Source organism: Oncorhynchus keta, unplaced genomic scaffold (genome assembly GCF_023373465.1).
Source record: "Oncorhynchus keta strain PuntledgeMale-10-30-2019 unplaced genomic scaffold, Oket_V2 Un_contig_269_pilon_pilon, whole genome shotgun sequence".
NCBI lineage: Eukaryota > Metazoa > Chordata > Actinopteri > Salmoniformes > Salmonidae > Oncorhynchus > Oncorhynchus keta.
In genome coordinates, this window is record NW_026285285.1 from 449,789 (window position 1) to 593,967 (window position 144,179).

The following is a 144,179-nucleotide window of genomic DNA, read 5'->3' on the forward strand; positions in this document are numbered from 1 at the left end:
AAATCCAGCCTAAAACCCCAAATATTTATTTTAAAAAAACATGTTTCCTTTATTTTATCAATGCTGAGACCAAATTTTATTTGTCACAAACACATGGTAAGCAGATGTTAATGTGAGTGTAGTGAAATGCTTGTGTTTATAGTTCTGACAATGCAGTAATAAGGTGTCTTCATTTAGACAGGGAGTCAATGCTGAGACCAAGGTGTCTTTATTTAGACAGGGAGTCAGTGCTGAGACCAAGGTGTCTTTATTTAGACAGTGCTGAGACCAAGGTGTCTTTATTTAGACAGGGAGTCAGTGCTGAGACCAAGGTGTCTTTATTTAGACAGGGAGTCAATGCTGAGACCAAGGTGTCTTTATTTAGACAGGGAGTCAGTGCTGAGACCAAGGTGTCTTTATTTAGACAGGGAGTCAGTGCTGAGACCAAGGTGTCTTTATTTAGACAGGGAGTCAGTGCTGAGACCAAGGTGTCTTTATTTAGACAGGGAGTCAGTGCTGAGACCAAGGTGTCTTTATTTAGACAGGGAGTCAGTGCTGAGACCAAGGTGTCTTTATTTAGATGGCAGCATTCGCGGGAACCACTGATTTTAACCAGGGCAAGGTGTTCCCACATGCTTCAAGAGGGCCACCATTGTTCTTGTTCCCAAGCAAGCTAACTGCGCTAAACGACTACCGCCCCGTAGCACTCACTTCCGTCATCATGAAGTGTTTTGAGAGACTAGTCAAAGACCATAGCACCTCCACCCTACCTGACACTCTAGACCCACTCCAATTTGCTTACTGCCCCAATTGGTCCACAGATGATGCAATCGCAACCACACTGCCCTAACCCATCTGGACAAGAGGAATACCTTTGTGAGAATGCTGTTCATCGACTACAGCTCAGCATTTAACACCATAGTACCCTCCAAACTCGTCATCAAGCTCGAGACCCTGGGTCTCAACTCCGCCTTGTGCAACTGGGTACTGGACTTCCTGATGGGCCGCCCCCAGGTGGTGAGGGTAGGTAACAACATCTCCACCCCGCTGATCCTCAACACAGGGGTCCCACAAGAGTGCGTTCTGAGCCCTCTCCTTTTCTCCTAGTTCACCCACGACTGCGTGGCCATGCACGCCTCCAACTCAATCATCAAGTTTGCAGACGACACTACAGTGGTAGGCTTGATTACCAACAACGACGAGACTGCCTACAGGGAGGAGGCCCTCAGAGTGTGGTGTCAGGAAAATAACCTCAGGAAAGAGGGAGCACCCCCCTATCCACATCGACGGGACAGTAGTGGAGAGGGTAGAATGTTTTAAGTTCCTCGGCGTACACATCACGGACAAACTGAATTGTTCCACCCACACAGACAGCGTGGGGAAGAAGACGCAGCAGCGCCTCTTCAACTTCAGGAGGCTGAAGAAATTCGGCTTGTCACCAAAAGCACTCAAACTTTTACAGATGCCCAATCGAGAGCATCCTGACGGACTGTATCACCGCCTGGTACTGCAACCACCCGAACCACTGCCTGTTCACCCCGCTATCATCCAGAAGGCGAAGTCAGTACAGGTGCATCAAAGCTGGTACTGAAAAACAGCTTCTATCTCAAGGCCATCAGACTGTTAAAACTTCTTGATGCACCCATCCCGTTAGCGGGATCATTTACGTCAACATCAGCTGGATTGCAGAGCGCCAACTTCAAACTAAAAATATTTAATTTTCATGAAATCACAAGTGCAATATAGCAAAACACAGCTTAGCTTGTTGTTAATCCACCTGGCGTATCAGATTTCAATAAAGCTTTTCGGCGAAAGCTATCCAAGCGTTTATGTAAGAACATCTCTCTCAGTAGTCAAAATATTACAAACAGCTAGCAGCCAAGTAGATTGGTCACGAAAGTCAGAAAAGCAACAAATTAAATCGCTTACCTTTGATGATCTTCGGATGTTTGCACTCACGAGACTCCCAGTTACACAATAAATATTAAATGTTCCTTTCGTTCCATAAAGATTATTTTTACATCCAAAATACCTCCATTTGTTTGGCGCGTTAGGCGCGAACGCTCACAAAATTTCCAAATAGTATCCGTAATCTCCACAGAAACATGTCAAACGTTTTTTATAATCAAGCCTCAGGCTGTTTTTTCAATATATCATCGATAATATACTTTAGCTTCGTCAATAGGAGAGAGAGACACAATGGCTGCTCAAAACTGTTGCACAAGCAAAATTCTGGGGACACCCAGCTATACACTGACGCGATGTGATCTTTCTCACTCATTTTTCCAAATAAAAGCCTGAAACTATGTCTAAAGACAGTTCACAACATGGGGAAGCCATAGGAAAAGGAATCTGGTTGATATCCCTTAAAATGGAGGGAAGGCATTCAATGGAACATGGAGCTTTCAAAATAGAGGCCACTTCCTGGTTGAATTTTCCTCTGGTTTTCGCCTGCAATATCAGTTCTGTTATACTCACAGACAATAGTTTGACAGTTTTGGAAACGTTGTTTGTTTTCTATTCTAATCTGACAATTATATGCATATTCTAGATTCTAGGCCTGAGAAATATGCAGTTAAATTTGGGTATGTTTTTCATCCAAAAATCAAAATACTGCCACCTACACTCAACAGGTTATTAAACAGCCACCACTAACATTGAGTGGCTGCTGCCAGAACGACAGATTTGTACCTTGTCAGCTCTAACCACTAGGCTACGCTGCCGCCCCATGATACATAGTACCGACCCCTCTCAGCTCCCAGCTGTGCCCTGGACACCGGGGCGGCAGGGTAGCCTAGTGGTTAGAGCGTTGGACTAGTAACCAGAAGGTTGCAAGTTCAAACCCCCGAGCTGACAAGGTACAAGTCTGTCGTTCTGCCCCTGAACAGGCAGTTAACCCACTGTTCCTAGGCCGTCATTGAAAATAAGAATTTGTTCTTAACTGACTTTCCGAGTTAAATAAAGGTAAAATAAAATTAAAATAAATTTGTGAATTGATCGCCCCCCATCTAGCTTCAAGAGTTTCTGTTAGGTGACCTAAACTGGGATATGCTTAACACCCCGGCAGTCCTACAATCTAAGCTAGATGCCCTCAATCTCACACAAATCATCAAGGAACCGACCAGGTCTGTAAACAAGGGCACCCTCAGACGTTATCCTGACCAACTGGCCTTCCAAATACACCTCCGCTGTCTTCAACCAGGATCTCAGCGATCACTGCCTCATTGCCTGTATCCGCTATGGAGCCGCAGTCAAACGACCACCCCTCTTCACTGTCAAACGCTCCCTAAAATACTTCTGCGAGCAGGCCTTTCTAATCGACCTGGCCCGGGTATCCTGGAAGGATATTGATCCATCAGTTGAGGATGCCTGGACATTCTTTAAAAGTAGCTTCCTCACAATCTTAGAGCAACTCCAACCTCGGAAACAGCTCCGCCACCCCCCCCCCCTCGCAGCTACTCGCCAAAGCCTCCCTAGCTTCTCCTTTACCCAAATCCAGATAGCAGATGTTCTGAAAGAGCTGCAACAAATCAGCTGGGCTTGACAATCTGGACCCTCTATTTCTGAAACTATCCGCCGCCATTGTCACAACCCCTATTACCAGCCTGTTCAACCTCTCTTTCATATCGTCTGAGATCCCCAAGGACTGGAAAGCTGCCGCGGTCATCCCCCTCTTCAAAGGGAGAGACACCCTGGACCCAAACTGTTACAGACCTATATCCATCCTACCCTGCCTAAGGTCTTCGAAAGCCAAGTCAACAAACAGGTCACTGACCATCTCGAATCCCACTGTACCTTCTCCGCTGTGCAATCTGGTTTCCGAGCCGGTCACGGGTGCACCTCAGCCACGCTCAAGGTACTAAACAATATAACCACCATCGATAAAAGAGAGTACCGTGCAGCCATCTTCATCGACCTGGCCAAGTATCACCATAACAGCAGGTAGAAGGGTTGATAAATATTATCACCATAACAACAACAGGTAGAAAGTAGAACCTGCTGGTCTGTCATAATATAATAGAGACAGTAGATCTAACTGGTCTGTCATAATATAATAGACAGTAGATCGAGCTGGTCTGTCATAATACAATAAGGACAGTAGATCTAGCTGGTCTGTCATAATATAATGAGACAGTAGATCTAGATGTTCTGTCATAATATAATAGAGACAGTCGATCTAGCTGGTCTGTCATAATATACTAGAGACAGTAGATCTAGCTGGTCTGTCATAATATAATAGAGACAGTAGATCTAGCTGGTCTGTCATAATATAATAGAGACAGTAGATCTAGCTGGTCTGTCATAATATAATAGAGACAGTAGATCTAGATGTTCTGTCATAATATAATGAGACAGTAGATCTAGATGTTCTGTCATAATATAATAGAGACAGTCGATCTAGCTGGTCTGTCATAATATAATAGAAACATACAGACAGTAGATCTAGCTGGTCTGTAATAATATAATAGAGACAGTAGATCTAGCTGATCTGTCATAATATGAGACAGTAGATCTAGCTGGTCTGTAATAATATAATAGAGACAGTAGATCTAGCTGGTCTGTCATAATATAATAGAGACAGTAGATCTAGCTGGTCTGTCATAATATAATAGAGACAGTAGATCTAGCTGGTCTGTCATAATATAATGAGACAGTAGATCTAGCTGTTCTGTCATAATATAATAGAGACAGTAGATATAGCTGGTCTGTAATAATATAATATAGACAGTAGATATAGCTGGTCTGTCATTAATATAATAGAGACAGTAGATCTAGCTGGTCTGTCATAATAATAATAGAGACAGTAGATCTAGCTGGTATGTCATATTATAGAGAGAGTAGATCTAGCTTGTCTGTCATATTATAATATAGACAGTAGATCTTGCTGGTCTGTCATAATATAAGAGACAGTAGATCTAGCTGGTCTGTCATAATATAGAGACTGTAGATCGAGCTGATTTGTCATAATATAATTGAGACAGTAGATCTAGCCGGTCTGTCATAATATAATAGAGAGAGGAAACTGGCTGGTCTGTCATAATACAATAAGGACAGTAGATCTAGCCGGTCTGTCATAATATTCTAGAGACAGTAGATCTAGCTGGTCTGTCATAATATAATAGAGACAGTAGATCTAGCCGGTCTGTCATAATATTCTAGAGAGTAGATCTAGCTGGTCTGTCATATTATAATAGAGACAGTAGATCTAGCCGGTCTGTCATAATATTCTAGAGACAGTAGATCTAGGTGGTCTGTCATAATATAATAGAGACAGTAGATCTAGGTGGTCTGTCATATTATAATAGAGACAGTAGATCTAGGTGGTCTGTCATATTATAATAGAGACAGTAGATCTAGGTGGTCTGTCATATTATAATAGAGACAGTAGATCTAGCTGGTCTGTCATATTATAATAGAGACAGTAGGTATAGCTAGACTGTCATAATATATAATAGAGACAGTAGATCTAGCTGGTCTGTCAAAATATAATAGAGACAGTAGATCTAGCTGGTCTGTCATAATATAATAGAGACAGTAGAGTTTTGCTAGTGGATTTTCTATAAGACCATTAAGGTACTGTCTTCGAGAGTGATACAAGTCGTCTCACTCAGGTTCTTATGTCACCAGGCTAACAGGTGACTCACAGGCCCGCCGGACTGGCCTAGTTATGTATCCTGCCCTTCTAGTCGGTGATTAGCCTTTGTGGTGCCGTCAGGCGTGTTTTGGGATCTTAGATAATATCAGACTTAGTAGTACCTCTGGGTTTTACTTTCGCTTTCCCCTTGTATGCTCGTATATCTAGACATGTGTGATTTAATTTAAGTTTGAGATTTTATTTGAATCTGGCACTCTGCATTATCGCAATTGGCCAGTTGAGACATTTGTGTCCCGTCCTATCCCTAAGAGGATGTATTTTAAGGAGGCATTCTGTTATATACTCTTTTCAGGAACAGGTCAGCTTTAGCTGGCTGAGTCATATTCTAACCTTGTGGCGAGCTATTTCTGTAAAGGGTCAGTTTGACTTGTTACTATGAAACATTCCTAATGACAGATGCATCCTCTATCCCCAACTCATGCATCAGTTTAACCCATTAAAATTATACTGCTAGTCTAGCTCTTTCTCATTCTGTTGATGACCCGCTCTCTCCCCCTTCTGGGGGCGGTGCCCGAATGCAAGGCATCCCCTCGGGCCAGCTATCCGGCCCCCACTCAAGAGGTGGTGATGGTGTGTGCTGATCCAGCGAAGGAGGTGTCATCAGAGCCCTTTCTGTGCTGCCGCATCAAGATCTAGCTGGTCTGTCATAATATAATAGAGACAGTAGATCTAGCTGGTCTGTCATATTATAATAGAGACAGTAGATCTAGCTGGTCTGTCATAATATAATAGAGACAGTAGATCTAGCTGGTCTGTCATATTATAATAGAGACAGTAGATCTAGCTGGTCTGTCATATTATAATAGAGACAGTAGATCTAGCTGGTCTGTCATAATATAATAGAGACAGTAGATCGAGCTGGTCTGTCATAATATAATAGAGACAGTAGATCTAGCTGGTCTGTCATATATAATAGAGACAGTAGATCTAGTTTGTGTGTTTTAACATGGAGACAGAAAAAAAGAGATGGTATGTCGTAGTATAATAATGACAGTAGTTGTAACTGGTCTGACATAATAATAGATCTAGCAGGTCTGTCATAATATAATAAAGACAGTAGATGTAACTGGTCTGTCATAATATAATAGATATAATAGAACTAGCTGGTCTGTCATAAAATAGTAGACAGTAGATCTAGCTGGTCTCATAATATAGTAGAGGTAGTCGATATAGCAGGTCTGTCATAATATAATAAAGACAGTAGATGTAACTGGTCTGTCATAATATAATAGATATAATAGAACTAGCTGGTCTGTCATAAAATAGTAGACAGTAGATCTAGCTGGTCTCATAATATAGTAGAGGTAGTCGATATAGCTGGTCTGTCATAATATAAATGAGACAGATCTTGCAGGTCTATCATAATATACTAGAGACAGTAATTCTAGCTGGTATTTTGCAATATAAATGAGACAGTAGACCTAGCTGTGCTGTCGAAATATGATAGAGACATTAGATATAGCTGGACTGTCAAAATACTTGACAAAGTAGATCTAGCTGCTCTGTCATAATATTTACATTAGATGTAGTTGGTATTTCATAATATAGTAGAGACAGTAGATCTCTCTCTTCTGTCATAATATAAATGAGACAGAATATATAGCTGGTCTGTCATAATATAATTAAGACAGTAGATCTAGCTGGTTTGTCATAATGTAATAGAGACAGTAGATGTAGCTGTTCTGTCATAATCTGACCGTGCTGCTGCTCCAGTTTCAACTGTTCTGCCTTATTATTATTCGACCATGCTGGTCATTTATGAACATTTGAACATCTTGGCCATGTTCTGTTATAATCTCCACCCGGCACAGCCAGAAGAGGACTGGCCACCCCACAGCCTGGTTCCTTTCTAGGTTTATCCTAGGTTTTGGCCTTTCTAGGGAGTTTTTCCTAGCCACCGTGCTTTTACACCTGCATTGTTTGCTGTTTGGGGTTTTAGGCTGGGTTTCTGTACAGCACTTTGAGATATCAGCTGATGTACGAAGGGCTATATAAATACATTTGATTTGATAATATAATTGAGACAGTAGAATTTGAATTATTTGTTACTTTTATTTTCTATTTTTGATTTAATACTTATTATATATTTTTTTTCTTCAATTCTGAAAGCATTGTTGGTTAAGAGCTTGTAAGTAAGCATTTCACTGTAAGGTTGTATTCGGCACATGTGACAAATACAATTTGATTTGACTTGATTTGAACCTCAGCCTCTCCAATTAATTATTTTTTAAATTGAAGCTCATTAACTGCATTTCTAAACTATTTAAAAACTCTAAAATGCAATTAGGAGAAAAGCAGAAACAAGCCAAATGTTCTCCAGCCATTATCACCTTGCTGCTCTAACTTCATTCACCTCAGTCAATAGGAGACTGAACATTCACCTCAGTCATTAAGAGACTGAACATTCACCTCAGTCAATAAGAGACTGAACATTCACCTCAGTCAATAAGAGACTGAACATTCACCTCAGTCAATAGGAGACTGAACATTCACCTCAGTCAATAGGAGACTGAACATTCACCTCAGTCAATAGGAGACTGAACATTCACCTCAGTCAATAGGAGACTGAACATTCACCTCAGTCAATAAGAGACTGAACATTCACCTCAGTCAATAGAGGACTGAACATTCACCTCAGTCAATAGGAGACTGAACATTCACCTCAGTCAATAGGAGACTGAACATTCACCTCAGTCAATAGGAGACTGAACATTCACCTCAGTCAATAGGAGACTGAACATTCACCTCAGTCAATAGAGGACTGAACATTCACCTCAGTCAATAGGGGACTGAACATTCACCTCAGTCAATAGGAGACTGAACATTCACCTCAGTCAATAGGAGACTGAACATTCACCTCAGTCAATAAGAGACTGAACATTCACCTCAGTCAATAGGAGACTGAACATTCACCTCAGTCAATAGGAGACTGAACATTCACCTCAGTCAATAAGGGACTGAACATTCACCTCAGTCAATAGAGGACTGAACATTCACCTCAGTCAATAGGGGACTGAACATTCACCTCAGTCAATAGGAGACTGAACATTCACCTCAGTCAATAGAGGACTGAACATTCACCTCAGTCAATAAGAGACTGAACATTCACCTCAGTCAATAAGAGACTGAACATTCACCTCAGTCAATAAGAGACTGAACATTCACCTCAGTCAATAGGAGACTGAACATTCACCTCAGTCAATAGGAGACTGAACATTCACCTCAGTCAATAGGAGACTGAACATTCACCTCAGTCAATAGGAGACTCAACATTCACCTCAGTCAATAGGAGACTGAACATTCACCTCAGTCAATAGGAGACTGAACATTCACCTCAGTCAATAGGAGACTGAACATATATATATTATTATTCATATCTCTCACTGGTTGTTGTGAGGCTGCCCATGCCGCCCATATCTCTCACTGGTTGTTGTGAGGCTGCCCATGCTGCCCATATCTCTCACTGGTTGTTGTGAGGCTGCCCATGCCGCCCATATCTCTCACTGGTTGTTGTGAGGCTGCCCATATCTCTCACTGGTTGTTGTGAGGCTGCCCATGCTGCCCATATCTCTCACTGGTTGTTGTGAGGCTGCCCATGCTGCCCATATCTCTCACTGGTTGTTGTGAGGCTGCCCATGCTGCCCATATCTCTCACTGGTTGTTGTGAGGCTGCCCATATCTCTCACTGGTTGTTGTGAGGCTGCCCATGCTGCCCATATCTCTCACTGGTTGTTGTGAGGCTGCCCATGCTGCCCATATCTCTCACTGGTTGTTGTGAGGCTGCCCATATCTCTCACTGGTTGTTGTGAGGCTGCCCATGCTGCCCATATCTCTCACTGGTTGTTGTGAGGCTGCCCATGCTGCCCATATCTCTCACTGGTTGTTGTGAGGCTGCCCATGCTGCCCATATCTCTCACTGGTTGTTGTGAGGCTGCCCATGCTGCCCATATCTCTCACTGGTTGTTGTGAGGCTGCCCATATCTCTCACTGGTTGTTGTGAGGCTGCCCATGCTGCCCATATCTCTCACTGGTTGTTGTGAGGCTGCCCATATCTCTCACTGGTTGTTGTGAGGCTGCCCATGCCGCCCATATCTCTCACTGGTTGTTGTGAGGCTGCCCATGCTGCCCATATCTCTCACTGGTTGTTGTGAGGCTGCCCATATCTCTCACTGGTTGTTGTGAGGCTGCCCATGCTGCCCATATCTCTCACTGGTTGTTGTGAGGCTGCCCATGCTGCCCATATCTCTCACTGGTTGTTGTGAGGCTGCCCATGCTGCCCATATCTCTCACTGGTTGTTGTGAGGCTGCCCATGCTGCCCATATCTCTCACTGGTTGTTGTGAGGCTGCCCATGCCGCCCATATCTCTCACTGGTTGTTGTGAGGCTGCCCATATCTCTCACTGGTTGTTGTGAGGCTGCCCATATCTCTCACTGGTTGTTGTGAGGCTGCCCATATCTCTCACTGGTTGTTGTGAGGCTGCCCATGCTGCCCATATCTCTCACTGGTTGTTGTGAGGCTGCCCATATCTCTCACTGGTTGTTGTGAGGCTGCCCATGCTGCCCATATCTCTCACTGGTTGTTGTGAGGCTGCCCATATCTCTCACTGGTTGTTGTGAGGCTGCCCATATCTCTCACTGGTTGTTGTGAGGCTGCCCATATCTCTCACTGGTTGTTGTGAGGCTGCCCATATCTCTCACTGGTTGTTGTGAGGCTGCCCATGCTGCCCATATCTCTCACTGGTTGTTGTGAGGCTGCCCATGCTGCCCATATCTCTCACTGGTTGTTGTGAGGCTGCCCATGCTGCCCATATCTCTCACTGGTTGTTGTGAGGCTGCCCATGCCGCCCATATCTCTCACTGGTTGTTGTGAGGCTGCCCATGCTGCCCATATCTCTCACTGGTTGTTGTGAGGCTGCCCATATCTCTCACTGGTTGTTGTGAGGCTGCCCATGCTGCCCATATCTCTCACTGGTTGTTGTGAGGCTGCCCATGCTGCCCATATCTCTCACTGGTTGTTGTGAGGCTGCCCATGCTGCCCATATCTCTCACTGGTTGTTGTGAGGCTGCCCATGCTGCCCATATCTCTCACTGGTTGTTGTGAGGCTGCCCATGCTGCCCATATCTCTCACTGGTTGTTGTGAGGCTGCCCATGCTGCCCATATCTCTCACTGGTTGTTGTGAGGCTGCCCATGCTGCCCATATCTCTCACTGGTTGTTGTGAGGCTGCCCATGCTGCCCATATCTCTCACTGGTTGTTGTGAGGCTGCCCATGCTGCCCATATCTCTCACTGGTTGTTGTGAGGCTGCCCATGCTGCCCATAACTCTCACTGGTTGTTGTGAGGCTGCCCATGCTGCCCATATCTCTCACTGGTTGCTGTGAGGCTGCCCATGCTGCCCATATCTCTCACTGGTTGTTGTTGCCCTTAATGTGCTGACTGACTGTAAGTTGCTCTGGATAAGAGCATCTACTAACTTACATTTTTTTTTTTAATGTAAATGTTTTACATGCATATCTGTTATCATATTACTGTATTGGATATATTTTAAATATTTGCACTGTTCTTTATAAAAAAAACAAGTTATTTCTTACATTTGACTGTGTAAAACCCAGCTGTACTACTTATTTCTCTTACAGTGAGGCAGATATATAGTATTTTGCAACAAAAAAAAAACATATGTGAAAATGAAACCATCAAGTGATTTTAAACAAATACATGTCTGTCGTTGAACAACCCCACGTTTAGATCGTGAAAAAACACACCAAACGCTTTCATAATTTCTTGAAACAATAAAAGCTAATTTACTAATATTTCGGAAAATGGATATAAAGCATTTTGGAATGAAACTCTTTATAAATAGCAAGTTGTCTGGCTGTAATCGTCCCTGTAATCGGCATACATTAGCATGTTCTGTATTATTCCATTCGTGTTTTTTTAGCATGTTATTGGGACAGGGGAACAGTAAAACGTCTATAGGCTACATTTAGGGAAATAAAATCGTGGAAAAAAACGAATGATTGTGTATCATTCTCTTATAGCGACTGATAATGGCGGTATTACACATTAGAGTGCCAAATAACCGCAAAAATAGCCGTTTCTAAAACCTAGTAGTAAAGATGTGTTGTGTGACGTAGACACTATATTACCCACAAAGCTTTGCAGGCGTTCAACAAATCAGCTGGTCGCAACAAGAAGTGTAGAAAATAGCGAAAATGAGTATTGTGCAGGCGCTGCATAGAATAAAAACATGCCATTTGTGGGAAATTATAACAGCTTTCTTAACAAGGGAAGACGCTTTGTACGCGGTCGCATGGATACATGTATTCATATTTTGTCCGTTTTTATAATCGGACAGATCCTGAAACACAGCCGCTGACCCAAAGCGGGTCTTTAATTCTAGGTTTACAGTCCGCTATTTTCCTTTACACGCGAAGGTTGAAATCATTGATCGGTTCATATGCCTATTCGTTTTTCATCTGATTGTATTTCGTTTTTGAATAATTGTATTAATGGTAGGCTATATTATATCTAGTGCATTATTGATACACTGCTGAATTTCTATCTTTCTCAAACTGGGCCATGTTTTATTTTAAATGAGCTTTAATCTCTGAGATGATTTGTCGTTTATTGGATGGACTCCGGTCGTAACCCAGGATGGGGACTGTTGTGCAGCAAAGCGCTGCAACTGGACTCAACAAGCTCCCGAGCAGGGTGGAGCGGGAATGGGCCAAAAGTTCATGGACCGACAAAACATGTGACGAGGTAGTAGTATCTGTTCTGCTCTAAATAGCAGTTAAGACCGGACCTACATACATCGAGCATATTACCAATGTAAAAATAAGCTTCAAATGTATTGCTCTTCTTTCCTAATTATACTTCGGCTTTTCAAACCTCTAGCGTAGTCGTTTTAGTTTTATTTTCATACATTTTGCCCTAACACAGCGTATATACACTAGTTTATGCCTAAATCCAATGTATTGAATAGCACCAGAATGACGACCCAAAAGAAGCCTTTGCATCCCCAGATGATGATCCCAAGTGTGGACAACACTCACATTCCCACCCCGTCAGCAGACAAGGTAGGTCCTCCTGTCCATAGGAAAAATATGACATTAACAATGTATATATTAAAAAGTATTTATATTGACATGATCCTGCCTGAGAGCTGGGGCCCAGAGATACTGTCTCAGAGCTGGGGCCCAGAGATACTGTCTGAGAGCTGGGGCCCAGAGATACTGTCTCAGAGCTGGGGCCCAGAGATACTGTCTGAGAGCTGGGGCCCAGAGATCCTGCCTGAGAGCTGGGGCCCAGAGATACTGTATGAGAGCTGGGGCCCAGAGATACTGTATGAGAGCTGGGGCCCAGAGATACTGTCTCAGAGCTGAGGCCCAGAGATACTGTCTCAGAGAACTGGGGCCCAGAGATACTGTCTGAGAGCTGGGGCCCAGAGATACTGTCAGAGAGCTGGGGCCCAGAGATACTGTCAGAGAGCTGGGGCCCAGAGATACTGTCTCAGAGCTGGGGCCCAGAGATACTGTCTCAGAGCTGGGGCCCAGAGATACTGTCTGAGAGCTGGGGCCCAGAGATACTGTCTGAGAGCTGGGGCCCAGAGATACTGTCTGAGAGCTGGGCCCCAGAGATACTGTCTGAGAGCTGGGGCCCAGAGATACTGTCTGAGAGCTGGGCCCCAGAGATACTGTCTGAGAGCTGGGGCCCAGAGATACTGTCTGAGAGCTGGGGCCCAGAGATACTGTCTGAGAGCTGGGGCCCAGAGATACTGTCTCAGAGCTGGGGCCCAGAGATACTGTCTCAGAGCTGGGGCCCAGAGATACTGTCTGAGAGCTGGGCCCCAGAGATACTGTCTGAGAGCTGGGGCCCAGAGATACTGTCTCAGAGCTGGGGCCCAGAGATACTGTCTCAGAGCTGGGGCCCAGAGATACTGTCTGAGAGCTGGGCCCCAGAGATACTGTCTCAGAGCTGGGGCCCAGAGATACTGTCTCAGAGCTGGGGCCCAGAGATACTGTCTGAGAGCTGGGCCCCAGAGATACTGTCAGAGAGCTGGGGCCCAGAGATACTGTCAGAGAACTGGGGCCCAGAGATACTGTCTCAGAGCTGGGGCCCAGAGATACTGTCTGAGAGCTGGGGCCCAGAGATACTGTCTGAGAGCTGGGGCCCAGAGATACTGTCTGAGAGCTGGGGCCCAGAGATACTGTCTCAGAACTGGGGCCCAGAGATACTGTCTGAGAGCTGGGGCCCAGAGATACTGTCTGAGAGCTGGGGCCCAGAGATACTGTATGAGAGCTGGGGCCCAGAGATACTGTCTGAGAGCTGGGGCCCAGAGATACTGTCTGAGAGCTGGGGCCCAGAGATACTGTCTCAGAGCTGGGGCCCAGAGATACTGTCTGAGAGCTGGGGCCCAGAGATACTGTCAGAGAACTGGGGCCCAGAGATACTGTCAGAGAACTGGGGCCCAGAGATACTGTCTCAGAGAGCTGGGGCCCAGAGATACTGTCTCAGAGCTGGGGCCCAGAGATACTGTCTGAGAGCTGGGGCCCAGAGATACTGTCTGAGAGCTGGGGCCCAGAGATACTGTCTGAGAGCTGGGGCCCAGAGATACTGTCTCAGAGCTGGGGCCCAGAGATACTGTCTGAGAGCTGGGGCCCAGAGATACTGTCAGAGAACTGGGGCCCAGAGATACTGTCTCAGAGAGATGGGGCCCAGAGATACTGTCTGAGAGCTGGGGCCCAGAGATACTGTCAGAGAGCTGGGGCCCAGAGATACTGTCTCAGAGAACTGGGGCCCAGAGATACTGTCTGAGAGCTGGGGCCCAGAGATACTGTCAGAGAGCTGGGGCCCAGAGATACTGTCTGAGAGATGGGGCCCAGAGATACTGTCTGAGAGATGGGGCCCAGAGATACTGTCTCAGAGCTGGGGCCCAGAGATACTGTCTGAGAGCTGGGGCCCAGAGATACTGTCTGAGAGCTGGGGCCCAGAGATACTGTCAGAGAACTGGGGCCCAGAGATACTGTCTCAGAGAGATGGGGCCCAGAGATACTGTCTGAGAGCTGGGGCCCAGAGATACTGTCAGAGAGCTGGGGCCCAGAGATACTGTCTCAGAGAACTGGGGCCCAGAGATACTGTCTGAGAGCTGGGGCCCAGAGATACTGTCAGAGAGCTGGGGCCCAGAGATACTGTCTGAGAGATGGGGCCCAGAGATACTGTCTGAGAGATGGGGCCCAGAGATACTGTCTGAGAGCTGGGGCCCAGAGATACTGTCAGAGAGCTGGGGCCCAGAGATACTGTCTGAGAGATGGGGCCCAGAGATACTGTCTCAGAGAGCTGGGGCCCAGAGATACTGTCTGAGAGCTGGGGCCCAGAGATACTGTCTGAGAGCTGGGGCCCAGAGATACTGTCTCAGAGCTGGGGCCCAGAGATACTGTCAGAGAGCTGGGGCCCAGAGATACTGTCAGAGAGCTGGGGCCCAGAGATACTGTCTCAGAGAACTGGGGCCCAGAGATACTGTCTCAGAGCTGGGGCCCAGAGATACTGTATGAGAGCTGAGGCCCAGAGATACTGTCTCAGAGCTGGGGCCCAGAGATACTGTAAATCCCCATTGTACAGTAGTCTAGCTATTTTTAGGCTTGAAGGGATATCAGCATGACTGTCATAAAAGCTGCAGTTTTATTCTCAAGGCCTGCGTCCAAAATGGCCCCCTGTTCCCTTTTTTAATGACCTACGTTTGACCAGAGCCCATAGGGAATAGGGTACTGACCTGGGTCTTCACTGTGTTTTTGATCTTAGAAGCAGCAAAGAAGACAGAAGCACAAACCAAACATTCCTTCAGTCAAACACAACACCAACACCTCTGAACTCCGGTGAGCTAGTTTCTCATACTACCTCATCCTGTATCACCCTGTATCATTCTATATGACCATGTCTGAGATGTTCTAACTGTGTCTGTTACTTCAGCACTCAGGGCCAGTTGGAGCCTCCTTCATTGCCCCTGTTATCAGCTTTGGATGGGAAGGAGAGGAGAGAGAGGAGCAGGAGGAGAGAGCAGCAGGAGAGGAGGGAGAGGAGAGAGCAGAGAGAGAAGGAGAGGAGGGAGGATCAGGAGAGGGAGGCTCAGAGCAGCCATCACAGGGAACAGAAGCAGACTGTCTCCAGGAGGAGTAGACAAGTTGTGTCCCTTCCTCACAACCACAGCTCCAGCCATAGCTCCCAGGTCCTGCCTGGAGGTGTACCTGTGGACCAGAGGACAGCCCAGGTGTCTGGGGGGTTGGGTTGTGTAGAGGGGGATGTAGGGGGGAAAGAGAAGGGAGAAGGGGACATATACAGTGACATAGACACAGACCTGTCTGAATCGGAGAGGCTCCCTCTCCCCTCCTCCCCATCCTCCCCCCCTAACCTCGACCTCCGTCCAGAGGTCATCTTTCCCCATGACTTCCAACCTGATCTCCCTGGACCCCGAGGCCACGCCCCTGGTCTGTTCAGCTACCCAGATTTCCTCCCTCCACCCTTCAACTCCTGGAGCCTCCGGCAGCTGGCCGTGTTTCTCCACCCAGAGGGAAGACACCCCCCCCACTCCAGACCTGCAGGCATGGCGCTGGACAGGTACTCTACTTACTTTACGAACATTACTTTTATACCGATGTGTTCTTTTATGATTTCTTACTTACTTTTATTGACATAGGGCCCGATTCAGACTTGAGATAAATTGACTTAACATGGACTTAAGTCAACATTTTTTGACTCAGGTAGCCTAGTGGTGACAGTATCCGAAAAGTTTCTAGGTTGCTAGATCGAATCCCCGAGCTGACAAGGCAGTTAATCCACTGTTCCTAGGCCGATATTGTAAATAAGAATTTGTTGTTAACTGACTTGCCTAGTTAAATAAAGGATAAAAATAAATAAGTCAACTTGTCCTAATCGGGCCCATAGTGTTCTTATCGTGCTTTTTTTGAAGACTTTCTTTATTGAATATGTATCTTTTTGAGAGGAGAGCTTGAGGGGAAGCATGTCATTGTACTGTGTACACGATGCTGGATCCTGTGCATATGACAAATACACTTTGGCTGGATTCAGGTACCTGGAGCAGCTACTGCTGTTGGAGTGGCTCCGGATCCAGACGGTTCAGGAGGAGAGTGGGAGTGTGTCCTCTGTTCCAACCAGTCGCTACTGTTCCCACCATGGTGCACCCTCCCTCCACGGGAGACTCAGCTCTCCCAAATGCATCCTCCAGTGCCAGAGAGCTTTCCCTTTTACTCTCCTCTCCTCCCTGTCTCCCTCTGTCCCGCTGTCTGGCTGCACACATTACCACGCTCGCTACCCGCCCTGTACTGTGGCCTGCCGCTCACACACCTCTCCCTGCCTCAACCCCTTCTCTGACCACCGGGTCTCTCTCCCCAAGAGGAGCTACAGTGAGAGTCGGGTCCACTCTGCTGAGAAGGTCTCTGGGCGTCAGAGTTGTGAGAGTCCTGCCGTGGGGATCGGCCACCTGAAACGGATGCAGGCTTTTGGGAACATCCGTAACCCTGTAGCCGTTAGTCCTACCAGAAGGCAGAGGTCATCGTCTGTAGTCAGGAACCCCGGTTTTGGGTCAGGGTCTGGGTCAGGGTCAGGGACTGGGTCAGGGACTGGGACTCCCAGAGGATGTAATTGTGTTGGGTCTGGATCTAGTGGTGCCCTCTATGAAGTCTCCAGTAGCGTGAGAAAGAGGAGGGGGAGAAGTGAATCTGAGCGAAGGAGAGGGACAGGGACTGGGTTTGGATCAGGGACTGGGTCTGGATCAGGGACTGGTTTTGGATCAGGGACTGGGTCTGGATCAGGGACTGGGTGTGAGGCTTGGGAAAGGGCTATGGAGAGGGCTGGTTTTGGGATCGGGTCTGGGACTGGCAGGGGACTGCACTGGACAGGGTCTGGGTCTGGGACTGGGGCTTGGGCATGGTCTGCGGCTGGAGCAAGGGCTAGTAAGAGGGCTGGGGAGAGGGTTGGGGCTGGGGAGAGGGCTGGGGAGAGGGTTGGGGCTGGGGAGAGGGTTGGGGCTGGGGAGAGGGCTGGGGAAAGGGTTGGGGCTGGGGAGAGGGCTGGGGCTGTGGAGAGGGCTGGGGAGAGGGTTGGGGCTGGGGAGAGGGTTGGGGTGAGGGCTGGGGAGAGGGTTGGGGCTGGGGAGAGGGTTGGGGTGAGGGCTGGAGAGAGCGTGAGGGCAGGGTCTAGCATCTGTAACCCTGGCCCCCTTATTCCCACCAGCAGGCCAAGGGCATCGACAGTAGTCAGGCACCCCAGACAGGCCAGGGTGAGGAAGAGAAGTGGATCTGAGAAGAGGACAGTGGTCTATGAAGGGGCTGGGTCTGAGGCTGGGATTGGGTCTGAGGCTGGGATTGGGTCTGAGGCTGGGATTGGGTCTGAGGCTGGGATTGGGTCTGAGGCTGGGATTGGGGAGATGACTGGTTCTCGTGTTACTCTCTCTGTGGACTCCAGGGTGAGGAGGAGGAGAAGTGGATCTGAGAAGAGGACAGTGTTCTGGTCTGAGGACCAGGATGTACAACCAGACTCCAGGGTGAAGTTTCCCCTCAGTACAGATCTAGAATCAGCTCCCCCAATTCTAATTTTAACTACAAGTGGCAAAAATCCAGAACTGACCCAATATCAGCATCTAGGGGCAACTTCACCTCCCTACACCGTACAACCAGACTGTGCCACTGCAATAAGTGATCACCCACTTCCACGGACCAATACCTCAACTTCAATCAGGACAATAAATGGTAAACAGGTTGAATTTAATACCAAGTAGCAACTCACACAACTCCGATGGCACCAAACATCTGTATGCAAGGCTGTGAATCTGCATTAAAATATTGTACAGACCAGATAAATCTCAATGATTATTGTTGCCTGAGTAAGATGTGATGAGTTTTGGCATGTATCTAAAGATTGTGTATCTAATGTGTGATCAATACTACAAGTTTTTAAACTTTTTTTAATGTTTTTTTTTTGTGTGTGGGTAAGTTGCCAAATGTCTTTCGTCCAGAGAGACAGTACAGGTTTATCATGTTCAGGGGCAATAAGTTGTTTTATAAAGATATAGTATATCTTTTGAATACTACATCAAGTTATGTCTGTATTTATTCTTTATTTATGTATTTATTTATTAATGTAGCTATTTACATGACCATGGGAAGTGGTTTTGGGGGGGTCGGGGTGCTGCAGGTTTTTCCCTCTCACTAGAGACTAATGGTTTGGGGGGGTCGGGGTGCTGCAGGTTTTCCCCCTCACTGGAGACTAATGGTTTGGGGGGGTCGGGGTGCTGCAGGTTTTCCCCCTCACTAGAGACTAATGGTTTGGGGGATCAGGGTGCTGCAGGTTTTCCCCCTCACTAGAGACTAATGGTTTGGGGGGGTCGGGGTGCTGCAGGTTTTCCCCCTCACTAGAGATTAATGGTTTGGGGGGATCAGGGTGCTGCAGGTTTTTCCCCCTCACTAGAGACTAATGGTTTGGGGGGTCGGGGTGCTGCAGGTTTTTCCCCCTCACTGGAGACTAATGGTTTGGGGGGGTCGGGGTGCTGCAGGTTTTTCCCCCTCACTAGAGACTAATGGTTTGGGGGGGTCGGGGTGCTGCAGGTTTTTCCCCCTCACTAGAGACTAATGGCTTGGGGGGGTCGGGGTGCTGCAGGTTTTTCCCCCTCACTAGAGATTAATGGTTTGGGGGGGTCGGGGTGCTGCAGGTTTTTCCCCCTCACTGGAGACTAATGGTTTGGGGGTCGGGGTGCTGCAGCTTTTTCCCCCTCACTAGAGAGTAATGGTTTGGGGGGGTCAGGGTGCTGCAGGTTTTCCCCCTCACTAGAGATTAATGGTTTGGGGGGTCGGGGTGCTGCAGGTTTTTCCCCCTCACTAGAGATTAATGGTTTGGGGGGGTCGGGGTGCTGCAGGTTTTCCCCCTCACTAGGATTAATGGTTTGGGGGGTCGGGGTGCTGCAGGTTTTCCCCCTCACTGGAGACTAATGGTTTGGGGGTGCTCAGCTTTTCCCCCTCACTAGAGACCATGGCTTACGTCAGAATGTAGGTTTTTCCCCCTCACTAGAGACTACATGACTTAAGTCGGGGTTTGCAGATTTTCCCCCTCACTGGAGAAATGGCATATATTATTTTATTAGAGATTAATGGTTTGGGGGTCGGGGTGCTGCAGGTTTTCCCCCTAGAGACTAATGGCTTGGGGGGCCGGGTGCTGCAGGTTTTCCCCCTCACTAGAGACTAATGGCTTGGGGGGGTCGGGTGCTGCAGGTTTTCCCCCTCACTAGAGACTAATGGCTTGGGGGGTCGGGGTGCTGCAGGTTTTCCCCTCACTAGAGACTAATGGCTTGGGGGGTCGGGGTGCTGCAGGTTTTCCCCCTAGAGACTAATGGCTTGGGGGGGTCGGGTGCTGCAGGTTTTCCCCCTAGAGACTAATGGCTTGGGGGGTCGGGGTGCTGCAGGTTTTCCCCCCTAGAGACACTGCAGACTAATGGCTTGGGGGTCGGGTGCTGCAGGTTTTCCCCCACTAGAGACTAATGGCTTGGGGGTCGGGGTGCTGGGGGTCTTGCAGGGGGGGGTGCTGCAGGTTTTCCCCCTAGAGACTAATGGCTTGGGGGGTCGGGTGCTGCAGGTTTTCCCCCTCACTGGAGACTAATGGCTTGGGGGGTCAGGGTGCTGCAGGTTTTCCCCCTCACTAGAGACTAATGGCTTGGGGGGTCAGGGTGCTGCAGGTTTTCCCCCTCACTGGAGACTAATGGCTTGGGGGTCGGGTGCTGCAGGTTTTCCCCCTCACTGGAGACTAATGGCTTGGGGGGTCGTGTGCTGCAGGTTTTCCCCCTCACTAGAGACTAATGGCTTGGGGGGTCGGGTGCTGCAGGTTTTCCCCCTAGAGACTAATGGCTTGGGGGGGTCGGGGTGCTGCAGGTTTTCCCCCTAGAGACTAATGGCTTGCTAGTACAGGACTGGTAAATGCTGTGACTGGTGACATTTTTTACTAAATGTATTTTGAGTGTTCATTTGTAACTTGAGTCTGATTTAATTATCTGTACAAAACAGTTGATCTGATAATACCTGTGGAATATAAAAATACTTGCTTGATATGTTTTCCAGTTTCTTAAAATGAAACTTCTTTCTCAATAAAAACTCAAATGGTTCATTTCATTTACAGCAGCTACTCTTCCTGGGGTTTATTATGGATCCCCATTAGTTCCTGTCAAGGCAGCAGCTACTCTTCCTGGGGTTTATTATGGATCCCCATTAGTTCCTGTCAAGGCAGCAGCTACTCTTCCTGGGGTTTATTATGGATCCCCATTAGTTCCTGTCAAGGCAGCAGCTACTCTTCCTGGGGTTTATTATGAATCCCCATTAGGTCCTGCCAAGGCAGCAGCTACTCTTCCTGGGGTTTATTATGGATCCCCATTAGTTCCTGCCAAGGCAGCAGCTACTCTTCCTGGGGTTTATTATGGATCCCCATTAGTTCCTGCCAAGGCAGCAGCTACTCTTCCTGGGGTTTATTATGGATCCCCGTTAGTTCCTGCCAAGTCTTCTGGGGTATGCATGGGTGTCCGAGCTGTGTGCAAGTGGTTTAGACAGACCGCTCGGTGCATTCAACATGTCAATACCGCTCATAAATACAAGTGGTGATGAAGTCAATCTCTCCTCCACTTTCAGCTAGGAGAGATTGACATGCATATTATTAATGTTAGCTCTCTGTGTACATTTACGGGCCAGCCGTATTCCAATTTTCCCAAGTCCTTGTTTGTGGCACCTGACCACACGACTGAACAGCAGTCCAGGTGCGACAGAACTAGGGCCTGTAGGACACTTGTATACAGAGAAACTTGCAGTAGTGAGAGCATACATATTCATACTGGTCCCCTGAATCAGACCCACAACCCTGGCATTGCAAGCACCATGCTCTACCAACTGAGCCACATCATCACAAACAGCTTGATATCACAACGCACTCATTAACTGTATTGTGGACTGTTTGTTTTGTATTTCTTCATGGTGATATAAAGTCTACAGGTACAACCCTAGATGACCAGCCTATGTACAATACTGTAATGTTAATTTACATTAAGTGGTTTGTAAGGATGGTAAATTAATACAGCACAAACAGTGGTTGTTTTCCATGTTGATGTGGCTGTTTTGTGTCTTTGCCCATAGATTCTGCAAAGACATTTTTGACCAGCGCTACGGAGGTCTGTATCAGTCTACTAATACTAGTCAAGGCCCAGCGCTACGGAGGTCTGTGTCAGTCTACTAATACTAGTCAAGGGCCAGCGCTACGGAGGTCTGTATCAGTCTGCTATTACTAGTCAAGGCCCAGCGCTACGGAGGTCTGTATCAGTCTACTAATACTAGTCAAGGCCCAGCCCTACGGAGGTCTGTATCAGTCTGCTATTACTAGTCAAGGGCCAGCGCTACGGAGGTCTGTATCAGTCTACTAATACTAGTCAAGGCCCAGCCCTACGGAGGTCTGTATCTGTCTGCTAATACTAGTCAAGGCCCAGCCCTACGGAGGTCTGTATCAGTCTACTAATACTAGTCAAGGCCCAGCGCTACGGAGGTCTGTATCAGTCTGCTATTACTAATCAAGGCCCAGCGCTACGGAGGTCTGTATCAGGGCTAATACTAGTCAAGGCCCAGTTTGCTACGGAGGTCTGTATAAGTCTAGCTAATACTAGTCAAGGCCCAGCGGGAGATAACGGAGGTCTGTATCAGTCTACAGCGCTACGGAGGTCTGTATATAAACTAGTCAAGGCCCAGCGGGGACAATACGGAAGTCTGTATCAGTTTGGTACAGCGGGGGATAATATAAATCTAGCATTTAGTTCAGTCTGCGGGGATAATATAAACTAATTCAGTTTGGCCCAGCGGGGATAATATAAATCTAGCATTTAGAGGTCTGCAGCGGGGGATAATATAAATCTAGCATTTAGTTTGGTACAGCGGGGATAATATAAATCTAGCATTTAGTTTGGTACAGCGGGGATAATATAAATCTAGCATTTAGTTTGGTACAGCGGGGATAATATAAATCTAGCATTTAGTTTGGTACAGCGGGGATAATATAAATCTAGCATTTAGTTTGGTACAGCGGGGATAATATAAATCTAGCATTTAGTTTGGTACAGCGGGGATAATATAAGTCTAGCATTTAGTTTGGTACAGCGGGGGATAATATAAGTCTAGCATTTAGTTTGGTACAGCGGGGGATAATATAAATCTAGCATTTAGTTTGGTACAGCGGGGATAATATAAATCTAGCATTTAGTTTGGTACAGCGGGGATAATATAAGTCTAGCATTTAGTTTGGTACAGCGGGGATAATATAAATCTAGCATTTAGTTTGGTACAGCGGGGGATAATATAAATCTAGCATTTAGTTTGGTACAGCAGGGGATAATATAAATCTAGCATTTAGTTTGGTACAGCGGGGATAATATAAATCTAGCATTTAGTTTGGTACAGCGGGGATAATATAAATCTAGCATTTAGTTTGGTACAGCGGGGGATAATATAAATCTAGCATTTAGTTTGGTACAGCGGGGATAATATAAATCTAGCATTTAGTTTGGTACAGCGGGGCTAATATAAGTCTAGCATTTAGTTTGGTACAGCAGGGGATGATATAAATCTAGCATTTAGTTTGGTACAGCGGGGATAATATAAATCTAGCATTTAGTTTGGTACAGCGGGGATAATATAAATCTGCATTTAGTCAAGGGGTGAATACTAGCATTTAGTTTGGTACAGGCTCTGTATAATATAAATCTAGATTTACTTTCTTTGGTACAGCAGGGGATAATATAAATCTAGCATTTAGTTTGGTACAGCGGGGACAATATAAGTCTAGCATTTAGTTTGTACCTGTACCAGTCAAGGGGTGTGAATACTTTCTGAAGGCTCTGTACCAGTCAAGGGGTGTGAATACTTTCTGAAGGCTCTGTATCAGTCAAGGGGTGTGAATACCTTCTGAAGGCTCAGTATCAGTCAAGTGGTGTGAATACTTTCTGAAGGCTCTGTACCAGTCAAGGGGTGTGAATACTTTCTGAAGGCTCTGTACCAGTCAAGGGGTGTAAATACTTTCGGAAGGCTCTGTACCAGTCAAGGGGTGTGAATACCTTCTGAAGGCTCTGTATCAGTCAAGGGGTGTGAATACCTTCTGAAGGCTCAGTACCAGTCAAGGGGTGTGAATACCTTCTGAAGGCTCTGTATCAGTCAAGGGGTGTGAATACCTTCTTAAGGCTCTGTACCAGTCAAGGGGTGTGAATACCTTCTGAAGGCTCAGTATCAGTCAAGGGGTGTGAATACTTTCTGAAGGCTCAGTATATACTGCACATACAGTGCTGACAGAAACCTGCTGGGTTTCAGACCTGACAGAAACCTGCTGGGTTTCAGACCTGACAGAACCTTCCTGGGTTTCAGACCTGACATAACTCTGCTGGGTCTAAAACCTGACAGAACCCTCCTGGGTTTCAGACTTGACAGAAACCTGCTGGGTTTCAGACCTGACAGAACCCTGCTGGGTTTTAGACCTGACAGAACCCTGCTGGGTTTTAAACCTGACAGAACCCTCACGGGTTTCAGACCTGACAGAACACTCCATTTCAAAACCCGACAGTACCCTGCTGGGTTTCAAACCTGACAAAACCCTCCTGGGTTTCAGACCTGACAGAACCCTCCTGGGTTTCAGACCTGACAGAACCCTGCTGGGTTTTAGACCTGACAGAACCCTGCTGGGTTTTAGACCTGACAGAACCCTCATGGGTTTCAGACCTGACAGAACCCTCATGGGTTTCAGAACTGACAGAACCCTACTGGGTTTCAAACTTGACAGAAACCTCCATTTCCATACCTGACAGAACCCTGCTGGGTTTCAAACCTGACAGAAATCTCCATTTCCATACCTGACAGAACCCTGCTGGGTTTCAAACCTGGCAGAACCCTGCTGGATTTCAAACCTGACAGAACCCTCCTGGGTTCCATACCTAACATAACTCTGCTGGGTTTCAAACCTGACAGAACCCTGCTGGGTTTCAAACCTGACAGAACCCTCCTGGGTTCCATACCTAACAGAACCCTGCTGGGTTTCAAACCTGACAGAACCCTCCTGGGTTTCAAACCTAACAGAACCCTACTGGGTTTCAGACCTAACAGAACCCTACTGGGTTTCAGACCTAACAGAACCCTGCTGGGTTTCAGACCTGACAGAAACCTGCTGGGTTTCAGACCTAACAGAAACCTGCTGGGTTTCAGACCTGACAGAACCCTGCTGGGTTTCAAACCTGGCAGAACCCTGCTGGGTTTCAGACCTAACAGAAACCTGCTGGGTTCCATACCTAACAGAAACCTGCTGGGTTTCAAACCTGACAGAACCCTCCTGGGTTCCATACCTAACAGAACTCTGCTGGGTTTCAAACCTGACAGAACCCTGCTGGGTTTCAAACCTGACAGAACCCTCCTGGGTTCCATACCTAACAGAACTCTGCTGGGTTTCAAACCTGACAGAACCCTGCTGGGTTTCAGACCTGACAGAACCCTGCTGGGTTTTAGACCTGACAGAAACCTCACGGGTTTCAGACCTGACAGAACCCTGCTGGGTTTTAGACCTGACAGAACCCTCAGGGGTTTCAGACCTGACAGAACACTCCATTTCAAAACCCGACAGTACCCTGCTGGGTTTCAAACCTGACAAAACCCTCCTGGGTTTCAGACCTGACAGAACCCTCCTGGGTTTCAGACCTGACAGAACCCTGCTGGGTTTTAGACCTGACAGAACCCTGCTGGGTTTTAGACCTGACAGAACCCTCATGGGTTTCAGACCTGACAGAACCCTCATGGGTTTCAGAACTGACAGAACCCTACTGGGTTTCAAACTTGACAGAAACCTCCATTTCAAAACCCGACAGTACCCTGCTGGGTTTCAAACCTGACAAAACCCTCCTGGGTTTCAGACCTGACAGAACCCTCCTGGGTTTCAGACCTGACAGAACCCTGCTGGGTTTTAGACCTGACAGAACCCTGCTGGGTTTTAGACCTGACAGAACCCTCCTGGGTTTCAGACCTGACAGAACCCTCATGGGTTTCAGAACTGACAGAACCCTCCTGGGTTTCAGACCTGACAGAACCCTGCTGGGTTTCAAACCTGACAGAACCCTGCTGGGTTTCAAACCTGACAGAACCCTGCTGGGTTTCAAACCTGACAGAACCCTCCTGGGTTCCATACCTAACAGAACCCTGCTGGGTTTCAAACCTGACAGAACCCTCCTGGGTTTCAGACCTAACAGAACCCTACTGGGTTTCAGACCTAACAGAACCCTACTGGGTTTCAGACCTAACAGAAACCTGCTGGGTTTCAGACCTAACAGAACCCTACTGGGTTTCAGACCTAACAGAACCCTGCTGGGATTCAGACCTGACAGAAACCTCCTGTTCCAGACCTGACAGAACCCTGCTGGGTTTCAGACCTAACAGAAACCTGCTGGGTTTCAGACCTAACAGAACCCTACTGGGTTTCAGACCTGACAGAACCCTGCTGGGTTTTAGACCTGACAGAACCCTGCTGGGTTTTAGACCTGACAGAACCCTCATGGGTTTCAGAACTGACAGAACCCTCATGGGTTTCAGAACTGACAGAACCCTACTGGGTTTCAAACTTGACAGAAACCTCCATTTCAAAACCCCAGTTCCAAACCTGACAAAACCCTCCAGTTCCAGACCTGACAGAACCCTCCAGTTCCAGACCTGACAGAACCCTGCTGGGTTCCAGACCTGACAGAACCCTCTGGGTTCCAGACCTGACAGAACCCTCCAGTTCCAGACCTGACAGAACCCTCCATGGGTTTCCAGAACTGACAGAACCCTCCTGGGTTTCAGACCTGACAGAACCCTGCTGGGTTCCAGACCTGACAGAACCCTGCCAGACCTGACAGAAACCTCACGGGTTTCAGACCTGACAGAACCCTGCTGGGTTTTAGACCTGACAGAACCCTCAGGGGTTTCAGACCTGACAGAACACTCCATTTCAAAAGACAGTACCCTGCTGGGTTTCAAAGCAAAACCCTCCTGGGTTTCAGACCTGACAGAACCCTCCTGGGTTTCAGACCTGACAGAACCCTGCTGGGTTTTAGACCTGACAGAACCCTGCTGGGTTTTAGACCTGACAGAACCCTCATGGGTTTCAGACCTGACAGAACCCTCATGGGTTTCAGAACTGACAGAACCCTACTGGGTTTCAAACTTGACAGAAACCTCCATTTCAAAACCCGACAGTACCCTGCTGGGTTTCAAACCTGACAAAACCCTCCTGGGTTTCAGACCTGACAGAACCCTCCTGGGTTCCATACCTAACAGAACCCTGCTGGGTTTCAAACCTGACAGAACCCTCCTGGGTTTCAGACCTAACAGAACCCTACTGGGTTTCAGACCTGACAGAACCCTCATGGGTTTCAGAACTGACAGAACCCTACTGGGTTTCAAACTTGACAGAAACCTCCATTTCAAAACCCGACAGTACCCTGCTGGGTTTCAAACCTGACAAAACCCTCCTGGGTTTCAGTGACAGAACCCTCTGGGTTTCAGACCTGACAGAACCCTGCTGGGTTTTAGACCTGACAGAACCCTGCTGGGTTTTAGACCTGACAGAACCCTCCTGGGTTTCAGACCTGACAGAACCCTCATGGGTTTCAGAACTGACAGAACCCTCCTGGGTTTCAGACCTGACAGAACCCTGCTGGGTTTCAAACCTGACAGAACCCTGCTGGGTTTCAAACCTGACAGAACCCTGCTGGGTTTCAAACCTGACAGAACCCTCCTGGGTTCCATACCTAACAGAACCCTGCTGGGTTTCAAACCTGACAGAACCCTCCTGGGTTTCAGACCTAACAGAACCCTACTGGGTTTCAGACCTAACAGAACCCTACTGGGTTTCAGACCTAACAGAAACCTGCTGGGTTTCAGACCTAACAGAACCCTACTGGGTTTCAGACCTAACAGAAACCTGCTGGGTTTCAGACCTGACAGAACCCTGCTGGGATTCAGACCTGACAGAAACCTCCTGTTCCAGACCTGACAGAACCCTGCTGGGTTTCAGACCTAACAGAAACCTGCTGGGAGAGCTGACAGAATCTCTGTTTCCCTGACAGAACCCTGCTGGGTTTTAGACCTGACAGAACCCTGCTGGGTTTAGACCTGACAGAACCCTCTGGGTTTCAGAACTGACAGAAGCTGGTTTCAGAACTGACAGAACCCTACTGGGTTTCAAACTTGACAGAAACCTCCATTTCAAAACCTGTGTACCCCTGGGTTTCAAACCTGACAAAAGCTGGTTTCTCTGACAGAACCCTCCTGGGTTTCAGACCTGACAGAACCCTGCTGGGTTTTAGACCTGACAGAACCCTCTGGGTTTTAGACCTGACAGAACCCTCCTGGGTTTCCCTGACAGAACCCTCATGGGTTTCAGAACTGACAGTCCCTCTGGGTTTCAGACCTGACAGAACCCTGCTGGGTTTCAAACCTGACAGAACCCTGCTGGGTTTCAAACCTGACAGAACCCTGCTGGGTTTCAAACCTGACAGAACCCTCCTGGGTTCCATACCTAACAGAAGCTGGGTTTCAAACCTGACAGAACCCTCCTGGGTTTCAGACCTAACAGAACCCTACTGGGTTTCAGACCTAACAGAACCCTACTGGGTTTCAGACCCTAACAGAAACCTGCTGGGTTTCAGACCTAACAGAACCCTACTGTTTCAGTAACAGAAACCTGCTGGGTTTCAGACCTGACAGAAGCTGGGATTCAGACCTGGCAGAAACCTCCTGTTCCAGACCTGACAGAACCCTGCTGGGTTTCAGACCTAACAGAAACCTGCTGGTTTTCAGACCTAACAGAACCCTGCTGGGTTTCAGACCTAACAGAACCCTACTGGGTTTCAGACCTAACAGAAACCTGCTGGGTTTCAGACCTGACAGAAACCTGCTGGGTTTCAGACCTGACAGAACCCTGCTGGGATTCAGACCTGACAGAACCCTCCAGTTCCAGACCTGACAGAACCCTCCAGTTCCAGACCTGACAGAACCCTCCAGTTCCAGACCTGACAGAGCCCTCCAGTTCCAGACCTGACAGAACCCTCCAGTTCCAGACCTGACAGAACCCTCCAGTTCCAGACCTGACAGAATCCTCCAGTTCCAGACCTGACAGAACCCTCCAGTTCCAGACCTGACAGATTCCTCCAGTTCCAGACCTGACAGAACCCTCCAGTTCCAGACCTGACAGAACCCTCCAGTTCCAGACCTGACAGAATCCTCCAGCTCCAGACTAATGTTCCAGCAGAGAAGGGTATTGTAGCTGCCTGCTGAAAGTCTCTTGAAAGATGTCCAGCTGGCGATAGAGCACCTTTGTCTCTCCTCTCTCCTCTACTGTCATTGATGCAGATTTGAATGAGAGCTGATATCTCTTTATCCCTCTGTGTAGCTGAGAGCTGATATCTCTCTCTCCCTCTGTGTTGATGAGAGCTGATATCTCTGTGTCCCTCTTTGTTGATGAGAGCTGATATCTCTGTGTCCCTCTTTGTTGCTGAGAGCTGATATCTCTGTGTCCCTCTGTGTAGCTGAGAGCTGATATTTCTGTGTCCCTGAGAGCTGATATCTCTGTGTCCCTCTGTGTAGCTGAGAGCTGATATCTCTGTGTCCCTCTGTGTTGATGAGAGCTGAAATCTCTTTGTCCCTCTGTGTTGATGAGAGCTGATATCTCTTTGTCCCTCTGTGTAGCTGAGAGCTGATATCTCTGTGTCCCTGAGAGCTGATATCTCTGTGTCCCTCTGTGTTGCTGAGAGCTGATATCTGTCTCCCTCTGTGTAGCTGAGAGCTGATATCTCTGTGTCCCTCTGTGTTGATGAGAGCTGATATCTTTGTGTCCCTCTTTGTTGATGAGAGCTGATATCTCTTTGTCCCTCTGTGTAGCTGAGAGCTGATATCTCTGTGTCCCTGAGAGCTGATATCTCTGTGTCCCTCTGTGTTGATGAGAGCTGATATCTCTCTCCCTCTGTGTAGCTGAGAGCTGATATCTCTGTGTCCCTGAGAGCTGATATCTCTGTGTCCCTCTGTGTAACTGAGAGCTGATATCTCTCTCTCCCTCTGTGTTGATGAGAGCTGATATCTCTGTGTCCCTCTTTGTTGATGAGAGCTGATATCTCTGTGTCCCTCTTTGTTGCTGAGAGCTGATATCTCCGTGTCCCTCTGTGTAGCTGAGAGCTGATATCTCTGTGTCCCTGAGAGCTGATATTTCTGTGTCCCTCTGTGTAACTGAGAGCTGATATCTCTGTGTCCCTGAGAGCTGATATCTCTGTGTCGCTGAGAGCTGATATCTCTGTGTCCCTGAGAGCTGATATCTCTGTGTCCCTCTGTGTAACTGAGAGCTGATATCTCTGTGTCCTCTGTGTAGCTGAGAGCTGATATCTCTGTGTCCCTCTGTGTAACTGAGAGCTGATATCTCTGTGTCCCTCTTTGTTGATGAGAGCTGATATCTCTGTGTCCCTCTTTGTTGATGAGAGCTGATATCTCTGTGTCCCTCTTTGTTGATGAGAGCTGATATCTCTGTGTCCCTCTTTGTTGATGAGAGCTGATATCTCTGTGTCCCTCTTTGTTGATGAGAGCTGATATCTCTGTGTCCCTCTTTGTTGCTGAGAGCTGATATCTCCGTGTCCCTCTGTGTAGCTGAGAGCTGATATCTCTGTGTCCCTGAGAGCTGATATTTCTGTGTCCCTCTGTGTAACTGAGAGCTGATATCTCTGTGTCCCTGAGAGCTGATATCTCTGTGTCGCTGAGAGCTGATATCTCTGTGTCCCTGAGAGCTGATATCTCTGTGTCCCTCTGTGTAACTGAGAGCTGATATCTCTGTGTCCCTCTGTGTAGCTGAGAGCTGATATCTCTGTGTCCCTCTGTGTAACTGAGAGCTGATATCTCTGTGTCCCTCTTTGTTGATGAGAGCTGATATCTCTGTGTCCCTCTTTGTTGATGAGAGCTGATATCTCTGTGTCCCTCTTTGTTGATGAGAGCTGATATCTCTGTGTCCCTCTTTGTTGATGAGAGCTGATATCTCTGTGTCCCTCTGTGTTGATGAGAGCTGATATCTCTGTGTCCCTCTTTGTTGATGAGAGCTGATATCTCTGTGTCCCTCTTTGTTGATGAGAGCTGATATCTCTGTGTCCCTCTGTGTAGCTGAGAGCTGATATCTCTGTCTCCCTCTGTGTTTATGAGAGCTGATATCTCTGTCTCCCTCTGTGTAGCTGAGAGCTGACATCTCTGTGTCCCTGAGAGCTGATATCTCTGTGTCCCTCTGTGTAACTGAGAGCTGATATCTCTCTCCCTCTGTGTTGATGAGAGCTGATATCTCTGTGTCCCTTTTTGTTGCTGAGAGCTGATATCTCTGTGTCCCTCTGTGCAGCTGAGAGCTGATATCTCTGTGTCCCTCTGTGTAGCTGAGAGCTGATATCTCTGTGTCCCTCGTTGTAGCTGAGAGCTGATATCTCTCTCCCTCTGTGTAGCTGAGAGCTGATATCTCTGTGTCCCTCTTTGTTGCTGAGAGCTGATATCTCTCTCCCTCTGTGTTGATGAGAGCTGATATCTTTGTGTCCCTCTGTGTTGCTGAGAGCTGATATCTCTCTCCCTCTGTGTTGATGAGAGCTGATATCTCTGTGTCCCTTTTTGTTGCTGAGAGCTGATATCTCTGTGTCCCTCTGTGCAGCTGAGAGCTGATATCTCTGTGTCCCTCTGTGTAGCTGAAAGCTGATATCTCTGTCTCCCTCTGTGTAGCTGAGAGCTGATATCTCTGTCTCCCTCTGCGTAACTGAGAGCTGATATCTCTGTGTCCCTCTGTGTAGCTGAAAGCTGATATCTCTGTCTCCCTCTGTGTAGCTGAGAGCTGATATCTCCGTGTCCCTCTGTGTAGCTGAGAGCTGATATCTCTCTCCCTCTGTGTTGATGAGAGCTGATATCTCTGTGTCCCTTTTTGTTGCTGAGAGCTGATATCTCTGTGTCCCTTTTTGTTGCTGAAAGCTGATATCTCTGTGTCCCTCTTTGTAGCGGAAAGCTGATATCTCTCCCTCTGTATAGCTGAGAGCTGATATCTCTGTCTCCCTCTGTGTAGCTGAGAGTTGATATCTCTGTCCCCCTCTGTGTAGCTGAGAGCTGATATCTCTCTCTCCCTCTGTGTAACTGAGAGCTGATATCTCTGTGTCCCTGAGAGCTGATATCTCTGTGTAGCTGAGAGCTGATATCTCTGTGTCCCTCTGTGTAGCTGAGAGCTGATATCTCTCTCTCCCTCTGTGTAACTGAGAGCTGATATCTCTGTGTCCCTGAGAGCTGATATCTCTGTGTCCCTCTGTGTAGCTGAGAGCTGATATCTCTGTCTCCGTCTGTGTAGCTGAGAGCTGATATCTCTGTGTCCCTCTGTGTAGCTGAGAGCTGATATCTCTCTCCCTCTGTGTAACTGAGAGCTGATATCTCTGTCTCCCTCTGTGTAGCTGAGAGCTGATATCTCTGTCTCCCTCTGTGTTGATGAGAGCTGATATCTCTGTGTCCCTCTGTGTAGCTGAGAGCTGATATCTCTCTCTCCCTCTGTGTAACTGAGAGCTGATATCTCTGTCTCCCTCTGTGTAGCTGAGAGCTGATATCTCTGTCTCCCTCTGTGTTGATGAGAGCTGATATCTCTGTGTCCCTCTGTGTAGCTGAGAGCTGATATCTCTGTCTCCCTCTGTGTTGCTGAGAGCTGATATCTCTGTGTCCCTGAGAGCTGATATCTCTGTCTCCCTCTGTGTAGCTGAGAGCTGATATCTCTGTCTCCCTCTGTGTTGATGAGAGCTGATATCTCTGTCTCCCTCTGTGTTGATGAGAGCTGATATCTCTGTGTCCCTCTGTGTAGCTGAGAGCTGATATCTCTGTCTCCCTCTGTGTTGCTGAGAGCTGATATCTCTGTCTCCCTCTGTGTAGCTGAGAGCTGATATCTGTCTCCCTCTGTGTTGCTGAGAGCTGATATCTCTGTGTCCCTCTGTATAGCTGAGAGCTGATATCTCTGTGTAGCTGAGAGCTGATATCTCTGTGTCCCTCTGTGTAGCTGAGAGCTGATATCTCTGTCTCCCTCTGTGTAGCTGAGAGCTGATATCTCTGTCTCCCTCTGTGTAGCTGAGAGCTGATATCTGTGTCCCTGAGAGCTGATATCTCTGTGTCGCTGAGAGCTGATATCTGTCCCCCTCAGTGTACACGCTCTTCATGTAGACCGACAGCAGTAAATGGGATATTCTTACACACACAGAACACCACCCTGCTCGACCAAAGCAAGCACTCTGTCTGTCTGTGGCAATGCCAGCTGTTATGGGTAGAGGACGGCGCCTGCAGGGAATTGCTCAATGAGCTATGGAGATGGAATCACTAAGACAGTTTAGTGAAAATACCTGTGGTTAATTTGTCTAAATCAATTCACATTTTGAAATATTAATAGTACATTTTGCACTCTAGCTGTGATTGGAATGCTGACTGTACAAACAGCAAGTTACATGTGACCAAATCTTATTTGTGTGTGTGGGACTTAGAAAACATCCGGTTATTAATACCCGACACCCGGCGTCCCATCTAGACATCTGGAAATGCAAATGCGCTACGCTAAATGCTAATAGCACTCGTTAAAACACACATGCAGGGTACTGAATTAAAGCTACACTCGTTGTGAATCCAGCCAACAAGTCAGATTTTTAAAATGCTTTTGGCGAAAGCATGAGAAGCTATTATCTGCATGCAAAACCCCAAAAGACCCGCAGGGGACGTAAACAAAATAATTAGCATAGTCGGCGCTACACAAAATGCAGAAATAAAATATAAAACATTCATTATCTTTGACCATCTTCTTTGTTGGCACTCCTAGATGTCCCATAATCACTATTGGGTCTTTTTCCGATTAAATCGGTCCATATATAGCCTAGATATCGATCTATGAAGACTGTGTGATCAAGGAAAAAAACAGCGTTTTATAACGCAACGTCATTTTTTAAAATTAAAAAAGTTGACGATAAACTTTCACAAAACACTTCTAAATACTTTTGTAATGCAACTTTAGGTATTAGTAAACGTTAATAATCGATCAAATTGATCACGAGGCGATGTATATTCTATAGCTCTACGTCTTGAAATAATGTCCGGATAAATCTCAGCCAAAATATCCGGTCGGAGACCGGAAGAAATGGGCTGTCTCTTCTTCGTTTGACCAAGAAACAAAGCCTAGGCAATTGACAAGACTGGTGACATCGTGTGGAAGCTGTAGGAATTGCAATCTCGGCTTCAGGTAATGTGGTTCCCATTCAACAATTCATTCAAGTGGCGCATTGATATATTTTCCAATTTTCAGTGATCAGATTTTCCTGCGCTTTTCGATGAAACGCACGTTCTGTTATAGTCACAGCCGTGATTTAACCAGTTTTAGAAACGTCTGAGTATTTTCTATCCACACATATTAAGCATATGCATATACTATATTCCTGGCATGAGTAGCAGGGCGCTGAAATGTTGCGCGATTTTTAACAGAATGTTCGAAAAAGTAGGGGGTAGGATCAACAGGTTAACTGCAGTGTTACGCACGCCTCTATGAAGAGGGAACGCAACACCTTGCTACAACTAAACTCTCCGTGAAGAGAAAAAGGTATGGACTGTAGATGCAAGTAAGAATGACAACAGGCAGAATGTGGTACCGTTTACAAGGACTTTATTCCATTACACGGTAATATGGGGAAAAGGGGCTGGACGGAACCAAAGCAAAGAAAGTAAATCTCAAAGCCCCCCCCTCTCCTATCTTACCTGCCTACCCACTACTTACCTAATTTAGCACCCCCTGGTGCCCTAACCAAAATACAGGGGGTGGTCCGCCCAGGTCTTACCTAGTGTGCCTAGACAGCGAATATGCTACGGGTATATGTATGCCCGCGGGCCTCTTGCCTGAGCACTCCCTAGGTGCCTTCCCCTTCCCCCCTGGGAACAAATGAAACAGAATATTAAACCATTTTCACAAACAAACTAAGAAACAAAGGACATCAAATAAGCTCTATCTGAGCAACAAACTCACAAAACATACCAACTCTCAGCAGTGACATCCCAGCAAATCTCTCTAGCAAAATCACTGCAATGACCTCCCAGCAAATCTACTTCCAGCAAAATTCTCCCTCCTGAACAGAACACTGGCTTTTATATAGCTTCTGAAGGAATGGGTAATTGGAGACAGCTGCGTCTTGACGAGGGGGCGGGGTCAGCTCTCCAATTAGCCATGGAGTCGACCAATCAGCTGCTTGAGGGATTTCAGGAAGCCATTTCCTGAAATAAACACATGCAAATACACAAACTACATCACATAAACTGGGGAACGTAACAGCAGTGACTTCAGAACTGAAGACTGTGGATGTGTCAGTACACTAATCTTGAAGGGCCAGTCATTATTTAACAGAAATAATAATATGCAACTTGATATGTAATATAATATAAATGATTCATGTAAAGCAGTCTAGAGATATATATAAGGTATATAGACTTTATTTATTTTCTATTGTATTATTGTCACGACTTCCGCCGAGGTCGGTCCCTTTCCTTGTTCGGTCGACGTCACCGGTCTTCTAGCCGTTGCCGATCCACCTTTCATTTTCCATTTGTTTTGTCTTGTTTGCCCGCACACCTGATTTGCATTCCCTCATTACTCGTCTTGCATATAACCCTCTGTTTCCCCCCATGTCTGTGTATGGAATTGTTCTGTGTAAATGTATGTGTACTCCAGGCTGGTTTGCGCCGGGTTGTAACCCGTGTGTGTTTAGGTTCCTGAGTGCCGTGTTTCGTTCGCCTCAATAAAGGGCTCCGTTTGCTCCCCATTTCTGCTCTCCTGCAGCCAGTTACACACTCCGTTACAATTATTGACTGTATGTTTTTTTTATTCCATGTGTAACTCTGTGTTGTTGTTTGTGTCGAACTGCTTTGCTTTATCTTGGCCAGGTCGCAGGGTCACGACTTCCGCCGAAGTCGGTCCCACTCCTTGTCCGGGCGGCGTTCGGCGGTCGACGTCACCGGCCTTCTAGCCATCGCCGATCCAATTTTCATTTTCTATTTGTTCTGTCTTTGTCTTACACACCTGGTTTCAATCCCCCAATTACCTGTTCATTATTTAACCCTCTGTTCCCCCATGTTTGTTTGTGAGTGATTGTTTCTATGTACGAAGGTCCGTTATTGCGGGCTCTGTTTTTGTATTGCATTTATATTATGTTGAGTAAAATATGTTTATTTACTCATATCTGCAGTCCTGCGCCTGACTCCTACACGCAGTTGTAAATGAGAACTTGGTCTCAACTTGCCTACCTGGCTAAATAAAAGTGAAATAAAAAAATCATTAAAATAAATAACACAATAAATGAATGTCTAGATTAGCTGAACGTGGTTTCAGATACAATTTTATCCAACTTTTATTTTTATAAAACACCTGAAAAACATCTGAAAAACAACATTAAACAATGTACACTATATTGATTAAACCAAATGTTTTTCTGTCACTTATATACAACATATGGCACTCCAGGTTAATTTGAGCCATAAAACAAAAGCAATAAGAAGTGTATTAATGTAAAGTTGGATCCTGTATCAGTTTCTCCTGTCAAACAGTCCAATCATCAGCTAGCAGGAGAGGCAGAGACACTGATGGAAAGAGGGTGAGTATCCTGACAGCTTGGAAACCAATATGGTCCTGTATATGACCCATGGTCCTGTATATGACCCATGGTCCTGTTTATGACCCATGGTCCTGTATATGACCCATGGTCCTGTTATATGACCCATGGTCCTGTTTATATGACCCATGGTCCTGTTTATGACCCATGGTCCTGTATGTATATGACCCATGGTCCTGTTTATGACCCATGGTCCTGTTTATGACCCATGGTCCTGTATATGACCCATGGTCCTGTTTATGACCCATGGTCCTGTATATGACCCATGGTCCTGTATATGACCCATGGTCCTGTATTTATGACCCATGGTCCTGTATATGACCCATGGTCCTGTATATGACCCATGGTCCTGTATATGACCCATGGTCCTGTATATATATGACCCATGGTCCTGTATGTATATGACCCATGGTCCTGTATATGACCCATGGTCCTGTATTATGACCCATGGTCCTGTTTATGACCCATGGTCCTGGTGACCCATGGTATATGACCCATGGTCCTGGTGACCCATGGTCCTGTATATGACCCATGATCCTGTGACCCATGGTGTATATGACCCATGGTCCTGTTTATGACCCATGGTCCTGTTTATGACCCATGGTCCTGTATGTATATATATGACCCATGGTCCTGTATATGACCCATGGTCCTGTATATGACCCATGGTCCTGTATGACCCATGGTGACCCATGGTCCTATATGACCCATGGTATATGACCCATGGTCCTGTATATGACCCATGGTCCTGTTTATGACCCATGGTCCTGTTTATGACCCATGGTCCTGTATGTATATGACCCATGGTCCTGTGACCCATGGTCCTGTTTATGACCCAAATGACCCATGGTCCTGTTTATGACCCATGGTCCTGTATATGACCCATGGTCCTGATATGACCCATGGTCATCCCATGCCCTATGACCCATGGTCCTGTTTATGACCCATGGTCCTGTATATGACCCATCTGTTTATGACATGGTCCTGTTTATGACCCATGGTCCTGTTTATGACCCATGGTCCTGTATATGACCCATGGTCCTGTATGTATATGACCCATGGTCCTGTTTATGACCCATGGTCCTGTATTTGACCCATGGTCCTGTATGTATATGACCCATGGTCCTGTATCTTTATGACCCATGGTCCTGTATGTATATGACCCATGGTCCTGTTTATGACCCATGGTCCTGTTTATGACCCATGGTCCTGTTTATGACCCGTGGTCCTGTATGTATATGACCCATGGTCCTGTTTATGACCCATGGTCCTGTATATGACCCATGGTCCTGTATATGACCCATGGTCCTGTATTTGACCCATGGTCCTGTCATGACCCATGGTCCTGTATAATGACCCATGGTCTGTATTTATGACCCATGGTCCTCTGTATATGACCCATGGTCCTGTATATGACCCATGGTCCTGTTTATGACCCATGGTCCCTGTGTGACCTGTGTAGTGACCCATGGTGTCTGTTTATATGCCCATGTGTGTGTATGTATGTGACCCATGTGTGTGTTTTAAGAAAAATACCTAGGATAGGATAAGTAATCCTTCTCACCCCCCCCTAAAAGATTTAGATGCACTATTGTAAAGTGGCTGTTCCACTGGATGTCATAAGTTGTCTATGGTGAATGCACCAATTTGTAAGGGTTCGCTCTGGATAAGAGCGTCTGCTAAATGACTTAAATGTAAATGTAATGTAAATGTCTATGTTTGTGTCAATGTGTGTGTCTATGTGTGTGTCTATGTGTATGTCTATGTGAGTGTGTGTGAGTGCTGAGTTAGGGTCTTGCTCCCCAGCCAATATCCTGCTAATCTCCATACCTTTCCCACCCCAGCCAATATCCTGTTAATCTCCATGCGTTCCCCCACGCTAGTCAGTGCCTCCTCCCCATTCCTATCCACCTCCATCCTCCCTAGGTCTGCCAGAGGGATTCACTTCCTTTAAACAAGCTCGGAAAGAGGTCAAATTCCTGTAGGTTATTCCTCTTCTCCTCCCACCCTTCCTCTTCCCCTCCTCCATTCCTCTCCTCCCTTCACCCTCCCCTCTTTTCCTCCCTCCCTCCACCCCTTCTCTCCTCCTCACCTCTTCCCCTCCTCCATTCCTCTCCTCCCTTCACCCTTCCCTTCTCTCCTCCCTCCTTCCCTCCTCTCCTGTCCTCCCTCCACCCCTTCTCTCCTCCTCCCCTCTTCCAGACTGTCTGTATTCCATGTAGAAAATCTAACTCCTGTCTAAAGCTCAATAATCAGTTTCCCTTCATCATCACTACTGCTACTGTCCTCTTGGTCCTCCAGGCTACTACTCTGCACTCCCCCAACCCTGCTCAAACAGTCTACTGTAGGGGCCCTAAACCTGCTCACACACTCTGTTGTAGGGGCCCTAAACCTGCTCACACACTGTGCTGTAGGGAAGGGGTGTGTCTGTCCTGCCCTGCTGGTATCACTAAAGACTGGGGTGCTGTGGCATACAGTGGTTTCAGGGTCATTTGAAGAGCTGGTCCATGGTGATGTCAGGGTGGTGAGGTCAGGGTCATTTGAAGAGCTGGTCCATGGTGATGTCAGGGTGGTGGGTTCAGGGTCATTTGAAGAGCTGGTCCGTGGTGGGGTCAGGGTGGTGGGTTCAGGGTCATTTGAAGAGCTGGTCCGTGGTGGGGTCAGGGTGGTGGGTTCAGGGTCATTTGAAGAGCTGGTCCGTGGTGATGTCAGGGTGGTGGGTTCAGGGTCATTTGAAGAGCTGGTCCGTGGTGGGGTCAGGGTGGTGGGTTCAGGGTCATTTGAAGAGCTGGTCCGTGGTGGGGTCAGGGTGGTGGGTTCAGGGTCATTTGAAGAGCTGGTCCGTGGTGGGGTCAGGGTGGTGGGTTCAGGGTCATTTGAAGAGCTGGTCCGTGGTGGGGTCAGGGTGGTGGGTTCAGGGTCATTTGAAGAGCTGGTCCGTGGTGGGGTCAGGGTGGTGGGTTCAGGGTCATTTGAAGAGCTGGTCCGTGGTGGGGTCAGGGTGGTGGGTTCAGGGTCATTTGAAGAGCTGGTCTGGTGGGGTCAGGGTGGTGGGTTCAGGGTCATTTCTGGTCCGTGGTGGGGTCGGGGTGGTGGGATCTGCTGGCTGAGGGGTCAGGGTGGTGGGTTCAGGGTCATTTGAGACACGCTGGTTGGTGGGGATACAGATGGTGTAAAGTTCAGGATGTCATTTGAAGAATCTGGTCCGTGGTAGGGGTCAGAAGTGGTGGGTTCAGGGTCATTTGAAGAGCTGGTCCGTGGAGGGGTCAGGTTCCAGGTGGGTTCAGGGTCATGTCTTGAATAGTTTGGAACTAATGGGGTCAGGGTGGAACAGGGACACATAGATAGTCACTAACAGACAGACAGACCTGGACACATAGATGGTTACTAACAGACAGACAGTCTTTTCTGACAGACACATAGATAGTCTGATCAGACTGACCATCAGGGACCATTGATAGTCTACTAACAGACAGACAGACCATCAGACAGACACATAGATAGTCTACTAACAGACAGACAGACCATCAGTGACACATAGATAGTCTACTAACAGACAGACAGACCATCAGACAGACACTGCTTCATCCTGCCAGACAGACAGACCATCAGACAGGTTTAGATAGTCTGTAACAGGGAGAAGGGCAGACAGACACAGGTAGTTCTAGACAGACAGACCATCAGATGTCTTGAATAGTTTAACAGACAGCAGACCATCAGACAGACACATAGATAGTCTACTAACAGACAGACAGACCATCAGACAGACACATAGACAGTCTACTAACAGACAGACAGACCATCAGACAGACACATAGATAGTCTACTAACAGACAGACAGACCATCAGACAGACACATAGATAGTCTACTAACAGACAGACAGACCATCAGACAGACACATAGATAGTCTACTAACAGACAGACAGACCATCAGACAGACACATAGATAGTCTACTAAGCCAGACTGACCCAGAGCTGTGTCCCAAATAGCAAACATTTCTCTTTATCAAAATCACGTCAAAGTTTGTTGGTCATGTACACATATTTGCAGATGTTATCGCAGGTGCAATGAAATGCTTGTGTTTCTAGCTCCAACACTGCAGGAATAATACCAAGAAAACAATACAAAACTAAAGTAACATACAGTGGGGCAAGAAAGTATTTAGTCAGCCACCAATTGTGCAAGTTCTCCCACTTAAAAAGATGAGAGGCCTGTAATTTTCATCATAGGTACACTTCAACTATGACAGACAAAATGAGAAAAAAAAATCCAGAAAATCACATTGTAGGATTTTTTATGAATTTATTTGCAAATGATGGTGGAAAATAAGTATTTGGTGAATAACAAAAGTGTCTCAATACTTTGTTATATACCCTTTGTTGGCAATGACAGAGGTCAAACGTTTTCTGTCAGTCTTCACAAGGTTTTCACACACTGTTGCTGGTATTTTGGCCCATTCCTCCATGCAGATCTCCTCTAGAGCAGTGATGTTTTGGGGCTGTTGCTGGGCAACACGGACTTTCAAATCCCTCCAAAGATTTTCTATGGGGTTGAGATCTGGAGACTGGCTAGGCCACTCCAGGACCTTGAAATGCTTCTTACGAAGCCACTCCTTCGTTGCCCGGGCGGTGTGTTTGGGATCATTGTCATGCTGAAAGACCCAGCCACGTTTCATCTTCAATGCCCTTGCTGATGGAAGGAGTTTTTCACTCAAAATCTCACGATACATGGCCCCATTCATTCTTTCCTTTGCACGGATTAGTCGTCCTGGTCCCTTTGCAGGAAAACAGCCCCAAAGCATGATGTTTCCACCCCCATGCTTCACAGTAGGTATGGTGTTCTTTGGATGCAACTCTTTGTCCTCCAAACACGACGAGTTGAGTTTTTACCAAAAAGTTATATTTTGGTTTCATCTGACCATATGACATTCTCCCAATCTTCTTCTGGATCATCCAAATGCTCTCTAGCAAACTTCAGACGAGCCTGGACATGTGCTGACTTAAGCAGGGGACACGTCTGGCACTGCAGGATTTGAGTCCCTGGCGGCGTAGTGTGTTATTGATGGTAGGCTTTGTTACTTTGGTCCCAGCTCTCTGCAGGTCATTCACTAGGTCCCCCGTGTGGTTCTGGGAGTTTTGCTCACCATTTTTGTGATCATTTTGACCCCACAGGGTGAGATCTTGCGTGGAGCCCCAGATTGAGGGAGATTATCTGTGGTTTTGTATGTCTTCCATTTCCTAACAATTGCTCCCACAGTTGATTTCTTCATACCAAGCTGCTTACCTATTGCAGATTCAGTCTTCCCAGCCTGGTGCAGGTCTACAATTTTGTTTCTGGTGTACTTTGACAGCTCTTTGGTCTTGGCCATAGTGGAGTTTGGAGTGTGACTGTTTGAGGTTGTGGACAAGTGTCTTTTATACTGATAACAAGTTCAAACAGGTGCCATTAATACAGGTAACGCGTGGAGGACAGAGGAGCCTCTTAAAGGAGAAGTTACAGGTCTGTGAGAGCCAGAAATCTTGCTTGTTTGTAGGTGACCAAATACTTATTTTTCACCATCATTTGCAAATAAATTCATTAAAAAGCCTCTCTCATCTTTTTAAGTGGGAGAACTTGCACAATTGGTGGCTGACTAAATACTTTTTTTGCCCCACTGTAATCCAAAAATAAAAATGAAGAAATATCAGAACGGGTAGAGTCGGGGGGCTGGGGTCAGTCTGTTATAACTGAGTATTTCTCCTGTCTTATCTGGTGTCCTGTGTGAATTTAAGTATGCTCTCTTTAATTCTCTCTTTCTCTCTCTCGGAGGACCTGAGCCCTAGGACCATGCCTCAGGACTACCTGGCATGATGACTCCTTGCTGTTCCCAGTCCACCTGGCCTTGCTGCTGCTCCAGTTTCAACTGTTCTGCCTGTGGCTATGGAACCCTGACCTGTTCACCAGACATTCTACCTGTCCCAGACCTGCTGTCTCTAGAGATCTTGCATCTTGTTGCACCCTCAACAACTACTGTGATTATTATTATTTGACCATGCTGAACATTCATGAACATTTGAACATCTTGGCAATGTTCTGTTATAATCTCCACCTGGCACAGCCAGAAGAGGACTGGCCACCCCTTATAGCCTGGTTCCTCTCTAGGTTTCTTCCTAGGTTCTGGCCTTTCTAGGAAGTTTTTCCGAGCCACCGTGCTTCTACACCTGCATTTCTTGCTGTTTGGGGTTTTATGCTGGGTTTCTGTAGATAGAGAAAATCATAGAATCTTTAACTCTTGACCAGCCAGGCCCCATGTTGTAATGGAACCTTTAACTCTGTGTCTGTGAGTTGGGAGAGATGTCTGTTGATAATACTGTGTGTCTATGTGGGAGGATGTTGCTTTTGTTTCTGTTATGGGATTTATTATGAATAATGTATACATTTAAAATATAGTTATAACTAACAGAATTCTACTCTGTCTTTCTAGTAGTGTTAAATAATGTTTGTTCATCATGAAGGGGTTATGTAGCATAGACCTAGGAAGAAAGGAATGTATGTGTGTGTCGAAAGAGAACGAAGAGGTTCATTAACCTATGTTTGAACCAACCTGGCTGTAACTCTGGGGAGATAAGGTAGGACAGGGAGGGACCCTCCAGAGCTCTAGTATCTGGGGAAGACTGGAACTGTCAGCTGAATGGTAATAAACTGTGGTGAGACTCATGAGAAAATCCCTATGTTGGTGTGTATGTGTGTAGGGTAAGAGAAAGTTATAAAAGGAAGGTCTTTGTATATGCACAGCAGCGCTCTCGTAAATAAACCTTACTGACTATTGTAAACTGGCCTCTGAATATTTTATTTATATAAGAACCTTACAGATTCTTAGTAACAGACAGAGTAATTTAAGTGAAGTTCAGTTTATGAACACTGAGAACAAAATTCTCATAACAATTTGGTCCTTCAGACCGGATCTCAAGACCTGTCCTTCCAAGGAACTGCTGAAAACCCTGCACGGGCAGATCCAGGATCCGTAAGACAAAGACCTGACCTCTGACTTGAGGGTCTATTTCAGGCCAGTGGTGAACTGATACACGACAGAGGTGGTGACGAGATCGAACCTACATTGTTTTTCCCAGTCTACGAGACAAGTTCGGTAATCTTTATTCACGAATTTGGGGGGAATGATTTAAGATGTCTTTGATTGGATGTTCTAAAAATGCTTAGAATTAACCATCAATAATATGTGCTTAATTATTCTGAACAGATACACTAGGTTGGTACTTTGTAGTTTAACCAAAATCGATAGGAAGGAAGGCATGTCCGAAAAGACCTGAGGTAAAGTGCACTACCACAAATAATAATAACGTAAGGAAGGGATATTAAATAGGTGTTGTTAGAAAGGATGGTCGTTTTGTACAAATAGGATAACTTATGGTTAATTGACATGTGGTAAATTAGCCATAGACCCAATTCAAAAGACATACCTAAATAAAGTCAGAAGACCTACATAGTCTATCTGTATATGAGCGATAGATATATTAAAACAGTTGAGGATATACACATGGCTTGGTGAGAAAGGAAGGTCATTCTATGCGAACAAGATAACTTAATTCAATTCTGAAATAAAAGTCCAAAAAAGAGGAGAGGGTAATATAGCAGAGTGAAGATACAAGATATTAACTTTAAGACACAACATAAATAGTTGTGTGGGTAAGACCTAATGTCCGATCGACAGTCAACTAGAAAGATTGACAGTCAACTATATAGATAAAGTTTCCAGAAAGGAGAACACACATCAAACATTATATACACAGATTATCTAACACAAACTATCTAATGTTGAGACCTAAATGTTAAATATTATACATTAGCCGATCTAACAGACCTGAAAGTAAAACTGGTTGAAGTAAAGTATAAAGTATATTAGTAGGAAGTGAGGCAAGAACTACCGGAGGCGAGCAAAAGAGGTTTGACCATTCCACGAAAAGAGACCAACACATAGTCAGGCAGAAGAGCAACTATAGTAGCTAGGTAACGGTAAACAGTACATACATAGAGCATAGAAAATCAAAATCAAATCAAATCAAATCAAATTGTATTTGTCACATACACATGGTTAGCAGATGTTAATGTGAGTGTAGCGAAATGCTTGTGCTTCTAGTTCCGACAATGCAGTAATAACCAACAAGTAATCTAACTAACAATTCCAAAACTACTACCTTATAGACACAAGTGTAAGGGGATAAAGAATATGTACATAAAGATATATGAATGAGTGATGGTACAGAGCGGCATAGGCAAGATACAGTAGATGGTATTGAGTGCAGTATATACATATGAGATGAGTATGTAAACAAAGTGGCATAGTTAAAGTGGCTAGTGATACATGTATTACATAAAGATGCAGTAGATGATATAGAGTACAGTATATACATATGAGATTAATCATGTAGGGTATGTAAACATTATATTAGGTAGCATTGTTTAAAGTGGATAGTGATATATTTTTTACATCATTTCCCATCAATTCCCATTATTAAAGTGTCTGGAGTTGAGTCAGTGTGTTGGCAGCAGCCACTCAATGTTAGTGGTGGCTGTTTAACAGTCTGATGGCCTTGAGATAGAAGCTGTTTTTCAGTCTCTCAGTCCCAGCTTTGATGCACCTGTACTGACCTCGCATTCTGGATGATAGCGGGGTGAACAGGCAGTGGCTCGGGTGGTTGTTGTCCTTGATGATCTTTATGGCCTTCCTGTGACATCGGGTGGTGTAGGTGTCCTGGAGGGCAGGTAGTTTGCCCCCGGTGATGCGTTGTACAGACCTCACTACCCTCTGGAGAGCCTTACGGTTGTGGGCGGAGCAGTTGCCGTACCAGGCGGTGATACAGCCCGACAGGATGCTCTCGATTGTGCATCTGTAGAAGTTTGTGAGTGCTTTTGGTGACAGGCCAAATTTCTTCAGCCTCCTGAGGTTGAAGAGGCGCTGCTGCGCCTTCTTCACGATGCTGTCTGTGTGGGTGGACCAATTCAGTTTGTCTGTGATGTGTACGCCGAGGAACTTAAAACTTACTATCCTCTCCACTACCGTTCCATCAATGTGGATAGGGGGGTGTTCCCTCTGCTGTTTCCTGAAGTCTACAATCATCTCCTTAGTTTTGTTGACGTTGAGTGTGAGGTTATTTTCCTGACACCACCCTCACCTCCTCCCTGTAGGCCGTCTCGTCATTGTTGGTAATCAAGCCTACCACTGTTGTGTCGTCCGCAAACTTGATGATTGAGTTGGAGGCGTGCGTGGCCATGCAGTCGTGGGTGAACAGGGAGTACAGGAGTGGGCTCAGAACGCACCCTTGTGGGGCCCCAGTGTTGAGGATCAGCGGGGTGGAAATGTTGTTGCCTACCCTCACCACCTGGGGGCGGGCCGTCAGGAAGTCCAGTACCCAGTTGCACAGGGCGGGGTCGAGACCCAGGGTCTCGAGCTTGATGACGAGCTTGGAGGGCACTATGGTGTTAAATGCCGAGCTGTAGTCGATGAACAGCATTCTCACATAGGTATTCCTCTTGTCCAGATGGGTTAGGGCAGTGTGCAGTGTGGTTGAGATTGCATCGTCTGTGGACCTATTTGGGCGGTAAGCAAATTGGAGTGGGTCTAGGGTGTCAGGTAGGGTGGAGGTGATATGGTCCTTGACTAGTCACTCAAAGCACTTCATGATGACGGAAGTTTAGCTCAGTTACCTTAGCTTTCTTGGGAACAGGAACAATGGTGGCCCTCTTGAAGCATGTGGGAACAACAGACTGGGATAGGGATTGATTGAATATGTCCGTAAACACACCAGCCAGCTGGTCTGCGCATGCTCTGAGGGCGCGGCTGGGGATGCCGTCTGGGCCTGCAGCCTTTGCGAGGGTTGACACGTTTAAATGTTTTCCTCACGTCGGCTGCAGTGAAGGAGAGTCCGCATGTTATAGTTGCGGGCCGTGTCAGTGGCACTGTATTGTCCTCAAAGCGGGCAAAAAAGTTATTTAGTCTGCCTGGGAGCAAGACATCCTGGTCCGTGACGGGGCTGGTTTTCTTTTTGTAATCCGTGATTAACTGTAGACCCTGCCACATACCTCTTGTGTCTGAGCCGTTGAATTGAGATTCTACTTTGTCTCTATACTGACGTTTACCTTGTTTGATTGCCTTGTGGAGGGAATAGTTACACTGTTTGTATTCGGTCATGTTTCCGGTCACCTTGCCCTGATTAATTAATAAGCAGTGGTTCGGGCATTCAGTTTCACACGAATGCTGCCATCAATCCACGGTTTCTGGTTTGGGAATGTTTTAATCGTTGCTATGGGAACGACATCTTCAACGCACGTCCTAATGAACTCGCTCACCGAATCAGTGTATTCGTCAATGTTGTTGTCTGACGCAATACGAAACATATCCCAGTCCACGTGATGGAAGCAGTCTTGGAGTGTGGAATCAGATTGTTCGGACCAGCGTTGGACAGACCTCAGCGTGGGAGCTTCTTGTTTTAGTTTCTGTCTGTAGGCAGGGATCAACAAAATGGAGTCGTGGTCAGCTTTTCCGAAAGGAGGGCGGGGCAGGGCCTTATATGCGTTGCGGAAGTTAGAATAGCAGTGATATGCTGATAAAATTTAAGTGAGTCTTGTTTTCAGATTAGCCCTGTTAAAATCCCCAGCTACAATGAATGCAGCCTCCGGATTAATGGATTCCAGGTTACAAAGAGTCAAATAAAGTTCGTTCAGAGCCATCGATGTGTCTGCTTGGGGGGGAATATATACGGCTGTGATTATAATCGAAGAGAATTCCCTTGGTAGATAATGCGGTCGACATTTGATTGTGTGGAATTCTAAATCAGGTGAACAGAAGGACTTGAGTACCTGTATGTTGTTATGATCACACCACGTCATGTTAACTATGAAGCATACGCCCCCGCCCCTCTTTTTACCGGAAAGATGTTTGTTTCTGTCTGCGCGATTTGTGGAGAAACCAGTTGGCTGCACCGACTCCGATAGCGTCTCTCCAGTGAGCCATGTTTCTGTGAAGCAAAGAACGTTACAGTCTCTGATGTCCCTCTGGAATGCTACCCTTGCTCGGATTTCATCAACCTTGTTGTCAAGAGACTGGACATTGGCAAGAAGAAGAAGAATGCTAGGGAGTGGTGCACGATGTGCCCGTCTCCGGAGTCTGACCAGAAGACCGCCTCATTAACCTCTTTAGAAGTCGTTCTTTTGGGTCGCCGGCTGGGATCCATTCCGTTGTCCTGGGTGAAAGGCAGAACACAGGATCCGCTTCGCGAAAGTCATATTCTTGGTCATACTGATGGTGAGTTGACGCTGCTCTTATGTTCAGTAGTTCTTCTCGACTGAATGTAATGAAACCTAAGATGACCTGGTGTACCAATGTAAGCAATAACACGTAAAAAAACAAAAAACTGCATAGTTTCCTAGGTACGCGAAGCGAGGCGGCCATCTCTGTCGGCGCCGGAAGTCAATATATACACATAGATAGTGATAAATACCATAGTGACTAGTGACGGCAAGGATTTATCAAACATGGGTAGTAAATCTTCAAAGGAGGTCCCGGAATTAACGGGAGATGAGCGCTATATGGAGCAAAAGGATAAAATAAATGTCTATTTCGGTTTAAAGTGGAGAAAGAAGTATGAATTTGACGGACGTTTAAATAAAGAAAAACTGGAATCAATGATTAAACAAATAAATAGGGTTTGTGGGGACAAGGTAGAGAAGCAACGGACAGAAGGGCTCGACACCGCCCGTGTGTGGTTAGCCGAAGCGAGGAAGAGATCAGGGGGAGAAAAGAAAAGGGAAATACCAGGGAAAGAAGATGTAGGTTGCCAGGAACAGAAAACGAGAATTCCCACGGCTCCTCTGGAGGCTCCTCATAAGCCTAAATTGTATCCCTCTCTGGCCGATCGGGCGTGGAGAGATGTTGATGAAATAGTGGTGGTGAGGATACGGCAGCAGGTGCTACCCGCACAACCACCACCCCCATATGTGGAGCCCGCTGGAGCCGATGGAGGGATAATAGAGGTAGAGAAAGGGAAAAAGTGGAGAAAAGTGGATAGAGACAGTCAAAAGAAAGGGGGAGATAGATGCTTTAACAGTAACGATCCGGGTCATTTTGAGATCGTGAGGCACCGGGTAAACACCGCAATAAAGTATTGATCACCGAGACTGTAAACAGAGAGAACAGGTTGAGTCAGAGCATCTGTCCGTAACTATTGGGGTAATTGTACACAAACATAAAGGAGGTCTTAAGGGGAAGTGACCTCAGAGGGAAGAAACAAAATGGACAGGATCAGAAAATGATAGAAAACGTTTCAATTGCAAGGAGACAGGACATTTAGCCCGGGAGTGTAATGCTCCCTGCAAACATCCTTCTGTCCTTCTGTAGCTCAGTTGGTAGAGCATGGCGCTTGTAACGCCAGGATAGTGGGTTCGATTCCCGGGACCACCCATACGTAGAATGTATGCACACATGACTGTAAGTCGCTTTGGATAAAAGAGTCTGCTAAATGGCATATTATTATTATTATTATTATTATTATAAACATTGTGACCGAGTAGGACACAACCACCGAGATTTTACAATTCAACTAAGGGGAAGGTGCAACAATCGGGAGAAAAAGAGAGAGGCAGAGACAAGGAGAGCGAGATTAATGAGAATCCTCGCTGGGGAAAAGCTTGGACCTTTAAATTAGGGCTATTTTCTGGAAATTGTCTCGGTGACGGAGTTTGTGACTACAGACAATTATAATGATAGGGTTGTTGGCGGGGAGGCTCTGTCATTTCAATTGTGATGATGGTTCAGTGGTTAAATAGTTTGAGACCAGAGTTCGGTTCCCGCTAAATGCTCTGACTAAAATCTGAGTTTTTGATTGTAATTAAAAAATATGTATGTTTTGCCTGGAAAGATACGGTCGCTAGTGTTTGTATAAGACATAAACTGAAAGTGTTAATAGCTTGTTTGGTTCAAATTGATAGAAGGGATTAATTCAACTTTTTTAATAGATTGTTTAGGTTAAATTGAGAGACTAATTCATTCAAAATAATAGCAAAGTGAATTTTGATGCAAGACGATGTCTGTTATATAAATTATCTGGTGGAATGAGCATGGAGTCGTGTTCAAAATGCTGAATCATAGAAGAGACAGTTACCTAAATCTAATGAATTCTAAATAATAACGAAAAGACAATTACGATAGAGTTGTGCCATTCGAAATGTTGTTATTCTTATGGATTGACTGACATACATTATAAATTTAGCGAAGTACATGGTACTTTAAAATGTTGGAGTAGAGAAAGTTGGAAAGTTTTATTTTACTTTTACGATAGAATTAAATCAGAACTCAATCCGAGTAGTAATATTTTGGCCGAGAGGCAGGTTGAATTGTTGCGTGATGACATAAAACTGCCTCATTACGTTGAATACACAATAATGTTTCTCAAATTGATTTGACAGTTGTTTAGGTACAGACTCCCACTCTTTTCTGCACTTTTGGCAGTACAATTTTGATTGAGAGATGTTGATTGATGTTGTAAGTTCTATTCAAGATCAAACATTTGTGATGAATTGGGTTTGGCTTGTGGAACCCGTACTACTGTACGTAAGTTCCAAATACATTTTTAATAGTAGCTAAATTTGTCAGGGTCGTCTGAAAAGATGCTAAAACTAGCAACAAAATTGCTAGGTGGGCATCACTGGTTGGTGGCGCTCACTGGGCTATATTTGGCTGGAAGAGAGGGAGGTCTGAATACTTTAATCATAAAACTCTTGTAATAGTTCCCTGTTATTGATTATTGGTTTGACTGTTTAGGTAACACCAGTGAAACTAAACTGAAAGTTAAGGTATACTAATTACGTGGAACCATGACAGGTCCGCAAAGTGGATTGCAGTTTGAGTTGATTTTATTTTAAAGGGACAGTGCACGTTTATCACAGTTGTTTGTGTGGGTCTAATGGCAGAGTATTCCTATCAAGCATTTTGGGGAGACGATTTGGAGAAAGATTGAATGAGTTACATGGATCATTGAGTAAATTTAAAACTAAAGATTGGAGGGAGTACATTTCCATTTTCCAAGAGACATGTTATCTTAAAGGGATACACTCACATCTGGACTACTAGAAGTTTTGTTTTCTGAGTTTTAAATAAACATGTGAATTATTTAGATAAAGGGTTCTTTAATATGTCTAATATAGTATGGAACATGACTGTAAAAGGGTGGTATAACCTTTGACCTCTATCATGGCTTTCCCCTGTGGTTAGATCAGCCTCAGGGGAGGGCCATTTGGATAATGAATTTGTGGTCATTTGTGATACTGATTTTAAGGTAAATTGAGTAATTGTTAATTATGATGGAGTTTATAGCTCTTTGACAAACTTGTAGTTTGAACCACAGAGGACTAAGAAATGGCATAGCCTTGAACTAAGGGCATACTTTCTTGAGTCTCTTTTCCGATGGCCATAAGGGTACAATAATTTATCTTCGTGGAGGGTTCCAGAGTAGTAACTGTGATCTGGTCATGTTATTTGAACCGTTTGTTTTATCTTTTGACCGGTAGTAGGAAGTTTTATATATATACGGGGGAGGGGGGAATTGGACATGTGGAGAATGAAAGGGGCGCTCCTACATGATAATGTCAGACAAGGATAATTGACTAATCTTACCTAAGTCATTGTTTAGAGATGCGGCAAGGTTGTTACCTGGGCAGAGCCAGGTATCAAAGGGGGGATGGGTAGTTGTGGCCTAGGATAGGATGGGGCCTAGGCGGGCCTAAGATAGGACACTTTGTGGCCTATTGGACAATAAACTAATTAAAAAATTACAATTCTAGCTAACAAGTAGGCATAGAAGTTGAAGATAGAACAAATAAGAAGACTGTTTTTTAATCAAATCTGTAATCCCAAGAAGTTATGCATTACAGGTGAATTACAGGAGAAGGTGATTCACTCAATCCAGTCCCTGAGGAGAATAGACAGGAGCAGCCCCATTGGGAGGGACCATACCAAGTACTCCTGGTGACAGCCTTCGCGTTGAGAATAGCTGAAGGAGCTACCTTCATATCATACATTCCGAGAGGGTAAGACACACTGACACTGTCGAACAATCACAGAGTTAGGAGCAGAACCGAAACCAACAAGGTTCGGGGGTTAACTCTCTAACGACGATTCCCTAAACCCGACCTTTCCTCCCTGTGTGTGTTCATAGAAGTGAAAGTGTGGGTTGGCCTCTGGCTGATGATATGTTTTCTGGGAGGGGTGAGGCTTTACAGGAGTGCTGATTGCTCTGAGCTGTCTTATTGTGGGAGCAATATTCCTAAATACACCATGACCCATCCGAGAATTCAGAAGGTAGTAACTTGACACATAGTTAGACGATGAGGATTTTGTATTAACCAAGCATAAGAGATCACTTGATCTGGATAAACAGGGAGTGTAGTGAAGACATTAGAGACGTTTCAGTTAATTAAGTTGACACCCTAGTGCCATTCCGGGTAGAAGAAGTTAGGGCAGATGATAGCTCTATAGTCAGCCAGAATACAAGCAGAGCCCCAGACAAAACAGAAAATGACAGCAGAGTCGTCCAGAGCCAAGGGCCGGTGTGGATAGTGCGCAGACGAAAGATCTTTAGGAAGTGATTGAGGTGGAAACTGGTTAGAAGGGATTCAGTATACAGCCAGATCAGTAGGGAAAGAGAAGGTTATGCCTGCGCCACAGCAAAACCTCAGCTGACAACCATTCCCTTTCCATTTGATGGAATTGATTCACCCAGGGGAATGGCCTGAATGGTAAAGCTGTTCATGAAGGCAGGGAAGCCAGACAATGACAGTTGCATTGATCTGCATTATCTATATCCCCATGTACCCAGGACATCCAGATTCCCCCTTTCACAGTTACAGGAGGACATTATTATTGTATGGCTCGCTACATCACACACAGATGGGACGTAGGGGAAGTAAGGACATTATTATTGTATGGCTCGCTACATCACACACAGATGGGACGTAGGGGAAGTAAGAACATTATTATTGTATGGCTCGCTACATCACACACAGATGGGAAGTAGGGGAAGTAAGAACATTATTATTGTATGGCTCGCTACATCACACACAGATGGGACGTAGGGGAAGTAAGGACATTATTATTGTATGGCTCGCTACATCACACACAGATGGGACGTAGGGGAAGTAAGGACATTATTATTGTATGGCTCGCTACATCACACACAGATGGGACGTAGGGGAAGTAAGGACATTATTATTGTATGGCTCGCTACATCACACACAGATGGGACGTAGGGGAAGTAAGGACATTATTATTGTATGGCTCGCTACATCACACACAGATGGGACGTAGGGGAAGTAAGGACATTATTATTGTATGGCTCGCTACATCACACACAGATGGGACGTAGGGAAGTAAGAACATTATTATTGTATGGCTCGCTACAAAAGTTTGCATCCATCACTCCAAACAGATGGGACACGTGAAGGGAGAGTAAGAGCACATTATTATTGCACTGGCTAGAAACACGGTCTCACCGATAAATCCATGATTACGAAAAGGGGAATAAGCACATTATTATTGCCATGCCTTCCGCCTGGCATCACACCAGATCGGCCAAAGCTCCGCCCCCCGTAGTTCCTCACCCAAGCCTCTCCAGGTTCTCCTTTACCAGATGGGACAAATCCAGATAGCAGAACATTGTTCTGTATGGCTGCAAAACCTCACACACAGATGGGAAGTCTGGGGAAACTATCTGGCCATTATTAACCCCTATTACCAGCCTGTTCAACCTCTCTTTCATACATCATCCCCACAGATGGGACGTCATCCCCCTCTTCAAAGGGGAAGTACACCCTGGACCCAAACTTATAGACCTATATCCATCCTGCCATCCTACTACAGATGGGAAGTCAACAAACAGGTCACTGACCATTATTATTGTACCTTCTCCGCTGTGCAATCTGGTTTCACACACAGATGGTGACCTCAGCCACACTCAAGGTACTAAATGATATCATAACCGCCATCAAAAGACAGATGGCAGCCGTCTTCATCGGGAAGCTAAGGACTCTGTCAATCACCAAATTCTTATCGGCAGACTCACACATGGGACAGCTCGGTTTTCGGATGACTGCCTTGCCTGGTTCACCAATTACTTTGCAGACAGAGTTCAGTGTGTCAAATCAGAGGGCATTATTCCGGTGTCTGGCAGTCTCTACATGGGGGTGCACACAGATGGGGCCGACTCTTTTCTCTGTATATACAATGATGTTGCTCTTGGCGATTCCCTGATCCACATCACACACGGATGGGACACCATTCTATATAAGGACATTATTACTTGTATGGCTCAAACATCAATGCCATACAGATCCGTGGCCTCCAACTGCTCTTAAAGGGGAAGTAAGTAAAACATTATTTTTCAATGGCTGCCTGCACCCGCATGCCCGACTAGCATCACCACCCAGATGGTTCCAACCTTGAATATGTGGAACATTAGTTAGGTGTCTGGCTAGACTGCAAACTCTCACACAGATCAAACATCTCCAATCAAAAATAAGAACAAATCCAGAGGCAACAAAGCCTCCTTCACTCACGCTGCCAAGCTTACCCTAGTAAAACATTATTATTGAATGGCTGTCATCTACAAAATGGCTTCACACTCACAGCAAACTGGATGCAGTCTATCACAGTGACATTATTTTGTCATGGCACCTTATCACCCACCAGATGGGACTTGTAGGGCTAAGCCCTCATTATTATTTGCCAGACCCACTGGCTCAGGTCATTCACAAGTCCATGCTAGGGGAAGTAAGAACATTATTCAGTTCACTGGCGATGGCAACACCCATCCGTAGACGGCTCCAGCAGGTGTATCTCACTGATCATCCTAAAGCCAACATCATTGTATGGCTCGTTCCAGTACTCTGCTGCCTGTGATGGGACGTAGGGGAAGTAAGAACATTGGAGATTTTATCTCCCTCACCAACATCAAACATCAGATGGGACGCTAGGGGAAGCTGCAGCTGTACATTAGTCTATTGTAAATAGCTCACCCTTTTCACCTACAGATTCCCATAGGGTTTTTATACTGTTTTTATTTATTTATTTTTCTGCTCTTTTGCACACCAATATCTCTACCTGTACATGCCCAGATCATTTATCACTCCAGTGTTAATCTGCAAAATTATTATTGCCTACCTCCTCATGCCTTTTGCACACATCACATACAGATGGGAAGTTATTGACTTGCTAATTGTTTACATGTGTAACTTGTGTTGTCTGTTCACACACAGCTTTATCTTGGCCAGGTCGCAGGCAAATGAGAACTTGTTTCAATAGCCTACCTGGTTAAATGGTGAAATAAAAAATAAATAAAAAAAATCACACACAGATGGGACGTAGGGGAAGTAAGGACATTATTATTGTATGGCTCGCTACATCACACACGGATGGGACGTAGGGGCAGTAAGGACATGCAATAGGACAGAGAATTTTACAACCGACAAGACAATGAGGGGCTCGACTGGCAGATGGAAAGGCCTAGAGAGGATGTCTAATGGTTTGTGGAGGTATGAGACTGTAACCTAACCTGCCTACCAATTGGACCGGTAGTTGTGCACTAGTGCAGTTAGGCATGCCCTTCATCCTTACCCAGAGCCAGGTAGAAGAGAGAGAAAGACTGCTCCGTCAGGATCTTTTGACCCTAGAGGGGGTTACCTGGTGAGTTCTGGATTGGAATCAAGCATCTTCTGGTGATAAGAGCTGCAACTAGGTTGATGGGATGTCAGAATAGAATATCCTTGAATATGTTACTGGCTGAAAAGGGGGTGTATGAGGTTCGGAGCAGAATGTTGTACTTTCATCCCCGATAACACAGCTCCAGATGGATCAGTGACCAAGGCCCTGGCAGAGAACTCTGGGGTAGATAATGCTCTAACAAATTGGTTTGATAGTGTGTTTGGGAAATTAATAAATGTCATGATCACTGTGTTTTGGGTAACCTTCACCTGTGTGACTGTGTTAGTTTTGTGCGGATGTTGTGAGAAAGGTTCTCATTTCCATAACTCTGGAGAAATCGATGAGACAACAGATATGGACCGATCCCGAGTACTGACCGGTGGAATGATGAATACATGACCCCAGACCTAGCGGATGGATCCGGCTCATTCACTTACGAGGAGCCTATGTTTGATGAGACCATTTTTTGATGTTTAGGTTTTTTCTTGTATTGATGTTTAGACTGTTTCTTTGATGAAGATTATAACGAAAATCCCGATAAGAAGAGTTATGATTCTGATGTAGACCTAGAACAGTCATTGTAAATATTGATTTGTTAGGTTGATTTTGGAGAACAGTACGTATATCTAATACAAATAGACGTGTGATTTTTATATTTGGTCAAAGTGTGGATTGTTATGGGATTTATTATGAATAATGACTAAATGATGTATACATTTAACGTAGAATTATAACTAACATAATTCTACTCTGTGTTTCTATTAGTGATAAATAATGTTTGTTCATTAGGAAGGGGTTTTGTAGCATAGACCTAGGAAGAAAGGAATGTATGTGTGTGTCGGAAGAGAACAAAGAGGTTCATTAACCTATGTTTGAACCAACCTGGCTGTAAGGTAGGACAGGAGGCCCCCTCCAGAGCTCTAGTATCTGGGGAAGACTGGAACTGTCAGCTGAATGGTAATAGACTGTGTTGAGACTCATGAGAAAATCCCTATGTTGGTGTGTATGTGTGTAGGGTAAGAGAAAGTTATAAAAGGAATGTCTTTGTATATGCACAGCAGCGCTCTGGTAAATAAACCTTACTGACTATTGTAAACTGGCCTCTGAATATTCCATTTCAATAAGAACCTTACAGATTCTTAGTAACAGACAGAGTAATTTAAGTGAAGTTCAGTTTATGAACAGTAAGAACAAAATTATCATAACAGTTTCATACAGTTGTCAGCAGGATTAAGGTCTGGTTCTAGTGAAAGTATTCTTGATTGATAGATGTATAGACAGATAGACACATCGCTTGACTTACCTCTCCTCTAAACCCATCAGAGGCATGGCCAGGTGTTTCCGTTGTCTCCTCACTCTCCTCCATCTCTTCCAAAACCTCTTCTCTCTCCTCCCTCTCTTCCAACACTTCTTCCCCCTCTTCTCTCTCCTCCCTCTCCTTGAACACCTCCCTGTCCTCCCTCTTTTCAAACACCTGTTCCCTCTTCTCCCTCCCATCCCTCTCTTCTCTCTCATCTCTCTCCTCCCTCTCTTCCAACCCCTCTTCTAACACCTCTTTCCTATTCTCCCTCTCATCCCTTTCTTCTCTCTCATCTCTCTCCTCCCTCTCTTCCAACACCTCTTCCCTCTCTTCCAACACCTCTTCCCTCTCCTCCCTCTCATCCATCTCATCCCTCTCCTCCTTCTCTTCCAACACCTCTTCCCTCTCCTCCCTCTCATCCATCTCATCCCTCTCCTCCTTCTCTTCCAACACCACTTCCCTCTCCTCCCTCTCCTCTAACACCTCTTCATCTTTCAGACTCGTTCTTCTGGAGTCTTCCTCCTCCTCATCTCCTCCTCTCTTCTCCACCTCATCTCCTCCTCTGTCATCTGGTTCCTAGGACAAACCAGTTCTGTCACATGATTCATTAGAGACAGTTTAATAAAACATTAGAAAATATATAGATATATGATTAGACATTAGACCAGTATTTAGTAAGACAGTATGATTAGACATTAGAGAGTATGATTAGACATTAGAGACAGTATTTAATAAAACATTAGAGACAGTATGATTAGATATTAGAGACAGTATGATTAGACATTAAAACATCAGACAAAAATATAAATAATAGTATGATTAGACATTAGAGATAGTATGATTAGACATTAGAGACAGTATGATTAGACATTAGAGACAGTATGATTAGACATTAGAGACAGTATGATTAGACATTAGAGACAGTATGATTAGACATTAGAGACAGTATGATTAGACATTAGAGACAGTATGATTAGACATTAGAGACAGTATGATTAGACATTAGAGACAGTATGATTAGACATTAGAGACAGTATGATTAGACATTAGAGTCAGTTTAATAAAACAGAGACAGTATGATTAGACATTAGAGTCAGTTTAATAAAACATTAGAGACAGTATGATTAGACATTAGAGATAGTATGATTAGACATTAGAGACAGTATGATTGATTATTATTATATATTAGACATTAGAGACAGTATGATTAGACCATGATTAGACATTGACAGTATTTAGACATTAGAGACAGTATGATTAGACAAAGCAGTATGATTAGACATTAGAGATAGTATGATTACATTAGAGATAGTATGATTCACAGTATGATTGCATTAGAGACAGTATGATTAGACATTACGTAGAGATAGTATGATTGGTCCAGTATGATTAGACATTAGAGACAGGATAGACATTAGAGATAGTATGATTAGACCAGTATGATTAGACACTACCCATTAGAGACAGTATGATTAGACATTAGAGCAGTATGATTAGACATTAGAGACAGTATGATTAGACATGCTCAGTATGATTAGACCAGTATGATTAACATTAGAGCCACAGAAGGACAGTATGATTAGACATTAGAGTCAGTTTAATAAAACATTAGAGACAGTATGATTAGACATTAGAGACAGTATGATTAGACATTAGAGACAGTATGATTAGACATTAGAGACAGTATGATTAGACATTAGAGTCAGTTTAATAAAACATTAGAGACAGTATGATTAGACATTAGAGACAGTATGATTAGACATTAGAGTCAGTATGATTAGACATTAGAGACAGTATGATTAGACATTAGAGACAGTATGATTAGACATTAGAGTCAGTTTAATAAAACATTAGAGACAGTATGATTAGACATTAGAGACAGTATGATTAGACATTAGAGTCAGTATAATAAAACATTAGAGACAGTATGATTAGACATTAGAGTCAGTTTAATAAAACATTAGAGACAGTATGATTAGACATTAGAGACAGTATGATTAGACATTAGAGACAGTATGATTAGACATTAGAGACAGTATGATTAGACATTAGAGTCAGTTTAATAAAACATTAGAGATAGTATGATTAGACATTAGAGACAGTATGATTAGACATTAGAGTCAGTTTAATAAAACATTAGAGACAGTATGATTAGACATTAGAGACAGTATGATTAGACATTAGAGACAGTATGATTAGACATTAGAGACAGTATGATTAGACATTAGAGACAGTATGATTAGACATTAGAGACAGTTTAATAAGACATTAGAAAAATATAAACAAGACAATAGAGATAGTATGATTAGTATTGTATTTCATATTAGTTTGAAAGAGCCCTATGGCCTTGGCTATACTGATATTATCAGCCATCTCCTGTCTCAGCCATCTGCCTGACTCTACAGACAGCTACAGACTGCTACAGACAGCTACAGACTTGCAGACAGCTACAGACAACTACAGCTACAGACTGCTGCAGACAGAGCTACAGACAGCTACCAGACAGACTACAGACACTCTACAGACTACAGACAGTTGCAGACAGCTACAGACATCTACAGACTGCTGCAGACAGCTACAGACTGCTACAGACAGCTACCACCTGCTACAGACTGCTAGAGACTGCTACATACTGCTGTAGACTACTACAGACTGCCACAGACAGTTGCAGACAGCTACAGACTGCTACAGAATGCTACAGACAGCTACAGACTGCTACAGACTGCTACGGACTGCTGTAGACTGCTACAGAATGCTACAGACTGCTACAGACAGCTACAGACTCCTACAGACTGCTACAGAATGCTACAGACTGCTACAGACTGCTGTAGACTGCTACAGACAGCTACAGACAGCAGTAGATAGCTACAGACTGCTACAGAATGCAACAGAATGCTACAGACTGCTACAGACTGCTACAAACAGCTGTAGACTGCTACAGACTGCTACAGACTGCTGTAGACTGCTACAGACAGCTGCAGACAGCAGTAGATAGCTACAGACTGCTACAGACAGCAGTAGACAGCAACAGACTGCTACAGACTGCTACAGACTGCTGTAGACTGTTACAGACAGCTAAAGACAGCTACAGACAGCTATAGACTGTAGTAGACAGCTGCAGACAGCAGTAGATAGCTACAGACTGCTACAGACAGCAGTAGACAGCAACAGACTGCTACAGACAGCAATAGACATCTACAGACTGCTACAGACAGCAGTAGACAGCTACAGTGCCTTGCGAAAGTATTCGGCCCCCTTGAACTTTGCGACCTTTTGCCACATTTCAGGCTTCAAACATAAAGATATAAAACTGTATTTTTTTGTGAAGAATCAACAACAAGTGGGACACAATCATGAAGTAGAACGACATTTATTGGATATTTCAAACTTTTTTAACAAATCAAAAACGGAATAATTGGTCGTGCAAAATTATTCTAATTATTATTATTAGACGCTAGCGTCTCAACTGGCCAATCGCCAGGGAAAATGCAGAGCGCCAGATTCAAATAAAATACTATAAAATTCAAACTTTCATTAAATCATACATGTAAGATACTCAATGAAAGCTACACTCGTTGTGAATCCAGCCAACTCAGATTTTTAAAATGCTTTTCGGTGAAAGCATAAGAAGCTATTATCTGATAGCCTGCACCATCTGCACCAGCAGTAAACAAAAGGGGTTAGCATATTTCAACCCTGCAGGTGCCACACAAAACGCTGAAATAAAATATAAAACATGCATTACCTTTGACAAGCTTCTTTTGTCGGCACTCCAATATGTCCCATAAACATCACAATTGGTCCTTTTGTTTGATTCATTCCGTCCATATACATCCAAAATGTCCATTTATAAAGCGCGTTTGATCCAGAAAAAAACAGCTTACAAAAAACGCAACGTCACTACAAAATACTTCAAAAGATGCCTATAAACTTTTGCCAAAATATTTCAAACTACTTTTGTAATACAACTTTAGGTATTTTTAAACGTTAATAATCGATCAAATTGTAGACGGGGCAATCTGTGTTCAATACAGGAATGAAAACAAACACTTTTCACGTCTGCGCAACTCACAAAAGTTGCGCACCCAGTTCCTAGTTGGCCTACTTCTTCATTGCACAAAGGAATAACCTCAACCAAATTCCAAAAACTGGTGACACCCAGTGGAAGCGGTAGGAACTGGAAACAGGTTCCTAAGAAATATCCCTTGGCAATAACAAGACAGGGAACAGAGAGGCAAAAAATAAATATCTGAACAGTTAGTCCTGGGGGTTTTGCCTGCTACATAAATTATGTTATACTCACAGACAAGATTCAAACAGTTTTAGAAACTTCAGAGTGTTTTCTATCCAAATCTATATGAATAATATATGAATATATAATATATAATAATATATATGAATAATATGCATATCTTATATTCTTGGCATGAGTAGCAGGAAGTTGAAATTGGGCACGCTATTTATCCAAAAGTGAAAATTCTGCCCCTAAGCCCCAAGAGGTTAAACAACAACATACACAAGGCTGCGGGGCCAGACTGATTACAAGGATGTGTGCTCCGGGCATGTGCTGACCAACTGGCAGGTGTCTTCACTGACATTTTCAACATATCCCTGATTGAGTCTGTAATACCAACATGTTTCAAGCAGACCACCATAGTCCCTGTGCCCAAGAAAACAAAGGCAACCTGCCTAAAGGACTACCGACCCGTAGTACTCACGTCCGTAGCCATGAAGTGCTTTGAAAAGTTGATCATGGCTCACATCAACACTAGTATCTCAGAAACCCTAAACCCACTCCAATTTGCATACCGCCCAAACAGATCCACAGATGATGCAATCTCTATTTCACTCCACACTTCCCTTTCCCACCTGGACAAAAGGAACACTTATGTGAGAATGCTATTCATTGACTACAGCTCAGAGTTCAACAACATAGTACCCTCAAAGCTCATCACTAAGCTAAGGATCCTGGGACTAAACACCTCCCTCTGCAACTGGATCCTGGACTTCCTGACGGGCCACCCCCAGGTGGTGAGGGTAGGTAGCAACACATCAGCTGATTCTCAACACTGGAGCTCCACCGGGTTACGTGCTGCTGGCCAGGCACGACTCCAACACCATCCTTAAGTTTGCAGATGACACAACAGTGGTAGGTCTGATCACCGACAACGACGAGACAGCCTATAGGGAGGAGGTCAGAGACCTGGCCGGGTGGTGCCAGAATACCATCCTGTCCCTCAACGTAACCAAGACTAAGGAGATGATTGTGGGCTACAGGAAAAGGAGGACCGAGCACGCCCCCATTCTCATCGACGGGGCTGTAGTGGAGCAGGTTGAGAGCTTCAAGTTCCTTGGTGTCCACATCAACAGCAAACTAGAATGGTCCAAACACACCTAGACAGTCGTGAAAAGGGCACGACAAAGCCTATTCCCCCTCAGGAAACTGAAAAGATTTGGCATGGGTCCTGAGATCCTCAAAAGGTTATACAGCTGCAACATCGAGAGCATCCTGACTGGTTGCATCACTGCCTGGTATGTCAATTGCTCGGCCTCTGACCGCAAGGCACTACAGACGGTAGTGCGTATGGCCCAGTACATCACTGGGGCTAAGCTGCCTGCCATCCAGGACCTCTATACCAGGCAGTGTCAGTGGAAGGCCGTGCCACCCCAGTCATAGACTGTTCTCTCTGCTACCACACAGCAAGCGGTACCGGAGTGCCAAGTCTAGGTCCAAAAGGTTTCTTAACAGCTTCTACCACCAAGACATAAGACTACTGAACAGCTAATCAAATGATGGGTACACAGACCTCTCTTTTACGTTGCTGCAACTCTCTGTTTATTATCTATACATAGTCACTTTAACTCTACCTACATATTACCTTAATTACCTCCACTAACCGGTGCCCCCGCACATTGACTCTATACTAGTACCCCCTGTACATCGCTATTGTTATTTTACTATAATATAATATATATATATGCCATTTAGCAGACGCTTTTATCCAAAGCGACTTACAGTCATGTGTGCATACATTCTACGTATGGGTGGTCCCGGGAATCGAACCCACTACCCTGGCGTTACAAGCGCCATGCTCTACCAACTGAGCTACAGGAGGACCACTGCTTAATTATTTGTTACTTTTATTTTTTATTTAACACTTATTTTTTTCTTAATACTTCTTAAAGCTGTTGGTTAAGGGCTTTGTAAGTAAGCATTTTGCCGTAAAATCTGCGCCTTTTGGTCTGCGCCTTTTGTATTCTGCGCATGTGACAAATACAATTTGATTTGATGTTCTGCAACACCGGTGATGAGCATTGTTGCCGTGGTGATGTATGGGCGTGAGAGCAGCTGGAACAGAGAGTCATCGTGAGGCAGATTGGAAAGCACACACCTTCAGAACAGGGCAGCACAGCTGGACCTTGGATGTACACCGTGAGCTAATATTAATAATATGCATGTAAATCTCTCCTGGCTCAAAGTGGAGGAGAGATTGACTTCCTCCCTGCTTGTGTTTATGAGAGGTAGTGTGACATGTTGAATGCACCGAGCTGTCTGTTTAAACTACTGGCACACAGCTCAGACACCCATTCATACCCCACAAGACATGCCACCAGAGGTCTATTTAAACTACTGGCACACAAATCAAATCAAATTTTATTTGTCACATACACATGGTTAGCAGATGTTAATGCGAGTGTAGCGAAATGCTTGTGCTTCTAGTTATGACAATGCAGTGATAACCAACAAGTAATCTAACTAACAATTCCAAAACTACTGTCTTATACACAGTGTAAGGGGATAAGGAATATGTACATAAGGATATATGAATGAGTGATGGTACAGAGCAGCATACAGTAGATGGTATCGAGTACAGTATATACATATGAGATGAGTATGTAGACAAAGTAAACAAAGTGGCATAGTTAAAGTGGCTAGTGATACATGTATTACATAGGGATGCAGTCGATGATGTAGAGTACAGTATATACGTATGCATATGAGATGAATAATGTAGGGTAAGTAACATTATATAAGGTAGCATTGTTTAATATAATGTTACTTACCCTACATTATTCATCTCATATGCATACGTATATACTGTACTCTACATCATCGACTGCATCCTTATGCAGCTCAGACACCCATTCATACCCCACAAGACATGTCACCAGAGGTCTCTTCACAGTCCCAAGTCCAGAACAGACTATGGGAGGTGCACAGTACTGCCATAGAACCATGACTACATGGAACTCTATTCCACAAGACATGCCACCAGAGAGCCATGACTACATGGAACTCTATTCCACAGTACTACATAGAGCCATGACTACATGGAACTCTATTCCACAGTACTACATAGAGCCATGACTACATGGAACTCTATTCCACAGTACCACATAGAGCCATGACTACATGGAACTCTATTCCACAGTACTACATAGAGCCATGACTACATGGAACTCTATTCCACAGTACTACATAGAGCCATGACTACATGGAACTCTATTCCACAGTACTACATAGAGCCATGACTACATGGAACTCTATTCCACAGTACTACATAGAGCCATGACTACATGGAACTCTATTCCACAGTACTACATAGAGCCATGACTACATGGAACTCTATTCCACAGTACTACATAGAGCCATGACTACATGGAACTCTATTCCACATCAGGTAACTGATGCAGCAGTAGAATCAGATTTAAAAAACAGATAAAAATACACCTTATGGAACAGCGGGGACTGTGAAGAGACACACGAACAAACACACACACATGGATTTTAAATTGTACATATGTGGTAGTGGAGAAGGGGTCTGAGGGAACACAGTCTGCAGGTATTGTAATGTTGTTAAACTTGTATAAATGGCCTTAGTTTTGCTGGACCCCAGGAAAAGTAGCTGCTGCTTTGGCAGGAACTACTGGCGTTCCATAACAGATATAAAATAAACAAGCTTTGGACGAAGGACTTCCATATCTCCACAAACTCCTAAAAGTTCTGGGACAATAAAGTCCACTAGTAGGACCTAACCTGTAAAGTCCATGGAGAATAAGAGCACCTCCTACCAGCTGCCCACTGCACTGAGGCTAGGAAACACGGTCACCACCGATAAATCCACAATAATCAAGAATTTCAACAAGCATTTCTCTACGGCTGGCCATGCTTTCCTCCTGGCTACCCCAACCCCGACCAACAGCCCCGCACCCCCTAAAGCTACATGCCCAAGCCTCGCCAGCTTCGCCTTCACCTAAATCCAGATAGCTGATGTTCTGAAAAAGCTGCAAAACCTGGACCCGTACAAATCAGCTGGGCTAGACAATCTGGACCCTCTCTTTCTAAAACTATCCGCCGCCATTGTTGCAACCCCTATTACCAGCCTGTTCAACCTCTCTTTCGTATCGGAGACACTTTCGTATCGGAGACACTATGAGCTGAACATAACAGTCAGTGGAAGGGAGGACAGTAACAGGAGACACTATGAGCTGAACATAACAGGAGACACTATGAGCTGAACATAACAGGAGACACTATGAGCTGAACATAACAGGAGACACTATGAGCTGAATATAACAGGAGACACTATGAGCTGAATATAACAGGAGACACTATGAGCTGAATATAACAGGAGACACTATGAGCTGAATATAACAGGAGACACTATGAGCTGAACATAACAGGAGACACTATGAGCTGAACATAACAGGAGACACTATGAGCTGAATATAACAGGAGACACTATGAGCTGAACATAACAGGAGACACTATGAGCTGAACATAACAGGAGACACTATGAGCTGAACATAACAGGAGACACTATGAGCTGAACATAACAGGAGACACTATGAGCTGAACATAACAGGAGACACTATGAGCTGAACATAACAGGAGACACTATGAGCTGAACATAACAGGAGACACTATGAGCTGAATATAACAGGAGACACTATGAGCTGAATATAACAGGAGACACTATGAGCTGAATATAACAGGAGACACTATGAGCTGAACATAACAGGAGACACTATGAGCTGAATATAACAGGAGACACTATGAGCTGAACATAACAGGAGACACTATGAGCTGAATATAACAGGAGACACTATGAGCTGAACATAACAGGAGACACTGAGCTGAATATAACAGGAGACACTATGAGCTGAACATAACAGGAGACACTATGAACTGAACATTACAGGAGACACTATGAGCTGAACATAACAGGAGACACTATGAGCTGAACATAACAGGAGACACTATGAGCTGAACATAACAGGAGACACTATGAACTGAACATAACAGGAGACACTATGAGCTGAACATAACAGGAGACACTATGAGCTGAATATAACAGGAGACACTATGAGCTGAATATAACAGGAGACACTATGAGCTGAATATAACAGGAGACACTATGAGCTGAATATAACAGGAGACACTATGAGCTGAATATAACAGGAGACACTATGAACTGAACATAACAGGAGACACTATGAGCTGAACATAACAGGAGACACTATGAGCTGAATATAACAGGAGACACTATGAGCTGAATATAACAGGAGACACTATGAGCTGAATATAACAAGTGGAAGAGAGGACAGTAACAGGAGACACTATGAACTGAACATAACAGGAGACACTATGAGCTGAACATAACAGGAGACACTATGAGCTGAACATAACAGGAACACTTGAGCTGAATATAACAGAGACATTTGAGCTGAACATAACAGGAGACACTATGAGCTGAATTTAACAGGAGACACTATGAGCTGACATAACAGGAGACACTATGAGCTGAACATAACAGGAGACACTATGAACTGAATATAACAGGAGACACTATGAGCTGAACATAACAGGAGACACTATGAGCTGAACATAACAGGAGACACTATGAACTGAACATAACAGGAGACACTATGAGCTGAACATAACAGGAGACACTATGAGCTGAATATAACAGGAGACACTATGAGCTGAACATAACAGGAGACACTATGAGCTGAATTTTAAGCTGAATATAACAGGAGACACTATGAGCTGAACATAACAGGAGACACTATGAGCTGAACATAACAGGAGACACTATGAGCTGAATATAACAGGAGACACTATGAGCTGAACATAACAGGAGACACTATGAGCTGAACATAACAGGAGACACTATGAGCTGAATATGACATTGAGCTGAATATAACAGGAGACACTATGAGCTGAATATCAGGAGACAATCAGCTGAATATAACAGTCAGTAGGGAGGACAGTAACAGGAGACACTATGAGCTGAACATAACAGGAGACATTGAGCTGAACATATCAGGAGACACTATGAGCTGAACATAACAGGAGACAATAGCTGAAGATATGGAGATTTTACGTAATGGAATAACAGGAGACACAGCAAATAACAGTTAGTGGAAGAAGGACAGTATCAGTATGTTAGTGGAAAAGGACATTTATCAGGAGACCCAACTGTAGTTTGTGACTACTGTGATTTCCTTTTGTAGCCAATTCAGTTGCAGTGATTCTGTTGCAGATTTTTTGGTAACTCTGTTACCAATTCGATAATGGAATTACGAGTTTTAATAATTTAATAATTCATAAACGTGCTTCTACACCTGCATTGCTTGCTGTTTGGGGTTTTAGGCTGTGTTTCTGTACAGCACTTTGAGATATCAGCTGATGTACGAAGGGCTATATAAATACAATTTGATTGATTGATTGATAAACAAGATGTATATCAGTAAAATCACTTTAACTAATTGGTAGATCTACCATTGCCTGCACCTTCTGTAAATTTTCATTATCCTCCCACCTCATGAGGGAGAGCAACGAGACAATATCTTAAAGATATGGGGATTTTTGGTAATGGAATGACAAGGAACACAGCAAATGTTCTTAAACTTACAGAAGGTAAAAACATTTATCCAAAACTAAAAAGGTTTGATATGAATTGGCAGGGTTCTTTACTTTAACATGGTTGTGTTTTGTTTGATATGAATTGGCAGGGTTCTTTACTTTAACATGGTTGTGTTTTGTTGATTCTGATGGGACCTTTTACATGGAAATGCCCATCTGAGAACATGTGATAACATCTAGAGAGGATCTGAAAGGAACCACGATATCTTACTGACACCTTGTGGCACAAACAAAGATTTCACAAATGTCTTCACAGTTCACAATAGTATTGACAATAATATTACATTTACAAAATGACTATTAGACCAGGAATCAGTTACATCAGAACATACTAATGAATAAGGGGTGTTCCTACCTGCAGTGAGGCTGTGGTTGACGGCAGGTGAGTTGGGTTCTCCAGCTGGCAGCCCAGTACAGACCTGTGGTCCAGGTGAGTTGGGTTCTCCAGCTAGCAGTCCAGTACAGACCAGTGGTCCAGGTGAGTTGGGTTCTCCAGCTGGCAGCCCAGTACAGACCTGTAGTCCAGGTGAGTTGGGTTCTCCAGCTGGCAGTCCAGTACAGACCAGTGGTCCAGGTGAGTTGGGTTCTCCAGCTGGCAGTCCAGTACAGACCAGTGTTCCAGCTGAGTTGGGTTCTCCAGCTGGCAGTCCAGTACAGACCAGTGTTCCAGCTGAGTTGGGTTCTCCAGCTAGCAGTCCAGTACAGACCAGTGTTCCAGCTGAGTTGGGTTCTCCAGCTGGCAGCCCAGTACAGACCAGTGTTCCAGCTGAGTTGGGTTCTCCAGCTAGCAGCCCAGTACAGACCAGTGGTCCAGCTGAGTTGGGTTCCCCAGGACTGTCCCAGACATGATTGTACAGAGACGAAACAGCGTTGCTAGGGAGGATGACAACATTGTTCTCAGTGGTATCAAGGCCCTGTTCAGACCAGACTTGATGAGAGGGGCTGACTACTTTACTGATGCCCTGTTCAGACCAGCCCTGATGAGAGGGGCTGACCACTTCACTGACTGTCCTGTCTGAAGAAAGGAGGAGGTGCAGAGGAAGCCCTTGTTCTTCACCTCTGTCTGTCTTACTCCTGGCTGATTCCACACCTCCCAGAGAGGCAGAAGCTACACCACCTGGTGTCCTCGGCGGGAGAAATAGAGGCAGAGATAGACTGACTGGAGCCACATTGCTAGTGTCTATGTGGTTCTGAAGAAGCATTGTGACTGTGTTGGTGTCTGGGTGGTTCTGGAGAGTTCTAGACTGGGCACCCCGGTTGTGAGGCAGAGCTGGAGTCACATTGCTAGTGTCTATGTGGTTCTGAAGAAGCATTGTGACTGTGTTGGTGTCTGGGTGGTTCTGGAGAGTTCTAGACTGGGCACCCCGGTTGTGAGGCAGAGCTGGAGTCATGTTGACAGAATCTGGGTGGATCTGAGGATATAGCCCTATAGTATCTTGGAAGGTGTTGGAGTCTGGGTGGTTCTGAGGATATACTCCTGTAGTCTCTAGGACAGTGTTGGTGTCTGGGTGGTTCTGGAAAGATAGTCCTGTAGTCTCTAGGACGGTGTTGGTGTCTGGGTGGTTCTGGAAAGGTAGTCCTGTAGTCTCTAGGACGGTGTTGGTGTCTGGGTGGTTCTGGAAAGGTAGTCCTGTAGTCTCTAGGACGGTGTTGGTGTCTGGGTGGTTCTGGAAAGGTAGTCCTGTAGTCTCTAGGACGGTGTTGGTGTCTGGGTGGTTCTGGAAAGATAGTCCTGTAGTCTCTAGGACGGTGTTGGTGTCTGGGTGGTTCTGGAAAGATAGTCCTCTAGTCTCTAGGACGGTGTTGGTGTCTGGGTGGTTCTGGAAAGGTAGTCCTCTAGTCTCTAGGACGGTGTTGGTGTCTGGGTGGTTCTGGAAAGATAGTCCAGTAGTCTCTAGGACGGTGTTGGTGTCTGGGTGGTTCTGGAAAGATAGTCCTGGGTCAGGTGGTTCAAGTGAAACATAGCCATTACGAGACAGTTGCTGCTCTGTGTTGGTTAGAGGAGCAGCTTCCGTCATGTCTGATCTGTCCGTCCGAGTGAGAGGAGTTCCAGGACTACAGAGGGTGTCTGTTGAGGGATGGTCCAGGTCATGACAACATACTGCTGCTGAATGCTGCCCCTCTTTATCGCCAGAGAAACCTCTGTTGTTCTCATGTTGTGATGAAGAAGGTTCTACTGGATTCAAAGTTCCAGTGACTTCCTGTGTCACATGCTTTGCTGTCCCCCCCTGTGTTTCAGCGTCAGGTAGAATACATGAGCTGGTTTGGAGCGCTTCATTTTTCATTGTGGTTCCTAGTGGATCCACCGCTACTCCCATCACTCCATGGACGCCACCATGAGAAGGCCCTGTCTCTGATGTCATATCCTGCTTCTCTATCTGAGGCTCTGATGTTGTATCCTGTCGTTCTATCTGAGGCTGTATGAGCGCCAGCTGTTCGTCTGAGATGAGCTGGAGACAGATGTGGAGGTCCGCTGTCCTCACGTGGAACACTTTCTGACCCTCTGACTGGCTGCTGTGACTAACAGTGAATGGTATAGCAGGGTATGCTACTGATGTATGGTATGGTGATGACTGTGTTTTGGTGAAGGGTATGGTATGGCATGCTAAAGCTGTTATCTTATGACACGGAGGGTTAACCTCTGTTGTAACATAAGTTAGAGGGTTGACATGGTCTGCTACTGTGAGAGCAGGGTGGAGGGTTGTTGTGGAAGTGGTGTTGGCTGTAGGGCACTGACCGTGTACTGATGTTTTCCACGGCATGCTCTGTACTAAGGCTGTGGGTGGTGTGGCAGATTGCTTCACCGCTGTGGCTGTGATGGTAGCAAACTGGCTTTGATCTAGATCTGTCACAGGTGTAGCAAACTGGCTTTGATCTAGATCTGTCACAGGTGTAGCAGACTGGCTTTGAACTAGATCTGTCACAGGTGTAGCAAACTGGCTTTGATCTAGAGCTGTCACAGGTGTAGCAGACTGGCTTTGATCTAGATCTGTCACAGGTGTAGCAGAATGGCTTTGATCTAGATCTGTCACAGGTGTACCAGACTGGCTTTGATCTCGATCTGTCACAGGTGTAGCAGACTGGCTTTGAACTAGAGCTGTCACAGGTGTAGCAGACTGGCTTTGATCTAGATCTGTCACAGGTGTAGCAGACTGGCTTTGATCTAGAGCTGTCACAGGTGTAGCAGACTGGCTTTGATCTAAAGCTGTCACAGGTGTAGCAGACTGGCTTTGATCTAGAGCTGTCACAGGTGTAGCAGACTGGCTTTGATCTAAAGCTGTCACAGGTGTAGCAGACTGGCTTTGATCTAGATCTGTCACAGGTGTAGCAGACTGGCTTTGATCTAGATCTGTCACAGGTGTAGCAGACTGGCTTTGATCTAGAGCTGTCACAGGTGTTGCAGACTGGCTTTGATCTAAAGCTGTCACAGGTGTAGCAGACTGGCTTTGATCTAAAGCTGTCACAGGTGTAGCAGACTGGCTTTGATCTAAAGCTGTCACAGGTGTAGCAGACTGGCTTTGATCTAAAGCTGTCACAGGTGTAGCAGACTGGCTTTGATCTAAAGCTGTCACAGGTGTAGCAGACTGGCTTTGATCTAAAGCTGTCACAGGTGTAGCAGACTGGCTTTGATTTAAAGCTGTCACAGGTGTAGCAAACCTGCCCTGACCCTGTCCTACGCCTGTGACTGATGAAACCCTGAAAGGGCCTCTAGGTTGTGTTTGGGTGAGGCCCGTAGGCCCTGAGTCTGTAGGAAGCCTCAACTGGTACTTAGGGAGGAAACTGGTCTTGGCTGAATCAGAGGAGGAGGAGGAGGGCTTGGCTATCCCACCTCTGACTAAGGATGAGAGTTTGTTCAGTTTACTGCTGCTGTGTAGGCCTCCTCCTCCCTCCAGAAGACAGATGTTATTCTCAATCTTCTGCTTCTTCCTCTCTGAGGGAACATGGCTTCCACATCGTTGAGACACACAGTTGGTGTGTTTCTCCTGGTGGGTCACTGTCATAGACACACAGTCAGTCCTGTTAGAAAACACTTCTTTTGAGACTGACTGGGTTCTCTGGAGGGGATGTTTGAGAGAGGAAGTGGGTGTGGTATGAAGATGACCAGGTGTGAGACAGGAAGTGGGTGTGGTATGGAGATGACTGGGTTTGAGACAGGAAGTGGGTGTGTTATGGAGATGACTGGGCATTCGATATGAGTGGACATGATTGACAGGTGAACGGTTGTCTTGGAGACAGGATGGAAGACACACAGTGGCACTACTTGAGACCAGTGATGTCACCAGGTCTCTGCTTACTGCTGGGCCTCTCTGAACCCCCAGGACCCTCTCTGGCTCCAGACCAGCTAATGACCTTTTAGCCTTCAACACACCAGGATCAGCTGCCTTCTCTGGGCTGTAGAGCTTTGTGAACGTCCCTCCTCCTCCTCCTCCATACTTGTACCACTTACTGTAGGCAAACTTCTGGGACTTCTTCCTACCACTCTTTCTACTCAGCTCTCCATCCACGCCTCCGTCTCCATCTGAGCCAAGACAGCAGGGAATGACATTGTCGCTGGCTGCTAACGTCAATGGTCCGTCCGTCGGGAGGTTGTCCACGGCCGCCTGTCTGACCAGCACGCGGTGGCCTGATGCGCGACGGTCAACAGACTTGGTGGCAAAGCCTACTGGGTAAAGTAGTCCAGAGCTGCCCTTACGGCCCAGGTATAGCCAGTCTCTTTGGTGAGGATGGGGGTTGTGAGGAGAGGCCGAGCTGGCTCTGACTGTACCCTGAAGGCCCACACAGTGGGGCAGGGAGCTACTACGGGTCAGGGGGGCATGATGTCCCTGCTCCAGGCTGGTGGAGGTCTGGGTAGGTACCGAACTATACAGACCTGGCCACCCTCCTCCCCTGTCCCCTCTCTGCCAGGCCATCCCAGCGCTGGCTGTAGGAGGCCTGTTGCTGGTCTTCATATCGAAGTGGAAGGAATCTTTGTAGGTGTAGGGCATTGGCAGGTCGATGCTGCCCTGCTTGGACAAGAGGGTCTTCCTGGGTCGGACTGTGTTCAGGTGTTTGTCCTCCACCACTGCATCGTTCTCTGAGATCAGCTTGGAGATTCTCTCTTCAAGACTCTGCTGGGCCTGGACTGAAACTGTGCTCCTGGGCTGAGACACGGTGAGTTCTGGCTGTGTGGGTGTGTGTGTGGTGTTAGTTTGATCAGGCTGTGTGTGGAAGGTGTCCTGCTGGTCGTGTATCTCCATACTAGACTCTGCCACTGACTCCATGCTGTGGTTGTGTGGTCCAGACCCAGGATTGTGTGGTCCAGACCCAGGGTTGTGTGGTCCAGACCCAGGGCTGTGTGGTCCAGACCCAGGGTTGTTTTTGTGTGGTCCAGACCCAGGGTTGTGTGGTCCAGAACCAGAGTGCTGGGGTCCAGACCCAGGGTTGTGGCTTTGTGGTCCAGACCCAGGGTTGTGGTTGTGTAGTCCAGACCCAGGGTTGTGGGGTCCAGACCCAGGGTTGTGGTTGTGTGGTCCAGACCCAGGGTTGTGTGGTCCAGACCCAGGGTTGTGGTTGTGTGGTCCAGACCCAGGGTTGTGTAGTCCAGACACAGGATTGTGGTTGTGTAGTTCAGACCCAGGGTTGTGTAGTCCAGACACAGGATTGTGGTTGTGTAGTTCAGACCCAGGGTTGTGTGGTCCAGACCCAGGGTTGTGGTTGTGTAGGCCAGACCCAGGGTTGTATAGTCCAGACCCAGGGCTGGAGGTCTCGCTGTAGCCGGAGTCTGTGCTGTCGTGGCTCTGGGACTTCCCTCTAGACAGGAAGTTGTCTTGGTTCTGGGCCATCCCCCTAGCCAGAGAACCCTCCCACTGAGACAAGATGGCAGCCTGCTGTCTCCGCAGCGGGAGGTGGCGGGACAGGGTCAACACTGAATTCTCTCGATCTTTATCCTTCCTGCTCTCTCTCAGTTCATCCCTCGTATCCTCCGCTTCTCTCCTCTTCTTGGATAACTCTATACTCTGGCTCCCCCCAGCAGCCAGGAGGAGACCCTCTAACCCAGCCTGCTGCAGGGCCCAGCCTGTGTCTCTGTCTGTTTCTGTCCCACTCCTCTGGCCAGGGCTGGGGGAGAGGGTGGTGGTAGCAGAGAGAGAGCTGCCATTCTCCAGACTACCTGGGTCCTGGCTGAGGGTATCTAGAGAGGGGCTGGAGGTGAGGGTATCCCTGGAACCCTGTAAACTGAATAGACTGTCCTGGTGACCTTGCAGACGGTGTCCCTGCAGACTGTCCTGACTGCCCAGGGAGGAATAGCCCTGTAGACTGTCCAAGCTGCTCACTGAGGAATGGCCCTGTAGACTGCCCAGACTGTCCATCGATCCCAGGGATGAGTGACCTTGCAGACTGGCTTGGTGTCCCTGCAGAGTGTCCATGCTGCTCAGGGAGGAGTGACCTTGTAAACTGCCCAGAGATCCGAGCGACCTCTGCCCTGACCCGGAGCTGAGGCGTGCGTGGGCCTGTGTGCGGCGGTGCTTATAGAGGTTGCTCTGGGTCTTGAAAGATATGCCGCAGGTGGTGCAGGGGTAGGGCCGCTCCCCGGTGTGGCAGCGCAGGTGTTTCTCCAGGACACTGGGCTTCATGCAGTCCCGGCCGCAGTGAGGACACAGGTGCTTCCCAGCGGACCTAGAGGGTCTGGCTGCAGACACAGAGGCCCTCAGGGACACATGCACCCCCAGGCCTGATTGTGGGGCCTGCTGGTGCAGCTGCAGCCTGGCTGGTAGGTGGAGAGTCAGGAAGGGTAGGGAGTCTGTGGAGCCCTGCTGAGGGATGGACAGACGAAGGGTCGTGGAGTCCAAGGAGGCAGCTGGCTGAGCCTGGGGGTGTGAAGAAAGGCCTGGCACTGTGTGGAGGAACAAGGTGGTTAGAGGAGCCCGGAGTGGCATGCTGTTGTTGATGCTGTTCTCTCTCTGTTCTGACACGGAGCTGCTGCCAGGCGTTATCACATTCACCAAGCCTCGCTTGCCAGTCTCCATGGTAACAGCACTGCCAATGTTCTGACACAAGGTCTGTTGTTTAATTACCTGGAAAAGAAACAGTTTTCAGGATCACAGGATCGCATTCTACGGATGATTACCAAGATCACAGCATAACTAGCTTACTGGTTGGCTGGCTGACTGACCAACCAGCATGTTAGAATAACTACACTCATGCTGTCCAGAGTCGCAGCGTAACCCTGTAGCCAGGATAACAAGATACATTGGCTAACCAGGATCAACTCTAAGGTGTCTCTAAAGGAGTGCTGCAACTGGCTAGGTGCTAGGCTTACTATGTTGACGATTAAAGGGGACATAATTTTCTGAAGAGAGTGGTGTGGAATATACAGATAGATGGAGATGAAATCACATGCAGAGCAGAGAGAGAGAAGAGAATGAGAGAGCGAGTTTGAGACAGAGAGAGAGAGAGAGTGAGGTAAGAGCATGACCCACCCAAGACACGGAGAGTCACCCCCCCCCCCACACCCACTGAGGACAAACACAAGACACAGATTGTGCTCCTTATGGACTCAAACTGGAAATATATACAAGAAAACGTGTGTCCAAACTCAGTGTGTCCAAACACCCAGCACGCCCTTCTGTCTCACCAACTAGGGTCACCCAGCACGCCCTAGACCTTCTGTCTCACCAACAAGGGTCACCCAGCACGCCCTAGACCTTCTGTCTCACCAACTAGGGTCACCCAGCACGCCCTAGACCTTCTGTCTGACCAACTAGGGTCACCCAGCACGCCCTAGACCTTCTGTCTGACCAGCTAGGGTCACCCAGCACGCCCTAGACCTTCTGTCTGACCCTAGGGTCACCCAGACGCCCTAGACCTTCTGTCTCACCAACTACCTTCTGTCTGGGTCACCCAGCACGCCCTAGACCTTCTGTCTGACCAACTAGGGTCACCCAGCACGCCCTAGACCTTCTGTCTGACCAACTAGGGTCACCCAGCACGCCCTAGACCTTCTGTCTGACCAACTAGGGTCACCCAGCACGCCCTAGACCTTCTGTCTGACCAACTAGGGTCACCCAGCACGCCCCTAGACCTTCTGTCTCACCAACTAGGGTCACCAGCACGCCCTAGACCTTCTGCCCTAGACCTTCTGTCTGACCAACTAGGGTCACCCAGCACGCCCTAGACCTTCTGTCTGACCAACTAGGGTCACCCAGCACGCCCTAGACCTTCTGTCTGACCAACTAGGGTCACCCAGCACGCCCTAGACCTTCTGTCTGACCAACTAGGGTCACCCAGCACGCCCTAGACCTTCTGTCTCACCAACTAGGGTCACCCAGCACGCCCTAGACCTTCTGTCTGACCAACTAGGGTCACCCAGCACGCCCTAGACCTTCTGTCTGACCAACTAGGGTCACCCAGCACGCCCTAGACCTTCTGTCTGACCAACTAGGGTCACCCAGCACGCCCTAGACCTTCTGTCTGACCAACTAGGGTCACCCAGCACGCCCTAGACCTTCTGTCTGACCAACTAGGGTCACCCAGCACGCCCTAGACCTTCTGTCTGACCAACTAGGGTCACCCAGCACGCCCTAGACCTTCTGTCTGACCAACTAGGGTCACACAGCGCTCCCTAGACCTTCTGTCTGACCAACTAGGGTCACCCAGCACGCCCTAGACCTTCTGTCTGACCAACTAGGGTCACCCAGCGCTCCCTAGACCTTCTGTCTGACCAACTAGGGTCACCCAGCACGCCCTATACCTTCTGTCTGACCAACTAGGGTCACCCAGCACGCCCTAGACCTTCTGTCTGACCAACTAGGGTCACCCAGCACGCCCTAGACCTTCTGTCTGACCAACTAGGGTCACCCAGCGTGCCCTAGACCTTCTGTCTGACCAACTAGGGTCACCCAGCACGCCCTAGACCTTCTGTCTGACCAACTAGGGTCACCCAGCACGCCCTAGACCTTCTGTCTGACCAACTAGGGTCACACAGCGCTCCCTAGATCTTCTGTCTGACCAACTAGGGTCACCCAGCACGCCCTAGACCTTCTGTCTGACCAACTAGGGTCACCCAGCGCTCCCTAGACCTTCTGTCTGACCAACTAGGGTCACCCAGCACGCCCTAGACCTTCTGTCTGACCAACTAGGGTCACCCAGCACGCCCTAGACCTTCTGTCTGACCAACTAGGGTCACCCAGCACGCCCTAGACCTTCTGTCTGACCAACTAGGGTCACCCAGCGTGCCCTAGACCTTCTGTCTGACCAACTAGGGTCACCCAGTAACATAATAATACACACAGGCACAAATGACCTGAGAGCACAGCACTGAAGGGAGTGATTGAAAAAGCTTATTCTACTTTCCCCAATGCACAAGTGGTTATCTCCACCCTGCTACCATAAAAAGCAAGTATTTCCTGTGACTGTGCCAAATGTTTTCCTGGCCCACCACTCCACCCTGGACTAGAACAGCCTCTATGACCAGGTCCACCTCTACAAGGCAGCAGTGCCCACCACTCCACCCTGGATTAGAACAGCCTCTATGACCAGGTCCACCTCTACAAGGCAGCAGTGCCCACCACTCCATCCTGGACTAGAACAGCCTCTATGACCAGGTCCACCTCTACAAGGCATCAGTGCCCACCACTCCACCCTGGATTAGAACAGCCTCTATGACCAGGTCCACCTCTACAAGGCAGCAGTGCCCAACACTCCATCCTGGACTGACCAGGTCCACCTCTACAAGGCAGCAGTGCCCAACACTCCATCCTGGACTAGAACAGCCTCTATGACCAGGTCCACCTCTACAAGGCATCAGTGAACAGCCTCTATGACCAGGTCCACCTCTACAAGGCATCAGTGCCCACCACTCCACCCTGGACTAGAACAGCCTCTATGACCAGTTCCACCTATACAAGGCAGTAATGCCCACCACTCCACCCTGGACTTTACAACCAGGTCCACCTGTACAAGGCAGCGGTGCCCACCACTCCACCCTGCACTTTACAACCAGGTCCACCTGTACAAGGCAGCAGTGCCCACCACTCCACCCTGGACTTGAACAGCCTTTACGACCAGGTCTACCTATACAAGACAGCAGTGCCCAAACACCTCACACAGGAGCAACAGATCAATAGAAACCCGCCCAGACCAGCGAGACACTCCCAGACCTGCGGGACCCCCTGGAGCCACGCCGAGAGGACCTATATCCAGACCACAGCACCCCCAGACACATCCACATCCCCACCCCAATCCATCAACACCCCCCCCCACGTCAACCATGCCCACACCCCATTTAGGCCCCCTCAGATCAGACCTATGCCACTCCTGTCCACCCCATGCACCCCACCCCCACAAAGAGGGCCTCAACATGGAAGCCACACATACGCCCAGGTAGTGAGCGGGCAAATAGTCCCAACCCCCACTCTAACACTCGCCCAAGCCAATGGCATGTACCAGATGCTCAGCAGTCTCTGCTCACACTTACTGGCCTGAGGACAAACCACGACCAACAACATTGGACACTCTATGGAACAAAACGCCTTCACTATATCATCCTGGAATATCCAAGGCCTGAGGTCATCTGCCTTTGGCCTAAAGAGCAGAAACCCAGACTTCACCAAAGAAATCGGCAATACAGACATTGTCATCCTGCAAGAAACCTGGTGTAGAGGAGACGGACCCACTGGTTGCCCTCTCGGTTACAGAGATCTGGTAGTCCCATCCACCACACTACCAGGTGGGTGGTATAGAGGAGATGGACCCACTGGCTGCCCTCTAGGTTACAGAGAGCTGGTAGTCCCATCCACCACACTACCAGGTGGGTGGTATAGAGGAGATGGACCCACTGGTTGTCCCCTAGGTTACAGAGAGCTGGTAGTCCCATCCACCACACTACCAGGTGGGTGGTATAGAGGAGACGGACCCACTGGTTGTCCCCTAGGTTACAGAGAGCTGGTAGTCCCATCCACCACACTACCAGGTGGGTGGTATAGAGGAGACGGACCCACTGGTTGTCCCCTAGGTTACAGAGAGCTGGTAGTCCCATCCACCAAACTACCAGGTGGGTGGTATAGAGGAGATGGACCCACTGGTTGTCCCCTAGGTTACAGAGAGCTGGTAGTCCCATCCACCACACTACCAGGTGGGTGGTATAGAGGAGACGGACCCACTGGTTGCCCTCTAGGTTACAGAGAGCTGGTAGTCCCATCCACCAAACTACCAGGTGTGAAACAGGGAAGGGACTCAGGGGCTATGCTAATTTGGTATAGAGCAGACCTAACTCACTCCATTAAATTACTCAAAACAGGAACATTCTACATTTGGCTAGAAATTCAAAAGGAAATGATCCTAACAGAGAAAAATGTACTCCTGTGTGCTACCTATATCCCCCCACTAGAATCCCCATATTTTAATACTTTAATGAAGACAGCTTCTCCATCCTGGAGGGGGAAATCGATAATTTCCAGGCCCAGGGACATGTACTAGTCTGTGGGGACCTAAATGCCAGAACCGGACAAGAACCTGACACCCTCAGCACACAGGGGGACAAACACCTGCCTGGAGGTAACAGCATTCCCTCCGCCATATGCCCCCCTAGACACAACTATGACAACACAACCAATAAAAACGGGTCACAACTCCTGCAGCTCTGTCACACGCTGGGTATGTACATAGTCAATGGTAGGCTTCGAGGGGACTCCTATGGTAGGTACACCTATAGCTCTGTTACATCCTGGGTATGTACATAGTCAACGGTAGGCTTCGAGGGGACTCCTATGGTAGATACACCTATAGCTCATCTCTTGGCAGTAGTACTGTAGACTACTTTATCACTGACCTCAACCCAGAATCTCTCAGAGCGTTCACAGTCAGTCCACTGACACCCCTATCAGACCACAGCAAAATCCACAGTCTACTTGAACAGAGCAATACTCAATCATGAGGCATCAAAGCCAAAAGAACTGAGTAACATTAAGAAATGCTATAGATTGAATGAATGCATTTTGGAAACCTACCAAAAAACAATTAGGCAACAACAAATTCAATCCCTTTTAGAGAATTTCCTGGGTAAAACGTTTCACTGTAATAGTGAAGGTGTAAACTTGGCAGTAGAAAATCTTAACAGTATATCTGACCTCTCAGCTTCCCTATCAAATCTAAAAATCTCAAATAGAAAACCGAAGAAAATTAACAATAATGACAAATGGTTTGATGATGAATGCAAAAATCTAAGAAAGAAATTGAGAAACCTGTCAACCAAAAACATAGAGACCCAGAAAACCTGAGTCTACGCCTTCACTGTGGTGAATCACTAAAACAATACAGAAATACACTACGGAAAAAGAAGGAACAGCATGTCAGAAATCAGCTCAATGCAATTGAAGAATCCATAGACTCTAACCACTTCTGGAAAAATTGGAAAACACTAAACAAACAACAACACAAAGAATTATCTATCCAAAATGGAGATGTATGGGTAAACCACTTCTCCAATCTTTTTGGCTCTATAACAAAGAATAAAGAGCAAACACATATGCATGATCAAATACGGACCTTAGAATCAACTATTAAAGACTACCAGAACCCACTGGATTCTCCAATTACCTTGAATGAGTTACAGGACAAAATAAAAACCCTCCAACCCAAAAAGGCCTGTGGTGTCGATGGTATCCTCAATGAAATGATCAAATATACAGACAACAAATTCCAATTGGCTATACTAAAACTTTTTAACATCATCCTTAGCTCTGGCATCTTCCCCAGTATTTGGAACCAAGGACTAATCAGCCCAATCCACAAATTTGACCCCAATAACTACCGTGGAATATGTGTCAACAGTAATCTTGAGAAAATCCTTAGCATTATCATTAACAGCAGACTCGTACATTTCCTCAATGAAAACAATGTACTGAGCAAATGTCAAATTGGCTTTTAAACCAAATTACCGTACAACAGACCATGTATTCACCCTGCACACCCTAATTGACAACCAAACAAACCAAAACAAAAGGCAAAGTCTTCTCATGCTTTGTTGATTTAAAAAAAGCTTTGGACTCAATTTGGCATGAGGGTCTGCTATACAAACTGATGGAAAGTGGTGTTGGGGGTAAAACACACGACATTATAAAATCCATGTACACAAACAACAAGTGTGTGGTTAAAATTGGCAAAAAATACACACATTTCTTCACACAGGGTCGTGGGGTGACAGGGATGAAGCTTAAGCCCCACCCTCTTCAACATATATATCAACGAATTGGCGCGGGCACTAGAAAAGTCTGCAGCACCCGGCCTCACCCTACTAGAATCCAAAGTCAAATGTCTGCTGTTTGCTGATAAACTGGTGCTCTCCCCCAATGTCACTCCCCACGATGCCAGGACAGAGTCAATCACCACCTTCCGGAGACACCTGAAACCCCACCTCTTCAAGGAATACCAGCACCCCCTTCTCCCCCCAACAAGATTTAGATGCAAGTGGCTGTTCTGGTTGTCATAGGTGTTTGCACAGATTCTGGATGTCTCTAAATGACTTAAATGTAAATGTAAATGTAAATCTGGCCCTAACAGTAAATCTCAGTAAGACCAAAATAATGGTGTTCCAAAAAAGGTCCAATAACCAGGACCACAAATACAAATTCCATCTAGACACTGTTGCCCTAGAGCACACCAAAAATGATACATACCTTGGCCTAAACATCAGCGGCACAGGTAACTTCCACAAAGCTGTGAACGATCTGAGAGACAAGGCAAGAAGGGCATTCTATGCCATCAAAAGGAACATAAATTTCAACATACCAATTAGGATTTGGCTAAACAATACATTAATCTGTCATAGAGCCCATTGCCCTTTATGGTTGTGAGGTCTGGGGTCCGCTCACCAACCAAGACTTCACAAAATGGGACAAACACCAAATTGAGACTCTGCATGTAGAATTCTGCAAAAATATCCTCCGTGTACAACGTAGAACGCCAAATAATGCATGCAGAGCAGAATTAGGCCGATACCCACTAATTATCAAAATCCAGAAAAGAGCCGTTAAATTCTATAACCACTTAAAAGGAAGCGATTCACAAACCTTCCATAACAAAGCCATCACCTACAGAGAGATGAACCTGGAGAAGAGTCCCCTAAGCAAGCTGGTCCTGGGGCTCTGTTCACAAACACAAACACACCCTACAGAGCCCCAGGACAGCAGCACAATTAGACCCAACCAAATCATGAGAAAACAAAAAGATAATTACTTGACACATTGGAAAGAATTAACAAAAAAACAGAGCAAACTAGAATGCTATTTGGCCCTACACAGAGAGTACACAGCGGCAGAATACCTGACCACTGTGACTGACCCCAACTTAAGGAAAGCTTTGACTATGTACAGACTCAGTGAGCATAGCCTTGCTATTGAGAAAGGCTGCCGTAGGCAAACATGGCTCTCAAGAGAAGACAGGCTATGTGCTCACTGCCCACAATATGAAGTGGATGTATGACCATATTAGAGAGACATATTTCCCTCAGATTACACAGATCCACAAAGAATTCGAAAACAAATCCAATTTTGATAAACTCCCATATCTACTGGGTGAAATTCCAGTGTGCCATCAGAGCAGCAAGATTTGTGACCTGTTGCCACAAGAAAAGGGCAACCAGTGAGGAACACACACCATTGTAAACCCATATTTATGCTTATTTTTTTTATCTTGTGTCCTTTAACCATTTGTACATTGTTAAAACACTGTATATATATAATATGACATTTGTAATGTCTTTACTGTTTTGAAACTTCTGTATGTGTAATGTTTACTGTTAATTTTTGTTGTTTTTCACTTTATATATTCACTTTGTATGTTGTCTACCTCACTTGCTTTGACAATGTTAACACGTTTCCCATGCCAATAAAGCCCTTGAATTGAATTGAATTGAGAGAGAGAGAGAGAGAGAGAGAGAGAGAGAGAGCGAGACAGAGAGAGAGAGAGACATAGCGAGAGAGAGAGAGATAGAGAGAGAGAGCACAGTCAGTAAGAGCGTGACTCACCCTAGAGAGAGAGAGAGAGAGAGAGAGAGAGAGAGAGAGAGAGAGAGAGAGAGAGAGAGAGAGAGAGAGAGAGTGGTCGGTAAGTGTGTGACTCACCAGAGAGAGAGAGAGAGAGAGAGAGAGAGTGGTCGGTAAGTGTGTGACACACCCTAGAGAGAGAGAGAGAGAGAGAGAGAGAGAGAGAGAGAGAGAGAGAGAGGGAGGGAGAAGGGTGGCTCACGCTAGAGAGAGAGAGAGAGAGAGAGAGAGAGTGGTCGGTAAGTGTGTGACTCACCCTGGAGAGAGAGAGAGAGAGAGAGAGAGAGAGAGAGAGATAGAGAGAGTCGTCGGTAAGTGAGTGACTCACCCTGGAGAGAGAGAGAGAGAGAGAGAGAGAGAGAGAGAGAGAGAGAGAGAGAGAGAGTGGTCGGTAAGTGTGTGACTCACCCTGGAGAGAGAGAGAGAGAGAGAGAGATAGAGAGAGTGGTCGGTAAGTGAGTGACACCCTAGAGAGAGAGAGAGAGATCAATAAGAGCTCGTCTCACCCTAGAGAGAGAGAGCGATCAATAAGAGTGTTGAGCTTGACTCACCCTACAGCAGGGGTTCATGACCCCATTTTGATATCTGAGAATTCTTGCGACAAATTATGTAACGAACTGACAAAGTTCAATTTTTTAATTGGGGCTGTCAATTGCAAATTATTCTAAGAGGATTTTTGATTGTATTCTCAACTCGTCATCATATACTGTTAAAGGATTGGTGTGTCCCCCGCGGGATGGTTGAGTTTATGTAGGCTAATGAGATTAGCATGAGGTTGTAAGTAACAAGAACATTTCCCAGGACATAGACATATCTGATATTGGCAGAAAGCTTAAATTATTGTTAATGTAACTGCACTGTCCAATATACAGTAGCTATTACAGTGAAAGAATACTACGTAATTGTTTGAGGAGAGTGCAGTTATTAATAAACCAACTAGGCATCTTTGTATTATATTTTACCAATGTGTTATATTCTCCTGCATTCATTTCTCATTTCCATACATTTCAAAGTGTTTCCTTTTAAATGGTACCAAGAATATGCACATCCTTGCTTCAGGGCCTGAGCTACATGCAGTTAGATTTGGGTATGTTATTTTAGGTCCTGAGCTACAGGCAGTTAGATTTGGGTATGTTATTTTAGGTCCTGAGCTACAGGCAGTTAGATTTGGGTATGTAATTTTAGGGCCTGAGCTACAGGCAGTTAGATTTGGGTATGTCATTTTAGGGCCTGAGCTACATGCAGTTAGATTTGGGTATGTTATTTTAGGTCCTGAGCTACAGGCAGTTAGATTTGGGTATGTTATTTTAGGGCCTGAGCTACAGGCAGTTAGATTTGGGTATGTTATTTTAGGGCCTGAGCTACATGCAGTTAGATTTGGGTATGTCATTTTAGGTCCTGAGCTACAGGCAGTTAGATTTGGGTATGTAATTTTAGGTCCTGAGCTACAGGCAGTTAGATTTGGGTATGTTATTTTAGGAGAAAATTGAAAAAAAGGGGTGGATCCTTAATTAAGAGGTTTTTATTTTATTTTATTTCACCTTTATCACCTTTATTTAACCAGGTAGGCTAGTTGAGAACACCTTTATTTAACCAGGTAGGCTAGTTGAGAACACCTTTATTTAACCAGGTAGGCTAGTTGAGAACAAGTTCTCATTTACAACTGTGACCTGGCCAAGATAAAGCAAAGCAGTGAAACACAAACAACAGCACAGAGTTACACATGGAGTAAACAAGCATGCAGTCAATAATACAGTAGAAACATCTATATACAGTGTGTGCAAATGTAGTGAGATTTGGGAGGTAAGACAATAAATAGCCTATGGTGTTGAAGTAATTACAATTTAACAATTAAACACTGGAGTGATGGATGTGCAGAAGATGAGTGTGAAAGTAGAGACACTGGGTTGCAAAGAAACAAGAAAATAAATAACAGCATGGGGATGAGGTATTTGGATGGGCTGTTTACAGATGGGCTATGTACATGTGCAGTGATCCGTCACTAACTTTAAGCTGATGCTTAAAGTTAGTGAGGGAGATATGGGTCTCCAGCTTCAGTGATTTTTGCAATTTGTTCCAGTCACTGGCAGCAGAGAACTGGAAGGAAAAGCGGCCAAAGTAAGAATTGGTTTTGGGGGTGACCGGTGAGATATACCTGCTGGAGCGCGTGCTACGGCTGGGTGCTGCTATGGTGACCAGTGAGCTGAGATAAGGTGGGGCTTTACCTAGCAAAGACTTATAGATGGAAGGGTGGACGCCTCATAGATGGGCAAGATCCAAGATGGCGTAGCAGTCAGACGTGTTTGTCCTTATTTTTCTATATTTTTCTTTGCATATCTTTTTATATTTTTCTAAACCCTTACTTCAAAATACTCTCCTGCAACCCACCTCACCCAATGTGGTGTGGACCTGCTTTTTCTCTAAATTACTTTTCTTTGCCTCTATTACTGGAATCTCTCCAACATAAACCAGCCAGCTAACTAGCCAGCTAACGGTCATCAGCTAACCTCGAGCTCGGAAAGCTCTCGCCAGTTTGTACAACCAGAGCATACCGGACCTATTTTTCTCTCCATATCCCCAGGTTCCTATCACAAGCTCTGAACCTAGAACCTTCTGACCAGCGCAGCTAAAGTCCCCTGAATGCTAGCTGTCTAGAGCACAACGGACTGTTGGCTTACGAGGCCCATCGAATACATTACGACTAGCCACTAGCTAGCAGTCAGCTATCCTTTGCTAGCAGTCAGCTATCCTCTGCTAGCAGTCAGCTATCCTTTGCTAGCAGTCAGCTATCCTTTGCTAGCAGTCAGCTATCCTTTGCTAGCAGTCAGCTATCCTCTGCTAGCAGTCAGCTATCCTCTGCTAGCAGTCAGCTATCCTCTGCTAGCAGTCAGCTATCCTTTGCTAGCAGTCAGCTATCCTTGCTAGCAGTCAGCTATCCTCTGCTAGCAGTCAGCTATCCTTTGCTAGCAGTCAGCTATCCTTTGCTAGCAGTCAGCTATCCTTTGCTAGCAGTCAGCTATCCTTTGCTAGCGGTCATCAGCTACCTTTATCCCGGACAACTCTCGCCAGTCTGTACAACGTGACTCAAACCAGAGCTAGTCGGACTTATTCTCCTCCATATCTCCGGAATCCTACCGCAAGCTCTGAACCTATTTTAATTTTTTATTATGATTTTTTTTTATGCCCCTGGAATTATAGCAGCTAACAACCCCTGAACGCACAGCCTCTAATCTGCGGCCTGCTAGCTATCTAAAGCACATTGGACTGCTGGCTTAAGAGGCCCTTCGGACATATTTCTTCAGCCATTATATATATTTTGCCAATTGGCCTGGTTTACCACACGGAGCCCTGCTGTTCCGTCCGCTGATGTAACTGCACGAGGGGGCCACAACAGACTTTCCTCCGTCGCGTCATCCCTCTAGGGCCTTTCTGTTAGCCTGCTATCCCCGAGCCGCTGCCTGAAGCCACGCACTGGACTTGTATCATCACCCGGCTACGCATGCCTTTCCCTAACGTCACTATGCCGTGTCGATTGCTGTTCTGGTTTGTAACTACTGTTTTATTTCACCGTAGAGCCTCTAGCACTGCTCAACATGCCTTGGCTAACAATTTAGTTCACCTCCCACACACGTAGTGACATCACCTGGTTTAAATGCTATTTCTAGAGACAATATCTCTTTCATTATCATTATATGCACAGGTCCCCCCCTTTAAGATTTAGATGCACTATTTTAAAGTGACTATTCTACTGGATGTCATAAGGTGAATGCACCAATTTGTAAGTCGCTCTGGATAAGAGCGTCTGCTAAATGACTTAAATGTATGTAAATGTAGGTTTACCCCCACTGTATTCACATCCTACTATACCTTTGTCTGTACATTGTGCCTTGAATATATTCTACCGTGCCCAGTAATCTGCTCCTTTTACTCTCTGTTCTGAACGTACTAGGCGTCCAGTTCTGTTAGCCTTTAGCCGTACCCTTATCCTACTCCTCCTCTGTTCTCTGGTGATGTAGAGGTTAATCCAGGCCCTGCAGTGCCTAGCTCCCCTCCTATCCCCCAGGCTCTCTCATTTGTTGACTTCTGTAACCGTAAAAGCCTTGGTTTCATGCATGTTAACATTAGAAGCCTCCTCCCTAAGTTTGTTCTATTCACTGCTTTAGCACACTCCACCAATCCGGATGTCCCAGCCGTGTCTGAATCCTGGCTTAGGAAGACCACCAAAAACCTTGAAATTTCCATTCCTAACTATAACATTTTCCAACAAGAAAGAACTGCCAAAGGGGGCGGTGTTGCAATCTACTGCAAAGATAACCTGTAGAGTTCTGTATAACTATCCAGGTCTGTACCCAAACAATTAGAGCTTCTACTTCTAAAAATTAACCGTTCCAGAAACAAGTCTCTCACCATTGCCACTTGCTATAGACCACCCTCTGCCCCCAGCTGTGCCCTCGACACCATATGTGATTTGATTGCCCCCCATCTATCTTGACCTAAACTGGGACATGCTTAACACCCCGGCTATCTTACAATCTAAGCTTGATGCCCTCAATCTCACACAAGTTATCAATGAACATACCAGATATTACCCCAAATCCATAAACACGGGCACCCTCATAGATATCATCCTCACTAACTCACCCTCCAAATACACCTCTGCTGTTTTCAATCAAGATCTCAGCGATCACTGCCTCATTGCCTGCATCCGTAAGGGGTCTGTGAGCAAACGACCACCCCTCATCACTGTCAAACGCTCCCTGAAACACTTCTGCGAGCAGCCCTTTCTAATAGACCTGGCCGGGGTATCCTGGAATGACATTGACCTCATCCCGACAGTAGAGGATGCCTTGTTATTCTTTAAAAGTGCCTTCCTCACCATCTTAAATAGGCATGCCCCATTCAAAAAATGTAGAACCAGGAATAGATATAGCCCTTGGTTCACTCCAGACCTGTCTGCCCTTGACCAGCACAAGAACATCCTGTGGCGTTCTGCCTTAGCATCGAATAGCCCCCGTGATATGCAACTTTTCAGGGAAGTTAGGAAACAATACACACAGGCAGTTAGGAAAGCTAAGGCTAGCTTTTTCAAACAGAGATTTGCATCCTGCAGTACAAACTCAAAAAAGTTCTGGGACACTGTAAAGTCCATGGAGAATAAGAGCACCTCATCCCAGCTACCCACTGCTCTGAGGCTAGGAAACACTGTAAAGTCCATGGAGAATAAGAGCACCTCCTCCCAGCTGCCCACTGCTCTGAGGCTAGGAAACACTGTAAAGTCCATGGAGAATAAGAGCACCTCCTCCCAGCTACCCACTGCTCTGAGGCTAGGAAACACTGTAAAGTCCATGGAGAATAAGAGCACCTCATCCCAGCTACCCACTGCTCTGAGGCTAGGAAACACTGTAAAGTCCATGGAGAATAAGAGCACCTCCTCCCAGCTACCCACTGCTCTGAGGCTAGGAAACACTGTAAAGTCCATGGAGAATAAGAACACCTCATCCCAGCTACCCACTGCTCTGAGGCTAGGAAACACTGTAAAGTCCATGGAGAATAAGAGCACCTCCTCCCAGCTGCCCACTGCTCTGAGGCTAGGAAACACTGTAAAGTCCATGGAGAATAAGAACACCTCCTCCCAGCTACCCACTGCTCTGAGGTTAGGAAACACTGTAAAGTCCATGGAGAATAAGAGCACCTCATCCCAGCTACCCACTGCTCTGAGGCTAGGAAACACTGTAAAGTCCATGGAGAATAAGAGCACCTCCTCCCAGATGTCCACTGCACTGAGGCTAGGAAACACTGTAATGTCCATGGAGAATAAGAGCACCTCCTCCCAGCTGTCCACTGCTCTGAGGCTAGGAAACACTGTAAAGTCCATGGAGAATAAGAGCACCTCCTCCCAGCTGCCCACTGCTCTGAGGCTAGGAAACACTGTAAAGTCCATGGAGAATAAGAGCACCTCATCCCAGCTACCCACTGCTCTGAGGCTAGGAAACACTGTAAAGTCCATGGAGAATAAGAGCACCTCCTCCCAGCTACCCACTGCTCTGAGGCTAGGAAACACTGTAAAGTCCATGGAGAATAAGAGCACCTCATCCCAGCTACCCACTGCTCTGAGGCTAGGAAACACTGTAAAGTCCATGGTGAATAAGAACACCTCCTCCCAGCTACCCACTGCTCTGAGGCTAGGAAACACTGTAAAGTCCATGGAGAATAAGAGCACCTCATCCCAGCTACCCACTGCTCTGAGGCTAGGAAACACTGTAAAGTCCATGGAGAATAAGAGCACCTCATCCCAGCTACCCACTGCTCTGAGGCTAGGAAACACTGTAAAGTCCATGGAGAATAAGAGCACCTCATCCCAGCTACCCACTGCTCTGAGGCTAGGAAACACTGTAAAGTCCATGGAGAATAAGAGCACCTCCTCCCAGCTACCCACTGCTCTGAGGCTAGGAAACACTGTAAAGTCCATGGAGAATAAGAGCACCTCATCCCAGCTACCCACTGCTCTGAGGCTAGGAAACACTGTAAAGTCCATGGTGAATAAGAACACCTCCTCCCAGCTACCCACTGCTCTGAGGCTAGGAAACACTGTAAAGTCCATGGAGAATAAGAGCACCTCCTCCCAGCTGCCCACTGCTCTGAGGCTAGGAAACACTGTAAAGTCCATGGAGAATAAGAGCACCTCATCCCAGCTACCCACTGCTCTGAGGCTAGGAAACACTGTAAAGTCCATGGTGAATAAGAACACCTCCTCCCAGCTACCCACTGCTCTGAGGCTAGGAAACACTGTAAAGTCCATGGAGAATAAGAGCACCTCATCCCAGCTACCCACTGCTCTGAGGCTAGGAAACACTGTAAAGTCCATGGAGAATAAGAGCACCTCATCCCAGCTGCCCACTGCACTGAGGCTAGGAAACACTGTAAAGTCCATGGAGAATAAGAGCACCTCCTCCCAGCTACCCACTGCTCTGAGGCTAGGAAACACTGTAAAGTCCATGGTGAATAAGAGCACCTCCTCCCAGCTACCCACTGCTCTGAGGCTAGGAAACACTGTAAAGTCCATGGAGAATAAGAGCACCTCATCCCAGCTACCCACTGCTCTGAGGCTAGGAAACACTGTAAAGTCCATGGAGAATAAGAGCACCTCTTCCCAGCTACCCACTGCTCTGAGGCTAGGAAACACTGTAAAGTCCATGGAGAATAAGAGCACCTCCTCCCAGCTACCCACTGCTCTGAGGCTAGGAAACACTGTCACAACCGACAAATCCACTACAATTGAGAATTTCAATAAGCATTTCTCTACAGCTGGCTATGTATTCCACCTGGCTACCACTACCCTGGTCAACTGCCTGGCACCCTCCACAGCAACCCGCCCATGGCCCCACCATTTCTCCTTCACCCATATCCAGATAGCTGACGTTTTGAAAAAGCTGCAAAATCTGGACCCCTACAAATCAGCCGGGCTAGACAATCTGGACCCTCTCTTTCTAAAATGAAATTGTTGCAACCCCTATTACTAGCCTGTTCAACCTCTCTTTCGTATCTTCTGAGATTCCCAAAGAGCAGGAGCCATGACTATTACCAGTATTGATGTTTTCACTCTGGAGCCATGACTACTACTAGTATGGATGTATAGACTCTGGAGTCATGACTGCTACCAGTATTGATGTTTATACTCTGGAGCAATGACTACTACCAGTATGGATGTATAGACTCTGGAACCATGACTACTACTGTATGTATGTATAGACTCTGGAACCATGACTACTACTAGTATGGATGTGTAGACTCTGGAGTCATGACTACTACCAGTATTGATGTTTAGACTCTGGAGCCATGACTACTACTGTATGTATGTGTAGACTCTGGAGCCATGACTACTACTGTATGTATGTGTAGACTCTGGAGCCATGACTACTACTAGTATGGATGTGTAGACTCTGGAACCATGACTACTACTGTATGTATGTGTAGACTCTGGAGCCATGACTACTACTAGTATGGATGTGTAGACTCTGGAACCATGACTACTACTAGTATGGATGTGTAGACTCTGGAACCATGACTACTACTGTATGTATGTGTAGACTCTGGAGCCATGACTACTACTGTATGTATGTGTAGACTCTGGAGCCATGACTACTACTAGTATGGATGTGTAGACTCTGGAACCATGACTACTACTAGTATGGATGTATAGACTCTGGAGCCATGACTACTACTAGTATGGATGTATAGACTCTGGAGCCATGACTACTACTAGTATGGATGTATAGACTCTGGAGCCATGACTACTACTGTATGTATGTGTAGACTCTGGAGCCATGACTACTACTAGTATGGATGTGTAGACTCTGGAGCCATGACTACTACTAGTATGGATGTGTAGACTCTGGAGCCATGACTACTACTAGTATGGATGTGTAGACTCTGGAACCATGACTACTACTAGTATGGATGTCTAGACTCTGGAGCCATGACTACTACTAGTATGGATGTCTAGACTCTGGAGCCATGACTACTACTAGTATGGATGTATAGACTCTGGAGCCATGACTACTACTAGTATGGATGTCTAGACTCTGGAGCCATGACTACTACTAGTATGGATGTATAGACTCTGGAGCCATGACTACTACTAGTATGGATGTCTAGACTCTGGAGCCATGACTACTACTAGTATGGATGTGTAGACTCTGGAGCCATGACTACTACTAGTATGGATGTCTAGACTCTGGAGCCATGACTACTACTAGTATGGATGTATAGACTCTGGAGCCATGACTACTACTAGTATGGATGTCTAGACTCTGGAGCCATGACTACTACTAGTATGGATGTGTAGACTCTGGAGCCATGACTACTACTAGTATGGATGTATAGACTCTGGAGCCATGACTACTACTAGTATGGATGTCTAGACTCTGGAGCCATGACTACTGCTAGTATGGATGTGTAGACTGGAGCCATGACTACTACTAGTATGGATGTATAGACTCTGGAGCCATGACTACTACTAGTATGGATGTGTAGACTCTGGAGCCATGACTACTACTAGTATGGATGTATAGACTGGAGCCATGACTACTACCAGTATGGATGTGTAGACTCTGGAGCCATGACTACTACTAGTATGGATGTATAGACTGGAGCTATGACTACTACCAGTATGGATGTCTAGACTCTGGAGCCATGACTACTACTAGTATGGATGTATAGACTCTGGAGCCATGACTACTACTAGTATGGATGTATAGACTCTGGAGCCATGACTACTACTAGTATGGATGTATAGACTCTGGAGCCATGACTACTACTAGTATGGATGTATAGACTCTGGAGCCATGGTTACTACTAGTATGGATGTCTAGACTCTGGAACCATGACTACTACTAGTATGTATGTATAGACTCTGGAGCCATGATTACTACTAGTATGTATGTATAGACTCTGGAGCCATGACTACTACTAGTATGGATGTGTAGACTCTGGAACCATGACTACTACTAGTATGGATGTATAGACTCTGGAACCATGACTACTACCAGTATGGATGATAGACTCTGGAACCATGACTACTAGTATGGATGTATAGACTCTGGAACCATGACTACTACCAGTATGGATGTATAGACTCTGGAACCATGACTACTAGTATGGATGTTTAGACTCTGGAACCATGACTAATACTAGTATGGATGGATAGACTCTGGAGCAGGAGCAATGACTACTGCTAGTATGGATGTGTAGACTCTGGAACCATGACTACTACTGTATGTATGTATAGACTCTGGAGTCATGACTACTACTAGTATGGATGTATAGACTCTGGAGCCATGACTACTACTAGTATGGATGTCTAGACTCTGGAGCAGGAGCAATGACTACTGCTAGTATGGATGTGTAGACTCTGGAACCATGACTACTACTGTATGTATGTATAGACTCTGGAGTCATGACTACTACTAGTATGGATGTATAGACTGGAGCTATGACTACTACCAGTATGGATGTCTAGACTCTGGAGCCATGACTACTACTAGTATGGATGTATAGACTCTGGAGCCATGACTACTACTAGTATGGATGTATAGACTCTGGAGCCATGACTACTACTAGTATGGATGTATAGACTCTGGAGCCATGACTACTACTAGTATGGATGTATAGACTCTGGAGCCATGACTACTACTAGTATGGATGTGTAGACTCTGGAGCCATGACTACTACTAGTATGGATGTATAGACTCTGGAGCCATGACTACTACTAGTATGGATGTATAGACTCTGGAACCATGACTACTGCTAGTATGGATGTATAGACTCTGGAACTATGACTACTACTAGTATGGATGTGAAGACTCTGGAGCAGGAGCCATGACTTTAACTAGTATGGATGTATAGACTCTGGAATCATGACTACTACCAGTATCGATGTATAGACTCTGGAGCCATGACTACTACTAGTATGGATGTATAGACTCTGGAGCCATGACTACTACCAGTATGGATGTGTAGACTGGAGCCATGACTACTACCAGTATGGATGTATAGACTCTGGAGCCATGACTACTACTGTATGTATGTATAGACTCTGGAAACATGACTACTACTAGTATGGATGTGTATACTATGGAGCCATGACTACTACTAGTATGGATGTGTTGACTCTGGAGCCATGACTACTACTAGTATGGATGTACAGACTCTGGAACCATGACTACTACTAGTATGGATTGTAGACTCTGAGCAGGAGCCATGACTACTACCAGTATGGATGGATAGACTCTGGAGCCATGACTACTACTAGTATGGATGTGTAGACTCTGGAGCCATGACTATTACTAGTATGGATGTATAGACTCTGGAGCCATGACTACTACTAGTATGGATGTATAGACTCTGGAGCCATGACTACTACTGTATGTATGTGTAGACTCTGGAGCCATGACTACTACTAGTATGGATGTATAGACTCTGGAGCCATGACTACTACTGGTATGGATGTCTAGACTCTGGAGCCATGACTACTACTAGTATGGATGTGTAGACTCTGGAGCCATGACTACTACTAGTATGGATGTCTAGACTCTGGAGCCATGACTACTACTAGTATGGATGTCTAGACTCTGGAGCCATGACTACTACTAGTATGGATGTATAGACTCTGAGCCATGACTACTACTAGTATGGATGTCTAGACTCTGGAGCCATGACTACTACTAGTATGGATGTATAGACTCTGGAGCCATGACTACTACTAGTATGGATGTCTAGACTCTGGAGCCATGACTACTACTAGTATGGATGTGTAGACTCTGGAGCCATGACTACTACTAGTATGGATGTCTAGACTCTGGAGCCATGACTACTACTAGTATGGATGTATAGACTCTGGAGCCATGACTACTACTAGTATGGATGTCTAGACTCTGGAGCCATGACTACTACTAGTATGGATGTCTAGACTCTGGAGCCATGACTACTACTAGTATGGATGTATAGACTCTGGAGCCATGACTACTACTAGTATGGATGTCTAGACTCTGGAGCCATGACTACTACTAGTATGGATGTGTAGACTCTGGAGCCATGACTACTACTAGTATGGATGTGTAGACTCTGGAGCCATGACTACTACTAGTATGGATGTGTAGACTCTGGAGCCATGACTACTACTAGTATGGATGTATAGACTGGAGCTATGACTACTACCAGTATGGATGTGTAGACTCTGGAGCCATGACTACTACTAGTATGGATGTATAGACTGGAGCTATGACTACTACCAGTATGGATGTCTAGACTCTGGAGCCATGACTACTACTAGTATGGATGTATAGACTCTGAGCCATGACTACTACTAGTATGGATGTCTAGACTCTGGAGCCATGACTACTACTAGTATGGATGTATAGACTCTGGAGCCATGACTACTACTAGTATGGATGTATAGACTCTGGAGCCATGACTACTACTAGTATGGATGTCTAGACTCTGGAACCATGACTACTACTAGTATGTATGTATAGACTCTGGAGCAGGAGCAACGACTACTACTAGTATGGATGTGTAGACTCTGGAACCATGACTACTACTAGTATGGATGTATAGACTCTGGAACCATGACTAGTACCAGTATGGATGTATAGACTCTGGAACCATGACTACTAGTATGGATGTATAGACTCTGGAACCATGACTACTACCAGTATGGATGTATAGACTCTGGAACCATGACTACTAGTATGGATGTTTAGACTCTGGAACCATGACTAATACTAGTATGGATGGATAGACTCTGGAGCAGGAGCAATGACTACTGCTAGTATGGATGTGTAGACTCTGGAACCATGACTACTACTGTATGTATGTATAGACTCTGGAGTCATGACTACTACTAGTATGGATGTATAGACTGGAGCTATGACTACTACCAGTATGGATGTCTAGACTCTGGAGCCATGACTACTACTAGTATGGATGTATAGACTCTGGAGCCATGACTACTACTAGTATGGATGTATAGACTCTGGAGCCATGACTACTACTAGTATGGATGTATAGACTCTGGAGCCATGACTACTACTAGTATGGATGTATAGACTCTGGAGCCATGACTACTACTAGTATGGATGTGTAGACTGGAGCCATGACTACTACTAGTATGGATGTCTAGACTCTGGAGCCATGACTACTACTGTATGTATGTGTAGACTCTGGAGCCATGACTACTACTGTATGTATGTATAGACTCTGGAAACATGACTACTACTAGTATGGATGTGTATACTATGGAACCATGACTACTACTAGTATGGATGTATTGACTCTGGAGCCATGACTACTACTAGTATGGATGTACAGACTCTGGAACCATGACTACTACTAGTATGGATGTGTAGACTGGCAGGAGCCATGACTACTACCAGTATGGATGGATAGACTCTGGAGCCATGACTACTACTAGTATGGATGTGTAGACTCTGGAGCCATGACTACTACTAGTATGGATGTATAGACTCTGGAGCCATGACTACTACTAGTATTTATGTCTAGACTGGAGCCATGACTACTACCAGTATGGATGTCTAGACTCTGGAGCCATGACTACTGCTAGTATGGATGTATAGACTGGAGCCATGACTACTACCAGTATGGATGTCTAGACTCTGGAGCCATGACTACTACTAGTATGGATGTGTAGACTCTGGAGCCATGACTACTACTAGTATGGATGTATAGACTCTGGAGCCATGACTACTACTAGTATGTATGTATAGACTCTGGAGTCATGACTACTACTGTATGTATGTATAGACTCTGGAAACATGACTACTACTAGTATGGATGTATACTATGGAACCATGACTACTACTAGTATGGATGGACTCTGGAGCCATGACTACTACTAGTATGGATGTATAGACTCTGGAGCCATGACTACTACTACTGGAGTCAGACTACTACTGGATGTATAGACTCTGGAACATGACTACTACTAGTATGGATGTATAGACTCTGGAACTATGACTACTACTAGTATGGATGTGAAGACTCTGGAGCATGACTACTTTAACTAGTATGGATGTATAGACTCTGGAATCATGACTACTACCAGTATGGATGTATAGACTCTGGAGTCATGACTACTACCAGTATTGATGTTTATACTCTGGAGCCATGACTACTACCAGTATGGATGTATAGACTCTGGAGCCATGACTACTACCAGTATGGATGTCTAGACTCTGGAGCCATGATTACTACTGTATGTATGTATAGACTCTGGAAACATGACTACTACTAGTATGGATGTGTATACTATGGAACCATGACTACTACTAGTATGGATGTATTGACTCTGGAGCCATGACTACTACTGTATGTATGTATAGACTCTGGAAACATGACTACTACTAGTATGGATGTGTAGACTCTGGAACCATGACTACTACTAGTATGGATGTATTGACTCTGGAGCCATGACTACTACTAGTATGGATGTGTAGACTCTGGAGCCATGACTACTACTAGTATGGATGTGTAGACTCTGGAGCCATGACTACTACTAGTATGGATGTCTAGACTGGAGCCATGACTACTACTAGTATGGATGTCTAGACTCTGGAGCCATGACTACTGCTAGTATGGATGTATAGACTGGAGCCATGACTACTACCAGTATGGATGTCTAGACTCTGGAGCCATGACTACTACTAGTATGGATGTGTAGACTCTGGAGCCATGACTACTACTAGTATGGATGTGTAGACTCTGGAACCATGACTACTACTGTATGTATGTATAGACTCTGGAGCCATGACTACTACTAGTATGGATGTGTAGACTCTGGAGCCATGACTACTACTAGTATGGATGTATAGACTCTGGAGCCATGACTACTACTAGTATGGATGTATAGACTCTGGAGCCATGACTACTACTAGTATGGATGTATAGACTCTGGAGCCATGACTACTACTGTATGGATGTATAGACTCTGGAGTCATGACTACTACTAGTATGGATGTGTAGACTCTGGAACCATGATTACTACTAGTATGTATGTATAGACTCTGGAGCAGGAGCAATGACTACTACTAGTATGGATGTGTAGACTCTGGAACCATGATTACTACTAGTATGTATGTATAGACTCTGGAGCAGGAGCAATGACTACTGCTAGTATGGATGTATAGACTCTGGAGCCATGACTACTACTAGTATGGATGTATAGACTCTGGAGCCATGACTACTACTAGTATGGATGTCTAGACTCTGGAACTATGACTACTACTAGTATGGATGTATAGACTCTGGAGCCATGACTTTAACTAGTATGGATGTATAGACTCTGGAATCATGACTACTACCAGTATCGATGTATAGACTCTGGAGCCATGACTACTACTAGTATGGATGTATAGACTCTGGAGTCATGACTACTACCAGTATTGATGTTTATACTCTGGAGCCATGACTACTACCAGTATGGATGTATAGACTCTGGAGCCATGACTACTACCAGTATGGATGTATAGACTCTGGAGCCATGACTACTACTGTATGTATGTATAGACTCTGGAAACATGACTACTACTAGTATGGATGTGTATACTATGGAGCCATGACTACTACTAGTATGGATGTGTAGACTCTGGAGCCATGACTACTACTAGTATGGATGTATTGACTCTGGAGCCATGACTACTACTAGTATGGATGTACAGACTCTGGAACCATGACTACTACTAGTATGGATGTGTAGACTCTGGAGCAGGAGCCATGACTACTACCAGTATGGATGTCTAGACTCTGGAGCCATGACTACTACTAGTATGGATGTGTAGACTCTGGAGCCATGACTACTACTAGTATGGATGTGTAGACTCTGGAGCCATGACTACTACTAGTATGGATGTGTAGACTCTGGAACCATGACTACTACTGGTATGTATGTATAGACTCTGGAGCCATGACTACTACTAGTATGGATGTGTAGACTCTGGAGCCATGACTACTACTAGTATGGATGTATAGACTCTGGAGCCATGACTACTACTAGTATGGATGTCTAGACTGGAGCCATGACTACTACCAGTATGGATGTCTAGACTCTGGAGCCATGACTACTACTAGTATGGATGTATAGACTCTGGAGCCATGACTACTACTAGTATGGATGTATAGACTGGAGCCATGACTACTACCAGTATGGATGTCTAGACTCTGGAGCCATGACTACTACTGTATGGATGTATAGACTCTGGAACCATGACTACTACTAGTATGGATGTATAGACTCTGGAGCCATGACTACTACTGTATGGATGTGTAGACTCTGGAACCATGACTACTACCAGTATGGATGTCTAGACTCTGGAGCCATGACTACTACTGTATGGATGTGTAGACTCTGGAACCATGACTACTGCTAGTATGGATGTGTAGACTGGAGCTATGACTACTACTAGTATGGATGTATAGACTGGAGCCATGACTACTACTAGTATGGATGTATAGACTCTGGAGCCATGACTACTACTAGTATGGATGTATAGACTGGAGCCATGACTACTACTAGTATGGATGTATAGACTCTGGAGCCATGACTACTGCTAGTATGGATGTATAGACTCTGGAGCCATGACTACTACTAGTATGGATGTATAGACTCTGGAGCCATGACTACTACTAGTATGGATGTCTAGACTCTGGAGCCATGACTACTACTAGTATGGATGTGTAGACTCTGGAGCCATGACTACTACTAGTATGGATGTGTAGACTCTGGAGCCATGACTACTACTAGTATGGATGTGTAGACTCTGGAGCCATGACTACTACTAGTATGGATGTAGACTCTGGAGCCATGACTACTACTAGTATGGATGTATAGACTCTGGAGCCATGACTACTACTAGTATGGATGTGTAGACTCTGGAGCCATGACTACTACTAGTATGGATGTATAGACTGGAGCCATGACTACTACTAGTATGGATGTGTAGACTGGAGCCATGACTACTACTAGTATGGATGTGTAGACTGGAGCCATGACTACTACTAGTATGGATGTGTAGACTCTGGAGCCATGACTACTACTAGTATGGATGTATAGACTCTGGAGCCATGACTACTACTAGTATGGATGTATAGACTCTGGAGCCATGACTACTACTAGTATGGATGTGTAGACTGGAGCCATGACTACTACTAGTATGGATGTGTAGACTGGAGCCATGACTACTACTAGTATGGATGTGTAGACTCTGGAGCCATGACTACTACTAGTATGGATGTATAGACTGGAACCATGACTACTACTAGTATGGATGTATAGACTCTGGAGCCATGACTACTACTAGTATGGATGTGTAGACTCTGGAGCCATGACTACTACTAGTATGGATGTATAGACTCTGGAGCCATGACTACTACTAGTATGGATGTGTAGACTCTGGAACCATGACTACTACTAGTATGGATGTATAGACTCTGGAGCCATGACTACTACTAGTATGGATGTATAGACTCTGGAGCCATGACTACTACTAGTATGGATGTATAGACTCTGGAGCCATGACTACTACTAGTATGGATGTCTAGACTCTGGAGCCATGACTACTACTAGTATGGATGTATAGACTCTGGAGCCATGACTACTACTAGTATGGATGGACTGGAGCTATGACTACTACTGTATGGATGTATAGACTGGAACATGACTACTACTAGTATGGATGTGTAGACTGGAACTATGACTACCTAGTATGGATGTATTGACTCTGGAGCCATGACTACTACTAGTATGGATGTGTAGACTCTGGAAGCCATGACTACTACTAGTATGGATGTGTAGACTCTGGAACCATGACTACTACTAGTATGGATGTATAGACTCTGGAGCCATGACTACTACTAGTATGGATGTATAGACTCTGGAGCCATGACTACTACTAGTATGGATGTGTAGACTCTGGAGCCATGACTACTACTAGTATGGATGTATAGACTCTGGAGCCATGACTACTACTAGTATGGATGTGTAGACTGGAGCCATGACTACTACTAGTATGGATGTATAGACTCTGGAGCCATGACTACTACTAGTATGGATGTGTAGACTGGAGCCATGACTACTACTAGTATGGATGTGTAGACTCTGGAACCATGACTACTACTAGTATGGATGTATAGACTCTGGAGCCATGACTACTACTAGTATGGATGTCTAGACTCTGGAGCCATGACTACTACTAGTATGGATGTGTAGACTGGAGCCATGACTACTACTAGTATGGATGTGTAGACTCTGGAACCATGACTACTACTAGTATGGATGTATAGACTCTGGAGCCATGACTACTACTAGTATGGATGTATAGACTCTGGAGCCATGACTACTACTAGTATGGATGTGTAGACTCTGGAGCCATGACTACTACTAGTATGGATGTCTAGACTTGAGCCATGACTACTACTAGTATGGATGTATAGACTCTGGAGCCATGACTACTACTAGTATGGATGTGTAGACTCTGGAGCCATGACTACTACTAGTATGGATGTATAGACTCTGGAGCCATGACTACTACTAGTATGGATGTGTAGACTCTGGAGCCATGACTACTACTAGTATGGATGTGTAGACTCTGGAGCCATGACTACTACTAGTATGGATGTATAGACTGGAGCCATGACTACTACTAGTATGGATGTATAGACTGGAGCCATGACTACTACTAGTATGGATGTATAGACTCTGGAGCCATGACTACTACTAGTATGGATGTATAGACTGGAGCCATGACTACTACTAGTATGGATGTGTAGACTCTGGAACCATGACTACTACTAGTATGGATGTATAGACTCTGGAGCCATGACTACTACTAGTATGGATGTCTAGACTCTGGAGCCATGACTACTACTAGTATGGATGTATAGACTCTGGAGCCATGACTACTACTAGTATGGATGTATAGACTCTGGAGCCATGACTACTACTAGTATGGATGTATAGACTCTGGAGCCATGACTACTACTAGTATGGATGTATAGACTCTGGAGCCATGACTACTACTAGTATGGATGTATAGACTCTGGAGCCATGACTACTACTAGTATGGATGTGTAGACTCTGGAGCAGGAGCCATGACTACTACTAGTATGGATGTATAGACTGGAGCCATGACTACTACTAGTATGGATGTATAGACTCTGGAGCCATGACTACTACTAGTATGGATGTCTAGACTCTGGAGCTATGACTACTACCAGTATGGATGTGTAGACTCTGGAGCCATGACTACTACTAGTATGGATGTCTAGACTCTGGAGCTATGACTACTACCAGTATGGATGTGTAGACTCTGGAGCCATGACTACTACTAGTATGGATGTCTAGACTCTGGAGCCATGACTACTACTAGTATGGATGTGTAGACTCTGGAGCCATGACTACTACTAGTATGGATGTGTAGACTCTGGAGCCATGACTACTACTAGTATGGATGTCTAGACTCTGGAGCCATGACTACTACTAGTATGGATGTGTAGACTCTGGAGCCATGACTACTACTAGTATGGATGTATAGACTCTGGAGCCATGACTACTACTAGTATGTATGTATAGACTCTGGAGCCATGACTACTACTAGTATGGATGTCTAGACTCTGGAGCCATGACTACTACTAGTATGGATGTATAGACTCTGGAGCCATGACTACTACTAGTATGGATGTATAGACTCTGGAGCCATGACTACTACTAGTATGGATGTATAGACTCTGGAGCCATGACTACTACTAGTATGGATGTATAGACTGGAGCCATGACTACTACTAGTATGGATGTGTAGACTCTGGAGCCATGACTACTACTAGTATGGATGTATAGACTCTGGAGCCATGACTACTACTAGTATGGATGTGTAGACTCTGGAGCCATGACTACTACTAGTATGGATGTATAGACTCTGGAGCCATGACTACTACTAGTATGGATGTATAGACTGGAGCCATGACTACTACTAGTATGGATGTATAGACTGGAGCCATGACTACTACTAGTATGGATGTATAGACTCTGGAACCATGACTACTACTAGTATGGATGTATAGACTCTGGAGCCATGACTACTACTAGTATGGATGTGTAGACTCTGGAGCCATGACTACTACTAGTATGGATGTATAGACTCTGGAACCATGACTACTACTAGTATGGATGTATAGACTCTGGAACCATGACTACTACTAGTATGGATGTATAGACTGGAGCCATGACTACTACTAGTATGGATGTATAGACTCTGGAGCCATGACTACTACTGGTATGGATGCTAGTCTGGAGCCATGACTACTACTAGTATGGATGTATAGACTGGAGCCATGACTACTACTAGTATGGATGTATAGACTCTGGAGCCATGACTACTACTAGTATGGATGTATAGACTGGAGCCATGACTACTACTAGTATGGATGTGTAGACTGGAGCCATGACTACTACCAGTATGGATGTATAGACTGGAACCATGACTACTACTAGTATGGATGTGTAGACTCTGGAGCCATGACTACTACTAGTATGGATGTATAGACTCTGGAGCCATGACTACTACTAGTATGGATGTGTAGACTGGAGCCATGACTACTACTAGTATGGATGTGTAGACTCTGGAGCCATGACTACTACTAGTATGGATGTATAGACTGGAGCCATGACTACTACTAGTATGGATGTATAGACTCTGGAGCCATGACTACTACTAGTATGGATGTGTAGACTCTGGAACCATGACTACTACTAGTATGGATGTCTAGACTCTGGAGCCATGACTACTACTAGTATGGATGTGTAGACTCTGGAGCCATGACTACTACTAGTATGGATGTATAGACTCTGGAGCCATGACTACTACTAGTATGGATGTGTAGACTGGAGCCATGACTACTACTAGTATGGATGTGTAGACTCTGGAACCATGACTACTACTAGTATGGATGTATAGACTGGAGCCATGACTACTACTAGTATGGATGGATAGACTCTGGAGCCATGACTACTACTAGTATGGATGTGTAGACTCTGGAGCCATGACTACTACTAGTATGGATGGATAGACTCTGGAGCCATGACTACTACTAGTATGGATGTGTAGACTCTGGAGCCATGACTACTACTAGTATGGATGTCTAGACTCTGAAGCCATGACTACTACTAGTATGGATGTATAGACTCTGGAGCCATGACTACTACTAGTATGGATGTGTAGACTCTGAAGCCATGACTACTACTAGTATGGATGTCTAGACTCTGAAGCCATGACTACTACTAGTATGGATGTATAGACTCTGGAGCCATGACTACTACTAGTATGTATGTGTAGACTCTGGAACTATGACTACTACTATTTACTGATATATAGAAGCAACATCTCAAGACATCAGTCAGGAAGTTATAGCTTGGTCGCAAATGGGTCTTCCAAATGGACAATGACCCCAAGCATACTTCCAAAGTTGTGTCAAAATGGCTTAAGGACAACAAAGTCAATGTATTGGAGTGGCCATCACAAAGCCCTGACCTCAATCCAACATAACATTTGTCGGCAGAACTGAAAAACCGTGTGCGAGCAAGGAGGCCTACAAACCTGACTCAGTTACACCAGCTCTGTCAGGAGGAATGGGCCACAATTCACCCAACTTATTGTGGGAAGCTTTTGGAAGGCAACCCAAAACGTTTGACCCAAGTTAAACAATTTAAAGACAATGCTACCAAATACTAATTGAGTGTATGTAAACTTCTGACCCACTGGGAATGTGATGAAAGAAAATAAAAGCTGAAATAAATCATTCTCTCTACTATTATTCTGACATTTCACATTCTTAAAATAAAGTAGGGAATAGAGGGGAATAGAGTGCTATTTGGGACTATCCCTTAGTTTTGCATAATGGATGTTTGAGCTAAAGGGTTGTTAAAGCACTCTCTGTCAGAAGGCTGGTAGATATCAGCGCTGTAGAAATACTCCCAGGTCTCCGTAAGTTACAGCAGATCTCTAACTCTGACATGATATATGGAGTTTGTATGAGTCTCTGTGTGTAGAGGAAAGGTGGTCTAGAGTTGTTTTCCCTCTGGTTGCACATGTGATAGGCTGGTAGAAATGAGGTAAAACTGATTTAAGTTTCCCTGCATTAAAGTCCCAGGCCACGAGGAGCGCCACCTCTGGATGAGCATTGTCCTGTTTTCGTATGGCGTTATACAGCTCGTTGAGTGTGGTCTTAGTGCCAGTATTGGTTTGTGGTGTTAAATAGACAGCTACGAAAAATATAGATAAATTCTTGGTAAATAGTGTGGTCTACAGCTTATCATGAGATACTCTATCTCAAGCAAAACCATGAGACTTCCTTCCTTCCTTTACAAATATACCAGAGGCCAGTAACCAGAGGCCACTGTTCTATCCTGCCAAAAAAAGCTTTAAACTCTCCAGCTGTATGTTATTGATGTCGTCGTTCAACCACAATACAGGAGAATACCTGGTGAGACAGAACAGACGTGATGTTGTCATGGGCTGGCTCCCAAATGGCAACCTATTCCCTTTATAATGTACCACTTCTGGCAAGGGCCCAGAGTGAACAGGCTGCCAATTCAGACACAGCCATAGACTTTCTATTACTCTAACCTGTTACCATAGAGACAGAACAGTGTTCCCATGAAGACAGAACAGTGTTCCCATAGAAACAGAACAGTGTTCCCATAGAGACAGAACAGTGTTCCAATAGAACAGAACATTGTTCCAATAGAGACAGAACAGTGTTCCCATAGAGACAGAACAGTGTTCCCAAAGTGTTCTCATAGAGACAGAACAGTGTTCCCATAGAACAGAACATTGTTCCCATAGAGACAGAACAGTGTTCCCATAGAGACAGAACAGTGTTCTCAAAGTGTTCTCATAGAGACAGAACAGTGTTCCCATAGAACAGAACAGTTTTCCCACAGAGACAGAACAGTGTTCCCATAGAGACAGAACAGTGTTCCCATAGAACAGAACAGTGTTCCCATAGAACAGAGCAGTGTTCCCATCGAGACAGAACAGTGTTCCCATAGAACAGAACAGTTTTCCCATAGAGACAGAACAGTGTTCCCATAGAGAGAGAACAGTGTCACCATAGAACAGATCAGTGTTCCCATAGAACAGAACATTGTTCCCATAGAACAGAGAGAACCCGCAGAGACAGAACACTGTTCCCACAGTGTTCCCATAGAGACAGAGCAGTATTCCCATAGAGACAGAACAGTGTTCCCATAGAACAGAACAGTGTTCCCATAGAACAGAACAGTGTTCCCATAGAGACAGAACAGTGTTCCCATAGAGACAAACCAGTGTTCCCATAGAGACAGAACAGTGTTCCCATAGTACAGAACAGTGTTCCCATAATACAGAACAGTGTTCCCATAGAGACAAACCAGTGTTCCCATAGAACAGAGCAGTGTTCCCATAGAGACAGAACAGTGTTCCCATAGAGACAGAACAGTGTTCCCATAGAACAGAACAGTTTTCCCATAGAGACAGAACATTGTTCCCATAGAGACAAACCAGTGTTCCCATAGAGACAGAACAGTGTTCCCATAGTACAGAACAGTGTTCCCATAATACAGAACAGTGTTCCCATAGAGACATAAAAGTGTTCCCATAGTACAGAACAGGGTTCCCATAGAGACAGAACAGTGTTCCCATAGAGACAGAACAGCGTTCCCATAGTACAGAACAGGGTTTCCATAGTACAGAACAGTGTTCCCATAGAGACAGAGCAGTGTTTCCATAGAGACAGAGCAGTGTTCCCATAGAGACAGAACAGTGTTCCCATAGAAAAGAACAGTGTTCCCATAGAGACAGAACAGTGTTCCCATAGAGACAGAACAGTGTTCCCATAGTACAGAACAGGGTTCCCATAGTACAGAACAGTGTCCCCATAGAGACAGAGCAGTGTTCCCATAGAGTCAGAGCAGTGTTCCCATAGAGACAGAACAGTGTTCCCACAGAACAAAACAGTGTTCCCATAGAACAGAACTGTGTTCCCATAGAGACAGAACACTGTTCCCATTGAGACAAACCAGTGTTCCCATAGAGACAGAACAGTGTTCCCATAGAGAGAGAACATTGTTCCCATAGAGACAGAACAGTGATCCAAAAGAGACAGAAAAGTGTTCCCATAGAGACAGAACAGTGTTCCCATAGAGACAGAACAGTGTTCCCATAGTACAGAACAGGGTTCCCATAGTACAGAACAGTGTCCCCATAGAGACAGAGCAGTGTTCCCATAGAGTCAGAGCAGTGTTCCCATAGAGACAGAACAGTGTTCCCATAGAACAAAACAGTGTTCCCATAGAACAGAACTGTGTTCCCATAGAGACAGAACACTGTTCCCATTGAGACAGAACACTTTTCCCATTGAGACAGAACAGTGTTCCCATAGAGACAGAACAGTGTTCCCATAGAGACAGAACATTGTTCCCAAAGTGTTCTCATAGAGACAGAACAGTGTTCCCATAGAGACAGAACATTGTTCCCAAAGTGTTCTCATAGAGACAGAACAGTGTTCCCATAGAGACAGAACATTGTTCCCAACGTGTTCTCATAGAGACAGAACAGTGTTCCCATAGAACAGAACAGTGTTCCCATAGAGACAGAACATTGTTCCCAAAGTGTTCTCATAGAGACAGAACAGTGTTCCCATAGAACAGAACAGTGTTCCCATAGAACAGAACAGTGTTCCCATTGAACAGAACATTGTTCCCATTTCCCATAGAGAGAGAACAGTGTTCCCATAGAGACAGAACAGTGCTCCCACAGTGTTCCCATAGAGACAGAACAGTGTTCCCACAGTGTTCCCATAGAGACAGAACAGTGTTCCCACAGTGTTCCCATAGAGACAGAACAGTGTTCCCACAGTGTTCCCATAGAGACAGAGCAGTATACCCATAGAGACAGAACTGTGTTCCCATAGAAAAGAACAGTGTTCCCATAGAGACAGAACTTTGTTCCCATAGAGACAGAACAGTGTTCCCATAGAGACAGAACAGTGTTCCCATAGTACAGAACAGTGTTCCCATAATACAGAACAGTGTTCCCATAGAGACAGAGCAGTGTTCCCATAGAGTCAGAACAGTGTTCCCATAGAGACAGAACAGTGTTCCCATAGAACAGAACAGTGTTCCCATAGAACAGAACACTGTTCCCATAGAGACAAACCAGTGTTCCCATAGAGACAGAACAGTGTTCCCATAGAGACAGAACATTGTTCCCATAGAGACAGAACAGTGATCCAATTGAGACAGAACAGTGTTCCCATAGAACAGAACAGTGTTCCCATAGAGACAGAACAGTGTTCCCATAGAGACAGAACAGTGTTCCCATAGTACAGAACAGTGTTCCCATAGTACAGAACAGTGTTCCCATAGTACAGAACAGTGTTCCCATAGAGACAGAGCAGTGTTCCCATAGAGTCAGAACAGTGTTCCCATAGAGACAGAACAGTGTTCCCTATAGAACAGAGTGACAGAACAGTGTTCCCTGTTCCCATAGAGACAAACCATTGTTCCCATAGAGACAGAACAGTGTTCCCATAGAGACAGAACATTGTTCCCATAGAACAGAACAGTGTTCCCACAGTGTACCCATAGAGACAGAACAGTGTTCCCATAGAACAGAACAGTGTTCCCATAGAACAGAACACTGTTCCCATAGAGACAAACCATTGTTCCCATGGAGACAGAACAGTGTTCCCATAGAGACAGAACAGTGTTCCCATACAGACAGAACAGTGTTCTCATAGATACAGAACAGTGTTCCCACAGTGTACCCATAGAGACAGAGCAGTGTTTCCATAGAGACAGAGCAGTGTTCCCATAGAGTCAGAGCAGTGTTCCCATAGAGTCAGAGCAGTGTTCCCATAGAGACAGAGCTGTGTTCCCACAGTGTTCCCATAGAGACAGAACAGACAAAATAATGTTGTCATGGTGTTCCATGGTGATCCAAGACTCTGTAGTGTCTTTGGGCAGATATGTTACTGACTGGGTGAAGTGTCTTTGGGCAGATATGTTACTGACTGGGTGTAGTGTCTTTGGGCAGATATGTTACTGACTCTGTAGTGTCTTTGGGCAGATATGTTACTGACTGGGTGTAGTGTCTTTGAGCAGATATGTTACTGACTGGGTGCAGTGTCTTTGGGCAGATATGTTACTGACTCTTTAGTGTCTTTGGGCAGATATGTTACTGACTGGGTGTAGTGTCTTTGGGCAGATATGTTACTGACTGGGTGAAGTGTCTTTGGGCAGATATGTTACTGACTGGGTGAAGTGTCTTTGGGCAGATATGTTACTGACTCTGTAGTGTCTTTGGGCAGATATGTTACTGACTGGGTGTAGTGTCTTTGGGCAGATATGTTACTGACTGGGTGTAGTGTCTTTGGGCAGATATGTTACTGACTCTGTAGTGTCTTTGGGCAGATATGTTACTGACTGGGTGAAGTGTCTTTGGGCAGATATGTTACTGACTCTGTAGTGTCTTTGGGCAGATATGTTACTGACTGGGTGTAGTGTCTTTGGGCAGATATGTTACTGACTGGGTGTAGTGTCTTTGGGCAGATATGTTACTGACTCTGTAGTGTCTTTGGGCAGATATGTTACTGACCGGGTGAAGTGTCTTTGGGCAGATATGTTACTGACTCTGTAGTGTCTTTGGGCAGATATGTTACTGACTCTGTAGTGTCTTTGGGCAGATATGTTACTGACTCTGTAGTGTCTTTGGGCAGATATGTTACTGACTCTGTAGTGTCTTTGGGCAGATATGTTACTGACTCTGTAGTGTCTTTGGGCAGATATGTTACTGACTCTGTAGTGTCTTTGGGCAGATATGTTACTGACCGGGTGAAGTGTCTTTGGGCAGATATGTTACTGACTCTGTAGTGTCTTTGGGCAGATATGTTACTGACTGGGTGAAGTGTCTTTGGGCAGATATGATACTGACTGGGTGAAGTGTCTTTGGGCAGATATGTTACTGACTCTGTAGTGTCTTTGGGCAGATATGTTACTGACTGGGTGAAGTGTCTTTGGGCAGATATGTTACTGACTCTGTAGTGTCTTTGGGCAGATATGTTACTGACTCTGTAGTGTCTTTGGGCAGATATGTTACTGACTGGGTGAAGTGTCTTTGGGCAGATATGTTACTGACTGGGTGAAGTGTCTTTGGGCAGATATGTTACTGACTGGGTGTAGTGTCTTTGGGCAGATATGTTACTGACTGGGTGTAGTGTCTTTGGGCAGATATGTTACTGACTGGGTGAAGTGTCTTTGGGCAGATATGTTACTGACTCTGTAGTGTCTTTGGGCAGATATGTTACTGACTGGGTGAAGTGTCTTTGGGCAGATATGTTACTGACTGGGTGTAGTGTCTTTGGGCAGATATGTTACTGACTCTGTAGTGTCTTTGGGCAGATATGTTACTGACTGGGTGAAGTGTCTTTGGGCAGATATGTTACTGACTGGGTGAAGTGTCTTTGGGCAGATATGTTACTGACTCTGTAGTGTCTTTGGGCAGATATGTTACTGACTGGGTGAAGTGTCTTTAGGCAGATATGTTACTGACTGGGTGAAGTGTCTTTGGGCAGATATGTTACTGACTCTGTAGTGTCTTTGGGCAGATATGTTACTGACTGGGTGAAGTGTCTTTGGGCAGATATGTTACTGACTCTGTAGTGTCTTTGGGCAGATATGTTACTGACTCTGTAGTGTCTTTGGGCAGATATGTTACTGACTGGGTGAAGTGTCTTTGGGCAGATATGTTACTGACTCTGTAGTGTCTTTGGGCAGATATGTTACTGACTGGGTGAAGTGTCTTTGGGCAGATATGTTACTGACTGGGTGTAGTGTCTTTGGGCAGATATGTTACTGACTCTGTAGTGTCTTTGGGCAGATATGTTACTGACTCTGTAGTGTCTTTGGGCAGATATGTTACTGACTGGGTGAAGTGTCTTTGGGCAGATATGTTACTGACTCTGTAGTGTCTTTGGGCAGATATGTTACTGACTGGGTGTAGTGTCTTTGGGCAGATATGTTACTGACTCTGTAGTGTCTTTGGGCAGATATGTTACTGACTCTGTAGTGTCTTTGGGCAGATATGTTACTGACTGGGTGAAGTGTCTTTGGGCAGATATGTTACTGACTCTGTAGTGTCTTTGGGCAGATATGTTACTGACTGGGTGTAGTATCTTTGGGCAGATATGTTACTGACTGGGTGTAGTGTCTTTGGGCAGATATGTTACTGACTCTGTAGTGTCTTTGGGCAGATATGTTACTGACTGGGTGAAGTCGAATCAGTTGTGTTTTCTTGATATTACTGTCCAGTCAATCAGACATTACAGTGCTGAAGTTTAAGACTGTTGAAACTGTTCAGATGACATCGTAAATACTAGGTTCTCAGAGAAATACGATCACAATCATGCTAAACATCACAGACCACATGAGTAACCCTGGACAGAGGTCATGTAGCCATATAAGATCACTAACCTGTCCACTGAGGTTCTCTGGGCTGCAGTTCTATTATAGTTATCCCTCTGTTCTTGTTGCTGTTAGTGTCTCTGTTTTCTGCCTCTGTTCACAGTCCAGGTCCTGTAGACGCTCAGCAGAACAGAGTCAGGGTTCTGTATCAACAGATCTTCCTCCAGAGCTAGGTGAAGGTATCAGTCACCAGGGTTCTGTATCAACAGATCTTCCTCCAGAGCTAGGTGAAGGTATCAGTCACCAGGGTTCTGTATCAACAGATCTTCCTCCAGAGCTAGGTGAAGGTATCAGTCCAGGGTTCTGTATCAACAGATCTTCCTCCAAAGCTAGGTGAAGGTATCAGTCACCAGGGTTCTGTATCAACAGATCTTCCTCCAGAGCTAGGTGAAAGTATCAGTCACCAGGGTTCTGTATCAACAGTCTTCCTCCAGAGCTAGGTGAAGGTATCAGTCACCAGGGTTCTGTATCAATAGATCTTCCTCCAGAGCTAGGTGAAGGTATCAGACCAGGGTTCTGTATCAACAGTCTTCCTCCAGAGCTAGGTGAAGGTATCAGACCAGGGTTCTGTATCAACAGATCTTCCTCCAGAGCTAGGTGAAAGTATCAGTCACCAGGGTTCTGTATCAACAGTCTTCCTCCAGAGCTAGGTGAAGGTATCAGTCACCAGGGTTCTGTATCAATAGATCTTCCTCCAGAGCTAGGTGAAGGTATCAGACCAGGGTTCTGTATCAACAGTCTTCCTCCAGAGCTAGGTGAAGATATCAGTCACCAGGGTTCTGTATCAACAGTCTTCCTCCAGAGCTAGGTGAAGGTATCAGTCACCAGGGTTCTGTATCAATAGATCTTCCTCCAGAGCTAGGTGAAGGTATCAGACCAGGGTTCTGTATCAACAGTCTTCCTCCAGAGCTAGGTGAAGATATCAGTCACCAGGGTTCTGTATCAACAGTCTTCCTCCAGAGCTAGGTGAAGGTATCAGTCACCAGGGTTCTGTATCAACAGTCTTCCTCCAGAGCTAGGTGAAGGTATCAGTCCAGGGTTCTGTATCAACAGTCTTCCTCCAGAGCTAGGTGAAGGTATCAGTCACCAGGGTTCTGTATCAACAGATCTTCCTCCAGAGCTAGGTGAAGGTATCAGTCCAGGGTTCTGTATCAACAGTCTTCCTCCAGAGCTAGGTGAAGGTATCAGTCCAGGGTTCTGTATCAACAGATTTTCCTCCAGAGCTAGGTGAAGGTATCAGTCCAGGGTTCTGTATCAACAGTCTTCCTCCAGAGCTAGGTGAAGGTATCAGTCCAGGGTTCTGTATCAACAGATCTTCCTCCAGAGCTAACTCTCTCTCTCCAGTGATGGTGCTTTTCAGAGGAGCTGATCTGTTCTGTGCTGTTCTGTTATGCACATCTCTGTAGTTTGTTAGATCAGGTATTAGAGACAAACTGGTTCTGTTGTGCTCCTCTCTGTAGTCTGTTTGATCAGGTCTAACTGAGGAACTGCTACTGAGATGAGGAAACACACAGCCTGTAGCCAGCAGCACTCATGCAAATTAGAGAACAAGGAGAGAGAGAGAGAGAGAGAGAGAGAGAGAGAGAGAGAGAGAGGAGTAGGCAGTGTGAGAGCGAGAGAGAGAAGCAGAAAAAGAGAGAGCGGAAGGGTGGGGGGATAGTATGATAGCACTGTTAGACAAAGAGTTTCAGAGCAGAAGTTGACAATATGCTGAGAATCAGGAGAGGAGAAACAGTCTAGTAGCGTGAAACATAGATAGACAGGTAGAGTATGAAAGGCAGACGAGATTTTAAAAGACAGAGAAAGATTGCAAAAGTGAAAATGTCAACAACAACCCTGACAAAATGAGGAAGTGCAGAGTAGAGTAAAGTGACAGGCTCTGAGGTATGTTTACCTTTAACTGTGTAGCTACATCCCCCCCAGCCATCTCAGCCAACCTCGGCTTACCTTTAACTGTGTAGCTACATCCCCCCAGCCATCTCAGCCAACCTCGGCTTACTTTTAACTGTGTAGCTACATCCCCCTCCCATCCATTTCAGCCAACCTCGTCTTACCTTTAACTGTAGCCAACTCATTCTACAGTATCTACCTCTACCTCATTCTACAGTATCTACCTCTACCTCATTCTACAGTATCTACCTTTATATAACTATATCTCTACCTCATTCTACAGTATCTACCTCTACCTCATTCTACAGTATCTACCTCTACCTCATTCTACAGTATCTATCTTTATATAACTATATCTCTACCTCATTCTACAGTATCTACCTCTACCTCATTTTACAGTATCTACTTTTATATAACTATATCTCTACCTCATTCTACAGTATCTACCTCTACCTCATTCTACAGTATCTACCTCTACCTCATTCTACAGTAGGTACCTCTACATAACTCTACCTCATTCTACAGTATCTACCTCTATATTTCTCTATCTCATTCTACAGTATCTACTTCTATATAACTCTACCTCATTCTACAGTATCTGCCTCTATATAACTCTACCTCATTCTACAGTATCTACTTCTATATAACTCTACCTCTACCTCATTCTACAGCATCTGCCTCTAACTCATTCTACAGTATCAACTTCTATATAACTCTATCTCTACCTCATTCTACAGTAGGTACCTCTATAAAACTCTCTCTACCTCATTCTGCAGTATCTACCTCTATATAACTCTACCTCATTCTACAGTATCTACCTCTATATAACTCTACCTCCAACTCATTCTACAGTATCTACATCTATATAACTCTACCTAATTCTACAGTATCTACCTCTATGTAACTCTACCTCTAACTCATTCTACAGTATCTACCTCTAACTCATTCTACAGTATCTACCTCTAACTCATTCTACAGTATCTACTTCTATATAACTCTACCTCTACCTCATTCTACAGTATCTACCCTCATATAACTCTACAATGACTCAGTACCTGTCCTGTTCCAGCCTGCTCTACCTCCATAACACATTCTCCCTCTCACTCTCCCTCTCCCTTTCTCGCCCTCTCCCTCTCTACCTCCTCCCTCTCCCTCTCTACCTCCTTCCTCTCTCTCACACACCCTCTATCCCTCTCTCGCCCTCTCTTGCACTCTCCCTCTCTATCTCTCCTTCCTCCCTCCCTCTCCATCTCTCCCTCCTTCCTCACTCCCTCTCCATCTCTCCCTCCTCCCTCCCTCCCTCCTCCCTCCCTCCCTCCTCCCTCCTCCCTCCTCCCTCCTCCCTCCCTCCCTCCTCCCTCTCTCCATCTCTCCCTCCCTCTCCATCTCTCCCTCCTCCCTCCCTCCCTCCTCCCTCTCTCCCTCTCCCTCTCCCTCTCTTGGGGAGGATGTTCTCGTGGTAATAGATGGAGCAGAATAGTGGAATGGTATCAAATACATCAAACACATGGTGTGAGCCGTCCTCCCTTTAGCAGCATCCTGTGGTGTGTCGTCAAGGCTATGAGGAATACCTCTCTGCTCCATAATGTTATGCCATTCCAGACAAAAAGAACAATAGCTCAAAATGTAAGTTATTAAGCTTGAAGTGACACGCACACACCGTGCACCACGTTGTCCCAACGCGTGTAAACCTCCATCTGCCTGGCCGGCTGATGTGTGACTTTGTGGGCAGGAGGCAGTCTGTGTCTGTCTGTCTGTCTGTCTGTCTGTCTGTCTGTCTGTCTGTGTGTGTGTGTGTGTGTGTGTGTGTGTGTGTGTGTGTGTGTGTGTGTGTGTGTGTGTGTGTGTGTGTGTGTGTGTGTGTGTGTGTGTGTGTGTGTGTGTGTGTGTGTGTGTGTGTGTGTGTGTGTGTGTGTGTGTGTGACTGAGTGGGCAGAGCAATCTGCTTTCCCCTCTCTCTCTGATAAACAACAGTTCTCTCTGAAACATCACTATTCCTTTTCACATTGCAGGGGATATGACGGGAGGACACTGCAGAAACAGGGAATATGACGGGAGGACACTGCAGAAACAGGGAATATGACGGGAGGACACCGCAGAAACAGGGAATATGACGGGAGGACACCGCAGAAACAGGGAATATGACGGGAGGACACCGCAGAAACAGGGAATATGACGGGAGGACACCGCAGAAACAGGGAATATGACGGGAGGACACTGCAGAAACAGGGAATATGACGGGAGGACACTGCAGAAACAGGGAATATGACGGGAGGACACCGCAGAAACAGGGAATATGACGGGAGGACACCGCAGAAACAGGGAATATGACGGGAGGACACCGCAGAAACAGGGAATATGACGGGAGGACACTGCAGAAACAGGGAATATGACGGGAGGACACTGCAGAAACAGGGAATATGACGGGAGGACACCGCAGAAACAGGGAATATGACGGGAGGACACCGCAGAAACAGGGAATATGACGGGAGGACACCGCAGAAACAGGGAATATGACGGGAGGACACCGCAGAAACAGGGAATATGACGGGAGGACACTGCAGAAACAGGGAATATGACGGAGGACACCGCAGAAACAGGGAATATGACGGGAGGACACTGCAGAAACAGGGAATATGACGGGAGGACACCGCAGAAACAGGGAATATGACGGGAGGACACCGCAGAAACAGGGAATATGACGGGAGGACACTGCAGAAACAGGGAATATGACGGGAGGACACCGCAGAAACAGGGAATATGACGGGAGGACACCGCAGAAACAGGGAATATGACGGGAGGACACTGCAGAAACAGGGAATATGACGGGAGGACACCGCAGAAACAGGGAATATGACGGGAGGACACCGCAGAAACAGGGAATATGACGGGAGGACACTGCAGAAACAGGGAATATGACGGGAGGACACCGCAGAAACAGGGAATATGACGGGAGGACACCACAGAAACAGGGAATATGACGGGAGGACACCGCAGAAACAGGGAATATGACGGGAGGACACTGCAGAAACAGGGAATATGACGGGAGGACACTGCAGAAACAGGGAATATGACGGGAGGACACTGCAGAAACAGGGAATATGACGGGAGGACACTGCAGAAACAGGGAATATGACGGGAGGACACTGCAGAAACAGGGAATATGACGGGAGGACACTGCAGAAACAGGGAATATGACGGGAGGACACCGCAGTAACAGGGAATATGACGGGAGGACACCGCAGAAACAGGGAATATGACGGGAGGACACCGCAGAAACAGGGAATATGACGGGAGGACACCGCAGAAACAGGGAATATGACGGGAGGACACTGCAGAAACAGGGAATATGACGGGAGGACACCGCAGAAACAGGGAATATGACGGGAGGACACCGCAGAAACAGGGAATATGACGGGAGGACACCGCAGAAACAGGGAATATGACGGGAGGACACCGCAGAAACAGGGAATATGACGGGAGGACACCGCAGAAACAGGGAATATGACGGGAGGACACCGCAGAAACAGGGAATATGACGGGAGGACACTGCAGAAACAGGGAATATGACGGGAGGACACTGCAGAAACAGGGAATATGACGGGAGGACACTGCAGAAACAGGGAATGTGACGGGAGGACACTGCAGAAACAGGGAATATGACGGGAGGACACCGCAGAAACAGGGAATATGACGGGAGGACACTGCAGAAACAGGGAATATGACGGGAGGACACTGCAGAAACAGGGAATATGACGGGAGGACACTGCAGAAACAGGGAATGTGACGGGAGGACACCGCAGAAACAGGGAATATGACGGGAGGACACCGCAGAAACAGGGAATATGACGGGAGGACACTGCAGAAACAGGGAATATGACGGGAGGACACCGCAGAAACAGGGAATATGACGGGAGGACACTGCAGAAACAGGGAATATGACGGGAGGACACCGCAGAAACAGGGAATATGACGGGAGGACACTGCAGAAACAGGGAATATGACGGGAGGACACCGCAGAAACAGGGAATATGACGGGAGGACACCGCAGAAACAGGGAATATGACGGGAGGACACCGCAGAAACAGGGAATATGACGGGAGGACACCGCAGAAACAGGGAATATGACGGGAGGACACCGCAGAAACAGGGAATATGACGGGAGGACACCGCAGAAACAGGGAATATGACGGGAGGACACCGCAGAAACAGGGAATGTGACGGGAGGACACCGCAGAAACAGGGAATGTGACGGGAGGACACCGCAGAAACAGGGAATATGACGGGAGGACACCGCAGAAACAGGGAATATGACGGGAGGACACCGCAGAAACAGGGAATATGACGGGAGGACACTGCAGAAACAGGGAATATGACGGGAGGACACCGCAGAAAGAGGGAATATGACGGGAGGACACCGCAGAAACAGGGAATATGACGGGAGGACACCGCAGAAACAGGGAATATGACGGGAGGACACCTCAGAAACAGGGAATATGACGGGAGGACACCGCAGAAACAGGGAATATGACGGGAGGACACCGCAGAAACAGGGAATATGACGGGAGGACACCGCAGAAACAGGGAATATGACGGGAGGACACCGCAGAAACAGGGAATATGACGGGAGGACACCGCAGAAACAGGGAATATGACGGGAGGACACCGCAGAAACAGGGAATATGACGGGAGGACACCGCAGAAACAGGGAATATGACGGGAGGACACTGCAGAAACAGGGAATATGACGGGAGGACACCGCAGAAACAGGGAATGTGACGGGAGGACACTGCAGAAACAGGGAATATGACGGGAGGACACCGCAGAAACAGGGAATATGACGGGAGGACACTGCAGAAACAGGGAATATGACGGGAGGACACTGCAGAAACAGGGAATATCTGCATGCTAGAGTAATAGTGACAGCACGTATATTTCAATTTCAAATGCTTTCTTTATAATTTACTATATTCATTCAAATTACACATGGAGTTGTTTTTAAGTTGAAGCATAGAGTTCTGAAGTACTGTCTGAATTCCTTTCTGAATTCCTGTTCAGAAGAGTGCAGAAAAAGTTGACAATGATAATGATTGTTTATTCCACATAAGGGAATAAGCACAGCTGAGGAACATGCTTCCTGAAAGTATACTTTTTCCATGTCTCAAAAAAGTATATTTAACTTAATTGCAGCCGAAGTTTTGATTGATAATATAATGTACCAGCATCCCTAGCATGCGTAGACCAGCTGACTGGTGTGTTTAGGAACATATTCAATCTCTCCCTATCCCAGTCTGCTGTCCCCACATGCTTTAAGATGGCCACCATTGTTCCTGTACCCAATAAGGCAAAGATAACTGAACTAAATGACTACCGCCCCATAGAACTCACTTCTGTCATCATGAAGTATATTTATCACAAACATAGTTAAATATATTAAAATATATATATAATGAAGTATGACTTAAGTATATTTAAATATGTTTTTTTCCCCCACATGGGGTCCATGTTATTACACTACAATCAGAGGGGGCTGTGGACAATGATCAGCTAGGGAGACAACCGATTTTAAAAATGTTGATTCTATGTTTGTAATTATATTAAATATATGCAACTAATTTTCAACAAACAGGTTTCTGTGCCAATGCACCACACACATACAATAAGCAACACTGTATATTGATGTTATTATTATGACCAACTCCGGAAGCATCAACATCAGAGTTTTCAACACCACAATCAAATAGACTCAATCTTGATAAAGACAAAATACATTCCTTCCTACCCTGTACCCAGTATCGAAGGCTGTACTTGACAATCTCTGAATGTCATTAAACTTTTCTCTTTCCATTCCTCAAATGGCCTTACGCACAGTTCGGATGCTGGAAATATATCAGAGTGGAGTGGACAAACATGCCCAGGTAGCATAATCAGATTAAAACATTCATTCTTAAAATGAAGTGGTGATCGTAACTGACCTAAAACAGGGAATTTTTACTAGGATTAAATGTCAGGAATTGTGAAAAACTGAGTTTAAATGTAAACTTCCGACTGTGTGGCCACATTATTATAGGAGGACGTGAGAGCATGATGATCCGCAACAGGCAGCACATCTCAATATCAGAAGATAAAATACAGCCAGACTGGCCTGCTTCAGTGTCTTTCTAAACCTTATAAAATGTCCAGAGTAAACCCACTACTGATCCAAATGGAATGAAACATTCAACATTGTTGAATAGATGCCCAACATTCAGGGCTTTAGCATCACTATTCAAATGACATTTTCATGTAGTTTACAGACTCGATTAGGATTTTGTACTCACTTGAAAACAGTGCTATCTGCTGTCTATCACCGGACCTCTCCCCCGTCTATCACCTGACCTCTCCACTGTCTGTCACCTGACCTCTCCCCCGTCTATCACCTGACCTCTCCACTGTCTGTCACCTGACCTCTCCACTGTCTATCACCTGACCTCTCCACTGTCTATCACCTGACCTCTCCACTGCCTATCACCTGACCTCTCCCCTGTCTATCACCTGACCTCTCCCCTGTCTATCACCTGACCTCTCCCCTGTCTATCACCTGACCTCTCCACTTCCTATCACCTGACCTCTCCACCGTCTATCACCTGACCTCTCCACTGTCTATCACCTGACCTCTCCACTGCCTATCAGCTGACCTCTCCACTTCCTATCACCTGACCTCTCCACTTCCTATCACCTGACCTCTCCCCTGTCTATCATCTGACCTCTCCACCGTCTATCACCTGACCTCTCCACTTCCTATCACCTGACCTCTCCCCTGTCTATCACCTGACCTCTCCCCTGTCTATCACCTGACCTCTCCACTGTCTATCACCTGACCTCTCCACTGTCTATCACCTGACCTCTCCACTGTCTATCACCTGACCTCTCCACTGTCTATCACCTGACCTCTCCACTGCCTATCAGCTGACCTCTCCACTTCCTATCACCTGACCTCTCCACTTCCTATCACCTGACCTCTCCCCTGTCTATCATCTGACCTCTCCACCGTCTATCACCTGACCTCTCCACTTCCTATCACCTGACCTCTCCCCTGTCTATCACCTGACCTCTCCCCTGTCTATCACCTGACCTCTCCACTGTCTATCACCTGACCTCTCCACTGTCTATCACCTGACCTCTCCACTGTCTATCATCTGACCTCTCCACTGTCTATCACCTGACCTCTCCCCTGTCTATCACCTGACCTCTCCCCTGTCTATCACCTGACCTCTCCACTGTCTATCACCTGACCTCTCCACTGTCTATCACCTGACCTCTCCACTGTCTATCATCTGACCTCTCCACTGTCTATCATCTGACCTCTCCCCTGTCTATCACCTGACCTCTCCACTGTCTATCACCTGACCATCACCTGACCTCTCCACTGCCTATCACCTGACCATCACCTGACCTCTCCCCTGTCTATCACCTGACCTCTCCACTGTCTATCACCTGTCCTCTCCACTGTCTATCACCTGACCTCTCCACTGCCTATCACCTGACCATCACCTGACCTCTCCACTGTCTATCACCTGACCATCACCTGCCTATCACCTGACCTCTCCACTGTCTATCACCTGACCTCTCCCCTGCCTATCACCTGACCTCTCCACTGTCTATCACCTGACCTCTCCACTGTCTATCACCTGACCTCTCCACTGTCTATCACCTGACCATCACCTGCCTATCACCTGACCTCTCCACTGTCTATCACCTGACCTCTCCACTGTCTATCACCTGACCTCTCCACTGCCTATCACCTGACCTCTCCCCTGTCTATCACCTGACCTCTCCACTGTCTATCACCTGACCTCTCCACTGTCTATCACCTGACCTCTCCACTGTCTATCACCTGACCTCTCCCCTGTCTATCACCTGACCTCTCCACTGTCTATCACCTGACCTCTCCACTGCCTATCACCTGACCTCTCCACTGTCTATCACCTGACCTCTCCACTGTCTATCACCTGACCTCTCCCCTGTCTATCACCTGACCTCTCCAATGTCTATCACCTGACCTCTCCCCTGCCTATCACCTGACCTCTCCACTGTCTATCACCTGACCTCTCCACTGTCTATCACCTGACCTCTCCCCTGCCTATCACCTGACCTCTCCACTGTCTATCACCTGACCTCTCCACTGTCTATCACCTGACCTCTCCACTGTCTATCACCTGACCTCTCCCCTGTCTATCACCTGACCTCTCCACTGCCTATCAGCTGATCTCTCCCCTGCCTATCAGCTGACCTCTCCCCCTGCCTATCACCTGACCTCTCCACTGTCTATCATCTGACCTCTCCACTGTCTATCACCTGACCTCTCCCTGTCTATCACCTGACCATCACCTGACCTCTCCCCTGCCTATCACCTGACCTCTCCACTGTCTATCATCTGACCTCTCCACTGTCTATCACCTGACCTCTCCACTGTCTATCACCTGACCTCTCCACTGTCTATCACCTGACCTATCCACTGTCTATCACCTGACCATCACCTGCCTATCACCTGACCTCTCCACTGTCTATCACCTGACCTCTCCCCTGCCTATCACCTGATCTCTCCACTGTCTATCACCTGACCTCTCCACTGTCTATCACCTGACCTCTCCCCTGCCTATCAGCTGACCTCTCCCCTGCCTATCACCTGACCTCTCCACTGTCTATCATCTGACCTCTCCACTGTCTATCACCTGACCTCTCCACTGTCTATCAGCTGACCTCTCCCCTGCCTATCACCTGACCTCTCCACTGTCTATCATCTGACCTCTCCACTGTCTATCACCTGACCTCTCCCCTGTCTATCACCTGACCATCACCTGACCTCTCCCCTGCCTATCACCTGACCTCTCCACTGTCTATCACCTGACCTCTCCACTGTCTATCACCTGACCTCTCCCCTGTCTATCACCTGACCTCTCCAATGTCTATCACCTGACCTCTCCCCTGCCTATCACCTGACCTCTCCACTGTCTATCACCTGACCTCTCCACTGTCTATCACCTGACCTCTCCCCTGCCTATCACCTGACCTCTCCACTGTCTATCACCTGACCTCTCCACTGTCTATCACCTGACCTCTCCACTGTCTATCACCTGACCTCTCCCCTGTCTATCACCTGACCTCTCCACTGCCTATCAGCTGACCTCTCCCCTGCCTATCAGCTGACCTCTCCCCTGCCTATCACCTGACCTCTCCACTGTCTATCATCTGACCTCTCCACTGTCTATCACCTGACCTCTCCCCTGTCTATCACCTGACCATCACCTGACCTCTCCCCTGCCTATCACCTGACCTCTCCACTGTCTATCATCTGACCTCTCCACTGTCTATCACCTGACCTCTCCACTGTCTATCACCTGACCTCTCCACTGTCTATCACCTGACCTATCCACTGTCTATCACCTGACCATCACCTGCCTATCACCTGACCTCTCCACTGTCTATCACCTGACCTCTCCCCTGCCTATCACCTGATCTCTCCACTGTCTATCACCTGACCTCTCCACTGTCTATCACCTGACCTCTCCCCTGCCTATCAGCTGACCTCTCCCCTGCCTATCACCTGACCTCTCCACTGTCTATCATCTGACCTCTCCACTGTCTATCACCTGACCTCTCCACTGTCTATCACCTGACCTCTCCCCTGCCTATCAGCTGACCTCTCCCCTGCCTATCACCTGACCTCTCCACTGTCTATCACCTGACCTCTCCACTTCCTATCACCTGACCTCTCCACTGTCTATCATCTGACCTCTCCACTGTCTATCACCTGACCTCTCCCCTGTCTATCACCTGACCATCACCTGACCTCTCCCCTGCCTATCACCTGACCTCTCCCCTGTCTATCACCTGACCATCATCTGACCTCTCCACTGTCTATCACCTGTCTATCACCTGACCATCACCTGACCTCTCCACTGTCTATCACCTGACCTCTCCACTGTCTATCACCTGACCTCTCCCCTGTCTATCACCTGACCTCTCCACTGCTTATCACCTGGCCTCTCCACTGTCTATCACCTGACCATCACCTGACCTCTCCCCTGTCTATCACCTGACCTCTCCCCTGTCTATCACCTGACCATCATCTGACCTCTCCCCTGTCTATCACCTGACCTCTCCACTGTCTATCACCTGACCATCACCTGACCTCTCCCCTGTCTATCACCTGACCTCTCCCCTGTCTATCACCTGACCTCTCCCCTGTCTATCACCTGACCTCTCCCCTGTCTATCACCTGACCTCTCCCCTGTCTATCACCTGACCTCTCCCCTGTCTATCACCTGACCTCTCCACTGCCTATCACCTGACCATCACCTGACCTCTCCCCTGTCTATCACCTGACCATCACCTGACCTCTCCACTGTCTATCATCTGACCTCTCCACTGTCTATCACCTGACCATCACCTGACCTCTCCCCTGTCTATCACCTGACCTCTCCCCTGTCTATCACCTGACCTCTCCACTTCCTATCACCTGACCTCTCCACTGTCTATCACCTGACCTCTCCACTGTCTATCACCTGACCTCTCCACTGTCTATCACCTGACCATCACCTGACCTCTCCCCTGTCTATCACCTGACCTCTCCCCTGTCTATCACCTGACCTCTCCCCTGTCTATCACCTGACCTCTCCACTTCCTATCACCTGACCTCTCCCCTGTCTATCACCTGACCTCTCCACTTCCTATCACCTGACCTCTCCACTTCCTATCACCTGACCTCTCCCCTGTCTATCACCTGACCTCTCCACTTCCTATCACCTGACCTCTCCACTTCCTATCACCTGACCTCTCCCCTGTCTATCACCTGACCTCTCCACTTCCTATCACCTGACCTCTCCACTGTCTATCACCTGACCTCTCCACTGTCTATCACCTGACCTCTCCCCTGTCTATCACCTGACCTCTCCCCTGTCTATCACCTGACCTCTCCCCTGTCTATCACCTGACCTCTCCACTTCCTATCACCTGACCTCTCCACTGTCTATCACCTGACCTCTCCACTGTCTATCACCTGACCTCTCCACTGTCTATCACCTGACCTCTCCCCTGTCTATCACCTGACCTCTCCCCTGTCTATCACCTGACCTCTCCACTGTCTATCACCTGACCTCCACCCTGTCTATCACCTGTCCTCTCCACTGCCTATCACCTGACCTCTCCCCTGCCTATCACCTGACCTCTCCCCTGCCTATCATCTGACCTCTCTGCTGCCTATAAATAACCAAACATACTATTTTGTTTGTTTGTAACTCATTTTGTACATAATGTTTCTGCTACCGTCTCTTATGACCGAAAGGAGCTTCTGGACATCAGAACAGCGATTACTCACCTCGAATTGGACAAATAATTGTTCTTTAATGAGTCGGACGAGAAGGATTTACTCCAAACACCCAAACAGGGCCTCATCCACGTCATTCGCTGGAGAAAGAAACTGAGGTTTCGCGGAAAGAGATCGGGGGGAGGATCAGGCGACGAGTGGCTAATCTGCCTTTGCCATATGTACTGTTAGCCAACGTTCAATCACTGGAAACAAATGGGACAAACTGAAAGCACATATAGCCTACCAATGGGACATTAAAAGCTGGCGGCTGGCGGGTTATACACTCTATCGGCAGGATAGAACAGCAGCCTCTGGTAAGACACGGGGCGGTGGCCTATGTATATTTGTAAAAAACAGCTGGTGCACAATATAAAGTAAACCACACTCAGTGAGCTGTAAACGGTCATAAACAAAGAGGAAAATGCTCATTCAGAGGTGGCGCTCCTAGTGGCCGGGGACTTTAATGCAAGGAAACTTGAATCAGTTTTACCTCATTTCTATCAGCGTTCTATCGAGTTCCTAGGAAACTATGCAGTATTTTGTTTTTTTTTATGTACTATTTCTTACACTGTTACCCCAGGAAATCTGAAGTCTTATTACATACAGCCGGGAGGAACTATTGGATAAGAGCAACGTCAACTTACCAACATTACGACAAGGAATACAACTTTCCGAAGCGGATCCTCTGTTCGGACCACCACCCAGGACAATGGATCTAATCCCAGCAGCTGACTGAAAACAACGGCGACGCAGAAGGGGCAGGCGGAGGGGTCTTCTGGTCAGCCTTCGTGACGGGCACATTGCTCACCACTCCCAAGTATACTACTCGCCAATGTCCAGTCTCTTGACAACAAGGTAGACGAAATTCGAGACAAGGGTTGCCTTCCAGAGACTTCCGAGATTGTAACATTCTCCGTTTCATGGAAACATGGCTCTCTCGTGATATGTTGTCGGAATCGGTTCAGCCACCGTGCTTCTCCGTGCATTGTGCCGACAGAGATAAACACCTCTCTGGGAAGAGGAAAGGTGGGGGTGTATGCTTCATGATTAAAGACTCGTGGTGTAATCATAACATACAGGAACTCAAGTCCTTCTACTCCCGAACTAGAATTCCTTACAATGAAACGCCGGCCATTCTACCTACCAAGAGAATTCTCGTCAGTTATAGTCACAGCTGAGTACATCCCCATCAAGCGAACACCAAGACGGCCCTCAAGGAACTTTACTGGACTCTACGTAAACTGGAAAATATATACCCGGGGTCTGCATTTATTGTAGCTGGGGATTTTAACAAAGAAAATTTGCGATCAATGTTACCTAAATTCTATCAGCATATTGATTGCACGACACATAGGGCTAATACTCTCGACCGTTACTACTCTAACTTAAGTGATGCATACAAAGCACTCCCCCGCCCTCTCTTCGGCAAATTTGACCACGACGCCATCTTGCTCCTACCGTCCTACAGGCAGAAACTCAAACAGGATGTACCAGTGACAAGAACCAATGAACGCTGACCAATCGGATGCCACAGTCCAAGATTGTTTTGATCAAGCAGACTGGAATATGTTCCGGTCAGTCTCAGAGAACGACATTGATCTATACGCTGACACCGTGAGTTTATAAATTGCATTAGAGATGTTGTACCCACTGTGACTTAAAACCTACCCTAACCAGAAACTGTGGATGGATGGCGGCATTCGCGCAAAACTGAAAGTGTGAACCATCGCATTTAACCATGGAAAGAGGTCTGGAGATACGGCTGAATATAAACAGTGTAGTTATTCCCTCCAAGGTAATCAAACAAGCAAGGCAATCAAACAAGCAAAATACCAGTACAGGGACAAGGTGGAGTCGCAATTCAAAGGCTCAGACACGAGACGTATGTGGCAGGGTCTACAGGAAATCACTATAAAAACAAAAACAGGCACATCACGGATACCGACGTCACGCTTCCAGACAAACTAAACACTGAATTGGTTCAGCTGTTTATCGTTGTCTCTGATTGGGGATCCTATTTAGGTTGCCATTTTCCATTTTGGTTTTGTGGGTTATTGTCTATCTGTAGTTGCATGTCAGCACTAGTTGTTTATAGCTTCACATTCGTTTTGTTGTTTTGTTAGTTTTTTAGTGTTCTTCGTTTTAACAAAAGGCTAAGCTGTGTTTTGCAATATTGCACTTGTGATTTCATGAATATGAATATTTGTATTCCAATCATGCTGCGCCTTGGTCTCCTCGTTACGACGAACGTGCCAGAAGGTGCTGTAGTGGAGCAGGTTGAGAGCTTCAAGTTCCTTGGCGTCCACATCAACAACAAACTAACATGGTCCAAGAACACCAAGACAGTCGTGAAGAGGGCATGACAAAATCTATTCCCCCTCAGGAGACTGAAAAGATTTGGCATGGGTCATCAGATCCTCAAAAGGTTTTACAGCTGCACCATCGAGAGCATCCTGACGGGTTGCATCACTGCCTGGTATGGCAACTGCTCGGTCTCCGACCGCAAGGCTCTACAGAGGGTAGTGCGTACGGCCCAGTACATCACTGGGGCCAAGCTTCCTGCCATCCAGGACCTCTATACCAGGCGGTGTCAGAGAAAGGCCCTAAAAATTGTCAAAGACTCCAGCCAACCAAGCCCACTGAAGATGCCAAACTGCAGTCAGGTTAATATTCTGGTTAGGAAAATGAGCATGCAGATGAGCTTCTCTGAGCCGGTTTTTGACAGTTTGTGCAGAAATTCCTCGGTTGTGCAAACCCACAGTTTCATCAGCTGTCCGAGTGGCTGGTCTAAGAAGTTTCCGCAAGTGAAGAAGCCAGATGTAGAGGTCCTGAGCTGGTGTGTTTACACGTGGTATGCGGTTGTGAGGCCGGTTGGACGTATTGCCAAATTCTCAAAAGGAATTTGGAGCGGCTTATGGCAGAGAAATGAACATTAAATTCTCTGGCAACAGCTCTGGTGGACATTCCTGCAGTCAAAGTGCCAGTTGTACGCTCAACTTGAGACATCCGTGGCATTGGGTTGTGTGACAAAACTCCACATGTTAGATGTTGTCCCCAGCACATGTTGTCCCCAGCACCTGTGTAATGATCATGCTGTTTAATCAGCTTCTTGATATGCCGTACCGGTCAGGTGGATGGATGATCTTGGCAAAGGAGAAATACTAACAGGGACGTAAACAAATTTGTGCACAAAATTCTTCCCCCCCTCCACCCCAACTGTATAATTGTATTTAACCATTATGTAACTAGGCAAGTCAGTTAAAAACAGATTCTTATTTTCAATGACAGCCTTTTTTTACCTTGTCAGCTTGGTGATTCAATCTAGCAACTTTGCGGTTACTGGCCCAAAGCTCTAACCATGAGACTACCTGCCGCCCGAATGAGCCTACATGTCAACTGTCTCTAACTTTTTCTCTCTCTCTTTCTCTCTCTCTGTGTCCTTGTCTGTCCACAGGAACCAACTGTCTAATGATGATCCATGTCATTCCCATGTTATTTTATGACCCATCCTAGACTACGACATTACATTTCTCAACGGCTGGCCATGCCTTCCGCCTGGCTACTCCAACCTCGGCCAACAGCTCCGCCCCCCCGCAGCTCCTCGCCCAAGCCTCTCCAGGTTCTCCTTTACCCAAATCCAGATAGCAGATGTTCTGAAAGAGCTGCAAAACCTGGACCCGTACAAATCAGCTGGGCTTGACAATCTGGACCCTCTATTTCTGAAACTATCCGCCGCCATTGTCGCAACCCCTATTACCAGCCTGTTCAACCTCTCTTTCATATCGTCTGAGATCCCCAAGGATTGAAAGCTGCCGCAGTCATCCCCCTCTTCAAAGGGAGACACCCTGGACCCAAACTGTTACAGACCTATATCCATCCTACCCTGCCTATCTAAGGTCTTCGAAAGCCAAGTCAACAAACAGGTCACTGACCATCTCGAATCCCACCGTACCTTCTCCGCTGTGCAATCTGGTTTCCGAGCCGGTCACGGGTGCACCTCAGCCACGCTCAAGGTACTAAACGATATCATAACCGCCATAAAAGACAGTACTGTGCAGCCATCTTCATCGATCTTGCCAAGGCTTTCGACTCTGTCAATCACCATATTCTTATCGGCAGACTCAGTAGCCTCGGTTTTTCTGATGATTGCCTTGCCTGGTTCACCAACTACTTTGCAGACAGAGTTCAGTGTGTCAAATCGGAGGGCATGCTGTCCGGTCCTCTGGCAGTCTCTATGGGGGTGCCACAGGGTTCAATTCTCGGGCCGACTCTTTTCTCTGTATATATCAATGATGTTGCTCTTGCTGCGGCGATTCCCTGATCCACCACCACGCAGACGACACCATTCTGTATACTTCCGGCCTGTCCTTGGACACTTTGCTATCTAACCTCCAAACGAGCTTCAATGCCATACAACACTCCTTCCGTAGCCTCCAACTGCTCTTAAACGCTAGTAAAACCAAATGCATGCTTTTCAACCGTTCGCTGCCTGCACCCGCACGCCCGACTAGCATCACCACCCTGGATGGTTCCGACCTTGAATATGTGGACATCTATAAGTACCTAGGTGTCTGGCTAGACTGTAAACTCTCCTTCCAGACTCATATCAAACATCTCCAATCCAAAATAAAATCTAGAGTCGGCTTTCTATTCTGCAACAAAGCCTCCTACACTCAAACTTACCCTAGTAAAACTGACTAGTTTAGTTTAGTTTAGTTTATTTTATTTTTACAGGGACAGTGCACATTAATCAACGTTTCAGTAAAAGTGCCGGTTTTAGCCAGCCGGCTAATTTTCAACCGCAGTCCCTGGGCAGGTTATTAAAAACAATTACAATATAGACAATAGCACCATAGACATAGCAACATAGCAACATAGGACAAGCAAGACATAGCATACAGACAGAGCAACATAGGACAAGCAAGACGTAGCATACAGACAGAGCAACATCCTACCGATCCTCGACTTCGGCGATGTCATCTACAAAATAGCTTCCAACACTCTACTCGGCAAACTGGATGCAGTTTATCACAGTGCCATCCGTTTTGTCACTAAAGCACCTTATACCACCCACCACTGCAACCTGTATGCTCTAGTCGGCTGGCCCTCGCTACATATTCGTCGCCAGACCCACTGGCTCCAGGTCATCTACAAGTCCATGCTAGGTAAAGCTCCGCCTTATCTCAGTTCACTGGTCACAATGGCAACACCCACCCGTAGCACGCGCTCCAGCAGGTGTATCTCACTGCTCATCCCTAAAGCCAACACCTCATTTGGCCGCATTTCGTTCCAGTTCTCTGATGCCTGTGACTGGAACGAATTGCAAAAATCACTGAAGTTGGAGACTTTTATCTCCCTCACCAACTTCAAACATCTGCTATCTGAGCAGCTAACCGATCGCTGCAGCTGTCCATAGTCTATCGGTAAATAGCCCACCCATTTTTACCTACCTCATCCCCATACTGTTTTTATTTATTTACTTTTCTGCTCTTTTGCACACCAATATCTCTACCTGTACATGACCATCTGATCATTTATCACTCCAGTGTTAATCTGCAATATTGTAATTATTAGCCTACCTCCTCATGCCTTTTGCACACAATGTATATAGACTCCATTTTTTTCTACTGTGTTATTGACTTGTTAATTGTTTACTCCATGTGTAACTCTGTGTTGTCTGTTCACACTGCTATGCTTTATCTTGGCCAGGTCGCAGTTGCAAATGAGAACTTGTTCTCAACTAGCCTACCTGGTTAAATAAAGGTGAAATAAAAAAATATATAAAACAATTGACCATTGGATGACTTGTTATCTTTTTAGAAGAGAGAGAGATAGAGAGAGACACAGATAGATGGGGGAGAGACACAGAGATGGAGAGAGAGACAGAGAGATGGAGAGAGACAGAGAGATGGAGAGAGACATCCAGACATCCAGACATCCAAAATTGAGATGTATGGGTAAACCACTTCTCCAATAGTTTTGGCTCTACAACAAATAATAAAGAGCAAAAACATATACATGATCAAATACAGATCTTAGAATCAACTATTAAAGACTACCAGAACCCACTGGATTCTCCAATTACCTTGAATGAGTTACAGGACAAAATAAAACCCTCCAACCCAAAAAAGGCCTGTGGTGTTGATGGTATCCTCAATAAAATGATCAAATATACAGACAACAAATTCCAATTGGCTATACTAAAACTCTTTAACATCAACCTTAGCTCTGGCATCTTCCCCAATATTTGGAACCAAGGACTGATCGCCCCAATCCACAAAAGTGGAGACAAATTTGACCCCAATAACTACCGTGGTATATGCATCAACAGTAAGCTTGGGAAAATCTTCTGCATTATCATTAACAGCAGACTCGTACATTTCCTCAATGAAAACAATGTACTGAGCAAATGTCAAATTGGCTTTTTACCAAATTACCGTACAACAGACCATGTATTCACCCTGCACACCCTAATTGACAACCAAACAAACCAAAACAAAGGCAAAGTCTTCTCATGCTTTGTTGATTTCAAAAAAGCCTTCGACTCAATTTGGCATGATGGTCTGCTATACAAATTGATGGAAAGTAGTGTTGGGGGTAAAACATACGACATTATAAAATCCATGTACACACACAACAAGTGTGTGGTTAAAATTGGCAAAAAACACACACATTTCTTCACACAGGGTCGTGGGATGACAGGGATGCAGCTTAAGCCCCACCCTCTTCAACATATATATCAACGAATTGGCGCGGGCACAAGAAAAGTCTGCAGCACCCGGCCTCACCCTACTAGAATCCGAAGTCAAATGTCCACTGTTTGCTGATGATCTGGTGCTTCTGTCACCAACCAAGGAGGGCCTACAGCAGCACCTAGATCTTCTGCACAGATTCTGTCAGACCTGGGCCCTGATAGTAAATCTCAGTAAGACCAAAATAATGGTGTTCCAAAAAAGGTCCAGGTACCAGGACCACAAATACAAATTCCATCTAGACACTGTTGCCCTAGAGCACACAAAAAACTATACATACCTTGGCCTAAACATCAGCGCCACAGGTAACTTCCACAAAGCTGTGAACGATCTGAGACAAGGCAAGAAGGGCATTCTATGCCATCAAAAGGAACATAAATTTCAACATACCAATTAGGATCTGTCTAAAAAATACTTGAATCTGTCATAGAGCCCATTATGGTTGTGAGGTCTGGGGTCCGCTCACCAACCAAAACTTCACAAAATGGGACAAACACCAAATTGAGACTCTGCATGCAGAATTCTGCAAAAATATCCTCCGTGTACAACGTAGAACGCCAAATAATGCATGCAGAGCAGAATTAGGCCGATACCCACTAATTATCAAAATCCAGAAAAGAGCCGTTAAATTCTACAACCACCTAAAAGGAAGCGATTCCCAAACCTTCCATAACAAAGCCATCACCTACAGAGAGATGAACCTGGAGAAGAGTCCCCTAAGCAAGCTGGTCCTGGGGCTCTGTTCACAAACACAAACACACCCCACAGAGCCCCAGGACAGCAGCACAATTAGACCCAACCAAATCATGAGAAAACAAAAAGATAATTACTTGACACATTGGAAAGAATTAACAAAAAAACAGAGCAAACTGGAATGCTTTTTGGCCCTACACAGAGAGTACACAGCGGCAGAATACCTGACCACTGTGACTGACCCAAACTTAAGGAAAGCTTTGACTATGTTCAGACTCAGTGAGCATAGCCTTGCTATTGAGAAAGGCTGCCGTAGGCAAACATGGCTCTCAAGAGAAGACAGGCTATGTGCACACTGCCCACAAAATGAGGTGGAAGCTGAGCTGCACTTCCTAACCTCCTGCCCAATGTATGACCATATTAGAGAGACATATTTCCCTCAGATTACACAGTTCCACAAGGAATTTGAAAAAAATCAAATTTTGATAAACTCCCATATCTACTGGGTGAAATTCCACAGTGTGCTATCACAGCAGCAAGATTTGTGACCTGTTGCCACGAGAAAAGGGCAACCAGTGAAGAACAAACACCATTGTAAATACAACCCATATTTATGCTTATTTAGTTTATCTTGTGTCCTTTAACCATTTGTACATTGTTAAAACACTGTATATATATATATATATATATATATATATATATATATATATATATATATATATAATATGACATGTGTAATGTCTTTATTGTTTTGAAACATCTGTATGTGTAATGTTTACTGTTAATTTTGATTGTATATTTAATTGTTGTATATTATCTACCTCACTTGCTTTGGCAATGTTAACACATGTTTCCCATGTCAATAAAGCCCCTTGAATTGAATTGAATTGAGACACAGGGAGATGGGGAGAGACACAGAGAGATGGAGAAAGACAGAGCTGAGGAGAGACACAGAGTGATGGAGAAAGACACAGAGAGATGAAGAAAGACAGAGAGAGAGACACAGAGAGACACAGAGAGATGGAGAAAGACAGAGAGAGATGGAGAGAGAGAGACACAGAGAGACACAGAGAGACACAGAGAGATGGAGAAAGACAGAGAGAGATGAGGAGAGAGAAAGATGGAGAAAGACACAGAGAGATGGAGAAAGACAGAGAGAGATGGGGAGAGAGAGAGATGGAGAAAGACACAGAGAGATGGAGAAAGACAGAGAGAGATGGGGAGAGAGAGAGATGGAGAAAGACAGAGAGAGACATACAGGACAGTTACTTTTCATATTATTCTCCCTGGGTGGTTGAAGCCTCTTGTTAGATTCTGGTCTCCACGACAACAGCCTGCTGCTCCGAGGAACCACGGTTAGTGTTGGCATGGTAACCAACAATCTCCGTCCGCTCTGGAGTTTGGGCAGAAGATGGAATCATGAACACATGGATTTCAAGCGAACTTCATATATTACACAGCATTTATTCACATTTTTTCAAAGATTATACTGTATTTTCTTTACAACCACTGCAATTATAATGCAGTACTGTAGTTAGGAACAATGCTTTCTAGTCAAGTGGCACATCAAATTATATGAACAAATATACAACCTATTTTGGCACACTTCATATATTAAATAGTATTTATTTTCTTACTTTTCCAAAGAGTATCCTGTATCTCTTACAAGCAGAGCCGTTAGTTGGAAACGCTTTCTTTCAGTGGCTACAGTGATAGATAGGTAAATTACGTCAAACTGCCTCGATGTGCTGTGTATTAGACTGTGTTCTATGCAATGGCAGTTGGCAGAGATTCTGCTGTAAATCATGTGGGAAGCCACATGCAGGAAGTGAGAGCTCAGATGTGTGGGTGTTGCAAGCTGCACATGGTGCAACAACAAGCTATCAGAAAGATCAAACTTTAAAATCAACACTTAAAAGGGATCTTTAAATCCTGTTTGAATTAACTCTTTAAAAAACACTCTAAATAATATTTGAATCCGGTGTGAATTCAAGTCCCAACTATCATATTAAAATTGACATCAAAATCTTTCCAACACACCTCCTGCATTATGACATTGTGGACATTACGCAGTTTGGTTTTCGCCAGGCATAATCAAATTAAGTTTATTTGTCACATGCGCCGAATACAACAGATGTAGTAGACCTTACCTTATGCTTACTTACAAGCCCTCAACCAACAATGCAGTTCAAGAAATAGAGTTTTTATATTAAATATTTACTAAATAAACTAAAGTAAAAAAATATATAAAAAGTAGCACAATAAAATAACAATAACAAGGCTGTATACAGGGTGTACCGGTCAACGTGAGAGGATACAAGTTAGTTAAGGTCATTTGTACATATAGGGGGTGAAGTGACTATGTATAGATAATTAACAGCGAGTAGCAGCAGTGGACAAACATCTGGGAGGTATGTAAATAGTCCGGTGGCCATTTGATAAACTGTTCAGCATCTCATGGGGGTAGATGCTGTTTAGAAGTTCTGGACAACTGTGTGAAGACGTTCTCTGTAGACAATGTGAGTAAGACCTTTAAACAGGTCAACATTCACAAGGCCACTGGGCCAGACTGATTACCAGGACGTGCACTCTGACAAAATCTATTCCCCCTCAGGAGATTGAAAAGATTTGGCATGGGTCCTGAGATCCTCAAAAGGTTCTACAGCTGCAACATCGAGAGCATCCTGGCCGGATGCATCACCGCCTGGTATGGCAACTGCTCGGCATTCGACTGCAAGGCCTGCTCTAACTACTAGGCTACCTGCTGCCCCTACACTCAAACCACTAGGCTACCTGCCGCCTCTCCCCTCTAACCTCTAGGCTACCTGCCATCTCTCCCCTCCAACCACTAGGTTACCTGCCTCCTCTACACTCCAACCACTAGGCTACATGCCGCCCCTACACTCTAACCACTACGCTACCTGCCGTCCCTACACTCTAACCACAAGGCTACCTGCCGTCCCGACACTCTAACCGCAAGGCTCCATGCCACCTCTACACTCTAACCACTAGACTAGAGTGTAGGCGAGGAATGCGATTAGCATATAATACAGCCGTAGTGATTCTATACGGTATAGATCATTAGTCAATAATGTAGTAATCAGACGACACACATCAGAAATATAGCATTCTAATCAGACTCCACACATCTAAAATATAGGTGTGTCCCCCTGCAGGACGTTTGAGCTAACGTAGGCTAATGCAATTAGCATGAGGTTGTCAGTAACACGAACATTTCCCAGGACATAGACATATCTGATATTGGCAGAATGCTTAAATTCTTGTTAATCTAAATGCACTGTCCAATTTAAAGTAGCTATTACAGTGAAATAATACCATGCTATTGTTTGAGGAGAGAGCAGTTTGGAACTTGAAAAGTTATTAATAAACAAATAAGGCACATTTTGGCAGTCGTGACACAACATTTTTAACAGAAATGCAATGGCTCATTGGAGCAGTCTAAAACTTTGCACATACACTCCTGCCATCGAGTGGCCAAAATCTAAATTGCACCTGGGCTGGACAAATATATTATGGCCTTTCTCCTGCATTTCAAAGATGATAGTTTTAATTTTTTGTATTGTCTTCTCCCAGATCTATTGTGTTATATTTTCCTACATTCCATTCACATTTCCACAAATTTAAGAGTGTTTCCTTTCCAATGGTACCAAAAATATGCATATTAAAGCTTCAGGCAGTTAGATTTGGGAATGTCATTACAGGTGACAATGTTAAAACAAAGGGGCCTGTACACTGTAATAACACCTGCTACCCTGTACATGTGACTATTAAACACTGTAATAACACCTGCTACCCTGTACATGTGACTATTAAACACTGTAATATTACCTGCTACCCTGTACATGTGACTATTAAACACTGTAATAACACCTGTAACCCTGTACATGTGACTATTAAACACTGTAATAACACCTGCTACCCTGTACATGTGACTATTAAACACTGTAATAACACCTGTAACCCTGTACATGTGACTATTAAACACTGTAATAACACCTGTAACCCTGTACATGTGACTATTAAACACTGTAATAACACCTGCTACCCTGTACATGAGACTATTAAACACTGTAATATTACCTGCTACCCTGTACATGTGACTATTAAACACTGTAATATTACCTGCTACCCTGTACATGAGACTATTAAACACTGTAATAACACCTGTAACCCTGTACATGTGAATATTAAACACTGTAATAACACCTGCTACCCTGTACATGAGACTATTAAACACTGTAATATTACCTGCTACCCTGTACATGTGACTATTAAACACTGTAATATTACCTGCTACCCTGTACATGAGACTATTAAACACTGTAATATTACCTGTAACCCTGTACATGTGACTATTAAACACTGTAATAACACCTGTAACCCTGTACATGTGACTATTAAACACTGTAATAACACCTGCTACCCTGTACATGTGACTATTAAACACTGTAATAACACCTGTAACCCTGTACATGTGACTATTAAACACTGTAATAACACCTGCTACCCTGTACATGTGACTATTAAACACTGTAATAACACCTGTAACCCTGTACATGTGACTATTAAACACTGTAATAACACCTGCTACCCTGTACATGTGACTATTAAACACTGTAATAACACCTGTAACCCTGTACATGTGACTATTAAACACTGTAATAACACCTGCTACCCTGTACATGTGACTATTAAACACTGTAATAACACCTGTAACCCTGTACATGTGACTATTAAACACTGTAATAACACCTGTAACCCTGTACATGTGACTATTAAACACTGTAATAACACCTGCTACCCTGTACATGTGACTATTAAACACTGTAATAACACCTGCTACCCTGTACATGTGACTATTAAACACTGTAATAACACCTGTAACCCTGTACATGTGACTATTAAACACTGTAATAACACCTGCTACCCTGTACATGTGACTATTAAACACTGTAATAACACCTGTAACCCTGTACATGTGACTATTAAACACTGTAATAACACCTGCTACCCTGTACATGTGACTATTAAACACTGTAATAACACCTGTAACCCTGTACATGTGACTATTAAACACTGTAATAACACCTGTAACCCTGTACATGTGACTATTAAACACTGTAATAACACCTGCTACCCTGTACATGAGACTATTAAACACTGTAATATTACCTGCTACCCTGTACATGTGACTATTAAACACTGTAATATTACCTGCTACCCTGTACATGAGACTATTAAACACTGTAATAACACCTGTAACCCTGTACATGTGACTATTAAACACTGTAATAACACCTGCTACCCTGTACATGAGACTATTAAACACTGTAATATTACCTGCTACCCTGTACATGTGACTATTAAACACTGTAATATTACCTGCTACCCTGTACATGAGACTATTAAACACTGTAATATTACCTGTAACCCTGTACATGTGACTATTAAACACTGTAATAACACCTGCTACCCTGTACATGTGACTATTAAACACTGTAATAACACCTGTAACCCTGTACATGTGACTATTAAACACTGTAATAACACCTGTAACCCTGTACATGTGACTATTAAACACTGTAATAACACCTGTAACCCTGTACATGTGACTATTAAACACTGTAATAACACCTGTAACCCTGTACATGTGACTATTAAACACTGTAATAACACCTGCTACCCTGTACATGTGACTATTAAACACTGTAATAACACCTGCTACCCTGTACATGTGACTATTAAACACTGTAATAACACCTGTAACCCTGTACATGTGACTATTAAACACTGTAATAACACCTGTAACCCTGTACATGTGACTATTAAACACTGTAATAACACCTGTAACCCTGTACATGTGACTATTAAACACTGTACCCTGTAATAACACCTGTAACCCTGTACATGTGACTATTAAACACTGTAATAACACCTGCTACCCTGTACATGTGACTATTAAACACTGTAATAACACCTGTAACCCTGTACATGTGACTATTAAACACTGTAATAACACCTGTAACCCTGTACATGTGACTATTAAACACTGTACCCTGTAATAACACCTGTAACCCTGTACATGTGACTATTAAACACTGTAATAACACCTGCTACCCTGTACATGTGACTATTAAACACTGTAATAACACCTGTAACCCTGTACATGTGACTATTAAACACTGTAATAACACCTGTAACCCTGTACATGTGACTATTAAACACTGTAATAACACCTGTAACCCTGTACATGTGACTATTAAACACTGTACCCTGTAATAACACCTGTAACCCTGTACATGTGACTATTAAACACTGTAATAACACCTGCTACCCTGTACATGTGACTATTAAACACTGTAATAACACCTGCTACCCTGTACATGTGACTATTAAACACTGTAATAACACCTGTAACCCTGTACATGTGACTATTAAACACTGTAATAACACCTGTAACCCTGTACATGTGACTATTAAACACTGTAATAACACCTGTAACCCTGTACATGTGACTATTAAACACTGTAATAACACCTGTAACCCTGTACATGTGACTATTAAACACTGTAATAACACCTGTAACCCTGTACATGTGACTATTAAACACTGTAATATTACCTGCTACCCTGTACATGTGACTATTAAACACTGTAATAACACCTGTAACCCTGTACATGTGACTATTAAACACTGTAATAACACCTGTAACCCTGTACATGTGACTATTAAACACTGTAATAACACCTGTAACCCTGTACATGTGACTATTAAACACTGTAATAACACCTGCTACCCTGTACATGTGACTATTAAACACTGTAATAACACCTGTAACCCTGTACATGTGACTATTAAACACTGTAATAACACCTGTAACCCTGTACATGTGACTATTAAACACTGTAATAACACCTGTAATCCTGTACATGTGACTATTAAACACTGTAATAACACCTGTAACCCTGTACATGTGACTATTAAACACTGTAATAACACCTGTAACCCTGTACATGTGACTATTAAACACTGTAATAACACCTGTAACCCTGTACATGTGACTATTAAACACTGTAATAACACCTGTAACCCTGTACATGTGACTATTAAACACTGTAATAACACCTGTAACCCTGTACATGTGACTATTAAACACTGTAATATTACCTGCTACCCTGTACATGTGACTATTAAGCACTGTAATAACACCTGTAACCCTGTACATGTGACTATTAAACACTGTAATAACACCTGCTACCCTGTACATGTGACTATTAAACACTGTAATAACACCTGCTACCCTGTACATGTGACTATTAAACACTGTAATAACACCTGTAACCCTGTACATGTGACTATTAAACACTGTAATAACACCTGTAACCCTGTACATGTGACTATTAAACACTGTAATAACACCTGTAACCCTGTACATGTGACTATTAAACACTGTAATAACACCTGTAACCCTGTACATGTGACTATTAAACACTGTAATAACACCTGTAACCCTGTACATGTGACTATTAAACACTGTAATAACACCTGCAACCCTGTACATGACTATTAAACACTGTAATAACACCTGTAACCCTGTACATGTGACTATTAAACACTGTAATAACACCTGCTACCCTGTACATGTGACTATTAAACACTGTAATAACACCTGTAACCCTGTACATGTGACTATTAAACACTGTAATAACACCTGTAACCCTGTACATGTGACTATTAAACACTGTAATAACACCTGTAACCCTGTACATGACTATTAAACACTGTAATAACACCTGTAACCCTGTACATGGGACTATTAAACACTGTAATAACACCTGCAACCCTGTACATGACTATTAAACACTGTAATAACACCTGTAACCCTGTACATGTGACTATTAAACACTGTAATAACACCTGCTACCCTGTACATGTGACTATTAAACACTGTAATAACACCTGCTACCATGTACATGTGACTATTAAACACTGTAATAACACCTGCTACCATGTACATGTGACTATTAAACACTGTAATAACACCTGTAACCCTGTACATGTGACTATTAAACACTGTAATAACACCTGTAACCCTGTACATGTGACTATTAAACACTGTAATAACACCTGCTACCCTGTACATGTGACTATTAAACACTGTAATAACACCTGCTACCCTGTACATGTGACTATTAAACACTGTAATAACACCTGTAACCCTGTACATGACTATTAAACACTGTAATAACACCTGCTACCCTGTACATGTGACTATTAAACACTGTAATAACACCTGTAACCCTGTACATGTGACTATTAAACACTGTAATAACACCTGTAACCCTGTACATGTGACTATTAAACACTGTAATAACACCTGTAACCCTGTACATGTGACTATTAAACACTGTAATAACACCTGTAACCCTGTACATGTGACTATTAAACACTGTACCCTGTAATAACACCGGCTACCCTGTACATGTGACTATTAAACACTGTACCCTGTAATAACACCTGCTACCCTGTACATGTGACTATTAAACACTGTAATCACACCTTTAACCCTGTACATGGGACTATTAAACACTGTACCCTGTAATAACACCTGTAACCCTGTACATGTGACTATTAAACACTGTAATAACACCTGTAACCCTGTACATGTGACTATTAAACACTGAATTAACACCTGCTACCCTGTACATGTGACTATTAAACACTGTAATAACACCTGTAACCCTGTACATGTGACTATTAAACACTGTACCCTGTAATAACACCTGTAACCCTGTACATGTGACTATTAAACACTGTAATAACACCGGCTACCCTGTACATGTGACTATTACACACTGTAATAACACCTGTAACCCTGTACATGTGACTATTAAACACTGTACCCTGTAATAACACCTGTAACCCTGTACATGTGACTATTAAACACTGTAATAACACCGGCTACCCTGTACATGTGACTAGTAAACACTGTAATAACACCTGCTACCCTGTACATGTGACTATTACACACTGTAATAACACCTGTAACCCTGTACATGTGACTATTAAACACTGTACCCTGTAATAACACCTGTAACCCTGTACATGTGACTATTAAACACTGTAATAACACCGGCTACCCTGTACATGTGACTATTAAACACTGTAATAACACCTGCTACCCTGTACATGTGACTATTAAACACTGTAATAACACCTGTAACCCTGTACATGTGACTATTAAACACTGTAATAACACCGGCTACCCTGTACATGTGACTATTAAACACTGTAATAACACCTGTAACCCTGTACATGTGACTATTACACTGTAATAACACCTGTAACCCTGTACATGTGACTATTAAACACTGTAATAACACCTGTAACCCTGTACATGTGACTATTAAACACTGTAATAACACCTGTAACCCTGTACATGTGACTATTAAACACTGTAATAACACCTGCTACCCTGTACATGTGACTATTAAACACTGTAATCACACCTTTAACCCTGTACATGGGACTATTAAACACTGTACCCTGTAATAACACCTGTAACCCTGTACATGTGACTATTAAACACTGTAATAACACCGGCTACCCTGTACATGTGACTATTAAACACTGTAATAACACCTGTAACCCTGTACATGTGACTATTAAACACTGTAATAACACCTGTAGCCCTGTATATGTGACTATTAAACACTGTAATCACACCTTTAACCCTGTACATGGGACTATTAAACACTGTAATAACACCTGTAACCCTGTACATGTGACTATTAAACACTGTAATAACACCTGTAGCCCTGTATATGTGACTATTAAACACTGTAATCACACCTTTAACCCTGTACATGGGACTATTAAACACTGTAATAACACCTGTAACCCTGTACATGTGACTATTAAACACTGTAATAACACCTGTAACCCTGTACATGTGACTATTAAACACTGTAATCACACCTTTAACCCTGTACATGGGACTATTAAACACTGTACCCTGTAATAACACCTGTAACCCTGTACATGTGACTATTAAACACTGTAATAACACCTGTAACCCTGTATATGTGACTATTAAACACTGTACCCTGTAATAACACCTGTAACCCTGTACATGTGACTATTAAACACTGTACCCTGTAATAACACCTGTAACCCTGTACATGTGACTATTAAACACTGTACCCTGTAATAACACCTGTAACCCTGTACATGTGACTATTAAACACTGTAATAACACCTGTAACCCTGTACATGTGACTATTAAACACTGTAATAACACCGGCTACCCTGTACATGTGACTATTAAACACTGTAATAACACCTGCTACCCTGTACATGTGACTATTAAACACTGTAATCACACCTTTAACCCTGTACATGGGACTATTAAACACTGTACCCTGTAATAACACCTGTAACCCTGTACATGTGACTATTAAACACTGTAATAACACCTGTAACCCTGTATATGTGACTATTAAACACTGTAATCACACCTTTAACCCTGTACATGGGACTATTAAACACTGTAATAACACCTGTAACCCTGTACATGTGACTATTAAACACTGTAATAACACCTGTAACCCTGTACATGTGACTATTAAACACTGTAATCACACCTTTAACCCTGTACATGGGACTATTAAACACTGTACCCTGTAATAACACCTGTAACCCTGTACATGTGACTATTAAACACTGTAATAACACCTGTAACCCTGTATATGTGACTATTAAACACTGTACCCTGTAATAACACCTGTAACCCTGTACATGTGACTATTAAACACTGTACCCTGTAATAACACCTGTAACCCTGTACATGTGACTATTAAACACTGTAATAACACCTGTAACCCTGTACATGTGACTATTAAACACTGTAATAACACCTGTAACCCTGTACATGTGACTATTAAACACTGTAATAACACCTGCTACCCTGTACATGTGACTATTAAACACTGTAATAACACCTGTAACCCTGTACATGTGACTATTAAACACTGTAATAACACCTGCTACCCTGTACATGTGACTATTAAACACTGTAATAACACCTGCTACCCTGTACATGTGACTATTAAACACTGTACACTGTAATAACACCTGTAACCCTGTACATCTGACTATTAAACACTGTAATAACACCTGTAACCCTGTACATCTGACTATTAAACACTGTACCCTGTAATAACACCTGTAACCCTGTACATGTGACTATTAAACACTGTAATAACACCTGCTACCCTGTACATGTGACTATTAAACACTGTAATAACACCTGTAACCCTGTACATGTGACTATTAAACACTGTAATAACACCTGCTACCATGTACATGTGACTATTAAACACTGTAATAGCACCTGCTACCCTGTACATGTGACTATTAAACACTGTACACTGTAATAACACCTGTAACCCTGTACATCTGACTATTAAACACTGTAATAACACCTGTAACCCTGTACATCTGACTATTAAACACTGTACCCTGTAATAACACCTGTAACCCTGTACATGTGACTATTAAACACTGTAATAACACCTGCTACCCTGTACATGTGACTATTAAACACTGTACCCTGTAATAACACCTGTAACCCTGTACATGTGACTATTAAACACTGTAATAACACCTGTAACCCTGTACATCTGACTATTAAACACTGTACCCTGTAATAACACCTGCTACCCTGTACATGTGACTATTAAACACTGTAATAACACCTGTAACCCTGTACATGTGACTATTAAACACTGTAATAACACCTGTAACCCTGTACATGTGACTATTAAACACTGTACCCTGTAATAACACCTGTAACCCTGTACATGTGACTATTAAACACTGTAATAACACCTGTAACCCTGTACATGTGACTATTAAACACTGCAATAACACCTGCAACCCTGTACATGTGACTATTAAACACTGTACCCTGTAATAACACCTGTAACCCTGTACATGTGACTATTAAACACTGTAATAACACCTGCAACCCTGTACATGTGACTATTAAACACTGTACCCTGTAATAACACCTGTAACCCTGTACATGTGACTATTAAACACTGTACCCTGTAATAACACCTGTAACCCTGTACATGTGACTATTAAACACTGTAATAACACCGGCTACCCTGTACATGTGACTAGTAAACACTGTAATAACACCTGTAACCCTGTACATGTGACTATTAAACACTGTAATAACACCTGCTACCCTGTACATGTGACTATTAAACACTGTAATAACACCGGCTACCCTGTACATGTGACTAGTAAACACTGTAATAACACCTGCTACCCTGTACATGTGACTATTAAACACTGTAATAACACCTGCTACCCTGTACATGACTATTAAACACTGTAATAACACCTGTAACCCTGTACATGTGACTAGTAAACACTGTAATAACACCTGTAACCCTGTACATGTGACTATTAAACACTGTAATAACACCTGTAACCCTGTACATGTGACAATTAAACACTGTAATAACACCTGTAACCCTGTACATGACTATTAAACACTGTAATAACACCTGTAACCCTGTACATGTGAATATTAAACACTGTAATAACACCTGTAACCCAGTATATGTGACTATTAAACACTGTACCCTGTAATAACACCTGCTACCCTATACATGTGACTATTAAACACTGTAATAACACCTGTAACCCTGTACATGTGACTATTAAACACTGTAATAACACCTGCTACCATGTACATGTGACTATTAAACACTGTAATAACACCTGCTACCCTGTACATGTGACTATTAAACACTGTACCCTGTAATAACACCTGTAACCCAGTATATGTGACCATTAAACACTGTACCCTGTATTAACACCTGCTACCCTGTACATGTGACTATTAAACACTGTAATAACACCTGTAACCCTGTACATGTGAATATTAAACACTGTAATAACACCTGTAACCCAGTATATGTGACTATTAAACACTGTACCCTGT

The 144,179-nt window shown here is 45.2% G+C and overlaps 2 protein-coding genes and 1 long non-coding RNA gene across 5 annotated transcripts; 2 read left to right on the forward strand and 1 right to left on the reverse strand.

The window, feature by feature from the left end:
* Nucleotides 1-11,792: 11,792 nt before the first annotated feature.
* On the forward strand, nt 11,793-17,953 carry LOC118389590 (uncharacterized). Its single transcript, XM_052506613.1, has 6 exons — nt 11,793-12,397; nt 12,621-12,714; nt 15,437-15,510; nt 15,605-16,249; nt 16,721-17,624; nt 17,885-17,953. The coding sequence occupies exons 1-6, from the start codon at nt 12,267-12,269 to the stop codon at nt 17,951-17,953; spliced, it is 1,917 nt and encodes a 638-aa protein (XP_052362573.1). The 5' UTR covers nt 11,793-12,266.
* A 1,850-nt stretch (nt 17,954-19,803) lies between these two features.
* Nucleotides 19,804-20,820, forward strand: LOC127922755 (uncharacterized). Of its 3 annotated transcripts, none has more exons than XR_008112170.1 (3): nt 19,804-19,964; nt 20,231-20,375; nt 20,424-20,820. It is a non-coding gene; the product is annotated as an uncharacterized LOC127922755 (long non-coding RNA). The 3 variants fall into 3 exon arrangements; XR_008112171.1 differs by lacking the exon at nt 19,804-19,964 and adding an exon at nt 20,003-20,059 and having other exon boundaries at nt 20,276-20,375; XR_008112172.1 differs by lacking the exon at nt 19,804-19,964 and adding an exon at nt 20,057-20,105.
* A 47,814-nt stretch (nt 20,821-68,634) lies between these two features.
* On the reverse strand, nt 68,635-111,934 carry znf831 (zinc finger protein 831; the record flags this gene model as incomplete). The annotated part of the gene is made up of 2 exons (XM_052506614.1): nt 110,465-111,934; nt 68,635-74,421 (listed from the first exon to the last, which is right to left on the reverse strand). A coding segment is annotated over exon 2 (5,739 nt), but the record flags the coding sequence as incomplete, so codon positions are not given.
* Between the last annotated feature and the right edge of the window lie 32,245 nt (nt 111,935-144,179).

Excerpts from the sequence above, each read along its gene's own strand:
- LOC118389590 (XM_052506613.1), top strand. The coding sequence starts at position 12,267 with ATGGACTCCGGTCGTAACCCAGGATGGGGACTGTTGTGCAGCAAAGCG. Across the intron at positions 12,398-12,620 it reads CCGACAAAACATGTGACGAG|CACCAGAATGACGACCCAAA; the intron begins GTAGTAGTATCT and ends TGTATTGAATAG. Across the intron at positions 12,715-15,436 it reads CCACCCCGTCAGCAGACAAG|AAGCAGCAAAGAAGACAGAA; the intron begins GTAGGTCCTCCT and ends TTTTGATCTTAG.